The sequence below is a fragment of the Pelobates fuscus genome, chromosome 5 (assembly GCF_036172605.1).
Source record: "Pelobates fuscus isolate aPelFus1 chromosome 5, aPelFus1.pri, whole genome shotgun sequence".
In the NCBI taxonomy this organism is placed as follows: Eukaryota; Metazoa; Chordata; class Amphibia; order Anura; family Pelobatidae; genus Pelobates; species Pelobates fuscus.
The window spans coordinates 387,607,717-387,735,018 of NC_086321.1; the positions used below are offsets into that span (position 1 = coordinate 387,607,717).

General features: G+C 43.2%; 2 protein-coding genes across 2 annotated transcripts; both read left to right on the forward strand.

Moving 5' to 3' along the window:
* The first annotated feature begins 61,914 nt into the window (after positions 1–61,914).
* SSTR2 (somatostatin receptor 2) lies at positions 61,915–121,684 on the forward strand. Its single transcript, XM_063456364.1, has 3 exons — positions 61,915–62,377; positions 117,793–119,747; positions 119,801–121,684. The coding sequence occupies exon 2, from the start codon at positions 117,882–117,884 to the stop codon at positions 118,998–119,000; it is 1,119 nt and encodes a 372-aa protein (XP_063312434.1). The 5' UTR covers positions 61,915–62,377; positions 117,793–117,881; the 3' UTR covers positions 119,001–119,747; positions 119,801–121,684.
* Positions 68,119–70,855, forward strand: LOC134612334 (uncharacterized protein K02A2.6-like). The gene is given in 4 exon segments (XM_063456672.1): positions 68,119–68,225; positions 69,480–69,753; positions 70,110–70,440; positions 70,443–70,855. Coding segments are annotated over 4 exon segments (1,125 nt in total).
* Positions 121,685–127,302: the final 5,618 nt, after the last annotated feature.

Below are 127,302 nucleotides of genomic sequence, written 5' to 3' on the forward strand. Positions count from 1 at the left end.
TATCCTTCCTAAATAACGTGTACCCATTTAAGTTAACTGCCCAGTCATGTGTCTCACCCCACCATGTTTCTGTTATGCCTATTATATCATATTGTTTAGTGTATGCTAATGCCTCTAGTTCCCCCATTGTTATTTAGGCTCCTTGCATTAGTAAGTGTAATGGACCGTTTCACTTACAAGAGGATAAAAAACGTTTAGGCGATAATCCCCTTTTCCATAGACCAGCAGCTACTGCAAGCACCAATCTCCCGAACTGGAAACTGTACGAATTCACCAACTCCCGAACTGGAAACACACGAACCCTGGAATCAGCCGAACAGGAAAAGCATACAATCCGCTTACACTCCTGGCAGTCAGCATACAATCCAATTCCCCCAAAAACGAGACGACACATCGGTTTGAGGGTCAAGCAGAATCTGGTTTACAGAGGGCTACCTGCCCAGTATTTATGCAGGTCTCCCACCTGGTGGACACTCCCCTAAGGGACCAAATGGGAGACTGACACCTTCAGCTCCCTGGGGTACACACTGCCGCTGGGGAGGAAGGACTGCACCTTCGGCTCCCTGGGTTACACACTGCCGCAGCGCTACACCTCCAGCAGCCATGGAGGAGACCCTATACCAGAGGGAAATGAGGACCAGGCTGGAATTTTTACCCCAACCTGTACCACAGGACAGGCTATCCGTGGTGATGGCAGATGTGCAGGAGTACGTGATGGCACACAGTCCGCGGAATGCATCTTCCCGAGCAGAATCCATTTCGGAGTCACTCAGCAATCCAGTAAGACCCAAAATCCCATACCATGCCTTTAAAATGTTTTGTGAGGAGAAGGATGAGATCAATGGGTATTTGCAGGATTTTGAGAGGCTGTGTGAGTTGCACGATTTGGAACAGACGGTATGGGTGCCGGTACTAGCAGGCAAGCTAGCCGGTAGGGCAGCGGAAGCGTATCGGGCTGTACCCAGAGAGGACAGCAAGGATTACGCTAAAGTAAAGAGAGCGATATTGGAAAGATATGAAATTACCCCAGAGGCATACCGGCGCAAGTTTAGGGGCCTGCGCAAGCCAGAAAGAGATTCACATGCAGAGTGGGCCCACAAGCTGGATCAAGCATCTCAGGGGTGGATACAGGCCAGCCAAGCTACCACCATGGAAGAATTGCGACAACTGATGCCGTTGGAGCAATTCTTTAACGGTTTGTCCCCAGAAGCCCAAGAATGGGTGAGAGATCGGAATCCTCTCACCCTAACCGAAGCAGCCAGATTAGCAGATCAGCATTTTGATGCCAGGAGGCACCATGGACTACTGCATAAAACGTACACCCGACCCACGGGACAACCCAGTCAACTACAACCTACCAACCCCACAGCGACTCCTTTTCGCCCAGCACGAGGGAATCCACCACCCCCCTCATGATACAACGGACGGGCGAATATACAATGCCACACCTGCAAGCAGTGGGGACACATGGCACGTGAGTGCACCCAAAATCGGAGCAGACAAGCTTGGAACCAGGTCAGACAGAACCTGGCCCCAAGGGCGGCTGCTCACCATTACCAAATAGAGCCAGCCGCTCATGAGGTGTTGAGCACCCAAGCCGAGGAACCCCTGGGGATGCTACATGAGGTGATGTCGGTCCGAGCCACGGATAACCAGCAACATCACTGCCAGCTAGTGACCGTAGAGGGGAAGGAAGTCCAGGGACTTCGGGATTCGGGAGCTACCTTAACCCTGATCGTCCCCCATTTGGTTCCCGATACAGCACACACTGGCGGATCTGTGGCAGTACGAGTGGCAGGGGGAGCAGTATGCCCATTGCCCACTGCTAAGATTCATTTGGATTGGGGTGCGGGGGAGAGCATGGTAGAGGTAGGCTTGATGCAAAACCTACCAGCGGATGTGGTACTGGGAAATGACCTGGGTCAGATGACCTCTGCTTTTGTACCTCAGGCCCCACATCAGGAGGCCCACCCAGTAACCACCCGGCAGCAGGCACGCACCACGGCCCCACCAGCCCACACCGAGGCTCAGGTAAGAGACCATGACAACCCCTTGACTCGTATGACCTGGGACACCCCCACCCAATTTGAGGCAGAGGTAAAAGCTGACCCCACGCTGCAGGTGTACCGGGATAAAGTGAACACTGATCAGGCTGGGTTAGAGGGGGAGCGGTACATCTGGGAGAAAGGGTTATTGTACCGCATAGCAGAGTGGGGGGTAGGCGGAGCAGTCACTGTGACCACTAAGCAGCTAGTAGTACCCCAGATGTATAGGCAGGAGCTGCTTAGGATAGCTCATGACATTCCCCTGTCAGGTCACCTGGGAATGACACGCACCCGCTACCGATTGACCCACGCCTTTTTCTGGCCTGGGATCTCTAAGGATGTAAGGCAATATTGCACCTCCTGTGACGTGTGCCAACGAGTAGGCAAACGAGGTGACCGTCAAAAGGCTAAATTATGCCCATTACCCATTATTGAGGAACCCTTTAGCAGAGTAGCTGTAGATATCATAGGGCCTCTACCCAAGCCCAGTCCCTCCGGGAAGAGGTACATTTTAACCGTAGTGGACTACGCCACTCGGTACCCCGAGGCCATTGCTCTCTCCAACATCCATGCAGAGACGGTAGCTGAAGCATTAATAAAAATATTTTCCCGGGTAGGGTTTCCCCAAGAGATAATATCGGATAGGGGCACCCAGTTCACCGCCGAGGTTACCCAACAACTTTGGAGGGTATGTGGTATTAAACCCATAGTTAACTCAGCCTACCATCCCCAGTCCAATGGGTTATGTGAGAGATTTAATGGGACACTAAAACAGATGCTCCGTACATTTGGCGAGACTCATAAGGACTGGGAGCGCTACCTACCCCATCTACTTTTCGCATATAGGGAGGTACCCCAAGAGTTGACAGGCTTTTCCCCCTTCGAATTGCTATTTGGGAGAAGGGTGCGGGGGCCATTAAACCTCATTAGAGAGCATTGGGAGGGGGAGAGTAGCCCCGATGGTAACCCCATTGTATCTTACAAGCTGGAGTTCAGGGACCGACTGGAGGCATTGACCCAGGCTGTACGCACCAACCTCCAGGCGGCTCAACAACACGAGCGCCGCTGGTACGATAGGGGAGCCAGAGACCGTAGCTTTCAAGTGGGGCAGAAAGTTTTAATTTTAAAACCTGTCCACACGGACAAGCTGCAGGCCATCTGGCAAGGCCCATACCAGGTAGTAGAGCAGCGATGCGACACTACCTATGTGATTGGCCCCTGCTCAGGGGTAGGGAAGCGACGCATGCTTCATGTGAACATGCTCAAACCCTACCATGAGAGGATGGAGGACGTGGCGGCAATATGCGCCTCGGCCTCTGAGGATCAGGAGAATCTGCCTCTACCTGACCTATTAGAATCAGAGGACCAGATGGAGCCCTCCAAGAGTGTTCAACTGGGGGAGCGGCTAAGCCCTTCAGAGCATGCCCAGGTACAAGAGTTGATCATAGCTAAAGGGGCTATCTTCTCCAACTTACCTGGGTACACTCCGCTGGCCACTCACCGAGTGGAAACCCCAGGACAGCTACCTATGCGGCAGACCCCATATCGTGTCCCTGAAGCAGTTAAGGCACATATAAAGGCAGAAATTGACGAGATGTTGCAACTAGGGGTTATCGAACCGTCAGACAGCCCCTGGGCATCGCCGGTAGTTTTGGTGCCCAGGAAAGACGGCACCACACGCTTCTGCGTTGACTACCGGAGGCTAAATGACAAAACGGTGTCTGATGCCTATCCGATGCCCCGGATAGACGAGTTGCTAGATAAAATGGCTAGGGGGCAGTATCTTACGACCATAGACTTATGTAAGGGATACTGGCAAATTCCGCTAGCCGATGACGCCATCCCCAAGTCGGCGTTTGTCACCCTGTTTGGCCTGTACCAATTTCGGGTCATGCCTTTCGGGATGAAAAACGCTCCGGCGACCTTTAAAAGGATGGTAGATTGGCTACTGGACGGGTTCCAGGAGTATGCATGTGCATACCTGGACGACATTGCCATATATAGCCAGAGCTGGGCAGAGCACCTACGGCATGTAGGAGCAGTTATTGACCTATAGAGGAGGCAGGGCTGACCCTGAAACCTAGTAAGTGCCATATCGGGATGGCAGAGGTGCAGTATTTAGGTCACCGGGTGGGGAGCGGGCACCAGAAACCCGAACCGGCCAAAATTGAAGCTGTTGCCAAGTGGCCCACCCCTAGGTCCAAGACCCAAGTACTGGCATTTCTAGGTACAGCGGGGTACTACCGAAAGTTCGTGCCCAATTATAGTGCCCTAGCCAAACCCCTGACTGACTTGACACGTAAGAACCTTCCCCGACAGGTTACTTGGGCCCCAGAGTGTGATCAGGCATTCCAACAGCTAAAGACTGCTCTAACTAATGCTCCTGTACTCGCTGCACCCGATCCAACTAAAAGATTTCTTGTTCACACAGACGCTTCGATGTTTGGATTGGGGGCAGTGCTGAGCAAAGTTGGAGCAGATGGCGGAGAACACCCCGTAGCTTACTTGAGCCGAAAGTTGTAACCCCGTGAAGTAAGCTACGCCGCCATCGAAAAAGAATGCCTGGCCGTGGTGTGGGCCCTCAAAAAGTTGCAGCCGTATCTGTATGGACAACCTTTTTCATTACTCACAGATCACAACCCGTTGGTGTGGCTAAACCGTGTAGCTGGAGACAATGCCAGGCTGCTGCGCTGGAGCTTGGCGCTGCAGCCCTTTGACTTTACTATTCATTACCGCCCAGGGAAACAAAACGGTAACGCCGACGGCCTATCTAGACAAATTGAACTTGAGAAGTGATCTGTGAATACTTCCCCGGACATCCCCAAGCCGATCCGTTGGGATCAGACTGTGTATGCCGGCTTGGTTCTGGGGGAGCATTGTGGCAAACCTAGCCACTTCTGGACTATAATGTATGGAAGGTTGTCTATAGGCTGTATGGTATGCTATGTATATTTGTGCTGTGTATTACACTAAGGTAGTTTGCATGCTGGCAGCCCTAAGCTACCAGCCTGCAGGTACTTCGTTCGACGAACAGCGACTATCCGGGCTGTTCGTCAAACGAATAAGGGCCCCCCTGGTCGACCACACACTCAGAGTCGTGTGGCGCTTGTTAACCGATTGCAACATTGTTGCAATCGGTAATTAGAGGCTCTCCTAGGTGGCCGTCGTTCGACTACCGACCATGCGGCGGTCGGCCATCTTGGATCCTCTATTCTTCAGTGGTGTTTTGTCGTCGAGCGCCTGGAACCGAAATCGGCTACTCGACGACACGAACACCACTGGACTTCCAAACCGTTCGGGAGCCCGTTCGGTAAGATCGTTCACCTAAGTACGATCGACAGATTGAGAAGAACTTTAATGTCATACCTTATTTGTTGCGGCGTTTGGTCAGTTCAGCTGGGAGCTGAGCGGTATTCTCACAAAAGATGCGCTCAGACCCCAGCTATCTACCGAACGTTCGGTCACGTTAATCTACCGAATAAAACTCAGAAACTGTATTTTAATGTAAATTGTCAGTTCTGCTGCACGAGGGGATAATCCACTTAATCGTCCATTTTAGTGGGAGTATCCTTCTCGTGCAGCAAAGCCTGTTGGGAGAATTACACTGTATGATGGGAGAAATCCCCTGAAACATCTGTACGGAAACCCCTTGCATGGGGAACTGTATAAATATGCAAGCTTGTGAATAAAGCCAGTTAGTTGACTCCCAAACTGTGTTTCGTCCGGTTATTGGGAGGATTGGGATATTGCCTTACTTTTCAGCGCTGACTGTGGATTTACTTGTTATACCAGCGGAGATCGTGGATTCTAATATTGCACTCCGCTACAGACGCCCTAGGCAAAGATAAATTTTGCCGCCCCCTCATAAGATCATTCCATCGTGTCACAAGTTTATGCACTGAACTCCAAAAGGAAACATTCCACAGATTTCCTTGAACAATTTAGTAGATGTACCCCAAAAGAAAATATGCTTTTTTTTCTGCAAGTCCTCCAATTAGAGGCTTCTGATTGAGAAGCCTCTGTTCTAGGGCATGCAAATTCAATCACATATTTCCTATGTTTCACATTGAGCTCTAGTTCAGCTCATTGAGAAAGGGAGAAGTGTCCCATGCTCACTCTGCCCTTTGTAGGCTGCCGGGTATGGCGTCACATCGAGTCTCGGCAGCCATGAATCTAGAGCAGTGGTTCCCAACCACCCGCTAACAGTCCAGGATTTAGGGACTACACAGATGTGTTTAGGTGGTTTTTAGAAAAAAATAAATAAATAAACACTTTAGACACAACAGGGTAATCCCTAAATCCTGGACTGGTAGGGGGTACTTGTGGAATGGGTTGGGAACCACTGTGAGGAGCGGTTGGATGCTGCCGCTCTTCACACCTCCCTGTGAGCTGCAGCAAGACCCAGTTGCAGCATCCTGGTATGCCTGTCAGCGATACATCCCTGCTTGGAACCAGCTTCCCCGATTCAGCCCTAAAAGAAAAAAAAATCTTTCTATCCGACGCCTGGAACTGCATGTCCCAGAAGTTGGGCAATATAAATTCCACATCCCTGATACAAACTGCGTGCTTTATGCATAATTGCAATAGATGATTACATACATGTACTACATACATACACTGCTTAATACACACACACTGCCTATTACATACACACACACACACAGACACTGCCTGATATACACACACAGACACCGCCTATTACATACACACACACACTGCCTATTACATACACACACACTGCTTAATACACACACACACACTGCCTATTACATACACACACACACAGACACTGCCTGATATACACACACAGACACCGCCTATTACATACACACACACACACTGCCTATTACATACACACACTGCTTAATACACACACAGACACTGCCTATTACATACGCACACACATACTGCCTGATACGCACACACACACTTCCTATTAAACACACACACACTGTCTGATACATACACACACAGAGGCACTGCCTAATACACACAGACCCTGCATATTACACACACAGTCTGATACACACACACACAGAGACACTGCCTAATACACACAGACACTGCATATTACACACACACAGTCTGATACATACACACACAGAGACACTGCCTAATACACACAGACACTGCATATTACATACACTGCCTATTACACATACACACACACACATACCAGAGGGGGTTGGGGGTACTGTAAGCAGCCCAGTCAGGCACTGTGGTACCTCCTCTGTTGTCATTCTTCCAGTTTCTCCTCAGGCACAGGACAGGGGGAGCAGCACACTGCCCTCCTATTCTAACCTCCTGGTCTTGGGAGGAGGGAGAAGAGGCAGACTGGGGGCAGAGTTAGAATGTTTGGGGCGGGAAAGGCGGAGTTCGTTGTGGGATGGGCGGGGTTAAGTGAATGTGGGCGGGAAGAGGCGGAGTTACAATTGTAACTCCTATTATCAGCTGAAAGCATCTGAAATACAAGCAGGAGGGCTGATGCAGTGAGGGGAGGGCGCCAGCAGCTGTACCACAGGCGGAGGCGGATCTCTGTGCTCTCAGTGAGTGAACACGGCCAGCATATTCTGACAGGTGATTCAGACAGTATTACAGCCCCTGCGGGCGCCCCCTCTCACACAGCGCCCTAGGCCACCGCCTAGTCTGCCTATAGGGTAGCGCCGGCCCTGTACATACAGCCACAATACTTTCCCACAATGCATCCTGGCTTCCTCCTCTCTGTCCTGGAGATAATTAGAGAAGTAATTCAATTATCTCCCAGGACAAAGGCAAGACTCCATTACACACGTGGGGACACAAAGACAGACTATCACTTTAAAATACATAAAGACACATTTTATACATAAAACACAGACATGTAACATATCCCCAGATAGCTCAGGTCTGAGTGCACATTATTAGGTGAATGGCACTCAGACCACACGAATACAGTTTAATTGCCATGGAGCTAAAGTCTTTAATTATACAAACAGGCTCCATGGCATTGCTATCTGGGTTAAAACATTCCTCCAACACAAAATACCGAATTTCAAAGCATTCGCCCAATCCATACGAATAGAACCAGGAGTTGGAGGTTCAGCGGTGCCTGCACGTAAAAGTCTCCGGGTTTGGTGCATGGAAGCCGGGCAGACAAGCGCTGGCTGCCCGGGGAGCTCCGGAACACCACCATCGTGTGGCGGCTAAGTGTAACCGCGACCACCCAGTAACATTCAATTAAGCTGCGGTTAACTGCAGCTACTGGGTGGTCAATTGCCGGCACACGCTTGTTAAGCCGCGGTTAACCGCAGCTTCAGGGAGGTAAATGGAGGGCACACTCCAGCTTCTGGGTGGCCCATTAACAGCGCCGGCCAGCTTTCCACGGCTCTGGGGAAGCTGATAAACGGCTGTTTGTTTGGTAGACAGAATCTACCAAACGGCTGTGCAGAGAGGGAGAAATAAATCCTCCTGCACAGCAAAATTAACCCTTTAGCTGCCGGTCCATAATCTAAAGGCAGCAGGCGGGCAACCAGGCTCCTCCAGTTCACAGTGGCGAGGTTGGATTCGCCACAGTAAGCATACATTTAATATCATGAGTCACTTGTACTTTTTGTGAAATATCAACATTACATAGCTTCTCTGTTCTGAGCTTGCCCCTCCCCTCGTCTCCACCCCCCTTATACTGAGCTAAAGCCCATCTCCTTTCTGTCCTATCTCCATTTTGTAGATTGCTATGAACCTTCCACCTACTACTAGTTTAAAATCTACTCCAACCTTCTAGCCATCCTACTGGAAGCCCTGATGTTCTAGCCAGCCATTGTCTTATCACATGACCTTGTTCTGCACACCTCTCACCAGGTCATACAAGTTCTTAACACTCTTATTACACAGTACATGGCATGACAATGCAGGTCAGGCTATGAGGCTATTCTCACCTTTACCTCAGTCAAACCCTGAGATTAAGTATGCTCCCCCAGCCACAGGCTCTGCTTATTTTCTCTCTGTATGCTTACTGCCAACCCACCCCAATTTGACGAAGACCATGACTGTCTAGAAGCCATCTCCACAGATGGCAGGCCCTGCCGTTACTTACTAGACACTTGTGGATGGCTCTTGTTTCAGATCATCGGATGGAGTTTTTTTTAACTTCTTATGCAGTAGTCTAATAACCTGACATTACCCTTAAAGCACAAGCTGCTGAATTGATAGCCCTTACTGAGGCTTGCAAACTGGGGAATGCCCCTGGCATATGTCACGGTAAACCCCTTGCATGGGGACTTGCATATAAGGCCAGTTGTGGCTGCCATTAAAAGAATTCTACTTTACCCTCGACACAGAGCCTTGTCTCGTGCTTGTAGAGAACAGCTATACCAACTATATCACTAGCTCTTGTAAGAGCTATCCTGCTATACTCTCTGGAAGAGGAGTGGTCTACCCACTGGAAGCTGGATCCCTGACTTGGGTCCAGGGTGGTTGGAGGACAGCGAGACCCCAGCCAAGCTACGGCGGCTAAGGGTCTACAGTGCTGATGGTGTCTGGTGGAGTCCTTGGAAGTACTCGTGAGCATATAGGAGTCACTCCAGTTGGCCCTGTGGACCCATGCAACTAGGTACCAGCCACCATGTTTTGCGGCCCCAGCCCGCGCAGCAAACCGCCGGGGCAGCCATTCAAGGGGCCCATCGGGTGGCCCATGCTGTTAGGGCCACCCGATGGAAATTGACTTTTTAGGGGGCCTGGTCAGCGCTGGGCGCTTTAACATCACGATCACTGCTGGGAGGAAGTGACTGCCCCGGTCACTGCTCCCAGCAATCAGACAGAGCCCGCGTGGGAGGAAGGAGAGGGAGTCAGAGTACGAACTCTGATTCCCACCACTGGACCCCAGGAATGTCACCCTCCTGCACCTAAAAGGTAGGAAACAGGAGGGTAACTTAAACATTTTGTATATGTGTGTGTTTGTGTGTGTCTGTATGTGTGTGTCTCTATGTATGTGTGTGTCTGTCCAGGGGTGGGCCATGGATCAGTTTCGCACCGGGGTCCCATGGATTGTGTGTACGCCACTGCCTAGGAAGCATCGATTGGCAGAGGTACCCAGTTGGGGTGCCAGGCGATCCGTCACACCTAAATATTCTTACCTGTAACTCCGTTTATAGCTTCTACTTTCTCCATTTCTCTATAATTAATTTTCCATTCTCCCTCTTGCCTTTCTTGTCTTATTATTTCTTGTAAAACCATGTTTAATCATTCCAATAAAGTACCTGAAGTCAACCCCGGCATAAGTCTCTCTGACATGCTCAGAATTATGACACATACACTCCTGTAGGTCAAGAGCATTGATTTCCCTTTAGAGGTATTCCCTTAAATAGCGTAACTCTCCAAATGTTGAACTTTACCACCATAGACAAAACTAAGGAACCAGTGAAGGTACATCTATTACAGGACACCCCCAGCGCTTTAATTTTCCAAGATTACTGAGATGATACTGAAATCTCAGCCCCTGGCGATAGAATAATGCTTCAATACAATTACCCTCAGTGGAGGCAACTCAACATCACTGGTAGTGTAAAGGAAGTAAATTATGCTGCCTAATGTCCTTAATATTCCTGGATACAAACATATGGTTGACTATGCCTCAAATCCCGGAAATAGCAAAACACAAATAAGACTTTTCTTTTTACATGGTATCTGGCAGTGATAGACCAAATGAATAAGGCTCTAAAGCCTGACTCTCATTAGATGTACACATCACATCACTTCTGCACAGGGACACCCACAAGGAAGGAAACGCTTTGAAGGAACCCTTGTGACCCCTCCTCCCCAACTTCACCTTCCAGTAGGCTACTATTGGATATGTGGGAGATGGCCAATTAGGTCATCCCCTGCAAGTATATAAAACCATACTCCTTAGGGATTGTAGCCCCGGGTTCATATGCCACCCCAACATTTCCAGGAGGTAGACTTAGGCACTGCAGATACTTCGACAAAAACAAGAAAGTAAACATTAAATTAGGAGAAGGGCCAAGATTTAGGGCCACGAAGCTTCCTCAATATGGTGTTTCTACTCCTCTTGCAAGATTACATTTGTTGGTAGACGCCGGAGATGAAGCCTTTAAACACACCTCACAAGTCATCATAGCTCTATCAGCTGAACAGTAGCAGATATGATTATTAACCCTTCAGAATAGAATGACCTCTTAGCGGCACAAAGAGAGGTATGTCAAAGGATACATTACACACTAGTTAGATCAGTTAGTGGAAGTCCAACAGAGATTTAGGAAACAAGACAAGAACATCTTTAGTGGGTTTGATTTGACCTTTGGACTAGGCAATTGGTTAGGAGATAAAGGAAGAACAATAGTAATGGCCATTATTGTTATTTTGTTTTGCTTAATTACACTTTATGTTTTTGTTACAATGTGTAAGTGTATATGTTCAGCAATTACGAAAAAGGATACAGTAAAGCCATTAAGTCCTGATAGACAATACTTATCCCTCTAGATTTTATACTGACAGCTGCTCTGTGCAGAGGAGCAGGGCATTCATGGTTGTGGCTCCAATTCAGGTTTCCATATTGTTTGGTTATTCCTGATACTGGGTCTTTATCAAGCTTGATAGGGACCCGGTAGGGTTGAAACGTTGCTGCTTTTGCCCCAATATAGCTGGTATTTCTGCTATCCCGAAGTGCCTGAACCATTTTTTTATTCTGCATATCTTGGAAGGGAGGCCGGGCCAGCCTTGACTTCAGAGGACCTGGGTCATTTGGTGAGTGTGGTATCCAGTATTACTCTACAAAATACATTGAATGGCATCTGCTTTGTAATTTGATAAAATTTTCAAAAGCTTGTTTGCACCCTGAAACACATTCTAGTGACTATTCTGAAGCTGAAGAAAACACCAATTTAACTAACTGGCTCCTGAAAACCAAACCAGCAGCTTGAATAAGATGTCCAATTTATTCAATCCTTATAAAAGAGAAATCCAAACATCAGCATTGACAGTAACACTCTTCTTGGTACAAATACAGCCAGCATTAAGGAGTTCTACCGACATGCTCAGTATGTTTTATATACTACGATTTCTTACTCCAAGCAGGACTGACAATTCAGAAACTGGTCGGACGTTGTCCCGACATGTCCTTTCACAATTCCCAAACTCAGTATCATTAACGAAGTCAGACACATTCTGGTGTCAAACTGATGTTGATCTATCACGCCATCTTTCTTCATATAAACGCTATTCTTCTCCTGTCATCCTATGCTCTGTAGTGGTCTTCTGTACCAAAATGTGCATTCATTCTGTGTTCTGGTTATTCTGGTTTAGATTTGACTATTCCCTTACTAGGATTCACTCTGTAATCCCTTGACCTTTGGCTTTTTTCTCTTTTAGTCATCCCTCTGGTATCCCAGTAGTCTAATGGACAGGTAGACCTGAAGCACAGAGGTAGCACAAAATAATGAAAACATAAATAAACCAAAAATAAACCATGGACAGGAGCATTCGGCCGCCTTTGATTGCATTCATGTGGGGAATTACAGTGAGGCTGGCATTAGTGAGTGCTGAGTGCGAGTCCCATCCGTGACAGCTGCCGCTTGTGGTCAGGTCTCCAATGATGGTGCGGTTGCAAGAAGCTTGTCTGAGTTCAGCCTATGCCTGAAGTAGGAAATCGAAAGTCCTGCACTTCGGGGGCTAGGGAGGCTGCAGCATTCAGGCGGTTCCGTTGAGCATCCCTCCCGCCCCGGGCCGGTTGGTAGGCCAGCATCCTCTTGACGTGGGGGCTCCTAGGGTCCCAGTCCTCCCCTGCATGGGGTAGACGGGAGGTCGTGGTGGTATACCGCCGCCGGTTGCGGGCGATCCACCGTCTGCGTGGGTGATGCCATGGGGCTGTGCCCATTTCGGCCCTCGGCCTAGGTGATATCTGACTTCGGCCCTCGGCCTAGGTGATCTCTGACTAGGCTCGTGTAAATTTAATGTGTGGGGGATCAGAGGGGGCCCACTAACCGCCCTACCGTGAACCTCCCGGTCGTCCTCCCTGTGCTGAATTGCTGCTGCAGCTTGGCGAGCTTCCAGCTTAGCCCAGAAACGGTCGAAAATGTCATCCAGCTTCTTCTGGGTTATTTGCGCGGGAGTGAGCGGTGCTGTCTCAGACTGCGTGATGACTGGTTTCCGCTGGATGTTACAGGCCGCCATTTTGTGAGCTTTGCTAGGTTGTAGTTTAGTGGGGCTTTTTTGTGTTTGAGACTAGCCAGGTCGGACCGGAATGACCCCGGCCGGTCCAAAGGGGGGGGAGACAGGGCTGAGAGAAGAGTTTGGGGTTGTACAGCTTCATACCGAGCGGGGGATCGGCCGCTTCCCCCGTCCGACGGCCGTACTGGGCCTCACTCTTCCGACCTCCGTCGGCCGTGTAGTGTACCCACGGGCGACAGACCCGGGGTTCCTCTGCTGGCTCCAAAGGTAGGTAAGTCCCTTTTTGTGGCGTTATGGCTGGCTGGTTGGCTAGAATCAGGCTTAATTGGGAAATTGAGCTTGGAGCTCACACGAGGTGCGTCCAGCCGCCATGATGTCCAGGCCCCGCCCTCCAAAGATAAAATTTGTACTATATTGAGGGGGATGGGGAACGGGGGGCTAGAGGAGGTGGTTTTAACACTATTGAGTTTGGAACACATGTTTGTGTTCCTTTAAGCTCGGCCTGTTATGTTAAACTTGGCCACCACTAAGGATCAGTAATATACTGCTAACCTGTTTTATTTTTTTCCTATTAGAAATTCAACTGACCTGTAGCTCTGCATTGGGTGTCTTGCCTTGACAGGTAGAACCCCACTATCACTACCATATGGACTGAATTCGGCTTCCATTACTGCAGATACATTTAAACATGTCTGTATGGCATTGCAATCTGTAATGAGAAATAAACATATTGGCATGACTGACTTGTGTTGCATGATCTGATTGCAAGGTACGACACACTTGGCCATCTGCGACCACAAATTAACAAGGATAGCAGATCGAATTAAGCTAGCAGGCATTGCCAATATCCGTTCATGAAGGGCAATAAAAGAAACAGAAAACAATTCTGAAATCACTAACCCTACTCAGCCCCAGTGATGCCGTTTAAAACATGGCAACAAGGAGAATAAAGTACATTTTCACTTGGAACTTGAAGAAGCTGTGTTTCAGTAAAAATTTCAGGATAAAGGCTAGTGATGACTGCTATGCATTATGCATCAAGTTGCTTAGTAACAAGTAATGGGATACTTCTGCGCTGTTTTGTAAAAGGCAGAACACGGCACAGGCACGACAGGGGCAATATGAACTGAGGATTACTCAGATTTTTACTAATGAATTTTAGCTGGACAATAGATTTTCAATTGATTTCCCAACAAACGTTTAAGCTGTGGAGTCAGTGGTATTAGAATGGGTGGAAAATAATGATGATAAAATTATTTAATAAAACAAAAAATATTGAGTAACTAATAACCACATGTAAAATTATATACACATAATAAAATATTGAATATAACAATATAATGAAACCACATGATGCAAATATACATAAAAAATAATAAAAAATGAAAACGAATTGAAATGGGAAAGAAAGCAATGGCTGAAGACTAATACAACCCCCAGGTACCAATAAAGTCCTGGTGAATAGGCTATCCGTAATGTTGTGCTTTAGGGAAGTGAGTTGAAACCGTCACGGTAAGCAATGTAAACACAGTACTGGTTTGAGATAACAGTGGCTCTTCTTGTCACAAAAGAACTACCCACTGGTCAGCCTCGTTAATAAACTAGAATGGACTTATCTGCGTTATCTGTGTCAGTTCTGTTGACACCAATAACATTGACTGAGTGGGCCCCGCACCCTCGAGGAGACCTGTCCATAAGCCACTTGCAGTGTTTCAACTAAACATGTCCAATAGTTCAGATGCCATAGACCAGAGTGAGGGGCTTCTGATTGGCTAAGTTACTTCCTGTAGAGAGTAAAGCTCACGGCTAATGATGTATTGTATCAGGACTTTAAAAGGAACTCCTCAGATGGCTGCAAGAGGTGCTTCCTGGGGCAGTGCTGCACAGTGTGACGGATATTTAGTGTCTCCACCGTCTGCATGGAGACACTGAACTTTCCTCATAGAGATGCATTGATTTATGAGGAGATGCTGATTGGCCAGGGCTGTGTTTGACATGTGCTGGCTTTGTCCTGATCTGTCTCCTTGATCGTCTCAGCCAATCCTATGTGAAAACATTGTGATTGGCTAAGATCATGACTTCTGATGATGTCAGCCATGCAGGCAGATCATGGGCAGAGCCAGCAGCAGCAGACTGGAATAAAAGTAAGATTTTGCTATATTTAGGGGAGAAAGGGAGGCCGAGGGGGTTAGATGGTGGTTTTACCAATTATATAGCCTGGAATATATGTTTGTGTTCCTGACCCCATAGTGTTCCTTTAAAGTGAGTATATTTTTTAATCTTGTATTATCTTAAATAGGTTGCTTTGCATATCTCAATTAATTGTATGCACAATACATTACAAAGCATGGTAGTGCCCATTCATTTGTTATTTTTCAGAAAAACATGCTCAGAGAGATGGTTCCCCCAAGTTATTATGGTCTAGTAGTTCTTTACTTTACTGTTTAAAGGGATGCTATAAACTTTAGCTTGATGAAGCAGGTTTAATGTACAGAACATGTTCCTGCAGTCTCGCTACTCAATTCTCTGCTATTTAGGAGTTAAATCACTTTGTTTATGTAACCCTAGGCACACCACCCTGCATGTGACTTGCACAGCCTTCCTTAACAATTCCAAAAAAAGGAACCTAGATATTTTAGGTTTCTTTATTGTACAGTCTGTTTAATCTAGACGTTCTTATCTCCTGCTCTGTTAATAGCTTGCTAGACCCTGCAGGAGCGTCCTGTGTGTGATTACATTTACAGAGCAGGAGATAAAACCTTCTAAAGCAAGTTAACATGTTTGCACCCACAAAAAACCTTAATAAATTTGACACATATGTAGATTTGAACAAATTCAAACGTAATCTGTGCCTCAAAAAATTCTTCCAAGTAAATCCCATAACTAATAATACAGAGCACGATGGAAGAAACGAATATGTACACAAAATAAGTCAACTTTTCCCCCAAAAAAATCTGTTTTTCAGCAAGATGGCAACTTTTGAAAAAATGGTAATGGCAGACATTAGCAAAATAAAAAAAGCAAACCAGTACCAACAAAGTTTGAAAAAGGATGAATATAGAATTTTAAAAAACAATCCTAAAAGATCATGAGATTATAATCAAACCTGCTGATAAGGGAGGAGGAATAGTAATTCTAAATATTACAGATTATCATACAGAATCCCTTAGATTGTTAGCAGATGAAACTACCTACATAAAATTAAAATCGGACCCAACACGAGAGATACAAGCCAAATTCCATAATCTTCTGAAGAGAGGTTTGGAAAAAGGTATTCTAAACAAAAAATAATTTTAATATTTGAATATACAATTCCCAAAAGTTCCGGTCTTCTATAATCTCCCAAAAATTCATTAAAATCCCGAATATCCCTCAGGGAGACCTATAGTCCATGGGATAAATTCCATATTGTGTCGGTTATCGGAATACGTTGATAAATGCTAACAACCGATTGTACAAAAAGTCCCAAGTTATCTGAAAGACACGAGAAGCATTTTAAGACATATAAATAAATTAGATTTGAAGGAAGACTATTTCTTGGATACAGCCGATGTAAGTTCCCTTTATACAATCATTTCCCATCTAAAGGGATGTTCGGCAGTTAAATTTTTCTTGGAAGAATCTCATACTTTTAAGTCAGAAGAAATTGATTTATAATGGAGGCTATTGAATTAATTTTAACTAGTAATTATTTTTGATACGATGGCACTTTTTTTCTACATGCGTGTGGAACGACGATGGGCACCAGGTTCGCACCCAGCTATGCCAATCTGTTTATGGCAGATTGGGTATGTCAACACTTACATTCAGAACATGGCTGGGTGGAGGGCCTGGTGACCTATCGCCGTTACATAGATGATTTATTTTTTATTTGGAAAGGCACAGAAGACACTTTAAATGACTTTTTGAACAAACTTAATCACAATGAGTGGGGCATAAACTTAACCACCAATTTCAGCAGAACAACTGTAACATTTTTAGATTTAGACATTTTTATAGATAATACCCAATTGAAGACTAAAACACATTTTAAAGATGTTCATGTTAACAGTTTTATCCATACCTCAAGTTGCCATTTTTCACCTTGGCTCAATAGTATCCCCAAATCCCAATTTATCCGGATTTAAAGAAATTGCTCAGACAATGAGGTATTTAAGGAACAAGCTAATAAACTAAAAATGGATTTAGTAGAAAAAGGCTATAAGGAGGAAATACTTGAAAACCATCTTACTCGGGTCTCACAGTTACAAAGAGACACTTTACTTCAAGAAAACAATAAAGCTGAAAATCATGTACCAATTATATGTAATTATAGCCACAACAACATAGCACTGAAGAGAATTTAAATAAAACATTGGCCCATTTTAAAGCAAGACCCTTTATTATCCCAGTTTCTTCCTGACAAACCAAATGTTATTTTCAGAGGGGCTCCCAACCTAAAAAAAACTTTTAGTTAAAAACCACATTAAAAAAGAAGGAACCCCAAAATTTTTAGATATAGGTAGGGTTTTTATGGATGTGGCACATGTCTTGCATGCAGGAGTACGAATAATAAAAAGAGGAACATCATCAAATTTAACAATTTCAATAATGATGAATAATTCTGCATAAAAGATTTAATAACTTGCCATTCAGCACATGTAATATATCTATTGGAATGCCCCTGTGGCTTAAAATATGTGGGGCGCACTAAAAGTAACCTACGCATACGTGTGGTGGAACACGTCAGAAATATTAAAAAAGAATATGAGGGACACAGTGTTTCCCAACACTTTAAAATAAAACATAATAGTTGAGACGGACTGCCTGGCACCCCAACTGGGTACCTCTACCAATCGATGCTTCGTAGCTGATGCTGAGGACCGTAAGCACCACACCGGACACCATAAGCACCGTAGACCCCACAAACCGCTGCAGCTTGTTAGGGGTCTCGCCGTCCCTTCCCATCCTGGACAAAACTCCTGGATTCAGGGACTCAGTGGGAAGGCCTCTCCTCCAAAAGAGTATAGCTGTGAAGCTCTTACAAGGGCTATTGATATAGCTGTGAAGCAGGTTCCCTACAAGCACGAGACGAGGCTACGTGTTGAGGGTTAAGCAGGAACTCAATTTTAATGGTGCCACACTGGCCTTTTATGACAATCTCCAAGCAAGGTGTACGCCCACATGGACCTTGTTTACAATGTATGACACTCTCACATACAATACAATACAATAAGCCTTCCCCTTTTATTAGGAGATAATTGAGTCAAGCACTATACTAAACTCAATTATCTCCAAACACAAAAACCACACATTTCTAAAAAGTCCTAAAAGTACCCCAAAACACATAGTATTTTACATCCCCTGATAGCCCTGATCTGGGTGACCAACATATCCAAAAATCACCCAGATCAGTTCAGGGGTTCAGAAATTTTATGGAAGTCATATTTTTTACCGACTGAAGGCCATAGCCATAGCCGAAAATAGTTCCACAGAATCGCGGCTAAGTGCCCCTGGAGGACTGACCGGGAACCTTGAGGTTTTCATGCCGAAAATAGTTCCAGGGCATTCGCGGCTAAGTCCCCCTGAAGTCTATTCGCGGTTTTGGTCCATGCGAACAAGATGGCTGACACCTCGTAGTCAAATGGCACTTCAAATGGCTTCGGGAGTTCAAAATGCCACTTTAAAAAGTTCGCATTGTGGCCATACAAGTACAAAAAAGCACACACAGTGGTTTTAACCAGGATTTAACACAAGGGCCATAGTCACAGGGCAAGAGGCTGGAAAGTATGCCCCTCCAAGAGCCCGTGACGAGATCCAGTTCATCACAATAGTGAACTTAAATTTATGGGTATTCAGAAAATTAAGAGAAACTGGCGTGGAGGAGATTTTCATAAACTTTTAGGACAAAACGAGATGAAGTGGATATTCAACCTTGAGACTACAGCCCAGTTTTAATATCCCTGTTCCAAACTACTGCCTTTTGTAACTGGTTCTTTATGTGACAAATTGCCCATGTTCCCCGGGCTTATGGAGAAGCCTGATTGCCAGCCTCCTGCCTCATGACTATGGCCCCTGGGAAGTATTGCCATTTAAAAACACTATTTGGACTTATTGGAGTTTAAAAGACTGTTCTGGCCCTTTAAATGAAACTGGCTGCTTTGTCCCTCCTCAACCTCTCATCAGCCCGTGCTAAAATTGAACCCTGTGGCGATTTTATTCTGTTCGTGGGATCTGAGGGCTGTTCGGATATATTGAGCGCTCAGATCGAAGCTATCTGGGGATAGGTTAAATGTGGGGGTTTGTGTTCAGCGAAGTCTCCCGAGTACAACAGTACCCCTCATGTACAGGTTTTATGGTGTTTTCGAAAGTTACAGTGTCAAATATAAGGCTTGTGTTTCATTTTTTTCACATTAAAATTCACCAGATTGGTTACGTTGCCTTTGAGACCCTATGGTAGCCCAAGAATGAAAATTACCCCTATGATGGCATACCATTTGCAATAGTAGACAACCCAATGTATTGCAAATGGGGCAGTCTTTTTTAGTAGCCACTTAGTCACAAACACTGGCCAAAATTGGCGTTTTTTTGCATTTTTCACACACAAACAAATACTAACGCTAACTTTGGCCAGTGTTTCTGACCAAATGGCTACAAAAAAAGACTGGACATACCCCATTTGCAATCCCTTGGGTTGTCTACTATTGCAAATGGTATGCCATTATGAGTGTAAATGTAATTCCTGGGCTACTATACAGTCTCAAAGGCAACGTAACCAATCTGGCGAATTTCGATTTCAAATGTAACGTGCTATATTTGACCCTGTAACTTCCCAAAACACCATAAAACCTGTACATAGGGGGTACTATTTTACACGTGATATGTGTATTTTATTCCAGTAAAAGCAAACAGTATTATGACATTGACAGTTAAAATGTCATGTGGAACTAAAAAAATAGCAAAATGTCTTATTTTCTCCCATTTTTTCATATTAAATTATGTTTCATAGCTAAATATTTGATATTAAACAAAAGCCATGTTTCCCCTGAATAAAATGATATATAATAAGGGTGGGTGCATTTAATATGAAAGAGGTGAATTATGGTTGGACAGACATGTAGCGCAAATGCCAGGTTTTGTTTACGTTTTGTTTTGTTCACAACGTGTACATTTGGCTCAGTCCTTAAGGGGTTAAACAAGTAGATGCAAACAAAATCAGTAGAAAAACTGAAATATGTGGCATTCTTCACGATTGATAATGTCTGTGACTTTTTAGGGTACACATAGCCCATTATTCTTTAAGTGCTGTGAATTACTTTTCCTCTGATGCTCAGCCAGCTGGAAGACCACAAGTTGAGTGTAGCAGCCAAGAGTCACAGTTTAGCCATCCATGGGTTAAACCTCTGGCTTTGAAGACGGCCGGTTAGAATATTAAATGACAGCAGTGCCCGGCACACACGCTGCATTCCCCCATGAATTTAGAATATCATTGAGCAGGATTGCGAGCAGAGCTCCTGTTTATTCAGTACCCTAAAGGCCAGTAATCCTTGTTTTGAGGTTATCATACAGTTCCTTAATAAGGTGGAACCGACGTGCCATTAATATGCAGCATTCACATTATACTAGCATCTGATTATAACCGAGAACAAACCTCTGAGAAAGATAGCCTTTGGCAGAACAGCTTTAGTCAGGATGTGTGAGCTAACAGCACAGGGTAAATTTGGCAAATCATCCGGCTGAATGGGCAAGCACTCAGTGTGAACGGGCCAATTTTTGGTGTCTTTGTAAATACGTATATTTTTGGGCCAGACAGGCATTTTTGGGGTTAATGCGCAGATTGTACGAGTTACAGACTATCGTTGGGCCATTCATATTCCACATTGATCTGTCTGTACCTCAAAAAAAGGTGTTTTAGTTACTTGTTAACCGCACTGATAACTGCTTTAAATATATTTTTAAAATACACTAGGGTTGTGTCTTATGCAATTCTTTTGGGGATAGTAAAATCCTAAAGATTTTCTTAGAAATCTGGGTGTATTTCAGTAATTACTGGATGAGAGTGCCCTGATTTCACACTTTTTGTTATCATGATATTTTGTCATAATGTCTGCCAGTTTGCGTAATTCATATTACCAAGCAGTTTCCAAGGCCTTAAAAAAGCCTTTTAGTATTCACATGGCAGACAGAAGCAAAGCCTGATATAAATGAGTGAACCTGCAGACCACACTCCTGTAACGCACGCCAAATCTAGTTGTCTGGCCAGCTCCCACGTACTGTTTTAATATGGCTTTATGTACTAACAAAGATCAAATAAATCTTCATGTTCAGTTCTTAGTAAATTTCATAACATTCATTCTCAAAGTAGTAATATTTTAGCTCATTGCCTGACCACATATTAAAAGTACACAATATTTTACTACTCTACTGTGTGAAGTTCAAATTTAACATGCTCATTTACAAACAATATCTACCACCATAGCGTAATCATATTCAAATAAAGAAAATCATGTTTTCAGTTGTGGCTGGTTAGCAAATACTGTCCTTATCTGTAAATCATAGCACTATGTAGTACTATTACTGTCGAGACACAGTTTAGTGGACAGAGCCCAACATGCAGATGCTGAAGGCAATGAACCAAGTTTGCCGTACCAAAGGATCAGAGGAAGAGAATAGTTTGGAAAGCCATAGGTCAGGACAGGCGGCACAGGTTCAGAAGCGATGATACAGGCAAAGGTCAATATCAGGATCAGGATACAACAGGAGAGTCTCTGAAGGTCTTTACACAATCAGGGGCACAGTACAACTGAGCGAAGAGTGAAGGGTGTGTGCGACTTAAATAGGGAAAGTGGGTAGTCTTGTTAATTGAGTCTGGTCTCCACTTCCTGTACCTTTAAAAGTCTCTGTGTCAGCACGCGCGCCCTTTAATTCTTCTGAAGTTCTTCATTCTGTGTGGTCGAACGTGGAAGCAGCAGTGTTCTCACGAACAGACTTCTGTTCTTGCTGTTTCCGGGAGCCAGTGTCCAAACTAACAGAGTTCTGTCTGCAGTATAGGTGAGTAGTGTTCGCATGATGAACAGAGGTGGCGTTCATACGCATGGAGTATTTCTTCTGCAAGTGGCGTTTGTGCGAACGGAGGTGCTGTCCGCATGAACGTGAGCGGTCGACATGGGTGATTGAATCGACCGCTCTGCCTGGGGGTTGCGCTCCAACATGGGGTGGGAGCGCGAGGTAGGTGAGTGTGGGAGCGAGGTCCTGATAAATACTGACCTGTCCTATTTATGACCTGTCTTATTCCTGACTACACAGCCAGCCTGACCCCAGTCTCTTTAATAGTGATCTGTCCTATTTCTGACTACTCAGCCAGCCTGCTCCAAGTCTGTTTAATAGTGATCTGTCCTATACCTGACTACACAACCAGCCTGATCCCAGTCTGTCTAATAGTGATCTGTCCTATTCCTGACAACACAACCAGCCTGATCCAAGTCTGTCTAATAGTGATCTGTCCTATTCCTGACTACACAGCCAGCCTGATCCAAGTCTGTCTAATAGTGATTTTGTTAGTGACCTCTCTAATTCCTGACTACACAACCAGCCTGATCCCAGTCTGTCCTAAATGTGATCTTATTAGTGACCTGTTCTGTTCCTGACTTCATGACTAGCCCGATCCTAGTCTTTGTAATAGTGATCTTATTAGTGACCTATTCATGACTACACAACCATCCTGATCCCAGTCTGTCTAATAGTAATAATTTTACTGACCTGTCTGTGATGAAGTGCCCTTCGCCACTTGGTCCTGGAGAGGCCTGCTTGCCAGCCTCGTGCCCTGCGACTATGGTCCGGGGTGTGTGGCCCTTTAAGAACATTATTGGGGTTTATGGACTTTCATTGGACTGGTGCTGGTCCTTTAAGCACATTTTTGGGACATGGGGAAAATTGGGACAATGCCCCTTTAAGATTGTGTCCCCAGACTTGTTTGGGACACTGCCCCTTTAAGCCTGTGTCCCCAGTGTCCCCAGACTTGGTTAAAGTACATTATTCATGGCTTCTTTACACTTGGTTCAGTAAATGGGGCTTACTGAACCAAGTACCACACAGGCGGATCACCCAGAAGTGGAAGTGTTCAGGCAATTTACCTCCCAGGCTGGGAGCCTGCTGTAGGTAAATTGCCGAGCGCTGGGTGGACGCAGTTCGTGCAAACGAACATGTGGCGGCGGCCATCTTTGTTCGTTCGAAAGAGGTCAGCGGTATGTGTAGTCAAATCCATGGAACTGAAATCGGCTACACATTTAGACGAAAACCGCTGACCCGTACCTTCTTCTACACTTCGACACTGCGGCTGGAGACTAAGTCCCATTTGAAGATTTGAACGCTCGTTCATTTTTTCAGTGTAAAATAGACCGACCGCACATCCCAAATCCATCAAACTGTTTTGGGCATGAAAATGTGCTTGCGGTCAGTCACAATGGACTTCCGTCTAACTTTTTATCTACTGGACGGATTTTTATGATTTTTGAGTATGTTTATATATAAAGGATGCTGATTAATATTATGAATGTGTGGTTTTAAAGTTACAGTGTATGTGTAAAAACTGTATATTTTCTGCCTGTGATAGTTAAGTTAGTCTATTGTGTTGAGATAATTGTATCACAGGCAGAGGGGAGGATTTCTGCTGGGATGAATGGGGGTGGTTTACTTTATCGTATGTGTTGTAATGTTTCTATTGGTTGTTCTGAAAAACCCTGTGGGTGGTCCTATGTAGGGAAATCCTGCATAAAAGAAAGCCATTTGGTGCTAATTAAAACAGTTCTTCTTGACCCTCAATATGTAGTTTTATCTCGTGATTGGAGGGGACAGCTATACTCACACTAGGGATTGCTATGCTCTGCATACTCCCCTGAGCTTTAATCACTTAGCTCTTTTAAGAGATTGTTCCTGATACGCTCTCCTGGAGGAGAGGTCTTCCAAACACGGTCCTGGAGGTCCAGAAGAAGGCGAGACTCCAGTCGGAGTACGGGGAGTTCCGTTACACTGTCCTATTAGTGACTTGTCCTATTACTGACTACATGACCTGCCTGATCCCAGTCTGTCTAATAGTGACCCTATTACTGAACTGTCCTGTTCCTGATTACATGACCTGCCTGATCCCAGTCTGTCTAGTAGTGACTCTATTCCTGACTACATGACGTGCCTGATCCCAGTCTGTCTAATAGTGACCCTATTCCTGGTCTGTCATACTCTTAACTAGATAACCATCCTGATCCCAGTCTGTCTAAGTAATATCTATAAGTGACCTATTTCTGATTAAACAACCTGCCTGATCTCAGTCTGTCTAATAGTAATGGTCCCAAACTGAATGGAGCAAAGCTATTCACTTGGAATGCCATTCGCACTGAAAAAAATCCAGACTCTATCGATGGGATTCAACAATGTCAAGATTTTGTAAATCAGGGACTGAACAGGTCTAAATTTGGTCCAGATTTTAGTCGCACTCAACGGCGCCAGAAATCTGGACTGGGCATTAAATCTGGGAGTACTGTTAATAAACCCACTTCGGCACAAGGGTAAATTATGTGCAAGTGAATTGATAATTTGAAGTACTATATGCTCACTGGCAGTTAAAAACAACTTCTGCGTCATGAAGGTTAATTTGTGGCGGCTGGCCAGTGCTTGCTAGATAGTAAAATAAATCAATAGACCCCATATTACTATAATGCAGTGTTTGTACCTCCATATGCCCCATCTGCTGCCAACTTTCCACTGGCCATCGAGTGGGGGCTACTCTAATATTTATGGAGAAGGGCCTAGTGTCCCCTATCACCTCCACCCATTTGTAATGGGTTTGGGCCCTAATTTACTAAACACCAAATTGTAGCCAATTGAAAATGTTAATACAAGCATAAGCTAAAGTAGTCTAGTGGCTGTATACGAGTGGAAGAATTTCTCCAAATCAATTTTGGTTTTCAATTGTAGATTATGCTAGCTTTAGTGTACCTATAATCTTAATTTTATTAATGACAGGAGGCGAGTATTTGCTTAAGTCTCTCTTTACTAGAACTCCACAGCAGCACAGAAAACAACCAATCAGAAAAAAGTTAGGTACTATAAAACTCCCCTCCCCATGCATCATTTCCTCTTTCAAGCTGCGACAAAACAGAATAAAAGGCAGAGAACATCATGGGGAAGAAACGAAGTCCTAGGTACGATGAATATAACGATGTCCACCATCCAAGTGTAACCGTCAAACTAGATAATGTAGATGGACTGTAAACTGAAACGAGAGAAAAACAGAATCGAACAGGTTGATTATCCAATGAAATGTACTCTGAATAAACATGTAGGTACCCAATGTAGCAACCAAATTAACCTAATATGTAAATATCCCAACCCTACTTATGGAAAAAAACCAGACATAAGGAACAAGCGACAGGTAGCAGAGACAACAAACAGAGTTGCATACTTACCTGATAATCTAAACTATAACATTAAACAAGGGAGGGACAAGAATGGGTGGGAAATACTCGCCTCCTGTCATTAATAAAATTAAGATTATAGGTACACTAAAGCTAGCATAATCTACAATTTTATAACATGACAGGAGGCTTCGTATTTGCTGTTTCAACGCTCAGTTCACCAATCCAACGCTGTTTGTGTCGCTGGTAATTATTCCAGGAAATAGAGTAATCCTAATCGGACATTCCAAATACGATAAAAGACAGCCGACGGGTCAAAGAAGATGCCAACCGACGAAGTATCTCAAATACGGAAAAAAGCACCTTCCGCCGGTAAATCCATTGTACGTGGTGTAGCAACCTGTTTCCTAGGAGTCGGTCCATGAGCTGGTAAGCTGACCTATTAGCTACATTCCTGTAGTTGTATAACTTCGAAATCCGATCTAGGACTTAGGGTCGCGAGAAGAAAACTGACACCAAGTCACAACTCATGATCCGTAAGGCGGTTCCTCCGATCGTGCCAGGGCCATTCGGCGATGCGGCCTTGCAGGGAGATCTCCAATCTCAAGGAACGCACCGAAGACCACCACCAAAATCGCAATAGTAACCGAGGAGGATCTTTCGTACCTTCCTGTCCTACCCGGTGGGGTGTCTCATCCGAGCATAAATTCATAATGCAGGCGAGAGTGTGGCCAGACCAGCCGTATACCAAGTGATTCCAACATTCCAAACGGACTGTGTAAACTTCGGACGTCGTAGAGAAAAGGCTCCAAAGGACGTCCATTCAGGGTTCCGAACTGAACTTGAGTGGAGGAACGGTGGTCGACTATTCAGGGAGTAGGGAATCCCGGAAATCTTCAAAGGAATGGGAAGTGCAAACAGGAACGCAGATTCCCATCCAGAAATGCCCCCATCCAAGAGTGAAAGATGTCTGTGTAGGAGTCGGGGTATACCAGGTACCACCATAAGGTCTCGTAGGTCTCCTCGACGATAGTTGAAAAGTAGAGTAGCGCGAATCCAACAAAAACGGCTCCCATGAGGAATAACTAGAGTATAGGCGGAGGGACCTCCATCTCCAAACCCTGATCACCAGGTATGCTACTCGAGGAGACGGGGCAGTCCTGCCATCTTATCCCAAGATCTGATGACCGGGGAGGTCAAGACAACCGGGTTTCCGGTCTTACCATGTGAACATACGTATGATTTTTACCTTCAGAGCGGGTAATGGGCCCTCCTAATCCTGTTACCCGAGCAAGGCAGAGCCCGTTTGCTCCATGAAGGTCCCCGTATCTCCTGCCACTCAATTATGGGAGAAACTGTCTGAGCAGTTGTTCACAATGTTCTGGATATCCAAAAACAGAAAGCAATCCTCTGTTTTTTTTATGGTGCAGAATATTCCCAAAACCTGCACTCACATAATACCTGAGTTCCATCCGATAGCCGTACCATCTCCAGGAATGTGTATAAATAAGAGGGAGTCACCCCTCGTTATACCTCTGTGAGAATATCCCTGCATTACAGTAGATAGACTAGAGGGGTCCAGTCTAAATATGGATATCTCGCATGACCAGGCAGTCCTCTATATCGAAATCAGGAGCACGGACGTCAGATCTACTGGAATGCAGGAGGGACGCCCCTCCATGCAGTCATCGACGTCTTGCACAGGTACAAGTCTGTGTGTTGAACCAATAGATGGAACCGTAGAGCGTCGAGTGTATGAGAGAGCCGCGCTCTCCACTAATGTGATCAAATAACGGCCAACGTCCGGCTGATAGCCTGAGCGGGCCGCGCCCGTAAATAACCAAACAGTAGAGTCTGCATCCGTGACCGTTCCTCTCTATGAAAATGTTTCCTCCAAACATGACCCCTGTATCCAGCTCAGTCTCTGGCTGAGGTTGAGGGAGGGCTGCGCCCTCCAATAACAAATCAGTGTCCGGATCCGTATCTGAGAGGGTTCGCTCTCTGCTCCAGAAGATAAAATATTCTCGGATCGAAGAGATGGAGGGCCGCACCCTCCTGTGATCCAAGCTAGAGTCCCTAGAGACTCAGGGTGACCAACTAAAGGGTACACCAAATACGAGTATCAGCATAAGGCTGAGGGAAATCTACGGGAAAACGATGGAAAAACTATCAACTGACCGTCCAGATCCCGTGCGCGCGCGCGGGGTCCAGGCGGACCGTTGGTAGTCTGAGGAAAGCTGGAGACGTTCTCCGCAATCCACGAGTACCCAGGAGGTCGGAGGAGGTCAAGTCCGGCCTCTCGACGACCCGAGCGAAAGGAAAAGGAAGTCACGAAAACGAAAAAGACAACAATAACGTAGATACGAGAAAAAACGCGAATTCTATCTCAGCTAGAAGGCAAAAGGCAGGCCAGAAGGCAAGACAAGTAAGCCCCACTGAACAGGGCCAGGAGCTAACCTCACGCAGGGATAACTACCGATAGCTATCTGGATACCGGGAGGCAGATACGAGTTAGTTGATAAAGACAAGGAAAAACACCGCGTTCTCCTGTAGGTGTCTGAGTACCAGTCCTTGCCTGTGCAAAGTTCTCTTTGGAGGTGGGCCATCGCCGGATTGGCGCAAACCGCGGATGTGTGTCCGGGGTCTTCCTAGGATAAACTTGCCCTTCAGGTCTGAGGTTTAGGGCCTTCACCCTACCTGTCATATCCAGATGGCCGTATATTGGTGTCCTCTTGGATAGTATGGCAATGGTGCTTGTCCGGACACCTGCCTATTTCCATGTCACTGGTGGGCACTGGCTTCTCCTCAGTGGTATTCCCCCAGGCCTGCGGCCAAAAGGGATAGAGCAGGCCCAGCAGGCCAAACTAATGGACACAGAATAGTTGGCCAAGGAAATAGGCACCGACATAGTAGGCCATAGAAATAGGCACCGACATAGCAGGCCGTACTTATGGGCACAGAGGCCGTTCTTATGGGCACAGACACAGCAGGCCGTTCTTATGGGCACAGACACAGCAGGCCGTTCTTATGGGCACAGACACAGCAGGCCGTTCTTGTGGGCACAGACATAGCAGGCCGTTCTTGTGGGCACAGACATAGCAGGCCGTTCTTGTGGGCACAGACATAGCAGGCCGTTCTTGTGGGCACAGACATAGCAGGCCGATCTTATGGGCACAGACAATAGCAGGCCGTTCTTATGGGCACAGACAATAGCAGGCCGTTCTTATGGGCACAGACAATAGCAGGCCGTTCTTATGGGCACAGACAATAGCAGGCCGTTCTTATGGGCACAGACAATAGCAGGCCGTTCTTATGGGCACAGACAATAGCAGGCCGTTCTTATGGGCACAGACAATAGCAGGCCGTTCTTATGGGCACAGACAATAGCAGGCCGTTCTTATGGGCACAGACAATAGCAGGCCGTTCTTATGGGCACAGACAATAGCAGGCCGTTCTTATGGGCACAGACAATAGCAGGCCAATCGATGGGGCACAGGCATAGCAGGCCAATCCTGGGTTGCATATCAGTATTATATGAATATAGCTTTACCATGGGTCTTGAATGAGTAATGGGGACCTCTGAGCTTGGGCAGAGTTCCCCAAAAAATAGTAGATCCACAGAGCACCCTGTGACCTAGGGTCCCCAGACATCAACCCTTTTAGACAGCGTAATGTCGTGTGAATAACCTGCACCGGGACTGGCAGTCCCCAAATGCCCAGCAGGCAAATAGTGGTATTCCAGTTTATTGGACCTAAGCCGAAGTTGATCCAGTGGTAATAGTGTCCATAAAATCACGATATATTGACCGACATCCTCCTTAAACTGTGCAAGGGTATGCACATGTACATACAGATCTGTGAGAATTTTCCACATAATAAAGATCATCAGACCACCTGAGGGGTATTGTACCCATGGTCTATCTCTGGAGTAGGGCTAAACCATAGCCAATACAATGAGTCTCCCTACATAACCTGATAGAATATCAGTGTTGACTGGTCTCCCATACCAGTTGAACCAAGGCCAGGCATGTTGGCTTAAAATATCTGTCATGGACAGTAAAATCATGCCAGAGGAGACTCACTTGGGACTCCATAGCTGGCCGGCCAAAATCTATACTGTGAAACACACACACCTAGCGCCAACCAGCAGTCTGGCTCTGAACAGAGCCTGCGCACTGAGAGTCGTATATACAAGAAACACCCAGATTGAGATATATACTGCCAGTAAACTCCCAGGAATCCGTGATATATACTGCCATAAAGCACACAGAATCAGTGACACATAGTGCCATAAGGCACACAGAATCTTATATATAGTGCCATAAGCACACAGAATCAGTGACATACAGAGCCACAAAGCACACAGAATCTTATATATAGGGCCAAAAGCACACAGAATCAGTGACACATAGTGCCATAAAGCACACAGAAACTTATATATAGAGCCCTAAGCACACAGAATCAGTGACACATAGTGTCATAAAGCACACAGAATCATATGTATAGTGCCATAAGCACACAGAAACAGTGATACCCAGGGCAATAATGCACACAGAATCTTATATATAGTGCCATAAGCACACAGGACCAGTGATACATAGGGCAATAATGCACCCAGAATCTTATATATATTGCCATAAGCACACAGAACCAGCGATACAAAGGGCAATAATGCACACAGAATCTGTGAGATATATCCTGTCATTAAAAGATCTGCACTGTCCTACCAACTACAGAAAAACTGATATCTGTAGATAAAACTACAGGAACACATAGAGATCCACCGGGGGATCCCAGCCGGGCAACAAACACCGAGATCCGACCGTGGAAGGAGGAGGGACCGCAAGCAGGCGCCCTTTCTCCAGCCGGTCGGATCCACGTGGCTGAAAGAAACCCGGCCGCGGCGAGGCGGCCACGTGTGTGAGCAGGCCCGGTCGCGGGGTGCTCGCGTCAGACCGCGAGAAAACCCCGGGCGCCGGCAGGCTCACACTAGAGCTCGGTGAGTCAGAGGGGGCAGCCAGGTGGCTAGGCCCTTGACACCCCGAGCGGAGCGCCCGCAGCCCCACAGGGGGGGCTAATAGAACGGCGCCAGGGAGTGGGGTGGGAGGGAGGGGGGGGGACAAACCGATAGGCATCCCCAGGGACCCTCAAATAGCGCTAGCAGACGCAAACGTCCCCAAGAAACAGGGGAAGCAGGAGAGAAAAAACGGGTAGAATCCCGATATAAAAAACCCAAAATACAATACACAACTAATAAATAAACGATATGAAGGAAAATCTAATGGATGGACAAAAAATATAGAAGGGAATATAAAAATTATATCAAATAAAGTAAATACAAAAATACAACGTGTAATAATATAATAAGCAAGGAGTAAAATAAATAGTCTGAAGTAAACTATAATAGACAGAACTAAAAACCAGAAACATAAAATACAATAATAAAATAACACATAAACAAAAAATATAATTCTAAATAAGTCAAACTAAATCCCAAAGCCCCCAAATAATATTAGCAGGAGGCAGAGGTACTCTGACCTGTACTGATGCGGAGCAGCAAAGAAAGAGGAAATGATGCATGGGGAGGGGAGTTTTATAGTACCTAACTTTTTTCTGATTGGTTGTTTTCTGTGCTGCTGTGGAGTTCTAGTAAAGAGAGACTTAAGCAAATACGAAGCCTCCTGTCATGTTATAAAATTTGCTACAATCTGGCATTAAGTTAAAGTGGATCTTTCACTTTTTATGTACCTGAAGCTGTCCTTTACAGCCGCCGCCATCGTCTTCCTGGTGGTCTCCTTCAGCTCATGGTGTTTCGTTTGCAAGAGCCGTGTCAGTGCTATACTCGAGAGTACAATAATGGAGGAACTTGCGAGACCACAGGAACCTCCATAGATAAATGCTGCCACTTGTGACGGATGCTGGAGTTGGACAAATGTTGACTCTGGAACTCTTTTATTTATCAACTTTTGTCAACCTCACGCTTGTCCATAAGACATAATATGCAACTATGCAACAATGTGCAATGTCAATCAGCAGTGGCCAAGGCAAGTAAGGTATTGTCATGCATGAAAAAGGGCATTCATTCTCAGGGTGAGAATATCATTTTGCCTCTTTATAAATCACTGGTAAGACCACATATTGAATATGCTGTGCAATTTTGGGCACCTGTTCTATAGAAGGATATTATGGCACTAGAAAAAGTGCAGAGGCGGGCTACAAAATCAATAAAAGGAATGGAATATATCAGCTATGAAGAAAGGTTAACAAATTTAAACCTATTTAGTTTAGAAAAATGTTGCCTGAGAGGGGATATAATAACATTATACAAATATATTCGGGGCCAATACAAACCATTGTGTGGAAATCTATTCACAAACCGGACTTTACATAGGACATGAGGTCATGCGTTTAGACTGGAAGAAAGAAGATTTCGTCTAAGGCAAAGAAAAGTTTAGTTTTTTTACTGTAAGAACAATAAGAATGTGGAATTCTCTGCCTGAAGAAGTGTTTTTTTCAGAGTCCATACAGATGTTCAAACAGCTACTAGATGCATACTTGCAAAACCAGAATATTCAAGGATATAATCTTTCAACGTAGGGTAATAACTGCTTGATCCAAGGATAAATATGACTGCCATTCTGGGGTCAAGAAGGATTTTTTTCCCTAGTTTGTTGCAAAATTGGAAATGCTTCAAACTGTTTTTTTTTTTTTGCCTTCTTTTGGATCAACAGCAAAAAAAACAAATATGAGGAAGGCTGAACTTGATGGACGCAAGTCTCTTTTCAGCTATGTAACTATGTAATATAAGTTAGTCCCTACTTTTTCTTCTGGTATCTTTGGAATGTGTTGGAATTTCAATTAAATCACAACGCAGTGTGGATCAGTTTCGTAGAGAATATATCTTTGTGAAATACTGAAAAGTGACAATTCCACTTAATAAACCCCCAGGGAGTTTTTTTAAATGTATTTGGCAGATTCCTGGATCTTTGCTTGTTACACTGCTTGGCGACTGTGTGGAGAAGAGGATTCTGGGTACTGGCCTATTAACATCAAAATACACCATATTCTTCAGGCAGCAAGCACTCGGATTTAGGAAACTTTCTTACAGATTAAAGCATTATAGCTTCTGCATTTGATACACTGTGTTCAAGAGATTTCTGTTGCTTTGATAGTTCTCTGCAGAATTTGTTGTCTTGTATAATTTAAAGCAGGAATGCTTCTTTACGTCTAAATATAAAAGAGTTTAATAACCTATGATGGTGTCTGGGTACTTTTGTTCTTAAAACAAAACTGCATTGTAAAGTTCTCCTTCAGCAGTATAGGAGATTGTCTTCTAATTTGGTTTCATGTGTGGGATTGCCATATATAAGGATAATAAATTAGGGAGCACTCTACTAAATGCCTGAAAGATCAAAATGAAGAAATGCTATTTTCTTATCCCCATGTCCCTTTCTCTTCCCATCCATGTCATCTTTACCAATATCCCTTCTTACCTTTCGTCATGTTCCTTCCTATTCCCATCCATGTTATCTTTCCCCATGCACTTTTCTCTTCCCATTCATGTCACCTTTCCCAGGGCAGTCTTTAAGGAGGGGCAAACGGGCAGCTGCCCTGGGCCCAGTTACTCCTGGGGGGCCTAAGGAAGCTGCCCCATGGGCCCCCTGCAGCACCTGAGATAATCAGGGGCCCCGGCCCTTTAATACTGCTCCGGACTGGGGCCCTGTTACATGGGGGTGGCTGACTACATACTCACAGCTAGCCCCCGGACACACTGCCCTGTGAGTCTCTTCGTTCCCGGGCATGCTGGGAGGAAGAGAGGGCAGACCACTTCCTTCTCAGTGCCGCTGGGGAGGGGGCACACACCACACAGAGGAGAATGCAAGCATTGTGGGGGAGAGGGACTGGGGCAGCTGAATGCAGACTCCCATCAGCCAGGGCCAGCAAGCTCCCACTGGACCCCAGGGAAGCCACCCCACTATACCCAAAAGGTGAGGAGACAGGAGGGTGGCTAAATATTTTTTTTTCTGTTTGTAATTTCTGATTTCACTTTTATTTATCAGCCATTACAAACACCCATGTGTTGGTGTTTGTAACGAAACACACTGGGGATAACTACATGTTAAACATTTCTAGATGAACCTGACAGTGCCCTATTAACCCCTTAAGGACACATGACATGTGTGACATGTCATGATTCCCTTTTATTCCAGAAATTTGGTCCTTAAGGGGTTAAATATAAATAAATTAAACACTGACAAATATTTATTTTAACTATGTAAGAACAGAGTTGAGGCATTATATTGGCCAAGGTTGTTGGGAGTTGCTATCCAGAAGCTGCTAGAGGGCAGAGATTAAAATATGTAAATTTACACTTATATATGTGTGTGTGGCTGTGTTTATGTCAGTGTGTGTATCTGGCTGTGTTTATGTCAGTGTGTGTATCTGGCTGTGTGTGTGTGCGTATCTGGCTGTGTTTATGTCAGTGTGTGTATCTGGCTGTGTGTGTGTGTGTGCGTATCTGGCTGTGTTTATGTCAGTGTGTGTATCTGGCTGTGTTTATGTCAGTGAGTGTGTGTATCTGGCTGTGTTTATGTCAGTGTGTGTATCTGGCTGTGTGTGTGTGTGTGTGTGTGTGTGTGCGTATCTGGCTGTGTTTATGTCAGTGTGTGTATCTGGCTGTGTGTGTGTATCTGGCTGTGTTTATGTCAGTGTGTGTATCTGTCTGCATTTGTGTCAGTGTGTGTGAATCTGGCTGTGTGTATGTATACCTGTGTATGTGTACTTGTGGGTCAGTGTGTATGTTTACCTGTGTGTATGTATGTGTTGGTGTGTAAGTGTCCATCTGAGTGTGTGGTAATGCATACATCCCAGCATTTTAATGCCAACACTGCACACAAATACACTCCTACATTCCATCGCTAGCACTGCACACAAATACACTCCTACATTCCATCACTAGCACTGTACACAAATACACCCCTGCATGTGTACCTGTGTATGTGTGTATCTGAGTGTGTACATATCTGTGTCGATGTGTGTGTGTGTCTCTGTGTGGCTGTGCCGGTGTGTGTATCAAAGTGCATGTATCTGTGTGCCAAAGGGTGTGTATCTGTGTATGTGTGTATATGCCAGTATGTGTCAAGGTGTTTGTGTGTATCTGCGTGGTAATGTGTATGTTTATATGTGGTAATATGTATGTATATACATCCCAGAAATCAGAACATGGAAACACACCCATGCAAATACAAACATTACATATTCACAAACCCCTTTGCTGAAATACCAATACTACACACAGATGTACATATGCATTTAAAAGACAACACTACATCCAAACACACCCATGCATGCAAATGCAAACATTACATACAAACACACCCCTGTATTAAAACGCTAAAATTATATACAAACATCAACTCTACAGACAAAAGCACGCCTGCATTTAACCCCTTAACACCGCAGCCAAATGTACAAGTTGTGAACGAAACAAAACGTAAACAAAACCTGGCATTTGCGCTATATGTCTGTCCAACCGTAATTCACCTCTTTCATATTAAATGCACCCCCCCTTATTATATATCATTTTATTCAGGGGAAACAGGGCTTTCATTTAATATCAAATATTTAGCTATGAAACATAATTTAATATGAAAAAAATGGGACAAAATAAGAATTTTTTTGATTTTTTTCGTTCTACATGACATTTTAACTGTCAATGTCATAATACTGTTTGCTTTTACTGCAATAAAATACACATATTTGTATTCAGCAAAGTCTCACGTGTAAAACAGTACCCCCTATGTACAGGTTTTATGGTGTTTTGGGAAGTTACAGGGTCAAATATAGCGTGTTACATTTGAAATTGAAATTCGCCAGATTGGTTACGTTGCCTTTGAGACTGTATAGTAGCCCAGGAAATAAATTTACACCCATAATGGCATACCATTTGCAATAGTAGACGACCCAAGGTATTGCAAATAAGTGATGTCCAGTCTTTTTTAGTAGCCATTTGGTCACAAACACTGGCCAAAGTTAGCGTTCGTATTTGTTTGTGTGTGAAAAATGCAAAAAACGCCAATTTTGGCCAGTGTTTGTGACTAAGTGGCTACTAAAAAAGACTGGACATACCCCATTTGCAATACCTTTGGTTGTCTACTATTGCAAATGGTATGCCATCATAGGGGTAATTTTCATTCTTGGGCTACCATAGGGTCATAAAGGCAACGTAAGCAATCTGGCGAATTTTAATGTGAAAAAAATTAAACACAAGCCTTATATTTGACGCTGTAATTTTTGAAAACACCATAAAACCTGTACATGAGGGGTACTGTTGTACTCAGGAGACTTCGCTGAACACAAATATTTGTGTTTCAAAACAGTAAAAAGTATTGCAGCAATAATATCGTCCCTGTAAGTGCTGTTTGTGCGTGAAAAATGCAAAAAACTTCACTTTTACTGGCGATATCATGGTTGTAATACATTTTACTGTTTTGAAACACTAATATTTGTGTTCAGCGAAGTCTCCCGAGTAAAACAGTACCCCCCATGTACAGGTTTTATGGTGTCTTGGAAAGTTATAGGGTTAAATATAGTGCTAGCAAATTAAATTCCCTATACTTTCGGCATGGGTGGTCAGGCAGGTCCCGCTAATTGTAATTAATTAGGATACCTAATTATGTAAAATTATTACATAAATATATGTGTAGAATTAATATATGTATATATATACATATGTGTATATATACGTATATATATATATTTTTTTTTTATATTTTTATTTATATATAGGTATATATATAGTGATATATACGTATATATTTATGTATATAGATATATATATTATTTTGTTCTACGTGTATTTTTATATAAATATATATATATTAATATCACAATACAGTTAGAACGAAATAAAACACATCTATATATTTTTTAATATTTTATTTTTAATTATTTATTTTATTTTATTTTTTTACGTATTTACATATTTATTTTTTTTATATTATTTATAAATATATATATAACAATAATTATATATATATTTAATCAGTATCAGTCTACGTGTAATTTGATATTAATATATATATATAATTATATATATATTAATATTAAAATACACCTAGACGGTGTATGTGTGTGTATGTATATGTGTATATATATACTTAGATCATATATATATAATATATATATATATGATCTAAGTATTAATTTTTTTTTTTACACTTTTAACATTATTTTTATTTTATTTTCAGCCAGCAGGGGGACCAACTGTCATTACAGTTGGTCCCCCTGCTGGCAATGCCTGAGCCAGCTATACCGGCCATGTGATTGTGAGGTCCTCGCAAGGACCTCACTCTCACATGACCGGGAGGCACCGGAGGAGGAAGATGTGCCGCGGGGGGGCTCCCTGGGAGTCCCCCCAACCGCGATCGCCGGCGTGGGACCGCCGGCGACCGGGTAAGTTACTAAAAACCGGAGGGCGTACTATTACGTCCGGCGGCGTTTAGAGCCGCTTTTAAAAGGACGTAATAGTACGCCCTCCGGACTTAAGGGGTTAAAAGCCAACACTACAGACAAACACACACCCCTGCATTCAAACGTAAACACTACACACAAGTACACCACTGCATTCCAATGGTAACAGCACATACAAATACACCCCTTCATGCACACACATACTCTATACAAAAACATGCTTACCTTCAAATGCACAAACACTGCTCACAAATACAACCCTGCAAGGATAGTATATCCCCAGCTGTCATAGCATTTCATGACTTATATGATAGATGGGGATTTCTCTTTTCTTCCCTCTTGCGTTACATGGAAGGCCTGAAAAATATTCTTGCAACAGGGCATTCTATACATTAGTTCTGCCGCTTAGTGGGAGTTGAGGTTGTGATTGCATGCCCGGGAGGTGGGGGTCCAGGGTCCAGGGGGTCCAGGCAAATGTTTGCCCAGGGTCCAATCAATATTAAAAACAGCCCTGACCTTTCCCCATGTTCCTTCTTCTTCCCATCCATGTCACCTTTCCCCATGCACTTTTCTCTTCCCATCCATGTCACCTTTCCCCATGTCCCTACCTCTTCCCATCCATGACATCCATGTCATCTTTCCCCCATGCACTTTTCTCTTCCCATCCATGTCACCTTTCCCCATATTCCTTCCTCTTCCCATCCATGACATCCATGTCATCTTTCCCCATGCACTTTTCTCTTCTCATTCATGTCACCTTTCCTCATGTTCCTTCCTCTTCCCATCCATGATATCCATGTCATCTTTCCCCATGCACTTTTCTCTTCTCATCCATGTCATCTTTCCTCATGGTCCTTTCCTCTTCCCATCCATGTCACCTTTCTCCATGTCCTTTCCTCTTCCCATCCATGTCATCTTTCCCCATGCACTTTTCTCTTCCCATCCATGTCACCTTTCCCCATGTTCCTTCCTCCTCCCATCCATGACATTCATGTCATCTTTTCCCATGCACTTTTCTCTTCCCATTCATGTCACCTTTCCTCATGTTCCTTCCCTTTCCCATCCATGTCATCTTTCCTCATGGTCCTTTCCTCTTCCCATCCATGTCACCTTTCTCCATGTCATTTCCTCTTCCCATCCATGTCATCTTTCCCCATGCACTTTTCTCTTCCCATCCATGTCACCTTTCCCCATGTTCCTTCCTCTTCCCATCCATGACATCAATGTCATCTTTCCCCATGCACGTTTCTCTTCCAATTAATGTCACCTTTCCTCATGTTCCTTCCTCTTCCCATCCATGTCACCGTTCTCCATGTCCCATCCTCTTCCCAGCCATATCACCTTTCCCCTTGACAAGACATGAGGTGATGAACTGGTGTATTGCAGGGGTCAGGCCTAGTGCAGCTTGTGGGCCGTACGATGCTGAAACCTGCTCTACATCCAATTGCAAAGTCATCATTTTCTGTTCTGCCCACAAAATGTCCCCTTTGTTCCTTCATTTAGTTGATACGTTAAGTTTCCAAATTACAATATGGTTTTGCATTTTCACTATTGGTTTGTTTTTTGTAAGCACAAACTAATAAATAATAATTAGAAAAGGGGACAGATAAATGAGAATGTCAAAGTGCAAATTGTGCAGGCAAGCCACTGAATGTCTAGGTCTCAGATACTGCTCAGGAGCTCCTGAGAGAGTCTACAATTAGACAAAACACGTTGAGCATTACCCCAGAAGGGCTCTTGCCCAGCAGTATCGGAGACCTGGACTCTTTGTTTCCTGACTATTTGAGAAGGAAATTACAACAAAACCTTACTAGCTGACTGTTGATCCTGGGGATTAAGGCTATTTTGAGGCTACAAGCGCTTGTGCACATATTGATTCATTTCAATTGTGCCACTACACAATTTTGTACATTAAAGTTTTGCACTATGATCTTTTTGTTTATCTCTTATATGTGAGTTTGATCTCTAACTCAACATTGTTGGTAACTATAACCACTATATATATTGTGCTTGTGGCGCCCTACACTGTATTTTCACCTGTGAATTTGCACTTGTGTTGTTATACAATTTAACACTTGGCTTTTAATAAATAATAATTACCCTCAAGTCTATTTCAGTCCCCCAAATTGTATAACAATGTGAATATTTTCACGGGTTTTATACAAAAGCATCTGTGGTGAACACAACCTTGCCACGGGCTCCTGGAGAGGCCTGCTTGCCAGCCTCCTGCCCCAGGACTATGGGCCCTGCAATATACCTTGCACTTTAAAAGGCTCCATTCAGATGATTTATGTACTTTTGTACTCCAGAAAGAGAGACCGACCGCTGGCCCTGATTCCCTGGAACTGTTTTGGACATAGGACAATGTGCACGGTCGGTCAATATTATGACTTCCATGGAAATCCTGAACCCCTGAACCGATCTGGGTGATTTTTGGATATGTTGGTGCCCCAGATCGGGACTATCAGGGGATGTGTGGTTTCCATGTGTTTTGGGTGTACTTTTGGGAAGTTGTTAAAATGTGTGTTTTCTGTGCCTGGAGACAATTGGGTTTAGTACAGTTCTTGACTCAATTATCTCTCAGGCACAGCAGAGGGATTATCATGTTTTGTGTGGGAGTGTCCTGGACCTGAGAGCCAATGTAAGTAAAGTGTGTACTTTGTCATAGTCCCCTTTCAGGTCCAGTGGGGAATGTCCCTGGAATATGTGAGAGTAAACCCCTTGCATGGGGACCTGCATATAAGGCCAGTAATGGCTGCCATTAAACAGTTCCTCTTCACCCTCAACAGGGGGACAGTTATATTCACTCTGGGGATTGCTGTAATCATTATACTCCCTTGGATTACAACACTTGCTCTTGTAAAATCATTCGCTTTACTCTCTGGACTAGGAGAGGTCTACCCACTGGAAGCTGGATCCTGGACTTGGGTCCAGGGTGGGTGGAGGACAGTGAGACCCCAACCAAGCTGTAACACTGGCTGTGGTGTTTATGGTGGTTATGGTGCATGGTGGAGTGCTTAGAAGTACTCGGTCATGCTAGGAAGCAGCGATTGGCGGAGGCACCCAGTCGGAGTGCCAGGCGGTCCGCCACAGCATCTGATCTGCAGAATGCATGTACTAATCTGATCCAGGTTATGTGTCTCGCGAATGGAACATGGTGTGCCAAATATCCCAAACTGTGATTATGAACTCGCATGGGTAAGCAAAATGTACCTGCACAAAAAGAAATGGTGACTTCGAGAGACGTACATAACTCACATTTAAGGATGGTTTAGTGTGTCAACCAGCTTGGACGGTGTCTTACTAATAAGTACCCACTATACCGTACTTGTATTTGGGGTCATCTAATTGCATCATCGGAATACGTTCTAGGTTTATGTGAATGCGTGAGAATGTGTAAATGGGGTGATGTGAAAAAGACTTGCCGGAGCCTAGGGCTGCTAAAAGACTAAATACAGTATTGTCTTTAGACGATGAATCAACTATAATGGGAGACCTTCCAGGCAGGCAATCGGACTGGCAGATTAGGACAAAGCTTCCTACTGTTTCTTTTAAATCAAAGAAAATGTATGGTATAGCGCTGATTTTCTTTATCTGCATGAGTGTTTTAATAGAGTAACATAAATTAATTTAGTGGAATGATGCTAGTGTCTTCTAATGTCACTTTGTGTCTTCTTATCCGGAATTGCATTTTTATTATATCAAACTAACGGTCAACGGGCTGGATACACAATACTGGCAGAGTGAGTTCCATTCCACCACCACTACTTGCTCTTGTATTTATCCTGACAGTTGAAAAAGTAAAGGATACATAAAGGAAGATTTCTAGGGAAAAAATTGGGTGAATGAGGACCCAACTTCAAAAACTGAGAATCTATTTGCAACTCATAAACGGAGCAATATATCTTCTGCTTCAGATCTTGTATATATGAGGCCAGGCAGTCAGGTTAAGAAACCTTTACATGTAATTTATCACATAAGGAGAATCTTTATATATATATTTTAATTCTTGTGCATAATAATACAATTGAGCTTGCAGTGCCACAAAAGCAAGAGTATAGCACAGTATAGCACAAAGTATAACAAACGTGTGACAAATCAATTCTACCGCTTATTTATTGGGAATGTAAAGTCAGGCTAGTCTGGCATGTCAGAATATTGGATACAATTTACGAATATAGGCAGGTAGGTACATTCGGACATCACTTATTCTTATTGCTTTAGACACAAGCTAGTATATCATGATAAATATTGGTAGAACATGAAGTAATAATACGCTTATTGGAAATCAGAGATTAAAACTAGCATGGTATGCACACTTCATTAGGATAACAATTAGAAACACATGCAATAAGCTAGTGAAAGGTAAGAGTAAAATAGCACTGTGTGAAAATGATTGATTATAGTTAAAGAATGAAACATCAGTCACTGTAGTGTTAGTGAGTAGCTTCACTCGCAGATAAGCCGCTGCCTTGTTCAGTCAGCCAATACCACAGGTGGGCTTCTGGAAATGATGTATCTCAGTGCCTGGAACTGCTTCTTAACTTATCCTGACCAGACAATTGCAGGGAGCAGCACATGTATGGCGTAAGATCAGTGTGGTATACCGCACTTCCTCGCAATCTCTAGTCCAGGCCATAAGGCCTTTTGTTCCAGCATCCTCTTCCTTCATTCGGCAGGACCTTGGGTCTGCAGGGGCTTTAGAGCTCGAAGCATCCCTTGGGTGTATGGATGCTGGGTGGGTGTAGCTCCACTTGGGTTCCCAGCCCAGAGGAGGAATAGTGAGTTGGGGCGGCTGCTTCAGCCGGCAGTGAGACAATAAAGATATGAGAGGTGTTGCAGGATATTGAGGCCCAGAATTCTTGCGCAGAGCTGATCAAACTTGGCCTCAAAACTCTCTATCCAGTTCAGGTACTCTGGGCCTGCTCGATTTGGTGGGTGCAGAGGGGCGGCTGCCATCTTTGCCAGGCCACGTGGTTACAAAGAGGACAGTTATGATGTCTGCTACTGCAGCGGGGTTAGTTGTACCCTATGGAGGCCAGGATGTCCCGCCTGGTTCAGAGGGGGGATGACGGGGCTCAGGAGGTTTGCACCAGGCAAGAGATCAGTCGCTTCTCCCAGCCGGCAAGCCAACAGTCCTGACAAGCAGCATAACCGAACGTTAGAGGTGTTATCCAACATAATTTTTTGGGACCTTTAGTGTCCCTGTCGGCGGAGTAACAGGTTGAGTTTGATTAGGCATTGTTTTCAGGCACGTTCACGTCGTTTAAGCTAAGTTAAGGTTGAGATTGTCAGGATCTTCTAAGATGTGCATCCGGCAATTTGAGAGTCTAGTCCTGCCCCCTAATCTTCATATTTTTTTAATCAGATACAAAATGATTTATATTTATGCAGTTTTGTATATTTCTTCATGTCGAAAAGTGTTTTGTTAGTTGGAGAGTTGGAAACTTTGAATGTGAATATTTGAAACTGTCTGCGAAAGGAAATTATTACGGCACAAATGGAATGCTTTTAGAAAAGATTTTTGGCATCTTTCTCAGCCTTTTAAGTGAACATCCCGCAGTAGTGAGAATTTGTTTGAGTTATTTATCAATATCCTGGAGCAGAACAGGTGTTTGTTGTGGCCAATCCATACACTGGAGTGGTACGTAACAGTCAAGGTGAACTACTAATAGTTTTTGTTTTTTTCAATTCAAAGATGACTCAGAGGTGAAAATGAGAAGTAAAATTAGTGTGAAGGAGACGATTATGCAATCCCAACTTCACGCACATTAACACCAGTCCGAGACGAGATCCAGAAACTGCGTTTTGCTTATATGTATTCAGATCATGTTTCTGTAATCAGTCCCATACGGAGACTGAAACATTTATAAAGAAACGTTTTGGGTTGCACCTCAAATCCTCGTAGATTGTAAGCTCTTCACCTCTAAATATAATTGCAAAGCACTTCGGAATGTGTTGGTGCATTTAAACTAATAATACGTTTAACAATGACACTGTCTTATGTCTTTGTATTACATGGGGTATTTACGTATTCTAGCATGGGCAGTATGTGCATTAGATGGAGTGTCCAAATGTCTGTGCAGTTTAGGGGTGTATTACAAGGGCACTCAAAGCACTCTAACCACTGCAGCTCATATGAGGATCATGTAGCACAGGTTACTGCAAATAAATACATAAACAAATATGGATAAACTTTTTGTTGACAATTTTATTAACGATTAGCCAAAATAATTATATAACAATAAATATGTGCCATGAATAACCAGGTGATGGCACCTGCAGTCAGATAGTATTGTATCCATGACAACTGCATGTAGTGGTTATGGTGCCTTGACTGCTCCTTCTAATTTTAGTTCCCCCATTGCCTCCAGCTAAAGGGGAAGTTCATTTTGGCTTAGCCCCTACCTCTTGTTAAATAAACAGTAAGCTCTGATGAGAACCAGCCTACAAAATTCAGACCAAAGTAGCAGAAGGGGGATGAAATGTAGAACTAACCTACATTGGAGATTTTATCCATCCCATTTGTCATTCTGAAGCCATTACAACTTCCTGTTTATTATATTTCTATTGTATTATGTGCAAGGTTAGTTCTTAAAGTCATACTGTTTATATATCGCAGGAACCCCCAGGACAGCAGTTATTGGGGTCACCTATAAATCGATACACATCCTAAATTAATGAGGATGTTCCACGGTGTCCAGGAATAAATTCACATTCTGCCCCATAGTTAAAAATACTCCTGTAAGTAATAAACTAAAAAAAAACCTCCAGTTTGTTAAATGCATGAAGGGATTTGACATAGTGCGCAGGTAACTCCTTTTGTTTGTACTTTATTCTCTCTATTGGGGCTGATGTGTACTATAGTCATTGCCGCCGCCCAGGAGTAGTAGGAGTTTGAGCGCAGGACTTAATTTTGTATGTTTGTGCTGACGTATGTAATAATTCTTGTGTCTGGAAATTAGGAGAATTAACCCATTGTAGAATGGGATCTTTTATAGTTTGGTGCCGGGAATTGCTCCGAGCTGGTATTTTAGACACCAAAAAAGCCCATGTGAATTCCTCGTCCTTGTGTAATCCGCCAGCTCGGTGCAAAATGAAAACAGACTTAAATCCGGGGAGAGTAGCTTGCTTGCGACAAATCTGAAGTGCCAGATATGATTTAACATCTGCAATTCAGAGGATTATGTCTGCTAGCGGGGAAAGCTCAGCTTTATCTCATTCCCATTTCAAATAAAAACACAGGACTTTCTCCTGTTATCCACACTATCCCAAGCACTTTAACCATTGCTTTCTGAGGAGTAAATGCCAATTCCACACATTACCACATAGTTAGACTTACCTGTAGTTATTCACTAGAACACATGAAAACACAAAAATATAGTGTATACCCTAAAACAACACTTAGACCCTGGTTAACTCCAAAACCGTGATATACAGAAAACAACAAGCAAGAAGCACACCACACCAATCTTGATTGTTGTTTCACTAGAACACACAATTCCTGAGTCTCTCATTGTACTTCTAGTCTATGGCAAATTCTCCCCTTTAGACCATTTGTGACGGCTGGTAACCCTAGCGTTTGAGAACTACATTTCCCATGATGCTCAGCCAGTCACCGTGCTGGCCTCTAGGGGTGAAGGTGACACATTGATAAGCTCAACTGGTAGTACTTTGAACATGTCTTCTGCATCGGCTATGTGCCTCTCTCACTGCTACGTACAGGGCCGGCCTTAGGCATTTAGACGCCCTGTGCGAAAAATCTTCACAGCGCCCCCCCCCACCCCGTCATCCATGTATGCTGTAATGTTTGTGTTGTCTGTGTATGTGATAGTAGGTGTTATGACGGTGTGTGATATGTATGCTATGTGTGATATTTGTAATGGGTGTATTAACAGTGTGTGATATGCGTGTATTGGTTGTATGTGACACACACACACACACAAAGGCAGACAGTCTCACACACACACAGGCAGACAGTCAGTCATACACACAGACACAGACAGTAATACACACACACACACGCAGACAGTCATACACACAGACAAACACGCAGACAGTCATACACACAGACACACACAGGCAGACAGTCATACACACAGACACACACAGGCAGACAGCCATACACACAGAGGCAGACAGCCATACACACAGAGGCAGTCATACACACAGAGGCAGTCATACACACAGAAGCAGTCATACACAGAGGCAGACAGTAATACACACAGACACACACACAGAGGCAGACAGTAATACACACAGACACACAGTGGCAGTCAGTAATACACACAGACACACAGTGGCAGTCATACACACACACAGACACACACAGGCAGACAGTCAGTCATACACACAGACACAGACAGTAATACACACAGACACACACAGAGGCAGACAGTAATACACACAGACACACACAGTCATACACACAGACACACACAGAGGCAGACAGTCATACACACACACACAGACACACACAGGCAGACAGTCATACACACACACACAGGCAGACAGTCATACACACATACACAGACACACACACACAGGCAGACAGTCATAAACACACACACAGACACACACAGGCAGACAGTCATACACACACACACACACAGGCAGACAGTCATACACACAGACACACAGAGGCAGACAGTCATACACACACAGACAGTAATTAACACAGGCAGAGAGTCACACTCACTTGACAATCCCTGTGGAGTTCATTGTGGAGGCAGTGCAGCTCCTGGTGACTGTTTGGTGGGGAAGCAGGGACTCCTTCCTGCTTCCCCTGCAGCAGTTTTCCGGTGCTTTTAGCTCCGCCCCCGCCACACGGTAAGCTCCGCCACCGCCGCAAATTAGAAAGAAAAAAAAATATTATTTTTTTTTTTTTTTTTAAATCCCGGCCGGCTGTGCGGCCGCACGGCGCCCCCTGCAACATGGCGCCCTGTGCGGCCGCACAGCTCGCACACCCCTAAGGCCGGCCCTGGCTACGTATCCCTCTAACTGCTACATGTCCCTCTCACTACAATGTATCTCTCTCACTGCAATGTGTCCCTCTCACTGCTGCGTATCTCTCTCACTGTAACATTCTCTCACTGCAATGTGTCCCTCTCACTGCTATGTGTCCCTCTCACTGTTAAGTGTCCCTCTCACTCCATTGTATCTCTCTCACGGTAACATTGTCTCACTTCTACGTGTCCCTTTCACTCCAATGTATCTCTCTTTCTGTAACATCATCTCACTGCTACATGTCCCTCTCACTATAACATTGTCTCACTGCTACGTGTCCCTCTCACTCCAGTGTATCTCTCTTTCTGTAACAATCTCTCACTGCTATGTGTCCCTCTCACTGCTACGTCTCCCTCTCACTGCTAAGTCTCCCTCTCACTGCAACGTCTCCCTCTCACTGCAATGTGTCCCTCTCACTGCTACATGTCCATCTTACTGCAATGTGTCTCTCTCACTGTAAGCTGCTTCTCTCTCAGTAGTGTGTCCCACACACTGCAATATGTCTCTCATTGCATGCTGTCTCTTTCACCGTGATGTGTCTCTTGTGAAGGATTTTCCATGTACTTGACTGTGGGCCCTCAGTTAAACCCTCTCCCTGCTGTTTTAATACCTGTCTGTTCGGTTTAAAATGTATGAAAGAAATGTATTCGTTTACCGAACAGAGACCACACACCCTGGGTAGCAATCAACATTAGAACAGAGAAACCGCAACTTAACTGCTACTAGGTGGCCGCCATTCGGCATACGAACACGTGGCGAGAACAAAGGATGGCGGCCATCTTAGAACGCACGAACGCGGTCAGCGGGACTTATGCAGGGATTGCCTGGAACTAATTTCAGCACGGCAACCATGTGAACGCCCGGTCCCCACGGAAGTCCTGGATGAATACGTTCCCCTCCACGAATCAAACTGGCGTTCGGTAGATAGAATCTACCGAATGAGGGGAACATTCACATGTAACCAGCTACACCATACGAACGGTGGTTTTCGTGTTGTTAGATGCGAACGGAGACCGGCTCTTGCTACTGATTCTATGGAACTCTAGATCGGATACCTCCACATGGCAAGCCGGTCAAACTTCCACACGATGCGACACGGAAACTACCAAACGGAAATTCGTGAAATTTGGATATATGACTACCAGTATCCTCAGCTACCCAGTTGTATGTTGAAATTATGTTTGTATGTTGTATAAAAAGTACTTTTCTGAAATTGTTAAAAACTGTAAATGTTCTGGCCAGCAGATAATTGAGCTGTGTGTATTGTAAGAACTCAATTATCTAGCCTGGCCCAGAGGAGGAGTTTTATGTTGCATAAATTGTGAGTTCTTTGTGCCAGTAAATCAGTCTTGTTCCAGCATTAAGCTTTGGCTCATGTGTGGATTATTCGGCGATTCCAGGGATATTTCTACTCGTGGAATATTGGGTGATTTTCTTTTATGGGAAGAAGGGAATACTTGACGGAGGAACGGATTGTACCGTCACATCTCTTACTATAACATTTCTTTCACACCTAAGATTTAATTGTGTTTCTTTGAGTGTTAAATGTGTTCTTTCTTATACATGTGTCTGAAACCAACTATTTCTACAATTCAAAAGTGTCTGAAATTCTAAATAACGAAAAACTAAAATGACAATTTGTCCAATTGTCTAATCATTTGCTAGATTTTAAAGCAGACAGGTCACCGGTAAGATACACATAGCTGACATGAAGACCACAATACACAATATGAAAAAAGTGAGTACTTACCGTATATACTCGAGTATAAGCCGACCCGAATATAAGCCGAGGCCCCTAATTTTACCCCCAAAACTGGGAAAACGTATTAACTTGAGTATAAGACTAGGGTGGGAAATGCAGCAGCTACTGGTAAATTTCTAAATAAAATTAGATCCTAAAAAAATTATATTAATTGAATATTTATTTACAGTGCGTATATATAATGAATGCAGTGTGTGTGTATTTGAATGCAGTGTGTGTGTGTATATGAGTACGGTGTGTGTGTATGAGTGCAGTGTGTGTGTATGAATGCAGTGTGTGTGTATGAATGCAGTGTGTATGAGTGCAGTGTGTATGACTGCAGTGTGTGTGTGTATGAGTGCAGTGTGTATGTATGAGTGCAGTGTGTGTGTATGAATGCAGTGTGTGTTTGAATGCAGTGTGTATGAGTGCTGTGTGTGTGTATGCAGGGCCGACGCGTCCAGAAGGCGGCACAGGCGGCCGCCTTAGGGCGCACCGGCTCCGGAGGCGCAAGATTTCAGTGACCGGCAGGAGGGAAGCTCTCCCTCCTGCCGGCCACCATCTCCGCCCCCAGTGCGGCTGTGCTGCGATCAGGCGCTGCGAGGGAGCTCTAACCTCTCTGCTCTGCTCCCTCGCGCGCTGTCTAGTGATGCCGCGGGAGCCAGAATATGACGTCATATTCCGGCTCCCGCGGCATCAGCAGACAGCCCGCGAGGGAGCAGAGCAGAGAGGTTAGAGCTCCCTCGCAGCGCCTGATCGCAGCACTGCCGCACGCCGCCCAGCAGCCCCACTGGACCCCAGGGAATGATCCACACCAGCTCTCCAGGTAGGGAGGCTGGGTGGATATTATTTATTTATTAAAATAGTTTGTGAATGTATGTGATGTGTCTGTGTGTGTGAGTGTCTGTGAGTGTCTGTGTGTGTGAGTGTCTGTGTTAGAGTGTGTGTGTGTGCGAGTGTCTGTGAGTGAATGTGTGTGTGTCTGTGTGAGTGTCTGTGTGTGTCTGTGTGAGTGTGTGTGTGAGTGAGTGTCTGTGTGTGTGTCTGTGAGTGAGTATGTGTCTCTGTGTGAGAGTGTCTGTGTGTCTGTGAGTGTGTGTGAGTGTGTGTGAGTGAGTGAGTGTCTGTGTGTCTGTGAGTGTGTATGTGTCTCTGAGTGTGTGAGTGAGTGTCTGTGTGTCTGAGGGTGTATGTGTCTCTGTGTGAGTGAGTGTCTGTGAGTGTGTGTCTGTGTGTGAGTGTCTGTGTGTGAGTGTCTCTGTGTGTGTGCGTGAGTGAGTGTATGTGTTACTGTGAGTGTGTGCGTGAGTGAGTGTATGTGTGTGCGTGAGTGAGTGTATGTGTGTCTGTGAGTGACTGAGTGTGTGCGTGAGTGAGTGTATGTGTGTCTGTGAGTGTGTGCGTGAGTGAGTGTATGTGTGTCTGTGAGTGACTGTGAGTGTGTGCGTGAGTGAGTGAGTGTATGTGTGTCTGTGAGTGATTGTATGAGTGTTGCATGTGAGTGTGTCAGTGTATGTGTGTGTCTGTCAGTGTGTGTTTGTGAGTGTCTGTCAAATCAGTGAGAGTATCTTTGTCATTGAGTCTGTGTGTGACTATCAGTGTGTCTGTCAATGAGTGTCAATCAGTGTGTGTGTGTCAGATCAGTGAGTCAGTGAATCAGTGACCAATAAGGGACAGGGAAGGGAGGGGACCAATAATGGACGGAGAGAGGGGCTGGTTAAGAGGCACATAGGTGAAGATGTTATTTTTGAATGGGGGGGGGCGGAAAAATACATCTTCGCCTATGTACCCAAAAATCCTTGCACCGGCCCTGTGTGTATGAATGCAGTGTGTGTATGACTGCAGTGTGTGTGTATGACTGCAGTGTGTGTATGAGTGCAGTGTGTATGAGTGAAGTGTGTATGTATGAATGCAGTGTGTGTGTATGAGTGCAGTGTGTATGAGTGCAGTGTGTATGAGTGAGTGCAGTGTGTGTATGAGTGCAGTGTGTATGTATGAATGCAGTGTGTATGAGTGCAGTGTGTATGAGTGCAGTGAGTGTGTGAGTGCAGTGTGTGTATGAGTGCAGTGTGTATGTATGAATGCAGTGTGTGTATGAGTGCAGTGTGTGTATGAGTGCAGTGTGTATGTATGAATGCAGTGTGTATGAATGCAGTGTGTGTGTGTATGAGTGCAGTGTGTGTGTGTGAATGCAGTGTGTGTGTGTGTGTGTATGAGTGCAGTGTGTGTGTGTGTGATGCAGAGTGTGATGCAGAGCCTTGGTGGGGGGGTGGGCATTTTTAATATTTTTTTTGTTATTATTATTTTAATTTTTTTTATATTATTATTTATTTATTTTTATTATTATTATTATTATTATTAATTTTTTTTTCGTCCCCCCTCCCTGCTTGATACATGGCAGGGAGGGGGGCTCTCCTTCCCTGGTGGTCCAGTGGCATTGGCAGTTCAGTGGGGGGGGTGGGGGGGCTGGCAGAGAGCACTTACCTCTCCTGCAGCTCCTGTCAGCTCCCTTCTCCTCCGCGCCGGTCCGTGCAGCTCTTCTGTCAGCTCACATTGTAAGTCTCGCGAGAGTCGCACGATGACCCCGCGGCTCTCGCGAGACTTACACTGGGAGCTGACAGAGGTGCTGAAAGGACCGCCGCGGAGGAGGAGAGAGCTGACAGGAGCTGCAGGAGAGGTAAGTAACCGCACACAGCCCCCAGTCTGTATTATGGCAATGTAAATTGCCATAATACAGACATTGACTCGAGTATAAGCCGAGTTGGGGGTTTTCAGCACAAAAAATGTGCTGGAAAAACTCGGCTTATACTCGAGTATATACGGTATATTATATTTACACTGACATGTGGAGCCTCTCTACACAGCCCACATAATTCTTGGTAACCTTGCATCATTAGATTGTGGCTATAGTCCAAGTGGAATAATGGCTTGGAGTTGGGACAATGTCCAGACAAGGTTTTGTATACTGGTTAGATAAAAAGCCTTGGAATCATAATGTAGAAGAAACCAGGGACCCTGCTCCTCCAAACCAGACCGTGATAACGCGAAATTACAGAAACTGTCTAATATTATTATTATTGCTATTTATATAGCGCCGACATATTACAATATTATGAGAGGGGGGATTGAAAGGAGCACTATAGGGTCAGGAACACAAACATGTATTCCAGACCCTACAGAGTTAAAACCACCATTTATACCCCCCTGTCCCCTCATACCTCCCTAAATATAGTAAAATCTTACTTGTATTCAAGTCTGGAGCTGTTTACTTTGTCCCTGTTTCCTTTTGACCTGCCCACTGCCTGCTGACATTAGCAGAAGTGGTAGCCTGATCCATTCACAATGCTTCCCGATAGGATTGGCTGACACTGACAAAGAGGCAGATCGGGGTAGAGCCAGCACAATTCAAACACAGCCCTGGCCAATCAGCATCTCCTCGTAGAGTTGAATTAAATCAATGCATCTCTATGAGGAAAGTTCAGTGTCTGCATGCAGAGGGAGGAGACACTGAATGTTTGGATGCATTTTAGGCAGCCATGACCCAGGAAGGATCTCTAACAGCCATCTAAGGAGTGGCCAGTGAGTTATCACTAGGCTGTAATGTAAACACTAAATTTTCTGTAGTCATGGCAAAAAGCAAAAAGCCTGAAGGTAATGATTCACTAGAACAAATTCAATAAGCTGTAGTTGTTCTGGTGACTATAGTTGTCCCTTTAATTATAAATAGGACAATTACAAGAAAATTTACAGAAACGAAAGGTCGTAGAGGACCCTGCTCAAACGAGCTTACAATCTATAGGAGGTGGGGTATAAAAACACATTAGGACAGGAAATATCAATCAAATAAGGTGGGAGTGAAGCAGAGCTGGAGGAGAGAGTAGAGTGCTGAGTCAGGTATGTAAGGTAGAGGTTACTCTGGGAGGCCTAAATAAATGGGTGTAACGGATCGACAGGCACCTGGACTGGGTACCTCCATTAAAGGATGCTCCTAGTGCTTCCTGAGGACTCCAAGCACTGCAGCAGACACCACAACCACCGAACCGGAGAAGCATACGAATGCTCTGAAGCATATGAATGCTGTAAACAGCTAAACACTCCTGGCAATCAGCATACAATCCAATTCCCCCAATAACGAGACGACACTTCGTTTTGAGGTCAAGCAGAACTGACTGTACTGGCACATACAGCCTCTTTTATTCACAATCCCCAAACATAGTACTGCCCACAGGGTTTTGAAATACAACCAATGAATTCGTACAATACAAACACTCCCACACAAAATCCTCCCCTCTGCCTGTGATATGATTACTGAACACAATGGGTAATATAATTATCACAGGCAGAGAAATACAGTTTTATAAAACATATCACAGGGACCCCAAAACATGCAATAACCCCATAAAAATGGTATATCCTTGGAACCGGGAGATCTGGGTGAACCACATATCCAAAATTCACCCAGATCTGTTCACCCAGATGGGTTTTAAGGCACTTCTTAAACGATTGAAGACTAGGGAGAGTCTGATGGCGGTAGGCAAGCTATTCCATAGGAAGGGAGCCACCCGTGAGAAGTCCTGTATGCGTGATTTGGCCGTACAGGTGTGTGCAGTGGACAGGAGAAGGTCGGGCAGAGCGGAGAGACCGAGAAGGGGCATACCTATGGATCTGTGAAGAGATATGAGAGGGGCTAGAATTTTTCAGTGCTTTAAAGGTATGGGTTAGTACTTTCAATTGACTCCTATAGGATACAGGAAGCCAATGTAAGGACTGACAGAGGGGTGAGGTGTGAGAGGACCGACTAGAGAGGAAAATCAGTCTGGCGGCGGCATTCATTACCGATTGTAGCAGGGCAATACGACTTTTGGAAAGACAAATTAGGAGAGGGTTACAATAATCCATGCGGGAAATTACTAGAGTATGGACAAGCATCTTGGTAGCATCTTGCGTAAGCAAGGGGCGGATATGGGCTATGTTTTTAAGATGGAATCTACAGGATTTGGCAACATACTGGATGTGAGGCTCAAAGGTGAGGCCAGAATCAAGTATGACACCAAGACAGCGCGCTTGTAAGAATGGACTTTTGTGGATACCACAAATTTGATGGGAGAGAGAAAGAGGAGGATCAGTATTAGGAGGAAGAAAGACAAGGAGCTCAGTTTTAGAGAGATTGAGTTTCAGAAAGTGGGAGGACATCCAGTCAGAAATGGAAGAAAGGCAAGCAGTGACACGTTGCAGGACGGAAGGGGAGAGGTCTGGGGAGGAGAGATATATCTGGGTGTCATCAGCGTACAGGTGGTAGTGGAGTCCAAAAGAGGTAATAAGTTTACCAAGAGAGGCAGTATAAAGAGAAAATAGAAGGGGACCAAGTACACAGCCTTGGGGGAGTGTTGGGAGAGGTAAGAAGAAAACCACGAGAGAACAGAGTCACAGAGACTGAATAATTGAAGAGTTTGAAGAAGGAGAGCATGATCAACTGTGTCAAAGGCAGCAGAGGTAAAAAATAATTATTATGGAGTAGTGGCCTTTGGATTTAGTTGCGATTAGGTCATTAGTAACTTTGATAAGAGCAATCTCAGTAGAGTGGACAGGGCGGAAGTCAGATTGAAGAGGGTCAAGGAGAGAGTTGGAATTGAGGAAGTGAGACATACAGGTAAAGACAAGTCTTTCCAGAAGTTTTGAGGAGAAAGGGAGCAAGGATATGTGACGATAGTTAGAGGGGGAGGATGGGTTAAGAGATATTATTTTCAAGATAGGTACTACAGTGGCATGTTTAAAGTCAGCAGGGACAACGCCAGAAGAGAGAGAGCAGTTGAAGATGTGTGTTAATGAAGACACAAGACATGGGGAGAGAGATCTGATACGGTGAGATGAGATAGGATCGAGCAGGCTAGTGGGCCGGAGAGGGAGATTTCTGGTCTCCCCTCCGGTCCTGCAGAGCCAGCAGAAGAGAACGAGGCACGGTTCCCGGTCCTATGATCATAGCACTGGGGGAACATTTCGCAGCGACCCTGTGTGTGTACACAGTTTGGAACCTCTGCTTTAGAGTGTTACACCCCAAAGGTCCCCATCACTAATAAGTGACCTTCCAAGGCATAGTGTGGCATAAAATAATTAGCTATACCTAATATACAGTTGTGCTCAAAAGTTTGCATACCCTTGGAGAATTGGTAATATATGAGTGAAACGTGAGTGAGCAGGCAAAACACATTTCTTGCATTTCTTATGGGATTCATATTCAACTGTTGGTTATAACAGAATGGCACAATCATAAAACAAAAAATGTAAACAAAGAAAAAAAATGAAATGATGCCTGTTCAAAAGTCTGCATACCCATAGTTCTTAATACTGCGTATTGCCCCCTTTAGCATCAATGACAGAGTGCAGTCTTTTGTAATAGTTGTCTATGAGGCCCCTAATTCTTGCAGGTATAGGTGCCCATTCGTCTTGGCAAAATGCCTCCAGGTCATGAAAAGTCTTTAGTCATCTTGCATTAATCGCACATTTGAGATCTCCCCAGAGTGGCTAAATGATATTAAAGGGACAGTATAGTCACCTGAACAACTTTAGCTTAATGAAGCAGTTTTGGTGTATAGAACATGCCCCTGCAGCCTCACTGCTCAATCCTCTGCCATTTAGGAGTTAAATCCCTTTGTTTATGAACCCTAGTCACACCTCCCTGCATGTGACTTGCACAGCCTTCCATAAACACTTCCTGTAAAGAGAGCCCTATTTAGGCTTTCTTTATTGCAAGTTCTGTTTAATTAAGATTTTCTTATCCCCTGCTATGTTAATAGCTTGCTAGACCCTGCTAGACCCTCCTGTATGTGATTAAAGTTCAATTTAGAGATTGAGATACAATTATTTAAGGTAAATTACATCTGTTTGAAAGTGAAACCAGTTTTTTTTTTTCATGCAGGCTCTGTCAATCATAGCCAGGGGAGGTGTGGCTAGGGCTGCATAAACAGAAACAAAGTGATTTAACTCCTAAATGACAGTGAATTGAGCAGTGAAATTGCAGGGGAATGATCTATACACTAAAACTGCTTTAACGAAGAAAAGAGAGAAAAACTGTGGAGGAACACTCACCAAAATAGTGGGTGTAGTCCAGATTGTCTCTCTAGGAATACCTCTTAATGTAAATGTCACATATATAAACGGGGGAACAGGGGAATGGGGAAGAAGGGGAGGGTTTTAAACCTTTATTAAAGTTGCTAAATAAAATTGGTAGGTAGATTACCAAATAGGGTAAGAGCCCCTCCAAATAACGGGTAACACACTGTAAAGTTAAAAATGCTCAAAAATAGGAGGTATAGTCAGGTTACAAAATACCTGGCTGGCTTCCAAATATCTATATACACAGTACCTGGGTAGTTTTCAAATGTCTAAAGGTAGGCAAATGGGACAGTACTTACATGTAGAGATTATAGGCTGCACATGAGTTAAACCCAACATTTGGTAAGATAGCAGTGTAAATTGATAGGTAGGGATGAAGGGTATCTAGCAATGGTTATGGCGACATAAAGAAGCAGAAAGACCGTAGTCTCTGGTATGGGCTACTATGTTGAAAAGATTATACACAGAGAAAAATAGGTCTTAAAGTGGGGTAATGTTGAAAAATGTATAAACTGAACACCCTAAGCCCTAGAGGCCTCAATGAGGGGTTCTCCTTCTCCCCCTTCATATGATTAACCTTTCTAACCCCCCCCCCCCTTCCCGCCTGCTCTCACAGCATCCACTAGTTTTGAATGCTCTAACACGTACCTGTTTTTTCCGTCATCCTACTATATACATTTAGTGATTTTCTAATCTCCTCCTTGTTTCCATAAAGTTTGGATTCATTTAAAGATAACTGAGATACTGTGTGACCGTCCTGAATACATATATATTTGACATAGTATACGGCTCTGCAAAACACAGTATCAACAAGAATCTTTTTTCTTGTATTTCCTTTGGATATAGTAAAACCTGTCATACTAGTTCGTTTTTAAGTATTTAATTTTTTTTCTTTGTACACATTTATCTGGGGGATATTTTCCGTTTTCTTCTCACCTAGACTGTCCCTGGACGCTTCTATCTATTGTTTCAATACCTAGAACTGCTTTATTTAGCTAAAGTAATTTAGGTGACTATAGTGTTCCTTTAAAGGGACATCATAATAACTACAGCTTAAGGCATTTTCAGGCATTTTCATGTAAACACTGTCTTTTCATAGAAAAGGCAGTGTTTACATTGCCCCTAGGGACACCTCCAAGTTGCCACCCCTTAGAAGGTTCAGTGCTGCACAGTAAGCAGCCCTGACGTTCAGCATCCCCACGCTCTGCATGCAGACACCGAATTTTCCTCATAGAGATGCATTGATTCAATGCATCTTTATGAGGAGGTCTTGATTGGCCAAGCATTGGATTGGCTAAAATCTGCCATTTTAATGATGTCACAAAGGGGTGGAGCCAGCGACGGCTGGAAATAAGGTGAGTTTTAAACTTTTATAGGGGGGCTAAGGCGAGAGCAAGCCACCTAAATGGTGGGTTTAGCACTATAGGGTCAGGAATACATATTTGTGTTCCTGACCGTATAGTGATCCTTTAAGGTCAGGAGACAGTGATGGCCACACCAGAACCTTCACCTTTTTCTGCTGTAACCACTGGAGGGTTAACTTGGCCTTGAACTAAGGGTCATTGTAATGCTGGAAAGTCCAAGAGCATCCCATGCGCAGCCTTCGTGCAGAAGAATGCAAATTGTCTGCCAGTATTTCGGATAACATGCTGCATTCATTTTGCCATCAATTTTCCCTATGCCTTTAGAGCTCACACCCCCCCAAAACATCATTAAGCTACCACCATGCTTCACAGTGGCAATTGTATTCTTCCCACTACAGGCCTCGTTGACCTCTCTCCAAACATAACACTTATGGTTGTGACCAAAAAGCTCTATTTTGGTCTCGTTACTCCAAATTACAAGGTGTTGTCGAGCATATTGTAACCAGGCTTTTTGGGGCATTGGCGCAGTAAAGGCTTCTTTGTGGCAACTCGACCATGCAGCTCACTTTTGTTCAAGTATTGTCGTATTGTGCTCCTTGAAACAACTACACCGCCTTCCAGAGCAGCCTGTATTTCTCCTGAGGTTACCTATGGGTTTTTCTTTGTATCCTAAACAATTCTTCTGGCAGTTGTGGCTGAAATCTTTCTTGGTCTACTGGACCTTGCTTTGTATAAAGAGATCCCCAAATTTTCCACTTCTTAATAAGTGATTGAACAGTACTGACTAGTGAGAATGCCCACAAGAGGCACAGTCCCAGTCAGTTAGTGTCCGGTACAATCTCCAGCCAGTGGGTTCAGATTTGCAGTGCTACCTGCTGCAGATGTCCATGCTGTAAGAGGAAGCGGGCTCTCCACATTTGCAGGTGTAGCAGAGCTGCAATGCTGAGAATGAATATCTCCGCTGTAATCTTCTGGAGCTAGAAGGGAAGCTCATGTTAGTGAATGTAGCCCATTCCCCCAGTAACTGGATGACACACAGTTTTGGGAGTCAACTGATTTTTATCAGCCCACACACGGCTTTTATGCACAGCCCCATAGTATGGGGTCTCCAGAGCAAGTTTACAGGGAATTTTCCCAAGAGGCTGTGGGTCTGAGATAACTGAGCTGGGAATTTAGACTCAATTTAAACTCAATTATCTCTCAGTTACATGAAATGCATAAAATATTATGAAACATCCCAAAAACATAATAAACCCCACAATTCCTATATCCCCAGACAGCCTGTATCGAGCGCACAACATATCCGAAAACGCTCAGATTGATTCGGTAGAACAGGATCGCTATTTGGGAGAAGATTTCACCGACCGGCCATGAGGTGATGCTCCAAAAGAGTTCCAGAGAATCCAGAGCAGTGGCCGGTTTCAGTTCAGGAGTTTCTGCATGAACATCGACAAACCTCCCCCTGGCTCTTAGTTAGCGAATGCTCCCCCAAGTCGGCAGATCATATCTCCCCTGACTAGGGTTCGCGAGAACATGTAGCCGAAATTAGTTCCACGCACTTGATGACCAAGTGTTCAGGAGACAAAATGGCTGAACCACGTGCTCTTGGCTATACAAATGGCAGCCACCCAGGGAAAGCACTCAAGTTACTCCTTACTTGCGGTTAATAGCCAGGGATGGTCAGTGTTCTAAGTCAATAAAAGGGGGGACCACACATGTTCTGTTTGGTTCCCGAACAGGGCGTACAGATCTGTTTGCAGGTCTGCCACAGCAGGCTTGACAATAAGTTGTGTCTGACTCTGTCCCTGTCATTAGGTTACTTTGCTGCTTGATCGTGTCTGAGCGCTGTCCAGACCTTTTGCTTTTTGCCAGGTGCTATGTCCAGTAATGGCTGGGTAACAAAGGTAACAGATTTAATGAGCGTGTGGGCGGATAGTTTCTCCCAGAACAGGTCAAAGATCTTATTCAGCCTGTCCATCACATTCATCTCTGCACCACCGAGGTTGGAGTGTCCGCCATTTTGTGTGACACTCGGTATCAGCACTTCTGGGGCTCTAAATCGTGTAGGCCGAGATCATCCCCACCGGTGCAAAGGGGGGGGACAGGGCACTAACTAGTGCTTAGATCAGCGCTGATCACTCAGCCACCTTTCCTTAGCTCAGGGCGCACAAGGCCGCAGAGTATTCGGGCCTTCACTAAAGGTCTGTCCACTCAAGAGAGACAGTTTTCACTTGACGCAGGTTAGAGCAGCTTAAGAGTCGATGTAGGGTGCTAATGATTTTGAAAATTGACCCCAAAAATGTTGGTTTGTGAGAAATTGCCGGGGCACATGCAGGACACGTCCTGCAGGCATAGCAGTCAGGGCATGCTTTTCCAAATCACATTTTTTCTGCATAGTGTATTTGGGGGGAGGAGTGGGCCATCACATTTTTTTTATCCTTTATTTTTTTTGGGGGGGTGGAGGGGGGCAGGCTAGTCTTAGTCCTTTTCTTTTGTTTTGTTGTTCTTTTGTTGTTTACCATATAACTAATGCTATGTTTTTAGTTTGATCCTACCAATATACTTGCTCATGTATGTATATGTACCACATAATAGCACCTGTTGTCAGTATAGATAAAATGCAGTGGCAATGCCCAATTTCTACTATGCACAGTTAAAGGTGTATAAGAGCCAAAGTGTGTGTGTAAAACCTTTTTTTTATAGCAGTAGAAGTCTGACAGCAATGAATACAAAAACTCAGACCCTGCTCATCCAAACCAGACAAGATAACTCCAAATTGCAGAAAATGACCAATACTCTAATCCTGCTCCTCCACACTGGATTTAGATAACTCGAGATTATAGAAAATGTCCCATACTTCTACACTCCTTCTCCAAACAAGAGCCAGATAGCTTCAAATGACAGACACTGTCCTATACTCATACCCTGCTCTTCTAACTAGAGCCAGATAACTCCAAAGAACAGAAACTGTCCCATACTCCTACCCTGCTCCTCCAAACCAGAGTGAGATAACTTCAAATAACAGAAACTGTCCCATACTCCTACCCTGCTCTTCTAAACTAGAGGCAGATAACTCAAAAGAACAGAAACTGTCCCATACTCATACTCTGCTCCTCCAAACAAAGCTATATAACTTCAAACAACAGAAACTATCCCGTACTCCTACCCTGCTCCTCCAAACCACAGCGAGATATCTTCAAACAGAAACTGTCCCATACTAGTACCCTGCTCCTCAAAACCAGAGCGAGATAACTTCAAACAACAGGAACTATCCCATATTCCTACCCTGCTCCTCAAAACCAGAGCGAGATAACTTCAAACAACAGGAACTATCCCATACTCCTACCCTGCTCCTTCAAACCAGATCCAGATAACTCCAAATGAGGGAAGTTGTCTTATGCGCCTACCCTGCTTCTCAAATCCAGAATGAGATTTCAAATGACAGAAACAGTTGCATACTCCTACCGTTTTCATCCATACCAGTACGAGAAAATGCCAAAGAACAGAAACTGGTTTGTATTTCCTGAAACTAAAAAGGCAATGTGGGACACCACCTGTGTGAGGTCCACTGCAGGCTTTTTGTACCAATCTTTAATTATTGTAACAAAAAAAATGTCTAAAAGCCCTAATGTGTGCCATAAAGAATCAAACAGGAGAACTTGTCAGGCTTGTTTTAGAGACAGCTAATTTTGATGTAACTCCTAATGAGAAATTGAAATGCATTTCACTTTAGTACACAAATCCTTCATGAATAAATGTTATCAAAACACGGCTTAACATTAATTTCAGAAAAATAGAATGCAATTTGTTTTTTTTTTTTTAACTACCAATGAATCAGTCAAATATTGCCTAAAAATACCCAAATAAATCATGTTAACAATCAGCGATAGGTACCAAACAGAGTTTAAAATGTAAATGTACAAATTTGAAACTAAAAAGGCAATGTGGGACACCACCTGTGTGAGGTCCACTGCAGGCTTTTTGTACCAATCTTTAATTATTGTAACAAAAAAAATGTCTAAAAGCCCTAATGTGTGCCATAAAGAATCAAACAGGAGAACTTGTCAGGCTTGTTTTAGAGACAGCTAATTTTGATGTAACTCCTAATGAGAAATTGAAATGCATTTCACTTTAGTACACAAATCCTTCATGAATAAATGTTATCAAAACACGGCTTAACATTAATTTCAGAAAAATAGAATGCAATTTGTTTTTTTTTTTAACTACCAATGAATCAGTCAAATATTGCCTAAAAATACCCAAATAAATCATGTTAACAATCAGAGATAGGTACCAAACAGAGTTTAAAATGTAAATGTACACATTTCTCGTGCATAAGGAAGAGAAGTATTTAGAATATAGTGCAACTGTAGATGTTATGGGGAAAACCAAAAGGAATTCTAGAGCAGGAGGAAACAGCAATATCTTAGTACAAACAAATGATCTCCCACCAAATGCTGTACAAGCACAGGCATTCAGGAGAAGACTTTAATTAAACAGTGGAAACCACTGAAATGAAAACTAAAAATGAGAATTGGAATTCTCAAATTACTTCCTCAAATGTTGCCACGATTCAAGATCAGATTCCGTCCATCTTACTACAAGAAGAAGATGATTTTGCCTCCAATTAGGTTGATGGGCCAAGATTCACAAGGACCAATGTAATGGCTGCAAATGTGCCTCCTCCAAAAAGTAAAATTAAAGGCTAGCCTTCTGCTGAGAAGAGTCTTCCTCCAGCTGTCATGATGTGTAAAATGTGGGGCTTGCTGACCTTTACGATGAAATTAGACTATTGTTACAAAGTGGATCAGAAGGCTATTATATATAAAATATCGTGCAATCCAGGAACCCAAGAGAAGACTTCAGTTAAGCACAAATGAACAGATTGATGTGAAAGCTAATCAGACTGTTGAAATATTTTGAAACAATGGAAAACAGGGCTCCCTTAGAGTATGATTGACCCAACACTGATCTCATTGAGTACAGGCAAGAAGGCCAAGATAATGACTTGTAAGCAAGTACAGCTGTCATCAGCACATCGATCATTATGGTTGCTGACATTTGATGGCTGATGCTCTAGTGATCTTCGTGTGTGATGCAGGAAAGTGGCTTATCCACCTCTATGCACATGCATAGGAAAATGTATGGAAAATCTTTCCAATGTCAGCCATCTCAGGATCTTGTAAAGTACCTTCTAAAGTGATCTGTTTTGTATTCTTGTAGAATATGAGGTAACCCCTTACATGGCTGGATTATAGAGATATGAGAGCAGCTGCCGGGGGTATTGAACATGACAATAAATCCACTTTAAAAATAACACTTTAGGGGCCTCATCTCTACCACGAGCGATAGATTGGATTATACACAAATATATTCACATGCTTATTTTATTAAAAAAATCATTATAATAATGGGATTCTACCCATGTGACTACTAGCATATGTTTCTTTTTAAGTGCTAATTTAATAAAATCATCTAATTGGGTCCTAATTAGACAGATTGGTTCCTATATATATATATATATAAAAGCGGCCTTTAGACTTTATATAAATTACCCTCCATGGTTCGCAGGCAGGGACAGGGTTACACTTGTGATATGATAAATTCACACACAGACCCTATGTCGTGGCTCTATATACAAAATGAGGGGCTAATACCGTGATTGATTCCTGTCAGTCTAGTGCAGGAGGAGTTTGATATACTGGAGCTTCAGAGAGAGGTGCTTTACAATTTCTCTGGTGAAGATCTTTGTGATTTGAGCACCATCTGTGTGTGACTGGGAGCAATTCTCCAGTCCTCCTCTCTCTCCTACTGTAGGATAAAGGCTCAGATGCAGCAGGAGTCTCCAACTGCAAGCACAGTCAGCAGACAGCAGAGCCTGTACAAACACAAACACACATCACTATTAGCACAATCCCTGAGACAGACAGAAGCGCAGGGTGCACACAGGCACGAATTTACCCAGTTCTTCTCTTGGCTTTCACACAGGATTTGCTACAGGTGACAAACTTCTTCGTTCTTGCGTCTCGTGAGTTCCTGTGCAGGAGCCATTGGATTCTCACACAGCGTCCAAACAGTCATACAGAGGTTAGTGCATGCCTATTGATGCTCATTAACCCATCAAATGTCAGAGGGTTTACCAAATATTACATTAAAAAAGGGTTAACCATAACCCCTTCCAGCTGAAAATTTGTTTTTTTTTGTTTTGTTTTTATGTATGTATTTATTTATTTTTATTGTATAGTTAATTATATTTTTGATGTTAAAGTTTATCTAAATGCATTTTATTTCTAAACCATTGAATGCTAGAGGGGTCAAACACAAGTTGCTTACCCCTGGTACTTATTAGACTAAACCCCCCAAAATTATATTATTTTTAAAATGTATATGATAGGTGAACATTCTAAACCAGAGGGAGGCAATCATTGTTACTCCAGATGTTGTGGACTACATCTCCCATAATGCTTCTACAGTTTTAATGCTGGCAAAGCGTCAGGGGAGATACAGTCCACAACCTATGGGGAGCCGAAGGTTGCCTTCTTCTGCCCTAAACTGTCAGCTCTTGGGGCATGGACCAGATATCTTCTACACTGTCAGCTCTTGGGCAGGGATCAGAGATCTCCTAGATTAAAATATCTGAACATATATATAAACTAACTATACAACTCTTTATTTAACTGTCTGTAAAGCCTCTAATATCTGTGGGAATGAAGCCAGTTTAGCTCTGAAAACAGATGGCAGCAATTTTTCTCTAAACAAACATTAACAAATCTAGCAAACCATATTGTCTAGATCGCAAGCTCTCTGGGACAGAATGTCCAATACACTTATTATTTTTAATATCATTACATTTTCTCTCTTTTTTTTCTACTGTTTATAATATAACTATTGTATTTTCTACTGTAAAAAATCTTCAGTTTGTTGGTTTGTAGAATGCATAAAATCTTCCTTGCCCACTAATGGGTTAACTATATCAGCTCTGTGTGTTTTGTCTGTCTGATATTTAGATCACATGTATGCCCAAAAGGTAAATCCCCAGATGTTTTAAAACTACAGTTTACATGATGCTTTGCCATTGTAAAAGCATTCTAAAAGCATGCAAAGCGTCATGGGAGTTGTAGTTCTACACCATCTGGGGATCTATCTTTTGGGCACTCCTGTCCTAGATGGTCAGCTCTTGGGCAGGGTTTAGATATCTCCTAAACTGTCAGCTCTTAGGCAGGGAGCAGATATTTCACAGGGATCAAACATTTCCTGGACAGTCAGCTCTTGGGCAGGGTTCAGATATCTCCTAAACTGTCAGTTTTGGGGCAAGGATCAGATAACTATTAGACAGTCAGCTCTTGGGCAGGGTTCAGATATCTCCTAGAGACTGTCAGCTCTTGGTAGGGATCAGATATCTCCTAGACTGTCATCTTTTGGGCATTGATCAGATATCTCCTAAACTGTCATTTTTTGGAAAGGACCAGATAACTATTAGACAGTCAGCTCTTGGGCAGGAATTAGATATCTCACAGGGATCAGAAATTTCCTAGATTGTCAGCTCTTGGGCAGGGATCAGATATCTCCCAGACTGTCAGCTCTTGGGCATGGATCAGATATCTCCTAGACTGTCAGTTCTTGGGCAGGGATCCGATATCTACTAGACTGTCAGTTCTTGGGCAGGGATCAGATAGCGATTAGACTTTAAGCTCTTGGATTCGGAATGGGATATAATTTAGATATCAAGTCTCTGAGTTAAGGAACATACATCCTAAAATGTGAACTCTTGGTCAAGGAAGATGTGATTCTTAAAATCTTGGATTAGGATTCAGACATAATTTAAATGGTCAGCTCTTGGGCAGTAATACCACATTTCTTATATTCTAGTGCTTTGGCAGGAATCTATCCTCTTTTAAATGATCAGCTTCTGGGCAATAAATCAATTATATTTAAAATTGTCAGCTCTTTTCAAGGAATATACATCTTGTACTGTCAGTTCGGAATTTGACTTAATCTATATATATGGATGGCAGAGTAGTATGGCTGATAGTCTACAGAAAACTATTTTGTCCTTTTGTTATGATATTTTATATACACAATTTGTTTTTATTAATGAGTCCCTGAAGAAGTCTTCTGTTAGAAGAAACATGTTGGACCAAACTTATTTTTTTTATCTTTTATACTTATCAAATAAAGCAGATTATTTTTACCATTTTCTGAGTCTGGACTTCCATATTGTAGTGATACCACCAACCAGCTGAGAGGGAGTTCTGGATATACCCCCCATACACCTAAGGCAATCTAACTATCTACATCTTGTGAGTTCTACTTGTATTTATGCAGTTCTAACGTTCATTTACAGTATTATACTATTGTGTTGTATTTGTTTCTGTAGACTATCAGCCATACTCCTCTGCCATATATATATATATATATATATATTCCATTTTGTACGGGATAAAGTCTGGAATATCCCGAGAGGAACATAGGCGTGTGCACGGGGTGTGCCTGGGCTCACCCCAATCCCGCGGCCCGCGCATGGATCGAGGCTGGCAGGGGAGATCACAGGATCTCCCCTGTCAGTCCATGCAGAGCCAGCGCTATCCAAGCACCGGCCCTGCTGTGTGCCTCCATGGGCCGGTGGGCACAGAGGCAGGAGAGGATCCGGGGAGCTCTAGCCAGCAGCTCCGCCGGGTTCCTCTTGCGAGGTTGTAGCGTTGCCACAGCAATGCTCAAATCTCAGGAGAGTGAACTCTAGCCCTGCACTCTCACCACTAAGAACACCAGGGATGGCAGCAAGGATCCCCCCTCCCAGGCAAAAGGTAAGAAGGGAGGGGGTATCCTTCTTATCTTTCCTAATCTGTCCCCTCCACCCCCAAACACAATTACTCCAAACAAATTCACACACACAGGACCCTCACACACACAGCACGCTAACATCACTCTCACACACACAGCACCCTCAAACACACAGCACACCAACACCACCCTCACACACAGCACTCTAACAGCACCCTCACACACAGCACACTAACAGCACCCTCACACACAGCACACACAGCACACTAACACCACCCTCACACACACAGCACCCTCACGCACACTGCACACCAACAGCACCCCCCCACACACACACACACACAGCACACCAACAGCACCCACACACACACACGCAGCACACTAACACCACCCTCAAACACAGCACACTAACAGCACCCTCACACACACACACACACACACACACAATGTGATGCATGGGCAGTTAGGCTGTGTATGAGTGTATGAGTGTATGTATCGTGATGTATGGGCAGTTGGGCTGTGTATGAATGTGTGAGTGTATGAGTGTATGTATTGTGATGTATGGGCAGTTGGGCTGTGTATGAGTGTGTGAGTGTATGAGTGTATGTATTGTGATGTATGGGCAGTTGGGCTGTGTATGAGTGTGTGAGTGTATGAGTGTATGTATTGTGATGTATGGGCGGTTGGGCTGTGTATGAGTGTGTGAGTGTATGAGTGTATGTATTGTGATGTATGGGCGGTTGGGCTGTGCATGCGTGTATGTATTGTGATGTATGGGCGGTTGGGCTGTGTGTGAGTGTGTGAGTGTATGAGTGTATGAGTGTATGTATTGTGATGTATAGGCAGTTGGGCTGTGTATGAGTGTATGTATTGTGAAGTATGGGCGGTTGGGCTGTGTATGAGTGTGTGAGTGTATGAGTGTATGTATTGTGAAGTATGGGCGGTTGGGCTGTGTATGAGTGTGTGAGTGTATGAGTGTATGTATTGTGATGTATGGGCGGTTGGGCTGTGTATGAGTGTATGTATTGTGATGTATGGGCGGTTGGGCTGTGTGTGAGTGTGTGAGTGTATGAGTGTATGTATTGTGATGTATGGGCGGTTGGGCTGTGTATGAGTCTGTGAGTGTATGAGTGTATGTATTGTGATGTATGGGCGGTTGGGCTGTGCATGAGTCTATGTATTGTGATGTATGGGCGGTTGGGCTGTGTGTGAGTGTGTGAGTGTATGAGTGTATGTATTGTGATGTATGGGCGGTTGGGCTGTGTGTGAGTGTGTGAGTGTATGAGTGAATGAGTGTATGTATTGTGATGTATGGGCAGTTGGGCTGTGTATGAGTCTGTGAGTGTATGAGTGTATGTATTGTGATGTATGGGCGGTTGGGCTGTGCATGAGTGTATGTATTGTGATGTATGGGCGGTTGGGCTGTGTGTGAGTGTGTGAGTGTATGAGTGTATGAGTGTATGTATTGTGATGTATGGGCACTGGGCAGTTGGGCTGTTGTTGGCTGTGAATGATGAACTTCCTTTCTTTTGGTTCTTTACTTCCTGTTCCTGTTGGCAGTTGGTGGAATGTTCGAGGGATTTGAAACCCTGTGTAACAAGGCTGCAATATAAAGATCATGTTATATATGTATTAATAAAGTGAGTACTTCATTATACAGGAATTATTGACTGATTTGTACAAAACATCACAGTGGCGACAAGGCTGTAGAACCCTAACTGACATGACAACCATTGGCACTATACAGGACTTTGATCCTGACTTGGATTTATGGGCCTCTTGGGTTGAAAGACTTGAACAATATTTCACAGCTAATGATATTCCTGACAATAAACAGGTCGCTGTTTTCCTAACAGTTATAGGAGCCAGAACGTATGATACGCTAAGGAGCCTCTTACACCCAGAGAAACCGGCCAGCAAGCCATTGGCAATTGGCAAGCCTGATTACTCTGTTAACTAGCCATTTCCAACCAAAACCACTAGAGATAGCAGAGAGATGTAAATTCTATAAAAGAACACAAGAGTCTGGTGAATCAGTTTCAGCATATGCCATTGCATTATGGAAACTCGCCAGCACCTGCTGTTTTGGGGACTACCTGCCCAGTGCTCGGCTAGACCAGTTTGTAATGGGCATTGCAAGTGATACAGTGCTAAGGAGACTGCTTAGAGAAGAAGATTTAACATTTAAAAAAGCAATGAACATGGCAGGCATTATAGAACAAGCCTCTAAGGATGCTAATCTATTACACAGCAGACTGGACAACACACGGGAGGCAGAGCTAGAAGTTTTATAATTAGATGCTAGAGCACAGAGTGAAGCACAGGGAAAGAGACATTCAAAACAGGAACATTCACATTACAAATGTTATCGCTGCAGAGCTGCTACACATGTTGCAACTGCATGCAGATTCAAGGATGCCAAGTGTCATGCTTGTCGTAAAATGGGCCACCTACAAAGAGTGTGTAAATCCACAGCAGAGAGAGGCAGTAATCGCTTGAGAGACAGAGCAAAGAATGCCTATAGAGAACAAATGCAGGAGACTTCTGAGGATTCGGATGAACAATTTCCTGTACGAAATTTAAAAAAATATAAAATAGGTTCTAATCTGGCTGCATTCACAGTTCAGGTTGTTGCAAATGGAAAGGAACTGACTATGGACTTGGACACAGGTGCAGCTGTATCAGTGATTTCTTTGACAGACTGGAAACGCCTTAAAATACATAGGCCAATAATTCAGACAACACAGAGACTGCAGACATATTCTAAAGAGCTGTTAATACCAGTGGGTTGTGTGACAGTCACAGTTACATTCAACAAGTATAAGAAGAAACTACCTCTCTATATCTTAGAGAATGGAGGACCTCCACTTTTTGGTAGGGAGTGGATAAAGGCTCTCGGGATGCCTCAAGTGCATAGGTAACTATCCATGTCATACAGTTATCCAGATTCTCGACCACTACTTACGATTAATACCCATCGGGGGCTATTCAGGTATAACCGTATGGTTTTTGGCATTTCACCTGCACCAGCTGTCTGGCAGCGAACAATGGACAAGCTGTTAGCTGGAATTCCTGGGACACAGTGCCTGTTAGATGACATGCTGGTGATGGGTAAATCAGAAGAGGAACATAAACAGAATGTAGAGGCAGCTTTGTAAAGACTTATGGAATATGGATTGAAGGTGAGTTTGGATAAATGCCAATTCATGCAGGATTGTCTTGAATTGTGTGCTCATGTAATTGACAAACATGGGCTGCATACAACAGATGAGAAGGTCAAGGCATTACAGGATGCTCCAACTCCACAAAATGTGACACAAAACTTTGTAAAGTAATAAAATGTGAGCAGGATATTGCTTTGCTGCAGAGGGATTTGGATAGATTGGGGGATTGGGCACTAAAATGGCAGATTAAATTTAACGTAGAGAAATGCAAAGTTATGCACTTCGGGGGCAAGAATGCACAAGCAACTTACACCCTAAATGGTAGTAAATTAGGGGTAACCACACACGAGAAGGATTTGGGAATTGTTATAGACAACAAATTAGGCAGCAATATGCAATGTCAATCTGCAGTTGCTAAGGCCAGTAAAGTTTTGTCATGTATAAATACGGCATTAATTCTCGGCATGAAAATATAATTTTGCCTCTTTATGAATCGCTGGTAAGACCACACCTTGAATATGCTGTGCAATTTTGGGCACCTGTTCTAAAGAAGGATATCATGGCACTAGAAAAAGTGCAGAGACGAGCTCCGAAATTGATCAAAGGAATGGAGCATTTTAGTTACGAAGAAAGGTTAAAAAACTTAAATCTCTTTAGTTTAGAAAAACGGCGCTCAGAGAGGATATGATAACATTATACAAATATATTCGGGGCCAGTACAAACCATTATCTGGAAATCTATTCATAAACAGGGCTATACATAGGACATGAAGTCACACATTTAGCCTAGAAGAAAGGAGATTCCATCTAAGGCAAATAAAAGGTTTTTTTTACAGTAAGAGTAATAAGGATATGGAATTCTCTGCATGAAAAGGTGGTTTTATCAGAGTCTGTACAGATGTTTAAACTAAAATTGGATAAATACTTGCAAAAACATAACATACAGGGATATCATTTCTAATAAGTGCGGTAATAGCTGCTTGATCCAAGCAGACATCTGACTGCTATTTTGGGGTCAAGAAGGAATTTTTTCCTAGTTTGTTGCAAAATTGGAAGCGCTACAGACTAGGTTTTTTGCCTTCTTTTGGATCAACAGCAAAAACATATGTGAGGAAGGCTGAACTTGATGGACGCAAGTCTCTTTTCAGCTATGTAACTATGTAACTAAGGTCCTATCTTGGTCTGTTAAATTATTACAACCGTTTTTTGCCACATTTAGCTCATGTCCTGTACCCTTTACATAGTCTTCTAGAGAGTAAACAACAATGGCACTGGACAGTAGAATGTGCTTCAGCTTTCCATAAGTCAAAAGAACTAGTTCTTAGTTCACGTCTTTTAGTACACTACGACTTGGAAGCACCAGTTTCCATTGCTTGTGATGCATCACCTTACGGACTGGGAGCAGTCCTGTCTCATTCCATGGCTGATGGGACAGACAGGCCAGTGGCTTTTGCCTCCAGATCGCTCAAGCTGCAGAAAAAAAACTATTCTCAAATAGATAAAGAGGCTCTGGCAATAGTATGAGCAGTAAAGAAATTCCATCTTTATATATATGGTCGACCCTTCACACGGCTTACGGACCATAAACCTTTATTGACGATTTTTAACCCACAGAAAGGTATTTCAATCACGACAGCAGCAAGACTTCAGAGGTATGCCTTAACTCTGGGGGCCTATCAGTATCAGATACAATATCGTCCAAACGCTGTGCATTCTAATGCAGATGCATTCTCTAGACTTCCATTGAAAATGGATTCACAATTAACTACTACAGATCTACAATATATTTTAGTGAGGTGATAACAGCATGAGAAATTGCACAGGAGACAATCAAGGACTCTTTGCTGAGGGAAATACTTGTTTTTATATGCAAGGGTTGGCCACTAAAGACTCCAATACATCTCAAGTCATTCCAAACAAGGGCTCAGGAGTTATCAATTCGAGATGGCTGCTTAATCTGGGGAGAAAGGGTGGTTATTCCTTTTGTGTTACAACAACAGATTCTTGAAATTTTACATGCAGGTCATCCTGGCATAGTCTGCTTGAAGCACAAGGTAAGAGGTCATGTATGGTGGACAACCATTGATGAGGATATTGCCCGTTATGTTTCAAGTTGCACTGGTTGTGCACAAGCACAACATGACTTGCCACAAGGTGCCGTACAACCTTGGACCTGGCCTCTATAATCATGGCAGAGTATTCACATGGCTTTGCTGGACCAGTGGAAAATAAAATGTATCTGATTGTGGTAGATGCACATTCTAAATGGCCTGAAGTTCTATTCATGTCGCAGACCACGGCAGAAGCTACTGTTAAAGCATTACAGAAACTATTTGCAACATTTGGCTTGCCCAGAGTGCTTGTTTCAAATAATGGAACGCAGTTTGTTTCTGGACAACTTAAGGCTTTTCTCAAGGAAAACAGTATACTGCATCATCGTGCAGCACCGTATTATCCTGCTACTAATGGTCAAGCAGAACGTTTTGTTCAAGCACTAAAGGGTTTTCTGAGAAGTCTGAAAGCAGAAGGAAAGAGGCCTGAACATCATTTGTCTGAGTTCTTTCTACAGTATCGTAATACACCTCATCCAACCACGGGACAGCCTCAAGCATGCCTTTAGTTATGCTAAAACCAGAGATTCAACAAAGGGTCATCCAGCAACAATCGAAGATGCAAGTTGGAAAAGCAGGCCATTGTTACCAGACAGGGGATTCTGTTTGGATGCGTGTATATCATCAGGAAAATCGTTGGAAAGAAGCAGTAATAAAGGAAGTTCTGGGGCTGATGCACTATACAGTTTTAACCTCTGATGGATGTTACACATGGAGAAATACAAATCAACTTCGACCACGTATAATAGATGTAGCGGTTACCCTGAATAGCAGAGGGTATTCAACCGCTGGAGGGTGTCCTTTTCCCGATCAGTGAGGAGGATTCTCAGCATGCCGTCATGTTCCAAGTGAAAGAGCTCTTACCAGAGCTAGTGAAAATAGCTGTATAGCTGTTACCCCCAATAAGAGACAAGACTCTAGATTGAGGGTGAAGTAGAACTGAATGTGCTGGCACACCCAGCCTGGCTTTTATTACAATCCTGCACATAGAGAACACACCCACAGGGAGGTAGAAAGTAACCAATAACATAATAGTACAACCCACAATTTCCCTCCCCTCTGCTTGGGAGATAATTGAGTTTCTTACTGTATCTACTCAATTATCTCCCAGCTAAAACTTATACTTTTTATACATTTTCATAACTGTATGAATTTTTATCATACAGCAATAAAACTTACATTTTTATGAACCACACAACTTGGGGACAAACATATTAAAAATTCGTATGGATCGGTTTAGTAGTTCCAGAGATAGGGAAAAAGTATCTTTGGACCGACCACACGCCTGTTTGTATGCCCAAGACAGTTCCACAGATTCAGACTGTGTGGTCGGTCTATTTCTGCCTTGAAAAAACGGTAAAGTCCCATCCGAAGGCGGCGTTCGAATAGTCGAACGCACTTCGACTTCTGTCGAAGTGTCGAAGTGAAATGAGGTTGAACTTCCGCGGTGGTCCTTAGTCGAGTGGCAGTCTATTTCCCAGGAAAAGATGACAAAGTCCCATTCGAACGGGTGTTCGAATGTTCGAATGGGACTTAGTCTTCATCCGCGGTGTCGAAGGGTAGGGGAATGTACAGGTCACCGCTGACCGCGTTCGACTGCACTAAAATGGCCGCCGCCACGTGTTCGATCGTCTAATGGCGGCCACTTCGAATACTTCGACACTTCGGCGACTCCGGCACTTCGACGGCTTCGGCACTTCGACTGTATTCGAAGTGCCAGTATAAAAGTAAAACAAAAAGTAAAAGGCAGAGGTTCCCAGGCAACATGGTAGGTGGCTAACACAATATAAATTATAGATCCAATGGCAAACAGGGGGATCTGTTACAATAGACAACCTATCAAAGTGGGTAGGGCCACTCACGCAACCAGACACTGATATCTGGCATGGAGTTTGGCATGATGATATTTCTGAAGTCTGCAATACACCTGGTCCAGAGGCTCATGATATAATAGGGGATGATTTGGAGGAGATACCCCACGAAAATCAGGAACAAGAACTGCCAAGCCACAGTTCAAGTAACCATGAAGGCTGTGGTCACGAAAATAGTCGCCATTCAACAAGAGAGAGAAGGGCCACAAACCGCTGGCAACCAGAAGATCCATTAAGTGACTATAGTCGGGGAAACTCCACAGTGAGAAGGCGTAAATGGTATCCTAGTAGGAATAGAATAAGCTATCCTGAAACAAAGATTGTATATCTGGAAGATGATGGACAGAATGATGCAGATTAAGGAAACATTTTTAAATTGTTCATTTATTATTGTTGACCTTTTACTATTTTGTTTTGTTTTCTTTTGTTGAGAAATTAAAGAGATGTGATGTATGGACTGTTGAGCTGTGTATGAGTGTGTGAGTGTATGAGTGTATGTATTGTGATGTATGGGCAGCTGGGCTGTTGTTGGGTGTGGATGATGCACTTCCTTTCTTGTGGTTCTTTACTTCCTGTTCCTGTTGGCAGTTGGTGGAATTATAGACATAAAATACATAGACGCCGCACGTCTATGGCATTGACTGCTGAGCGGCGAGAAATGCGGGCGCCATCTTGGAACGGGCGCTGCTCTACTCAAGCTATTGAAGAACACTTGGAAAGTCACAAAAGGTAAGTGAAGGACTTGGGGCACTTATAGTCCTTAATACCCCTACCCCTGCATACACACTGTTAATACCCCTACTTCATTTTTCAGTATATATGTATTACTTAATCAAATATCTTTATTCCAAACCTATGGACACTCTGATAACTAACATCTGCCCCAAAAGCTGACAGATTCAGTCAAACAATATGTGACAGAAAAGCAACAGAGTGTGTTAAACCCCACAGCCTATCCCAGCACACATAGTGCTATTACCCCTACCCCAGCACATAGTGTTAATACCCCTATCCCAGCAAACATAGTGTTAATACCCCTATCCCAGCACACACAGTGTTAATACCCCTACCCCAGCACACACAGTGTTAATCCCCCTACCCCAGCACACACAGTGTTAATACCCCTACCCCAGCACACACAGTGTTAATACCCCTACCCCAGCACATAGTGTTAATGCCCCTATCCCAGCACATAGTGTTAATACCCCTATCCCAGCACACATAGTGTGCAGGGGTAGGGGTATTAACACTATGTGCTGGGGTAGGGGGATTAACACTGTGTGTGCTGGGGTAGGGGGATTAACACTGTTTGTGCTGGGGTAGGGGGATTAACACTGTGTGTGCTGGGGTAGGGGTATTAACACTGTGTGTGCTGGGATAGGGGTATTAACACTATGTTTGCTGGGATAGGGGTATTAACACTATGTGCTGGGGTAGGGGTAATAGCACTATGTGTGCTGGGACAGGCTGTGGGGTTTAACACACTCTGTTGCTTTTCTGTCACATATTGTATGACTGAATCTGTCAGCTTTTGGGGCAGATGTTAGTTATCAGTGTCCATAGGTTTGGAATAAAGATATTTGATTAAGTAATACATATATACTGAAAAATGAAGTTCAGAATATTATTGTTTAAGATTAGTCAATATCTGTCTCTCTGTGGCAAGGTATGAACTATTATATCATAAGAAATATCTCATGCTATGTGGATACTTATAGTTTGTGAAACGCATGGGCCACCTGGATTGCAAGTTGTTTTCAAGTGCTGATCTCTGCGTATTGTCTTAGAAGTAAATGGCATCTTGGTTCTAATCTTATCAGTGACTTTAATGACAACAAGGAAGGGAGCTGCTTTGCTTGCAAGTCATTCCTTTGGCATCGTTAAATGTGAATGATTTGTCAACAGACCTCAAATGCAGGGAGACAAGAGATTGGTGTTAGTAGCTGCGGGGCTTACGGAATAGGCAGGAGACATTTGATTATTGGCTTCTTGGGAAATAGATCTTAGATGCAGGGTGCAAAACGGAGCAATATGTCAGCAAGATACATTATTTACTAGGAAAACTGCTCAGCCAGAGACACAGAGAATCAAAGGTGGAAGGGAGGGGGGGCTAAAAATATATAGGTCCTGCTTGCTCTTAATATGACCTTAAAGGTAGATGACTGAAAAGAGATAATGCACTAATTAACAGTTAAAATGCACACTGGCATACATGTGATTTAAAAATCACAGAGACAAAACACACAGAGCTGATATGGTTAACCCATTTGATTTAACCCATTAGTGGGCAAGGAAGATTTTATACATTATACAAACCAACAAACTGAATATTTTTTTACAGTAGAAAATACAATGGTTATATTATAAACAGTAGAAAAAAAAAGAAAGAAAATGTAATCATATTAAAAATAATAATACGTTTATTGGACATTCTGTCCCAGAGAGCTTGCAATCTAGGCACTACGGTTTGCTAGATGTGTTAATTTTTGTTTAGAGATAATTGCTGCCATCTCTTTTCAGAGCTAAACTGGCTTAATTCCCACAGATATTACAGGCTTTACCGAGGGTTAAATAAAGAGTTGTATAGTTAGTGTATATATATGTTCAGACATTTTAATCTGCCTCCAAGGGAAAACGAGAATTACCCTTCAGGATCCACAAAATTATAACCATTTTTTCTGGCAAGCTGCTAACTGATTTAATACTATCAGACTTTTATTGAATAATTACTCTTAATTAATATGTCTTATCAAACATTGCCCCCCACCAAAAGTACCCTGCTCCGAGCAAAATTAGATCCACCACGGTTTTCTGGACTCATATTAGTTATATGTAACAAGAGGCACAACAGGAAAAGTTCTGCCCTGCACTATGAAGGACTTCTGTGCTGTCAGTAGGGAACTCTGTTAATAATGCAGTGTGTGAATGCTACATACCACAGCAGCCTACTCAGGGATGTTTCATTGATATGTGTCAAGAAAACTCATCTGGAATCTGCATTTAATATCTCTATGTGTTCCTCATACCACATAAACAAATCACGGAAGAACCATGAAAACAGCATTCACTAGGGGTTATGTATAAGGAGCAACTTTGGGGCAGTTTTTTTTAAAGAGAAGCAGTTTCCATGGAAACCAGAGGAAGGCTCCTATTGATTAATTAATCGATACAACTTTGAGTTTCTCACTATCACTCGGGAAAAAAAGTGATATGTTCACTTCTAGGCACACCAGTTATACATACTGATGGTAAGACATGAAACGTGCTACCCTTCTGTATATAGAAAGCAGGGAATCCAAAAATAACACCCATGATTACCTAACTGACATACTACAAGCCAGCACTTTTCATGTGCTGTTCATCAGTAGGAAGAAGTGACACGTGTCCAGAAAAGCATGGTAGATCTGCATTATAATGACAGAGCCCTGTACAGGGGGCATAATTGCATAGACGAAAGTACTAGTCTAGGATTGGTGGTAGATGGGTATGGTAGGTTGGGTTTAGTAAAGTGAAGTTGTGTAGATAAGGTAAAGTAGGGCAGGTAACAGAGGCGTAACTAGAAACCACTGGGCCCTGCCCCCCCCCCCCCCCCTTCCATCCTCCCACCATACGTCTACCGAGGGCTTAGTGTGATGGCCAATGGAGATTTGTCATTGCGAAGTGCATCCAGACAATCTGATCTGTCTATAGGGAGCCATAGATTATAATCTCTCTGATTGTGATGGGAATTGTTTTGAGCTATGCCCTGCTTGATGCCACTTCAGAGATGTTGACGTTTTAGTTGGAATATTCTGAAAGGTTTAAAAAATTACCCAATTAAGCTAGACAGCAACACAAAATCAATATTCCTTTACGAAAGCTGGAAAATAAGTGATTGCATGTTCCCAAGTCTGGTGAAGGGCTCGGAATATAAAGCGAGAAATCAGAATTCTGCAATTTAATGGGTACAGGATCATTTGCAATATACTAATGTTTGCATAAAAGTGAAAGATCAGAGGGCATGGCCAATATTTCAATAAATGTACTTCTCTTCCTCTTATGTGGAGCAAATTGCTGAATTATTAGCAAGAAAATACAAAACAGTCCAGTGGAATAAACACTCTTTCCAGAATTAATAATTACAACGACCATGACAGTAACATAAAGAATAGGGACATAGAGGACATTAAAGGGAGAAGGTAACTATCTAGGGCTATATATAAAGTAAAGAGCATAGGACTAGTTTAGATACAGGGTACATCAGACAATATAAAGAATAAAGGGATATAGGATATGATAGCCACAGTGTATATAGGGTATGTGACGGACCGCCTGGAACCCTGACCGGGTGCCTCCGCCAACCGTTGCTCCTAGTGCTCACCGAGGACTCCAAGCCCTCCACCTGACACCATCAGCACTGTAGTCCCCACGTCCAGCTTTACAGCTTGGCTGGGAACTCGCCATCCTCCACCCAACCTGGACCCAAAACCACGATCCAGCTTCCAGTGGGGGAACCTCTCCTACTCCAGAGAACGTAGCATGAACAGCTCTTAAAAGAGCTAGTGATTATAATCCCAGGGGAGTATAGATATAGCAATTCCCAGGGTAGATACAGCCGTTTCCCCCACACATGAGATGAGACTCTATGTTGAGGGTAAGCAGGAACTCCATTAGAATGGTGCCACACTGGCCTTTTATGAAAGTCCCCATGCAAGGGGTTCACCCACTTGGACCTTGTTGGGGACAGAGACACAAACTTACTGTAGCGGGACCTGGGTAACCTGGCTGGTTATCCCATTTGATAGTGATAGGTCAGACCCATTTCCCCAGTAACTGGATGGGACACAGTTCCAAGATACAATGTTTGACAATGTTTATTCGGGCACACAGCTTTTTACGCACAACACAAACACATACAGAGGGAGCTGGGGAACAGATAACCATCTCCTTCTCTGGGAGATACTAACAAGACACAGGGACACGCATGAGTACTCATTACATTCAGGAGGGTTACACTTTGGGGCTCGGCACCCGGGACAGATAAGGGTTACAGAGTTAAAACTAGATAGACCCGGGTCCCATATGGGATCCCTGCAAAAAGCAGGGCTATCGGATGTACAGAGCCAGAGATATCAGCATTGAAAGTCTGTGGCTCAAGGCTCTGTACATCCCCGAAATTAGTTCCATGGTGTTGCTTGGTTTAGTCCGACAAATTCAAACTTCACGCCTAAACCAAGCAACAACCAATCAGCTGAAAGGGCACGAACTGAATTAGGTTCAGCATTCAGGGGAGGAAGGAGTTTCACCACCCAATCCAAAGAAAGGGTGCGAAACTCGGCTGCACCAGTCCGTGCTTGGGAGGAAAGTGGTTTCACGGGCCAATCAGAAGATAGAGCGCGAAACCCGATATCACCAATCCGCTGAAAGGCGCAAAACCTATTTGCACCAATCAGTGCCTGTCACGATTCCGGGAACCAAACAAGCTAACACACACACAGAAAAGGTGCAGTACCGGACCTTAGAGTGGCCGGGCTAAGCACACACAGAATATACAGGAGACAAGCCGAGTAAGGGGAACCAGAAGACAGAATAATGAGAGACAAGCCAAGGTCAAAGGGTAGTAGAAAGTCACAAAGTCAGATAAACAAGCCAGAGTAAGTAACCAGAGAGTAACACAAATGAAGTAGCAATACTAGCAAGCAAAGACCACAACAGGGCAGAGAGGAACAGGAAAGGTAAGTATTTAAATCCATAGGTTAATTCTGATTGGATAATTTCCAATCATAATTAACAATCACACGTGGGAGATATCTAGACCTCCCACTGTGATTGAGGCACTGTGCCTTTAACGCTGGGTCAGGTGGCTGACCCCGGCATTTATTAAAATGGGCGGTCTCCCAGCGTGCAGCGTCATGCATGCTGCCACTGGGGGACGTAGAGGAAGACGCGGGTGGCATCCGTGGCTGGGAGGATGCCGCCCGCCGAGTGCACGCCAGGAAGGGGACCGCGGACGGCTGGAGGGTGAGTGCCGCGAGCAAACTGCAGCCTCCCCTCGCAGCGCCCGCGGGATCCTGACAGTGCCCAGGGTCGAGAGGGGTTTCGACCTCCAATCAGACGGAAGGGCGCAAAATCCTATTTGAACTTCCTTCTCGGATTGGCTGTCAGCTCCTTGCCAATCAGCGCTTTACTCTCGCCGACCAATCAGGAGAATGGTGCAAACCCAGTTTGAATGGACGCTCCCTCTCCCATTGGTCGGCATGGTCTTCCATGCAGCCAGTGGGAACCCTGTGGCCATGAGACCGACTCACAGCCCCAAGGACTCCCTGCTGGCATGCATCCCCCTCTCCGGTGGGCACCCACACTCAGGTACCCGCCGGAGAGAGCTTTTGCCTGGGTAGCCACGAGCCTAGCCTCGTAGCTACCAGGCTTGAGAGTGGCAAGTGATTAAAGCTCCGTTAGGAGCAGGTAGGATGATCCCTGACACAGAGATCGAAGACAGCGTGCGCAGGATGGTTCGGGAGTCGAATGATCCCCCTGGTAATTGAGTCAAGCACTATACCAAACTCAATTATCTCTGTGATGGACCGCCTGGCACTCCGACCGAGTGCTTCCGCCAATCGATGCTCCTAGTGCTCACCAAGGAATTCCAGCACTCCTCCTGACACCATAAGCACTACAGACCCCATAACCGCCACAGCTTGGTTGAGGTCTCGCCGTCTCCTACCCACACTGGACCTATGACAAGGCTCCAGGTTTCAGTGGGTGAACCTCTCTTCCACCAGAGAGTCAAGCAGGAATAGCTCTTAAAAGCGCTCAGAGAATCCCAGGGAGTATAATGATTATAGCAATCCCTTGTAGTGATAGAGCAGTTCCCCCAATAAGAGACAAGACTCTAGATTGAAGGTGAAGTAAGTCTGTTTAATGGAAGCCACAGCTGGCATTTTATGCAGGTTTCCTAATAAGGGTGACGACCAGGTGGACCTTGTTGGGCACAGGGACACAAAGTGTACAAGCCAATAAAAACAATGTGACAATGACTGACACTCCCACATACAGTACACAATACCTCCCCTCTGCCTGTGATATAATTAAGGCAGATAATGCATTAACTTAATTATTATTCCCAGGCAGAAAAAACCCACACATTTTTACAAAGTCCAAAAAGTACCCCAAAACACATAAGACACACTCACGCTATAGTGATAAGCCCGTGTCTTGTCCGGGACCAGTCAGTGCGATCATAGAAAGACCGCACTATAGTTACCTTATTCGTGCCTATCACGAATTCCACCAATGACTTATGGACATACGCAAACCCTTAAAGGGCGGGATAGCTGGGGCGGACAGACCCATGAAAGGCCTTATAATCACTGGCAACACACACAGGTCCATATTTGTATGTAGTGAACAGCCTTAGTAGCCACATGGAGCTCCTTGAAAGTCAAATACACCCGGTCTGGTTGAGACCCCACCGTAGCGTTGCACCTCTTTAGACACTTAGCACGGAGTGCCATGGGTTGCAGGGGACACACAAAAAGCATGACGCTCCAAGGAATGGCCTACAGCTACACACATTGGCGCCAGGTGGAGAAGGGAAGTACTGTACCATACCATATGCTGATTGTTGTTGTGCACTTGCTTAACCCCTTAAGGACACATGACATGTATGACATGTCATGATTCGCTTTTATTCCAGAAGTTTGGTCCTTAAGGGGTTATGGGCCTGGTATAGCCCTACATGATGAACACTTTATCTACTATATCCCCATAAACATCATAGCCCTGATCTGGGTGAACAACATATCCAAAAATCACCCAGATCACTTCAGTGGTTCAGGAATTTTATGGAAATCATAGTTTTTAGCGACTGCAGGCACGGTCCCATAGCCGAAATTAGTTCCATAGAATCATGGCTAAGTGCCGCTGGGGAACCGACCGGGAACCGCATGCCGAAAATAGTTCCAGGGCATTCACGGCTAAGTCCCCCTGATGTCTATTCGCGGTTTTGGTCCATGCAAACAAGATGCCGCCGCCACGTGTTCGAATGTCATTTCGAATGGCTTTGGGAGTTCGGAGTGCTGCCTGGAAAGTTCTAATTGTTCCTGTTACAAGTCCCAACAGGCACAAATATTGTTTTCAAATAGGGTTTAATACAGGGGCCATAATCACAGGGTAAGAGGCTGGCAAGTATGCCCCTCCAAGGACCCGTGATGAGGTCCAATTCATCACAGGGTGTAGGATATATAGCACTAAATATCAAATAAAGAGGGCGTTATAGATACAGTGTATGTAGGGCATAGGGTTTATAGGACTTTATATAAAATAAAGAGGACATTATAGATTCAGTGTATGTAGAGTATAGGATTTATAGGTCTATATAGAATATAGAGATATAGGGGCGTTATAGATAAGTGAAATATAGCGCTGCATATTAAATAAAGAGACATAATGCGTTATAAGGCTATATAGGACTATATTAAAAATAAAAAGATATAGGGGTCATTATAATTACTGGGTGTGTAGGGCTATATATAGAATATAGAGATATAGGGGCATTATAGATAAGTGAAATATAGTGCTGTATATGAAATTAAGAGACATAATGCATTATAAGGCTATATAGGACTATATTAAAAATAAAAAGATATAGGGGGTCATTATAATTACTGGGTGTGTAGGGCTATATATAGAATAAATAGATATAGGGGAATTACAGATAGATAGTACATAGGGCTATATATACAATACAGAGATATAGGGGAATTATAGATAGATAGTATATAGGGCTATATATAGAATGAAGTGATATAGGGGAATTATAAATAGATAGTATATAGGGTTATATATAGAATGAAGTGATATAGAGGAATTATAGATAGATAGTATATAGGGCTATATATAGAATGAAGTGATATAGGGGAATTATAGATATATAGTATATAGGGCTATATATAGAATGAAGTGATAAAGGGGAATTATAGATAGATAGTATATAGGGCTATATATAGAATGAAGTGATATAGGGGAATTATAGATAGTATATAGGGCTATATATAGAATGAAGTGATATAGGGGAATTATAGATAGATAGTACATAGGGCTATATATAGAATGAAGTGATATAGAGGAATTATAGATAGATAGTATATAGGGCTATATATAGAATGAAGTGATATAGGGGATTATAGATAGATAGTATATAGGGCTATACATAGTGTGAAGAGATATAGAGGAATTATAGATAAATAGTATATAGGGCTATACATAGAATGAAGTGATATAGGGGAATTATAGATAGATAGTATATAGGGCTATATATAGAATGAAGTGATATAGAGGAATTATAGATAGATAGTATATAGGGCTATATATAGAATGAAGTGATATAGAGGAATTATAGATAGATAGTATATAGGGCTATATATAGAATGAAGTGATATAGGGGAATTATAGATAGATAGTATATAGGGCTATACATAGTATGAAGAGATATAGAGGAATTATAGATAAATAGTATATAGGGCTATACATAGAATGAAGTGATATAGGGGAATTATAGATAGATAGTATATAGGGCTATATATAGAATGAAGTGATATAGAGGAATTACAGATAGATAGTACATAGGGCTATATATACAATACAGAGATATAGGGGAATTATAGATAAATAGTATATAGGGCTATACATAGTATGAAGAGATATAGAGGAATTATAGATAGATAGTATATAGGGCTATATATAGAATGAAGAGATATAGAGGAATTATAGATAGATAGTATATAGGGCTATATATAGAATGAAGAGATATAGAGGAATTATAGATAGATAGTATATAGGGCTATACATAGAATGAAGAGATATAGGGGAATTATAGATAGATAGTATATAGGGCTATATATAGAATGAAGTGATATAGGGGAATTATAGATAGATAGTATATAGGGCTATATATAGAATGAAGTGATATAGGGGAATTATAGATAGATAGTATATAGGGCTATATATAGAATGAAGTGATATAGGGGAATTATAGATAGATAGTACATAGGGCTATATATAGAATGAAGTGATATAGAGGAATTATAGATAGATAGTATATAGGGCTATATATAGAATGAAGTGATATAGGGGATTATAGATAGATAGTATATAGGGCTATACATAGTATGAAGAGATATAGAGGAATTATAGATAAATAGTATATAGGGCTATACATAGAATGAAGTGATATAGGGGAATTATAGATAGATAGTATATAGGGCTATATATAGAATGAAGTGATATAGAGGAATTATAGATAGATAGTATATAGGGCTATATATAGAATGAAGTGATATAGAGGAATTATAGATAGATAGTATATAGGGCTATATATAGAATGAAGTGATATAGGGGAATTATAGATAGATAGTATATAGGGCTATACATAGTATGAAGAGATATAGAGGAATTATAGATAAATAGTATATAGGGCTATACATAGAATGAAGTGATATAGGGGAATTATAGATAGATCGTATATAGGGCTATATATAGAATGAAGTGATATAGAGGAATTACAGATAGATAGTACATAGGGCTATATATACAATACAGAGATATAGGGGAATTATAGATAAATAGTATATAGGGCTATACATAGTATGAAGAGATATAGAGGAATTATAGATAGATAGTATATAGGGCTATATATAGAATGAAGAGATATAGAAGAATTATAGATAGATAGTATATAGGGCTATATATAGAATGAAGAGATATAGAGGAATTATAGATAGATAGTATATAGGGCTATACATAGAATGAAGAGATATAGGGGAATTATAGATAGATAGTATATAGGGCTATATATAGAATAAAGAGATATGGAGGAATTATAGATAGATAGTATATAGGGTTATATATAGAATGAAGTGATATAGAGGAATTATAGATAGATAGTATATAGGGCTATATATAGAATGAAGAGATATAGGGGAATTACAGATAGATAGTACATAGGGCTATATATACAATACAGAGATATAGGGGAATTATAGATAAATAGTATATAGGGCTATACATAGTATGAAGAGATATAGAGGAATTATAGATAGATAGTATATAGGGCTATATATAGAATGAAGAGATATAGAGGAATTATAGATAGATAGTATATAGGGCTATATATAGAATAAAGAGATATGGAGGAATTATAGATAGATAGTATATAGGCTTATATATAGAATGAAGTGATATAGAGGAATTATAGATAGATAGTATATAGGGCTATATATAGTATGAAGAGATATAGAGGAATTATAGATAGATAGTATATAGGGCTAAACATAGTATGAAGAGATATAGAGGAATTATAGATAGATAGTATATAGGGCTATATATAGAATGAAAGATATATATATATATATATATATATATATATATATATATATATATATATATATATATATATTGATTCCCTTAGTCCCTGATCAGCAACTGTTGAGTCAGAGACTATGTAAAGGAGGTCAGGATGGTGGTACCAGTTCCACCTGAATATGGGCTTGAACCCAAATGTTTAAGTTAAAGATACAAAAGTATAATAATTGGAGCTCCCAATAAATCTGTTAATGATAGTAGACAAAACGTCAACTGATATCACAGTTATATGCCAAATGACTGTCAAAAGTTATAAAAAGGTACTTCCTACAGGGAAAGCATATAATGATATTATAGGCACTGTGTAACCATGTATCCAAGCATAAACAGTGATACACTGCAACTGTATTAACTGAACTGTAGAGAGGATACAATGTTACAGTGTCACTAAAATGCTTATTACCCTGAAATCCTATGTGGATCTGTCTTAGTGTCCAGATCTCTATTGAGGTATACTGGAGGCTACTACAGTGAGGTATATCACATAAAAATGATCCACAGAGGAGACAAAAAAGAATATAGTACCTTAGTATCTTATTATGGATAGATAGGTAGGGCAATAGAGGAGACAGTATAGCATAGTTGTAAAACAAAATAGCTGTTATTGAATAGCTTTTATATAGCTTGCTAGTATATTCAGAGCAGTAGGTGTAATAGAATATACACGGTGGTTAGAGTAATACATAGGGAAAAACCCCTGAAAATCCCCACTATTCTAATCTCCTATGATCTCCTCTTAACACCTTCGTGGGTGTTCTATGGTAGATAAGCTAACTAGCCACTGTTCCCTTAAAATACTGCCACTACCCTAGTATTGCTCCATAGAAGATAAACATTTAAGCTAATGAAAAAAGCAAAAGTGAAGGTGTCAGGAGCATTCCCTCGTGCATAGTGAAGTGCTCGAGTGAATGGAGGGAATCCCAGAAGAAAACCCGACGCGCGTTTCGGAGTACGAGACTCCTTCGTCAGGGGCTGAAAATTGCTGCCCAAACCCCCCGGTATTTAAATGTGAATTGGCCAATCCAGGATGTTGAAGTAATTTTCGTCATTGATGACGTATCGCTATGCGACCACGTGGGATTGCAGTGGGCGGGATATGAAACCCATATCGTCAGAATGATTGACAGTGGGTACACTCCCTCTTTGCCCGGACTGCAGAGGCGCCGAAGTGAATTGAATATGTTAGAAACCAACTATAAAGTTGTCACAAGTTACTGATTGGCCACATTGACTCATATTCGCCCCATTAGTATATGCAAACATTGTTACATGCCTGCAAATGATTAGTGTATATCAGTCACTGTAATATACAAGGGGATCTCTCCAAGTTATTTAAAAGTATATTTGATCCAATCATTGTATGCCCTATATCTCTTGATAAGATTATCCTCCAATAAAAACAATGGAGATATAGATAAGGTAATACTTAAAGGACCACTCTAGTGCCAGGAAAGCATACTCGTTTTCCTGGCACTAGAGTGCCCTGAGGGTGCCCCCACCCTCAGGGACCCCCTCCCGCCCGGATCTGGAAAGGGGAAAGGGGTTAAATCTTACCTTTTTCCAGCGCTGGGCGGAGACCTCACCTCCTGCTCTCCTCCTCCGATCCGCCTCTTCTCCTCCCAGTCGGCTGAATGCGCACGCGCGGCAAGAGCTGCGCGCGCATTCAGCCAGTCACATAGGAAAGCATTCATAATGCTTTCCTATGGACGCTTGCGTGCTCTCACTGTGATTTTCACAGCGAGAATCACGCAAGCGCCTCTGGTGGCTGTCAGTGAGACAGCCACTAGAGGAAAAAGGGGAAGGCTTAACTAATTGATAAACATAGCAGTTTCTCTGAAACTGCTATGTTTATAAAACAATTAGTTAACCCTAGCTGGACCTGGCACCCAGACCACTTCATTAAGCTGAAGTGGTCTGGGTGCCTAGAGTGGTCCTTTAACCTATCTTTAATATCCAAATAAAGGGACAAGAGAAGGGAGAGAGGGGCAGAGACAAAAAGAAGGGGGGGGGGGGGAGAAATTATAAGAAGTTTAAATAAAGCATCACCAAGTGTAGTGCTGCCAATAATGCACTGTTATTGGACTATACGTTAAGAAAAAAAGTGAACTAATAACTAGTCTGACTAAAGTGTAGCAATATAATATTTATATGCGTTCTAAAGATTATAGAGACTTTCTAAATAAATGGGGAATATGAAAAACCCTCGTTAAGTCCCCTGGGGGAGAGTGTTTTTAGATGGTAAATCCAACAGCATTCACGTCTTCTTAGGCGTTGATCCCAATTGCCCTTCCTTTGATTTGGTTTGATCAGTTCAATGCCCAGAAATTTGAGGACACTAGGGTCCCCATTGTGGGCTGTCTTGACGTGTCTAGAGACAGGAGTTTCAATGTTCCTGGCTGTTTTAACTGAGTTTATATGTTCGAGAATTCTTTTCTTAAAAGGTCTGAAGGCTTTACCTACATACATGAGATGGCACTGACAGGTGATTAAATAAATCACCCCTTTGGAATTACAGTTAAAAAACGATAATGATTTGAAATTTTCTGTATGGGTACTGTCGCTGAAATTTTTTTGAACTTGTGCTTATATAGCTGCAAGCTTTGCACCTTCCACATCTGTATGTGCCTTTGATTTTATTTGACAACCAGTGTGTAGGTGGTTTGTTGGTCTGGAAGTGACTATGCACTAGCATGTCTCTGAGGTTACTGCCTCTTCTAGCTGTTAAAGATGCATATGACAGGAGTACATCTTTCAGCTGTGCATCTTGTTTTCGAAGGGGCCAGAAACGATTCATAATTGTCTTGACCTGGTCCCAACCTGCATCGTAAGTGGCGATGCATCTAAGTTTTTCTCTGAGAAGGCTTTCCTGTTTAGTTAGGAGATCCCTGTGGTATGCCCTCTTTAGACACTTATTGGGGTACCCTTTGGACCTAAACATTAGGCGTAATTCTTTAGCTTTTATCTTAAAATCTTCTGTATCCGAACAATTACGTCTTAAACGTAAATATTGGCTGATAGGGATCCCCTTTTTCTGTTGGATCAGATGATGGCTTTTCCAATTCAACAAGCTATTTGTGGCTGTGCTTTTTCTAAATAGGTTGGTCTTAATCATACCTTGTTGATCCGAGGATACGGTAAGGTCAAGAAAACTTAGTGAGGGAGTAGCAATTTCAGCGGTGAACCTGAGGTTAAGATCATTAACATTCAGACATTGCACAAATTGGAGGAACTGATCCCCTGACCCAGTCCAGATGATTATGATATCATCAATGTACCTTTTCCAAAGGTGAATGTACTGGGTCAGGGGATTTTTTGGGGTATATGTAAACACAACTTGTTCCTCCCACCACCCCAGGTGCAGGTTCGCGTATGAGGGTGCACACGATGTCCCCATAGCGGTCCCCTGCACCTGGTGGTAGTACACTCCATCAAATAGAAAAAAATTGTGTGTTAACACAAACCTTAGGAGGTTCAATACTAAGTCTGTGTGCTTGTCTAAGTGTGTCCCTCTCTTCCTCAGGAAATGCTCTGTGTGTTGAATACCTAGGCGGTGTGGAATAGAGCTATACAAGGATTCTACGTCCAAACTACAAATTATGGAGTTTTCCGGTAGTTGGATCTTGGTCAGAACTGATAGCGTCTGCTTGGTATCTCTCAAATATGATGGGAGTTTGGTCACCAAAGGTTTCAAAATATAATCCAAGTAAACACTAACATTTTGGGTCATGTTGTCATTTCCCGAAACAATCGGTCTACCTGTTAAAACACTGTACAGTTTATGGATTTTAGGTAGACTATAAAAAGTGGAAATACGGGGACTACCAATGACCATGAAATTAAATTCATCCTTTGAGATTATTTTGTCATCTAGACCTTGTAATAGAATGTTTTTTTAATTTTTCAGCAAATATTTTAGTAGGATCTTGTTTTAAAGTTTAGTCTATATATAGAATGAAGTGATATAGAGGAATTATAGATAGATAGTATATAGGGCTATATATAGAATGAAGTGATATATGGGAATTTTAGATAGTATATAGGGCTATATATAGAATGACATGATATAGAGGAATTATAGATAGATAGTATATAGCGATATACATAGTATGAAGAGATATAGGGGAATTATAGATAGATAGTATATAGGGCTATATATAGAATGAAGTGATATAGAGGAATTATAGATAGATAGTATATAGGGCTATACATAGTATGAAGTTATATAGAGGAATTATAGATAGACAGTATATAGGGGTAAACACAAAAAAGAAAAATATACTAATTCGCCGTCATCCGTGCCCAAATGGGTATAGTGCCAGGAAAAAGCAGTACAACCCTTGAAGATAAGCTAAGAAATAAAAATCAATACTTGATTAATGACAAAAAGCTTAAAAAACCTTGGACTCCAATCAATTAAATACCAGAGTAGGTAGGTATAACTACCAAGGGTAGAGTAACAGGTAAATACACAGGCACCCAAAACGGAGAGTAACAGAGTCAGGATAGACCTGGTGCATGTATCTAGCGAGCTAAAAACTCCAACTATATCCACTGCCCAGTCTTAGATGATCTAGTAGTCACTCCATCTAAAGCACCATGTTAGTAGCCAAATGCTGCAAAAATAGGGGGGGGAAATCCCTGTTGCCTGCACAGTCTTCATAGGTAGCCCAAAGTGGGAACCAAGGGAGTGAATATTAGCCTAGTATAATTAGTACAAGCAGTGTACTCCATCCATATACAGAACACTGTCTCAAACAGTCTGGATATCACTCTTGTTCAAAGCTCCATGCTGGCAATTAGATGTTGACCAGATTAATGCTATTACCTCGGCAATAGCCTTATGCTAATGCCTACCATATACAAAGCACTGACTCAAACGGTCTGGATATCTCTCTTAACAAAGCTCCATGCTAACAATTAGATGTTGACCAGATTAATGCTATTACCTCGGCAATAGCCTTATGCTAATGCCTACCATATACAAAGCACTGTGTCAAACGGTCTGGATATCACTCTAAACAAAGCTCCATGCTGACAACTAAATATTGCCCAGACTAAATCCTATTACCTCGGCAATAGCCTCGTGCTAATGCCTACCAGTACTCCTAGACAGATAAAAAATCGAAATCACGTTTAACCACCCATACCCCCAGTGCATAGTGAAAGAAATCAAATTAAATAAAGCAGGTAGCCCGACGCGCGTTTCAGCGTCTCTAGACGCCGTCGTCAGGGGCAGATAATAACCGCTATCGCAACTTCCACCCCTTAAATAGCCGGTATGTAATTGTACATACCGAACAGCTGATTCCCATGTAGAGTTCTCGCCTATCGGTGATCCGGATGAAGAGGCCCGCCCACTCCATTCACAGATGTCCCACGTGATAGCTACGTCATTGCCAGATCACGTGGACGGAGGGGGAAGGGAAGGGGGCGGCAACCTTCGATTAAAACTCCTACTTACACACCGATAGTAAAGGGAATCAATACAGGGTAACCGAATATGAGAATCACTCTCCTGCAACACTGATAATAACTAGTGAATCACTAGGATATCGCTAGATATAAACCATAATCTTACTGTGACAGGGGGATTCGATAAGTAAGTGCACTGTTAATAGATCAAGTAAGGAAATGGTTCATATCTGGCAAGGAGAGGGACTTGATCACATATGTACAAAGTGTAAATGTGTGTAAACACACTTAACCATTTGGTATCCATGATACTCAAAGGGGGCATCCACTCAATTCCACACCCCCATAATATAATGGGGAGGAATATAGAAGCCAGTAAATAAACCCATATGTTGTCCAATATATAACAGTGACTCATACAGCATAAGGGGGATGAGCAATGGAGATGTGCATATAGCTTAATGATCCCTAAATAATAAACACTAACAAAAGACGAGTGATAAATTAAAGCTTCAAAAAGTGATTAAAAATAATTGATCACACAATAGCAATAAAAAACCATAACGTTACTATATACAGATCATAATTAGATGAAAGGGGTATATGAAAACCCCTCATTAAGACCGTTTGGTGATAATGTTTGAAGTTTAAAGATCCAATACGCCTCCCTCTGACGAAGTTTGATGTCCCAACCACCTTTCCGTGGGGGCTGAGGGATATGTTCAATCCCTGTGAAGCGTATTCCCTCTGAGGAATGGTGATGAAAAAGACGTAAATGTCTTGATATGGGAGTTTCTAAACGTCTCCTCACCGAGTTTACATGTTCTCTAATCCTGAATTTAAAGGGTCGAAAGGTCTTTCCTATGTACATAAGGCCACATGAACAGGTAAGTAGATAAACAACCCCAGTGGTACGACAGTTAATAAAAGAGCGTAGATTAAATGTCTCTGAGTTGGTAGAGTTGGCACAAACTTTAGAGTTCTTGTTGATGTAGGGACAGGCACTACAATGGCCACATTGGTATGTGCCAGCAGGTAAGTAGTTCTTAAAGGGTCCTGGTATGGACGGCGAGGAGAAGTGGCTAGGGACAAGTAAATCCCTTAAATTTCGCCCTCTACGTGCAGTTATGGAGGGATATGTAGTCACTACCTCTTTAAGATGTTTGTCCGAGGATATGATGGGCCAGTATTTTTTAAAAATGCCCATCACCCTTTCCCAACCTGCATCAAATGTTCCAATACATCTTATCATATGCGTCTCCTGTTTGGCCACATTGTCATCAATGAGGACTTGGCGTTCAGTTGAGAGGGCCCTAGCATAAGCCCTCTTCAACACCCTATTGGGGTACCCTTTTTCCCTAAATGACAGTCTCAATGTACTTGCTTTGGATTTAAAGTCATCTAAGGACGAACAGTTACGCCGTAGCCTAAGGTACTGGCCAATAGCGATTCCTGCTTTTAATGGGGTGGGATGATGACTAGACCAGTCCAAAAGGCTGTTTGTAGCCGTCTTCTTCCTGTAGAGAGTAGTGTGTACTTTATTTGTTGCCCCTATTGCCAGAGACACATCCAGGAAGCATAACTTCGAGCCACCCATCTCGCTTGTAAAGCGCAAGTTGTAGGTGTTGTTATTAAGGGATACAACAAAGTCACCAAAGTGTTCAGTGGTGCCTAGCCAGACGACAAAAATGTCGTCAATGTACCTCTTCCAGTATAGGACATGGTCCATATACTGTTTGAGATTGGGCTCCTCCCTGATTACTCTCTCCCACCAGCCCAGGTGCAAGTTGGCATATGATGGTGCACACGGTGAACCCATGGCAGTTCCTCTAATCTGCTGGTATAGTTTCCCATTAAAGAGAAATATATTGTGAGTCAGTACAAATTTTAGTAGGTCCGATATAAATCCAATATATGTCTCGGGTAACTTGGGATCAAGCGAGAGGAACCGTCTGCAGTGTTCAATTCCCAAATCATGAGGAATTGAACTGTACAATGCCTCCACGTCTAAGCTACACAGTTTAGCATAATTAGGAATCTCAGTCTGGGTCAAGAACCCAAGTAACTGTTTGGTATCCCTAAGGTGTGAGGGTAGTTCATGTACCATTGGGGATAAAACCCACATTCTGGGTGAGATTGCCACACCCAGATACAATTGGTCTACCTGTTAGATCCGACATAGACTTATGAATCTTGGGTAAGCAATAAAAGGTAGACAGAATAGGTTCTTTAGGGATCATAAACTCAAATTCATCTTTAGAGATGAATTGCATATCAATGGCACTCGTCAACAGAGTACGTAATTCGACTAGAAAGAGTGGGGTTGGATCTTTCTTGATCACTCGGTATGTGTTGTCATCTAATAGAAGGCGTTCTGCCATCCTAACATAACTGTCCCTGTCCATAACAACCACATTCCTTCCCTTATCGGATGGCTTAATAACCAGGTCCCTCTTGGCTTGGAGCTGACTAATAGCCAGCCTCTCTTGTTTAGAGAGGTTGCCCCCAGGACGTGCTTGAAAGTCATCACTCGGTAGGGAGGAAATTTCCCTGCAGACCATATCTAAGAAAACCTCCAAGTTTCTGTAGTCCTTAAATGGTGGGGTGAATCTGCTTTTGGATCTTAAATTAGTGTGAGGAACTTTGTTCCTAATGGAACCATCATTAGATTCCAACAGTTCAACAAGCATTTGGAGGCAATCTAAGTCTTTAGGAGCTAATCCAAAATTCTGAGCTTTAGCTTCTTTGCGTAGCTCATGGTATTTATATAGGGCTAGCTTCCGAACAAATAAATGGACATCCTTCGTCCATATAAATTTATTGAAAGTTGGTGTGGGGACATAAGATAGCCCTTTGGATAGTATGCTCATTTGGGCGTTAGAGAGGGAGGATTTGGACAAGTTAATAATTTGCAGGGATGGTTTAGGCACTACTTCCGGCGTCTCTGGCCTCTGCCTCTGTTCCTTGTCCGAGGGCCCTGAGACAACTCTGCCTGACGTAGGCCTAAAAAATCAACCCCTTTCTTTAGGATGCTTTTCGGTGGGTTAGATGATACGGGTGTATGGGAGGTGGATGGTCTATCAGATTCTGTATCAGTGGATTCATATTCTGATGTACTTACATAGTCAGAATCCACTCTATTCCTCCTTTTAAAGGGGTGATAGACTCTTCCACTCTCAAAATCTGATACGTCCCGAAGATATTTTTGATGCTTTCTGACCTTAACCTGATGTGAAAATTTATCCAAATTTAATTTTAGCTTCACTTCCAAAGGTTCAAATTGGGGGTCAGTTTTTACTTGTTGGACCTCCTCTATTTGTTTATCAAGCTCTTGTTGTACGGTCTCTAATCTCATAGATTCGTACTTACAGATTATATTCATAAATGTGTTTGAACAGGTGGTAGCTGCTTCTTCCCACTCCTTATTAAACTCTTCCAAAACCATCTGTCTCGCAGGGGGTACCTGTACCCGTAACCCCCTAGGTATGATGTTTTTAGAGAGATATTTTTGGAGTGTGGATATCTCCCAACTCATCCTAATTTGTTGTCTGAACAATTTGTTCAGTTTATTGAAATAAGAATGGATATTAGGAGGGGATGAGTTTTGTATAGTAAGGTCATTGCTGAAAACTGACTCTACATCGACACACCAACTGTTAGCATCAGGTCTATTAGCAAGAAACCCAGCCATGATGAGGATGGCAATGAAAAAACGCCAAATTTTTGATCAAAGTAACAAAAAAATATATGGTAATGGTGACTTATGGTGATAGACACCTGAGAAATTGATAGTTTTTAAATAGACTCCGGTTCTAGTTGGTAACCTGAAGTCTATCGAGTGAAAAGTCACCGGGTTGTACTAATATACAGGGGGTAACCCTAATGGATATCGTAAACACAAAAAAGAAAAATATACTAATTCGCCGGCATCCGTGCCCAAATGGGTATAGTGCCAGGAAAAAGCAGTACAACCCTTGAAGATAAGCTAAGAAATAAAAATCAATACTTTATTAATGACAAAAAGCTTAAAAAACCTTGGACTCCAATCAATTAAATACCAGAGTAGGTAGGTATAACTACCAAGGGTAGAGTAACAGGTAAATACACAGGCACCCAAAACAGTGAGTAACAGAGTCAGGATAGACCTGGTGCATGTATCTAGCGAGCTAAAAACTCCAACTATATCCACTGCCCAGTCTTAGATGATCTAGTAGTCACTCCATCTAAAGCACCATGTTAGTAGCCAAATGCTGCAAAAATAGGGGGGGGAAATCCCTGTTGCCTGCACAGTCTTCATAGGTAGCCCAAAGTGGGAACCAAGGGAGTGAATATTAGCCTAGTATAATTAGTACAAGCAGTGTACATCCATATACAGAACACTGTCTCAAACAGTCTGGATATCACTCTTGTTCAAAGCTCCATGCTGGCAATTAGATGTTGACCAGATTAATGCTATTACCTCGGCAATAGCCTTATGCTAATGCCTACCATATACAAAGCACTGACTCAAACGGTCTGGATATCTCTCTTAACAAAGCTCCATGCTAACAATTAGATGTTGTCCAGATTAATGCTATTACCTCGGCAATAGCCTTATGCTAATGCCTACCATATACAAAGCACTGTGTCAAACGGTCTGGATATCACTCTAAACAAAGCTCCATGCTGACAACTAAATATTGCCCAGACTAAATCCTATTACCTCGGCAATAGCCTCGTGCTAATGCCTACCAGTACTCCTAGACAGATAAAAAATCGAAATCACGTTTAACCACCCATACCCCCAGTGCATAGTGAAAGAAATCAAATTAAATAAAGCAGGTAGCCCGACGCGCGTTTCAGCGTCTCTAGACGCCATCGTCAGGGGCAGATAATAACCGCTATCGCAACTTCCACCCCTTAAATAGCCGGTATGTAATTGTACATACCGAACAGCTGATTCCCATGTAGAGTTCTCGCCTATCGGTGATCCGGATGAAGAGGCCCGCCCACTCCATTCACAGATGTCCCACGTGATAGCTACGTCATTGCCAGATCACGTGGACGGAGGGGGAAAGGAAGGGGGCGGCAACCTTCGATTAAAACTCCTACTTACACACCGATAGTAAAGGGAATCAATACAGGGTAACCGAATATGAGAATCACTCTCCTGCAACACTGATAATAACTAGTGAATCACTAGGATATCGCTAGATATAAACCATAATCTTACTGTGACAGGGGGATTCGATAAGTAAGTGCACTGTTAATATATCAAGTAAGGAAACGGTTCATATCTGGCAAGGAGAGGGACTTGATCACATATGTACAAAGTGTAAATGTGTGTAAATACACTTAACCATTTGGTATCCATGATACTCAAAGGGGGGATCCACTCAATTCCACACCCCCATAATATAATGGGGAGGAATATAGAAGCCAGTAAATAAACCCATATGTTGTCCAATATATAACAGTGACTCATACAGCATAAGGGGGATGAGCAATGGAGATGTGCATATAGCTTAATGATCCCTAAATAATAAACACTAACAAAAGACGAGTGATAAATTAAAGCTTCAAAAAGTGATTAAAAATAATTGATCACACAATAGCAATAAAAAAACATAACGTTACTATATACAGATCATAATTAGATGAAAGGGGTATATGAAAACCCCTCATTAAGACCGTTTGGTGATAATGTTTGAAGTTTAAAGATCCAATACGCCTCCCTCTGACGAAGTTTGATTTCCCAACCACCAAAAGCAGGAATCCCTATTGGCCAGTACCTTAGGCTACGGCGTAACTGTTCGTCCTTAGATGACTTTAAATCCAAAGCAAGTACATTGAGACTGTCATTTAGGGAAAAAGGGGGTGTGGAATTGAGTGGATCCCCCTTTGAGTATCATGGATACCAAATGGTTAAGTGTGTTTACACACATTTACACTTTGTACATATGTGATCAAGTCCCTCTCCTTGCCAGATATGAACCGTTTCCTTACTTGATCTATTAACAGTGCACTTACTTATCGAATCCCCCTGTCACAGTAAGATTATGGTTTATATCTAGCGATATCCTCGTGATTCACTAGTTATTATCAGTGTTGCAGGAGAGTGATTCTCATATTCGGTTACCCTGTATTGATTCCCTTTACTATCGGTGTGTAAGTAGGAGTTTTAATCGAAGGTTGCCGCCCCCTTCCTTTCCCCCTCCGTCCACGTGATCTGGCAATGACGTAGCTATCACGTGGGACATCTGTGAATGGAGTGGGCGGGCCTCTTCATCCGGATCACCGATAGGCGAGAACTCTACATGGGAATCAGCTGTTCGGTATGTACAATTACATACCGGCTATTTAAGGGGTGGAAGTTGCGATAGCGGTTATTATCTGCCCCTGACGACGGCGTCTAGAGACGCTGAAATGCGCGTCGGGCTACCTGCTTTATTTAATTTGATTTCTTTCACTATGCACTGGGGGTATGAGTGGTTAAACATGATTTTGATTTTTTTTTCTGTCTAGGAGTACTGGTAGGCATTAGCGCGAGGCTATTGCCTACTCAAAGGGGGATCCACTCAATTCCACACCCCCTTTTTCCCTAAATGACAATTATACTAGGCTAATATTCACTCCCTTGGTTCCCACTTTGGGCTACCTATGAAGACTGTGCAGGCAACAGGGATTTCCCCCCCCTATTTTTGCAGCATTTGGCTACTAACATGGTGCTTTAGACGGAGTGACTACTAGATCATCTAAGACTGGGCAGTGGATATAGTTGGAGTTTTTAGCTCGCTAGATACATGCACCAGGTCTATCCTGACTCTGTTACTCTCCGTTTTGGGTGCCTGTGTATTTACCTGTTACTCTACCCTTGGTAGTTATACCTACCTACTCTGGTATTTAATTGATTGGAGTCCAAGGTTTTTTAAGCTTTTTGTCATTAATAAAGTATTGATTTTTATTTCTTAGCTTATCTTCAAGGGTTGTACTGCTTTTTCCTGGCACTATACCCATTTGGGCACGGATGCCGGCGAATTAGTATATTTTTCTTTTTTGTGTTTACGATATCCATTAGGGTTACCCCCTGTATATTAGTACAACCCGGTGACTTTTCACTCGATAGACTTCAGGTTACCAACTGGAACCGGAGTCTATTTAAAAACTATATAGGGCTATACATAGTATGAAGTTATATAGGGGAATTATAGATAGCTAGTATATAGGGCTGTATATAGAATTAAGTGATATAGGGGAATTATAGATAGATAGTATATAGGGCTATATATAGAATGAAGTGATATAGAGGAATTATAGATAGATAGATAGTATATAGGGCTATACATAGTATGAAGAGATATAGGGGAATTATAGATAGCTAGTATATAGGGCTATATATAGAATGACGTGATATAGAGGAATTATAGATAGATAGTATATAGGGCTATATATAGTATGAAGAGATATAGAGGAATTATAGATAGATAGTATATAGGGCTATATATAGTATGCAGTGCTCCCCTGCAAGGGAGACGCCCACAGGCAATTAGGCCTTAACCAATCAGATATCGGTTACATCACACAGATTCCCTCCCCTCTGCTTGGGAGATAATTGAGTTTCTTACTGTATCTACTCAATTATCTCCAAGCTAAAAACGTATACTTCTTATATATTTTTGTAACTTTTACATCGTACATGAATAAAACTTACATTTTTATGAACAACACAACTTGTAGAACAACATATTAAAAATTCGTGAAAATTCGTTCAGTGGTTCCAGAAATATTAAAAACTCTCTTTGGACCGACCGCACGCCTGTTTGCATGCCCAAAACAGTTCCACAGATTCAGGCTGTGCGGTCGGTCTATTTCTGCCCTGAAAATAACAAAGTCCCATCCGAAGGCGGCGTTCGAATCGTTGAACTCACTTCGACTTCTGTCGAAGTGTCGAAGTGGAACCGGGGTCGCGTTTCCATGGGGTTCAATAGTCTACTGGAGGTTTATTTTACACCCAAAATGACAAAGTCCCGTTCGAACATGTGTTCGAATATTCGAACGGGACTTAGTCTCCAGCCACAGTGTCGAATGGCAGGGGAAGGTACAGGTCAGCGGTGTTCGTTCAAATCTGTGGCCGATTTCCGTTCCAGGCATTTGATGGCCCACACCGCTGCCCGCGTTCGACTGGATTAAAATGGCCGCCACCACGTGTTTGACTGTCTAATGGCGGCCACTTCGACTGCTTCGGCACTTCGACGACTTCGGCACTTCGACTGCATCCGTAGTGCCAGTTTAAAAGTACAAACCCTTTCTTTGTACCACACAGTTAAAGGGCCAGAAACAGTATACAAAAATCCATTATGCCCAAATGCAGTTCTTAAAGGGCAATACATCCCAGGGCCATAGTCGCAGGGCAGGAGGCTAGAGATCAGTCCTCTCCAATGCCCAGTGGCAAATGGCAGTTTGTCACACATGCCATAGTTGTTGCGTTAGTTCCGCCGTGAACTGGGTGCCTCTGTTGGATAGGATCTCCCGCCGAAATCCTTCCTGAGAGAAGACCTGTACCAAGGCATTGGCTACGGTGTCTGCCTGGATATTAGATAAGGCCACGGCTTCTGGATAGCGGGTAGCGTAGTCCACCATGGTAAGAATATATCTCTTTCTGGATGGACTAGGGGTGGCAAGGGACCCTACGAGGTCGATGGCTACCCGGCTAAAAGGTTCCTCTATAATTGGCATGTTCACGAGATGTGCCTTAGGGTGGTCTCCTCTTTTGCCTACCCGTTGGCAGACCTCACAGGTGTTGCAGTATGTGCGTACATCTGCATGTACTCCTGGCCAAAAGAGAGTATGGGTAATACGTTCGAGGGTACAGGTTATGGCTAAATGTCCGGCTAAAGGGATATCGTGACCCATATGTCACGTCTATACTTATGGGGAATGACCGGCTGTCTCCTATAGTTCCCTTTCTTTTTGGTATGTCTGTACAGTCGACCCTGCTCCCATGCGAATGTCTCTTGGTCTGATCCCCCAGTCCCTGTGTCGGCTCTCTCCCTATATTTACGAAGGGTCGGGTAGGTTTTAGTTTCAGCCTCAAAGGCTTCAGGGGTATCCCAGGGTAATGGGGACGGGGAATTAGTCACAGTCGGGTTTGGTCTTACCTGAGTCTCCCGCACTGGTGAAGGGTCTCAAGTCCTTCCTGCTTGCGACCGGGTCGTGACAGGATGCGCCTCCGAGTTGTAGGAAGGAGCATAAGCAGAAGTCATGGGTCTGAGATCGTTGCCCAGTAAAACCTCAGCTGGCAAATTATCCATGATTCCCACCCTCACAATTCCTTTCCCCGCACCCCAATCCAAATGTAATTGAGCCATGGGTAGTTTGTAAAAATCCCCTCCGGCCACTCAGACAGCAACAGTGTCCGTGGAGCGCTTATGTGCTGGGACCAGTCAACCTTGTACTAGGGTGATAGTGGCCCTAGTCTCTCAACCCCTGTGTAGGGCAGCCCTCCAGTAAGACGTCCTGTCTGTGGTGTTGCCGGTTGTCGTTCGCGACATATACGGGGTTAGCTTCGTGCAAGGGTCCCAGATGTTCTTCCAAGTGGCTTTCTTGTTCAACACAAAAAGCGCGTGCGGGGCGGTTATTCCCCGAGGGAGCTGTATTGTAATTCCTCGGGGGGGGTTTTGATGTTGAGGGGGCAGTTAGCAATGAGATGCCCCGGCTGCTTGCACTTGTAGCATGTAGGGCGGGAGCGCTCCTGGGTGTAGGAGCTGGGTGGTCCTGCGTATCAGGTAGGTCCCACCGGTTCAGGTATACGGAACTCCATTCGTGGACTTGGTCGGTACGTGTCCCTGGTTTTGGTGCGGGTTGCTGTTCGGGAGTTGTTAAATTCATGTACCCGAGCGTCCCGGTGTTCATCAGCCAGTCTCGCTGCCTCATTGAGATCACCCGGTCGTCGGTCTTTTAACCACTCTCGGTCTTTTTGCTCAAGTCCCTCATAAAAATGTTCTAATAAAAATAATTCCAAAACTTCGGCCGCTGTGACTTCTCAACACCCATTCATCCAATGGGTCGCTGCTCTCCGCATTCGGTGTGCCCATTCGGCATGGGTATCATTCGTTTTCTTTTTAGTGTCGCGGAATTGCCGGCGGTACATGTCAGGAGTTACCGCGTACCGTTTCAGTCTTTGAAAAGCGGGTATTGGGCTACTTCCTCGGTGCTAAGAGTCCTGAAAGCCTTCATTGCTCGACCGGCTAATTTCCCTGCCAGTATCCGCGGCCAATCTGTGGTGGGGATTTGATGCAAGGCATATTGCCGCTCAAAGTCGGTTAAAAACTTGTCGATCCCCATCTCGTTCTCCACGAAGATTTTAAATGCAGCGAACGGATCTTCGGTTGCCCCGTCCCTTCCGTGGGGTTGCTGTTCGCGTTGACGGTGTTCCCAGGTTGTGCGGTTCTCATGCTGAGCTCATGGGCTCGAGCTCTTTCGATATCGCCTCTGCCTCCGCCATCAACTGCCTTTCGATGACAATTCTTGTCTTTTCATCGTTGGGTAGTGCCGTGGGTTCTGCCATGGGGAAACTCTGGTCCATCTCGGTTAGGTCCGCGATTAATTCTCCTTGGACGTTTGCTCGCATTCCCACCTCGGCTCTCAAGTAAATTTTTCAATGTGGTGAGTTTCAACTTATCGTAATTGCTCTCCATCCATTCCGAACCTCTCTTAGGGATTCCAGGATGATCCCGCTGCTGCCACCAATTGTTACGATTGCCTCCGGTCTAGCAGGAGGTTGGATCGCTTGGAGGTCCTGGTTCCCGAAGTCAGAGAGTCGAACGATGCTCCAGTCGGTAGAAAACTGTAAATGTAGAATCTCCCACTAGCTATAGTAAAGCTAGGATTCCCGGATCCCTACAACACGAGTCGAGGCTGCGAGTTGAGGGTAAAACAAACTAACTTTACTGGCACATAAGCATGGCAATTTATGGTGGGATACAGGTACAATGCAATGAGTCAACCAATCACAAGACATTAGTACCCGCTCAGCTTGGAGATAATGAGGCCAACGGTTATACAATCTAACTAGAAAAGCTACAATTTCTGTGGAAATTGTGTGAAGTGTTCTTGCCTCCACCAGTAGTCTACAACTGGAGTGGGCGGAGTAACTGTTATTATTTATTTATATAGCACATTTAATTGCAACGTTGTTGCCCAAAGTGCTTCACAGTTACATTAAAACATACAGTTATAAAAACATTAGCAGGTGCAAAAGGCCCTGTCTATGACATCACTTGCTGCTGCAGCCTGGCACAGGTCAGAGTATTTTTGCTGTTGCCATCTTCAAATGGTCGTATTTTAAAAACTATAAATCCTACAGTAAAGAGCTTTATATTGTGAGAATCACAAGACCAAGACCTACATTTTGATGCATAGTATGTCTCTGACAATATTAACAATGAAGGCACAGTCGCAGTTTAGAAATTGCCCTTCAAATGTGAGCTTTGCAGAGTGGAGTTTCAATGAATGTCAATGGACTGCGTGAGTTGCAAACAAATGGTCATATTGTGAAAACTATAAGGACTGTGGCTTAGCTGTGGACATTTTTAGTGGCAGCAGGGATAGCTGAACGTTTTGATATAAGATTTGTGTAGGTGGGCCTGAAAATGAGGGAGTGGTGGCAGTTTAGAAATCATGTCCTGATTTTTCAGCTTTTGCCAGCTCCCACTCTAGCTTTGCCATTCATTCCTATGGGACAAATTTCGCCACAAGAACGACGATATTCCGAGAACCATTCGCCGAAACGTTCCACAAAGTAATAGCAATCCGATCGGGAACAATCTGCACGTTTTGGTATATTTTTGTCTATGTAGTGTAAAAACTGTGGGAGGAGTTAGGGTGGCAAATTTGGCTATAATAATATATATGTGAGATAACATTAAGTGGTCTTGCTATGCAAGAACACTTAATTATCTCCAAGCTCCCAAGAGACCATGCTTTATTCCATTCCAGCAAACAGCATAAAAATATATAACTTGGGCATTATTAACAACATATAGTCCATTCCACGAATTGTTCGGTAGCTCAGATCTGGGTGCATCAATTGTACGAATTGCGCCCAGATCCCACGAACAGAACGGGAGATTTCTGCCATATTAAGTCCTGTTCGGTAGTTTGATGCTAAGACCTCGATGGCGGCCATGTTTTTAGGTCCGTCAATGGACAGCGGGGCCTCGACTCTGTACTTATGAAGCGGAGGTCGGGTAGATAGTCATACGAACCCCCGCTACCAGTCTGGTTGTCCCTGCCAATCGATACACGGACGGAGACCGCCTGGAAGGGGTACTTAACCTGTGGTTAACCGCAACATGAACGTTCTAATTGATGCCACACGCCAGAACGTAGGTGGTCCCCCATTCGTGAGTCTTTCGGTAGTTTCCCTTCGGGGAATTGGGCACGAATGGAGGGTCCCCTGGGAGCGACGATTAGCTTGTGGTTAACCGCAGACCGCAACGCCTTGTGCGGTTAATGAGCGGCACACTCCGCTTGCCTGGTGGTCGTCCATTCGGTACTTCGAGGGGTGACGAGGTTAAGTGGCGGCACACGCCAAAGGCCGGGTGGTCTATCGTTCGTACCGACGAATGAGGCTTTATAGCAGTTCGTATAATCCGTTCGTATGAACTGAATGCCAGAAGAATAGGCTTTACATGAGAAGAGGTGAAATATAACAATACAATGGGTCTTTGCAACAGTGTTGTTCCTTTATCTTACCTGTAGTCTGTTATGTCTTTGTTTTCGTGTCTTCCCCTTTTTTCCTATGGCTCGGGTCATCGAGAGGCCTGACTTGACCTCCTCCGACTTCCCAGGCTCTCGTGGATCGCGGAGAACGTTTCCAGCGTTTCCCCTGACTACCGGCGGCCATCCTGGATTCTGCGCACTTGCGCGGGATCCAGGCGGCGGTCTGTAGATTCCATCATTTTTTCTAACTATTGCAGTTTTCTCGGCCTGTCCCCATTATTAGACTCCGGGACATGGCCCCAGGCTGGAGTATACTCCAACTATTATCATGATTTTGTATCTCCAGTTGTGTACACCTCTCAGGCGCCTGAGGCAGAGAGTGATTTCTGGATCAGAGGAGAATGCTTCTCAGGACACTGGCTCGACTCTAGTTTTAGAGGGTGAGCTTCCCGCTTACTATCAGTCTGGAACTGAGAGGGACTCTGGTTTGCATGATAAGAGGGTGCGGCCCGTTCATGACCTCAGCCCAGATCGAAAGCTTATGTGCAGGAATAGAGAGGACCATTTCTGTTTTACAGAACCCGTCACTATATTGCTGTTGGAGGGCGCGACCCCCCCTAACCTCGGCCCGAGGCTTATATGGAGACAATTGCAGGTGGGTTGTGTGTCCCACACTCATATTCGGAGCCAGGCACTGCCATAGTCCCTGAGCCTATTACTATTAGAGGAGACAACCCTCTCACTATTACAGGGATACAGTTTACTGTATTTGAGAGTGCGGCTCTCTCATGCACTCTACCCGCTACTGAGCTCCCCTCATGACACAGACCAGGATAACCACTTATAGTGTTTCCTCTATTACCGCTGGCATGACAGTTTCTAGGGTACTGGATTCTGCTGCCCCTCCTTGAGAATGAACACGGCACTTGACACTACCCTACAGGGTATTTAGCCTACTGTCGACCCTTTTTCACCCTCTGGACGTATACCAGTACAAGACCCAGTGTCTTCATAAAAGGACGTCCCGCCTATAGTCAGCGCAGTCTGTGTTACTTAACGTGATACTATAGCTCTTGCGTTACAGACTATGACTACCTTATCGAAATAACGAGGAGACGCTGCTTAGTAGTGACTGGGTGAGAGGATAGTATCCCTCTATTAAATCTTACGACTATGCTACTATTTTGTTATGGAGGTGCTACCTGGTCGGGCAGGGTAGTCCATGTTTACCCTAGCTTTTATTGTTACATCCACTAGGATTGGTTCGCGGGACCCATGCCTCTACATCACCACCCGGGATGTACTCACTATGGTATTCCGGAGGGATATTCCTTACCTCATTTACACGCTCCTCTGACAGGGTAGAGACTGTTTGGAACTGGCGGCCTTGATACAGCCCTTAGGATTGCCACACTTTATGGGTACCCTATACACCCCTGTTGGATTTACTCCGGGAGATTGTACGTCTGATGGGTGAACCCCAACTATTACAAGTGTGTAGGTTTTGGCATAACTGGTGTTGGCCGAACAAGCAAGCACACCCTGGTTAGGCTTTTACACGCCGTTTTGGACACACTGTCCAGACAAATTTTTATTTAATTTTTTCCTATCAAGGGTAGCATGTGATTTGAGGCCTTCATGGAACGTACAGGCACTGCCTTTACTCGGACCACGGAAATAGGGAAGCCCCGCACCAAAGTCTACAGACACGGCGTACTCACTGGTCAAGACCGGTGTCCCGGTCGTTTTTTGGGCTCCCTGATGGTTGGCGGTCCTGGGATTGGTGACAGGACTGCCCCTACTCCTCTGAGAATGTATCTGCAGAATTCGGATATAGAGAACCCTCCTTCTATACACTAATTCCCTCACGGGAACCGTCTTGAGTTTTGAGTTTTCGCTCATCCGGCCACTGAGGTACTGTCAAGGAGGACTGTTCGGACTCTGGGGGAACCCTGTTTAACGTTGAATCGCACACGGACGTCACAAAGTCGGGACGCACCCTCCCACTGGAGTACTACACAGGAACGGTGTCGGGTTTGAGTCTGTCTACCCGACCTTCTTAACCAGGACAGCCTCTACTTTGGACGGGGAAAGCTATGCACCTGGTCTTGCTATGTCTATTATCTGGAGTCAGCTGTCCTTGGTGAAGGGATTTCCTGTTTTATCTATGTAGTAGAGAACGCCATGAGATCACGGTTCGCTAAGCAAAGATGAAGATATTCCTTTACCGGGATGCCTAGACTGCAGACCGCAGACGCATAAGCCTGAGACCCTCATCCGGCGATCCACTATTGGAGATAGCAGGTCCTGACAGTTAAGGATACAGAGTCTTAGATGCCTCTCCCTATTATACCCTGTCTTGGGTGTGACGTACATACCATAAGTCCTTCCACAGGCTTTGGGCAGGGCAGAGCTGGTATGGGTTTGTACTAGCAGTTATTCAGATTATTCCTCTCTCTCCCGTGTCAGTCGACAGTCTCGAAGACGGAGGTCCTGATCCAGACCCTTGTTCACCAGGACCGATTTGTTTTTTCCTTCAACTTGCCTACTCTTCGAACCGCTTTCAACTCCTTGGTGGTCCATACGACTACAGCTGGTGACGACTCCTATTCATCTAGGCTGGTCCCAGCTACCTCTTGGCTTCGGATGCCTTTTCACTCCTCGACAAGGATACTTTTGGATGGAATCTCTCAAGTACTGGTTACGTTTACCTCATTTTGGTAATTCTAGGGTCGAACACCGTTTACTACACAGATTCAGTTTGAACAATGATAGGACGTCCCTTGGGGGTACTTGGCCTACCACAGTCGCAAGTTCCACAGTCCATATGGAGTACTGGATTCACTTGGTAAGTGACTAATTTGGCCCACATCAAAGGTCGAGACTAGTGATGTCCCGAACTGTTCGCCGAACTGTTCGCGAACTGTCCGCCGGCGAACAATAGCGTGTTCGCGTTGGGCGAACATATGCGATTTCCGGTCCGCCCCCTATTCGTCATCATTGAGTAAACTTTGACCCGGAACCTCACAGTCAGCAGACACATTCTTGGAGGGAGGGTCTGCTGCTGATTGGCTGGAATGTGTCTGCTGACTGTGAGGTTCCGGGCCAAAGTTTACTCAATGATGACGAATAGGGGGCGGACCGGAAATCGCATATGTTCGCCAAACGCGAACACGCTATTGTTTGCCGGCGGACAGTTCGCGAACAGTTCGGCGAACAGTTCGGGACATCACTAGTCGAGACCTGGTGGCAGTTTTTCTCGCGATCCTACATCCACGGATGACCTTCGGTATTTTACACCTACGGGGAAATGGCTAATAGGTCAGCTTTGCAGTTCATGGATGTCTGCTAGGAAACAGGTCACATCCCCACTACTGTAGATCTAACAGCGGATGGAGGTTTTTCCCATATTTTGGGGTACATCGACGGCTGGCATCTTCATCGATCCGTCTACTGTCACTTTGGGATTGATCTAGTTATCTCCCGGAATAGGTACCAGCGAAACAAACAGCGTTGGATTTGTTGGCTGAGCGTTAAAACAGCAAATACAAAGCCTCCTGTCATGTTATAAAATTGTAGATTATGCTAGCTTTAGTATACCTATAATCTTAATTTTATTAATGACAGGAGGCGAGTATTTCCATTTTTGTTACAGGGTATATAGGGTTATATATAGAATAAAGAGATACAGGGGTCATTATATATATATATATATAGTTACAGGGTTATATATAGAATAAAGAGATACAGGGGTCATTTTTTTATATATATATATATATTTATATATATATATATATATATATATATATATATATATATATATATAGTTAAAGGGTTATATATAGAATAAAGAGATACAGGGGTCATTTTTTTTTTATATATATATATATATAAATATATATAGTTAAAGGGTTATATATAGAATAAAGAGATACAGGGGTCATTTTTATATATATATATATATATTTATATATATATATATATATATATATATATATATATATATATATATATATATATATATATATATATATAGTTAAAGGGTTATATATAGAAAAAAAGATATATAGGGGCCATTATTGTTACAGGGTATATAGGGTTATAGATATAATAAAGAGATATATTGTTACAGGTTATATAGTAACGGCCACCCTGAGTACGCCGTTAGGGACGTCCTTTTCCCTTGGAAGGAGCAATGCTGCAGTGTTCTCCAGATATCATCTCACCCAACCAAGTATCTGAATAGATAGTAGAGCTCTTACAAGAGCTATTGATTAGTTGTAAAGCAGGTTCCCTACAAGCACGAGACAAGGCTACGTGTTGAGGGTTAAGCAGAACTGAATTTTAATGGCAGCCACACTGGCCTTTTATGCAAGTCCCCAAGCAAGGGTGACACCCATGTGGACCTTGTTGGGGACAGGGACACAAATGTATACACCAATCACAATAGTATTGTAATATGAAACACTCCCATAGATGGCATACAATCCCTCCCCTCTGCTTGGGAGATAATTGAGATAATTACTGTATCAACTCAATTATCTCCAAACGAAAAAAGGAAAATTTTGAACAATATCTTTAATAATCATTCGTGCGTAAGGTATTCGTGTGCCTCTTTGTTCGTGCGTTGGTTTTACCGAATGCTGCCTCCTTCCGATGAATTAGGACGAATCTAAGTGGTCCTGGAAGTCTCAGCGGTGTTCGGACCTGAAAATAGTTCCAGACACTCGACCACCAAACCCCGCTGGATGCGTTCGACAAAACAAGATGGCCGCCGCCACGTGTTCGTGCATACGAATCGACGACCACCTAGTGAACCACTTAGAATTTTCAGAGTTGTGGTTTGGAATAGTGTCAAATAGGTCAATTGATGGCACACAATTTGGGTGTCGAAACGTTCGGTAAAACAAAGTCTGTTTTAGGCGAATGGCATTACAAATCAAGTTCAGACTGGCAACAAAATATAAGTCCAGTTAACAGGGCACCTGTTACAAGGGTTATATATAGAATAAGGAGATATAGGGGTCACTATATTTATAAATACAGTGTATATAGTGTTATAAATAGAATAAAGAGATATAGGGGTCACTATATATAGTTAAAGGGTATATAGGGTTATATATAGAATAAAGAGATACAGGGGTCACTATATATATATATATATATATATATATATATATATATATATATATATATAAAATTACAGGGTATATAGGTTTATATATATAGAATAAAGAGATATAGGGGTCACTATACAGGGAGTGCAGAATTATTAGACAAATGAGTATTTTGACCACATCATCCTCTTTATGCATGTTGTCTTACTCCAAGCTGTATAGGCTCGGAAGCCTACTACCAATTAAGCATATTAGGTGATGTGCATCTCTGTAATGAGAAGGGGTGTGGTCTAATGACATCAACACCCTATATCAGGTGTGCATAATTATAAGGCAACTTCCTTTCCTTTGGCAAAATGGGTCAAAAGAAGGACTTGACAGGCTCAGAAAAGTCAAAAATAGTGAGATATCTTGCAGAGGGATGCAGCACTCTTAAAATTGCAAAGCTTCTGAAGCGTGATCATCGAACAATCAAGCGTTTCATTCAAAATAGTCAATAGTCAACAGGGTCGCAAGAAGCGTGTGGAGAAACCAAGGCGCAAAATCAGGGCCGGATTAAGAGCCCAGTGGGCCTGGTGCTGATAATTATGATGGGCCTAATTACAAAATCTTATTGACCAAAAACACTAAAACAGTCCTACCTCCTAAGCGTCATGTATCTGATGGAGATGATGCTGTAGGGAAACTCATAGGATGCAACTATGAGAAAACACATACCCTTTGCTAATCTCATGCTTTCATCTTTCAAGTAAACCCATACCCCCTAACAGCAGTGTCCAGTAAAGCAGGAAGTCTATGGATGCGGTAAAAGGGTGGGCTACTGACACAAATCACATAACCAGAACGTCCGAAAGGGCGAACATACACAAAAAGGGGGGATGTCTGTGTCCCTATGTCTCCCAGTCCCTTAGTGTTTGTGTCCTCATGTCTCCCAGTGTCCCCATGTCACTAGGGGACATTGAGAGACATTGGGACACTGGGAGACATGGGGACACAGATACTAGGGAACACTGGGAGACCTTGGAAATCTGAGACTCTTGGGGACACTGGGTGACAGACACGAGGGGACACAGGGAGACATGGGGCACTGAAATACTGTGATATAAAGGGGACACTGGAGACTTGATAAAAACCTGGGTACAGGTCAAAATGTTGTGGTGTCCAATAAACCTGCTTAAAGCTATCACAGTGAGTGCCTGAGATTTTTTTCTTTTATACTAGGGGACACTGAGACACTACGGGCACAGAGACACTACGGGCACAGAGACACTATGGGCACTGAGAGACATGGGGCACTGAGAGACATGGGGCACTGAGACACTGATACATAGGGGACACTGATACATAGGGGACATTGGAGACTTGATAAAGACCTGGGTACAGGTCGAAACGTTGCGGTGTCCAATAAACCTGCCTAAATCTATCACATTGAGTGCCTGAGATTTTTTCTTTTATACTAGGGGACACTGAGACACTAGGAGACATGGGGACACAGAGACATTGGGAGACTAGGGGACTTTGGGAGTCTAGGGAACACTGAGACACTAGGGACACTGGCACACTACAGACACTGAGAGACACCAGGGACACATGGCGATACTGAGATACTAGGGACACTGGCTGGGAGACATGGGAACACTGCCATGTCTCCTATGTCTCAGTCGCCCAGTGTCCCCATGTCTCCCTGTGTCTCCATGCCTCTCAGTGTCCCCATGTCGCCCAGTGTCCCCTAGTGTTTGTATCCCCGTGTCTCCCAGTGTCCCTTTGAGTCTGTGTCCTCATGTCTCCATGTGTCCTGATGTCACTAGGACACTAGGGGACACTTAGAGACATGGGGACACTGGGAGACATGGGGACACTGAGACACTAGGGACAGTGGCTGGGAGACATGGGGACACAGACTAGGGGCCACTGGGAGACATGGGGCCACTGTGTCCCTAGTGTCTCAGGGTCATGGGCATCCGAATGGGGGGGTAAAGGGGGTACTTGGCCCCCCCGGATTTTTCAGCTTGTGCTGCTATTTTTCGTTTTAGTGTGAGAATACAGTGCAATACCAGCGCTGGCCAGTAGGTATTGGAGAAAGGCAGGAAGCTACAGCTTATCCCTGCCTCTCTCTCATGACTGAAACCGCAGGGGAGCAGCACAGAGGCAGCCTACAGAGCAGGTAAGTGAGGGATGGGGGGTGGGGGAGACCGCATAGAGGAAGGTAAAGTAGAAGGAGCAGAAAGGTTCTGCAAGGGGCAGGAGGGGCCAGCAAGGAATAGAAAGGGGCAGCAAGAAGCAGGAAGGGGTCGAAAGGTTTTCAAGGAACAGGAGGGTAAAGTAGAAGGAGCAGCAAGGAGCAGGAGGGGTCAGCAAGGAGCAGAAAGGGTCTGCAAGAGGCAGGAGGGGTCAGCAAGGAATAGGAAGGGGCAGCAGGAAGGGGTAGGGACGGTCTGCAAGGAGTAGGAAGGGTCTGCAAGGAGCAAGAGGGGTCAGCAAGGAGTAGGAAGAGGCAGCAAGGAGTAGGAAGAGGCAGCAAGGAGTAGGAAGAGGCAGCAAGGAGCAGGAAGGGGCAGCAAGGAGCAGGAAGGGGCAGCAAGGAGCAGGAAGGGACAGCAAGGAGCAGGAAGGGGCAGCAAGGAGCAGGAAGGGGCAGCAAGGAGCAGGAAGGGGCAGCAAGGAGTAGGAAGGGGCAGCAAGGAGTAGGAAGAGGCAGCAAGGAGTAGGAAGAGGGAGCAGGGAGGGTCTGCAAGGAGCAGGAAGGGGCAGCAAGGAGCAGGAAGGGGCAGGAAGAATCAGAAGGAACAGAAAGGATCAGCAAGGGGCTGCAAGAAGCTGGAAGGGGCAGAAAGAAGCAGGAAGGGCAGTAAGAAGCAGGAAGGGTATGCAAGAAGCAGGAAGGGCCATCAAGAAGCAGGAAGGGCCATCAAGGAGCAGAAAGGGATCAGAAAGAGAGCAGAAGGGCGCAAAATAAGCAGAAAGTAGCAGAAAGGTAAAGGAGCAGAAGGAGCCTCAGAAGGCAAAGAAGACTGTGTCAAATGAAGGAGAAGAAAATGAGATTGGAGCACTTCATTCTGGACACCACATCATTAGGCGTTGGTACCTGGGCCTGGCAGGGAAACTTTGGACCTTCTCATCTCCCCAGGTAAAAACAAACAATATCAGTGTTAATGTGTTCACTTTTATTTACTGAGTGTCAGGAAACACAGAGGGCCGCTGGGTAGGGGTGCCGCTGATTGGCTTAGAGTGCTAGCTGACCCATCTAGCCAATCAGTAGCTCCCCATTCATAAAAACGTAAAACATTTTTATGAATCGGGAACTAGCGATTGGCTTAGAGGGTCAGCTGACCACTCTAGCCAATCTGCAGCACCCATGCCTGACGTCAATCTGCACTTCCTGACACTCTGTTTCAGAAGTTGAATACCACTGAGCGACCTGGAGATCTGGAGCTGAAGGAAGCCTTTGGGGGTAAACCATTTGAGAGCGGTTTAACCCCTTCAAAGAAAGAGCACCCAGGGGCCTCCTTGCATCACATCATTTTCATTTAGATAAAGTTGTTATGGTGACCAGAATGTTCCTGTAATTTGATGAAAGGAACACTATAGTGTAAGGAATACAAACATATATTCCTGACACCATAGTTGTGAAAACGCTATTCACCCTGGCTTTATGTGAAAATGACTATGCTCCTTCCCTTTCGTGACACTGTCAAAAAGGGGCCAAGCATGGATGTCATTACAATTATGTCCCCCCTCCCCCCGGAAAAATTCCTGCGGACGTCCATGCTCAGGGTCCCCATGTTACCCAGTGTCCCAATGTCTCAGCGTCCCCATGTCTCGGAGCTGCTGTCTGGACTCTCTGTGCAGAACTGGTCCCCGCGGATCAGTGAGTAGAGAGATGCAGGGAGGGAGATGCCGTAACTTCTTATCACTGCCTCTCTCCACACAAACAGCGACCCCTACTGGCCGGCGCTGGTATTGCAGAATAAACTATGTTTATACTGAGACAGACATTTGTATTGCCGGTATTACTGCAATACCGGCACCGGCTAGGCAGCCTCAAATACCTGATAAATACTTCTGAGAAATACCTGGCAACCCTAAGAAATACATGAGAAATACCTGGCAACCCTAAGAGTAGTGTGTAAAAAAAAAAAAAAAAAATATGTAAAAAAAAAAATTTTTTTTTTTTTTTTTTTTTTAAAACCAATGGGCCTATTCCATGGGCCTGGGCCTGGAGCTGCAGCTCCATCAGCCCCTATGTTAATCCGGCCCTGCGCAAAATAACTGCCCATGAACTGAGAAAAGTCAAGCGTGCAGCTGCCAAGATGCCACTTGCCACCAGTTTGGCCATATTTCAGAGCTGCAACATCACTGGAGTGCCCAAAAGCACAAGGTGTGCAATACTCAGAGACATGGCCAAGGTAAGAAAGGCTGAACCACCACTGAACCACCACTGAACCACCACTGAACAAGACACACAAGCTGAAACGTCAAGACTGGGCCAAGAAATATCTCAAGACTGATTTTTCTAAGGTTTTATGGACTGATGAAATGAGAGTGAGTCTTGATGGGCCAGATGGATGGGCCCGTGGCTGGATTGGTAAAGGGCAGAGAGCTCCAGTCCGACTCAGACGCCAGCAAGGTGGAGGTGGAGTACTGGTTTGGGCTGGTATCATCAAAGATGAGCTTGTGGGGCCTTTTCGGATTGAGGATGGAGTCAAGCTCAACTCCCAGTCCTACTGCCAGTTTCTGGAAGACACCTTCTTCAAGCAGTGGTACAGGAAGAAGTCTGCATCCTTCAAGAAAAACATGATTTTCATGCAGGACAATGCTCCATCACACGCGTCCAAGTACTCCACAGCGTGGCTGGCAAGAAAGGGTATAAAAGAAGAAAATCTAATGACATGGCCTCCTTGTTCACCTGATCTGAACCCCATTGAGAACCTGTGGTCCATCATCAAATGTGAGATTTACAAGGAGGGAAAACAGTGTCTGGCAGGCTGTGGTTGCTGCTGCACGCAATGTTGATGGTGAACAGATCAAAACACTGACAGAATCCATGGATGGCAGGCTTTTGAGTGTCCTTGCAAAGAAAGGTGGCTATATTGGTCACTGATTTGTTTTTGTTATGTTTTTGAATGTCAGAAATGTATATTTGTGAATGTTGAGATGTTATATTGGTTTCACTGGTAAAAATAAATAATTGAAATGGGTATATATTTTTTTTTTTGTTAAGTTGCCTAATAATTATGCACAGTAATAGTCACCTGCACACACAGATATCCCCCTAAAATAGCTATAACTAAAAACTACTTCCAAAAATATTCAGCTTTGATATTAATGAGTTTTTTGGGTTCATTGAGAACATGGTTGTTGTTCAATAATAAAATTAATCCTCAAAAATACAACTTGCCTAATAATTCTGCACTCCCTGTATATAGTAACAGGTTATACGGGATTATATATAGAATAAAGAGATATAGGGGCTATTATTGTTACAGGGTTTACTAAAGATTTCCATGGAGAGAAACAACCACGAGTTTCACCAAATATTTTCAGGTCCAGTTTACACTGGCTGTGAATTTTTTTTCTTTCACAGTAAAGGAGGAGACCATATTTAAAATAAGAAAAACTACCACAACAAGAGGACATAGTCTTAAATTAGAGGGGCAAAAGTTTAAAAATAATATCAGGAAGTATTACTTTACTGAGAGGGTAGTGGATACATGGAATAGCCTTCCAGCTGAAGTGGTAGAGGTTAACACAGTAACACAGACTTTTTGTCTAAATTTAGCAATTTGATTTTTAATTCAATATCGCTAATAATCTCAGATTTGTATTGTGGTGTTCTGAGTATTAAATTGTAAAATACAAGTCAAAATAGCCCAAGTTCAAAAATACTGGAACTGGTAGAATATTTAAAAAAAAAACTTAAAAAAAGAAAAAAAAGGATTAAAAAAAAGAAAAACGTTTAAAAAAAAGTTTGTTAAAGTTACACCTTCATAATGTCTAGAAGGTACACTGCTGAGGAGGCTTATGATATACTAGCAGCCGAGTCTGACGCCACAGACACTGCCTCTGAGACTGGTGATGAGACTGTGCCAGATACTGCAGGGCCCTCTGTTTTAAGCGCCGAGTCCCCTGACCTGGCTCATGACGCTGGTGACTGGGAACCCATAAATGATTTCACGCTTGACGTCCCAGAGTTTACTGGCAGTCCTGGAATTCAGTTGGACGTCACTAACTACAGTGCACTGGATTTCATGCAGCTATTCTTGGGGGATGATATTTTAGGGGATATAGTCACCCAGACCAACCTTTATGCTGTGCAGTACCTCACACTTAATGATCAGAGTCTCATCACCAGGCAATGGAGTTGGTACCCCACCAGTGTACCAGAATTAAAAAAAAATTGGGCACTAACAATGCTAATGGGCATTATTAAAAAACCCAGCATCAGGATGTACTGGTCCAAAAATCCTGTATGCAGCACCCCTATTTACTCCCAGACCATGAACAGGTCAAGATATGAAGCAATGCTTCGCTTTTTACACTTCAGCGACAATTCGAAGTGCCCCCCAAAAGATAATCCTCAATACGATAATCTCTATAAGATTTGCCCCCTTATTTCCCACTTCAACAGACAGTTTGGCTCAATGTACACCCCACAAAAAAATATTTGTGTAGATGAGTCTTTAATGAAATACAAGGGCAGATTGGGGTTTAAACAATATATCCCGGCCAAAAGATCCCGGTATCGGATAAAGTTGTATAAGCTTTGTGAAAGTTGTTATGTTTACACCTTCCGTGTTTACGAAGGCAAAGACAGCCACTTGGATACCCCAGGCTGCCCGGATATCATTGGGACGAGTGGAAAAATCGTATGGGATCTAATTAACCCATTGCTAAATAAGGGGTATCATTTATTTATAGACAATTACTATAATAGCATCCCTCTTCTTAGGATGCTTTATTGCTTCGAAACTGTGGCCTGCGGCAATATCCGAAAGACACGTGTCGCTTTCCCAAAAGCCCTGGCACAAAAAAAGCTCAAGAGGGGGGATACGGCTGCTCTCTGCCAGGACGAACTGCTGGCTCTCAAATTCAAAGATAAGAAGGAGGTGTTCATGCTAACATCTATGCATACTGAGCACACTCGAAGAGTCGCAGTTCGTGGCAGACAAGACGGGCAGACTAGACGGTGCCAGTCTGCATTAGGCAGTATAACAAGCACATGGGGGAGTTGACCTGTCCGACCAACTGATGCGGCCATATTTAATACTGAGGAAGACCAGGGCATGGTACAAAAAGCTTAGCATTTACCTTATGCAAATGGCGACACACAATGCCTTTATTCTGTACAAAAAGGCAAATGCTGACCTTAAATCCACATTTCTGGATTTCCAGTTTCAGCTTATTTCTGGGCTGCTCACTGAGTGCCACAGTGGCGAACCATCAGCTGGGCCTAGCAGCAAAAGGGTTGAGACAGGTCACTTCTGTTTCCACATACCATCAACCCCCAAAAAGACGACACCCCAGGAAAGGTGCAGGTTGTGCTACCAGAGGGGGCATAAGAACGGAAACCAGCTTTTATTGCCCTGATTGCCCCTCTCAGACCGGCCTTTGTATGGGCAACTGTTTTAAAGTTTTTCACACCCAGGGAGAATAAGTTGCACATTGTTTATATATATATATGTATACACACACACATATATATGCACATTTTTGTTTTGTTATTATTTAGTTCTTCCATTTTAAAGTTGCTGACGACGTTTAGGGCCAAGGAGACTGCTGCAATTCTTACCTCTGACTCTGATTATTTCATCATTTTTATTTTTCTAATTTTAGTTAGTTTATTAGGGTGCGTGGTAATTCATGGGAAATTGGGGAGTTTAGTGTTACGCTAGGGATGAAAAGATTTTTTAAAAATAGAAAAAAAAATATTTTATAACATTATTTAGTTAAAGTTCTTGTGTAAAAAGTAAAAAATGCTTAGGAAGTTATGAATTCTATCATCAGACAGAGTTGACAGGCAGTGCCCCAGAGTTTGATGCAGGTTAATACATTCTTTAAAAAATGGTAGGCCTTTGTGGGGTAGTTTGAATTATCAGTCTGCTAAGATGCTCTAAAATTGCACATGTACCTAGCGTCAAAATTCAAAGTTTGAAATAAACTGATATGGCTTAGACTCCAATGTGCCCCTTCAACATCCACATATCCCTGAAAAAGGTACACATGGGGGTATTGTTGTACTAAGACGACATAGCTGAGTAACATAATAGGTGTTATACTGCCGTAGCACACATAAGGATTGCAAAATATACAGTAACATCTCCAAGTGTGTGTCAAAAAGGCAGAAAAAATACTAATTGCTACTAGACTTGGTACAAACTAGTAAAAAAAAATGATCCTACGCTAGGGTTTAAAATATGCCATTTGAAATACCCTGGAGTGTCTACTTTTACAAATGGTAGGCCTTTGTGGGTTTTTTTCCAACAGTCAAACTGCTATAATGGCCCAAATTGAAACATAGGCCCATCAAATCCGTCTCTTAAAATTCTACTGTAAATACCGAAATGGACAGGTCTCCTATATGGCGCTATAGCTTCACGAAATAGTGCCAAAGACATACAATAGGGGTATCGTTGTACTCAGCAGATGTAGCTGAACACAAAATTAGGTTTTGTACAGCAATAGCACACACAAACTTTACGAAATACACATGAGAAGTTCTTTGTTATAATTTTGTGTGTCAAAAAACAAAATTTTTGTCCAAAATTTAGCAGGGATTGGCGGTGAAATGGCTACATAAAAATTGTCAAAATAATGTTAGTTGAATAGCCTGTGATGTCTACCTTATATAAATATATACTTTTGTGTGGCAATTTTGTTTTCTTTTATAGCTATTAAGCTTACAAGACAAACATACCAAATTCTAAAATTGCTCCACATTAAAAGTTTATTTTACTCCTTGTGCTTTGTGACCTGTAACTACAAAAAAAAACTTAAAATCCCAGACACATTATATATTCTGTAAATCAGAACAACTAAATTCATTTATTTTTAATTACTTTCCTTAACCTGCACAAATTATGCACACATTATTATTGCAAAAACTGAAGAAAAAAAAACAATATTTTTACATTTTTGGGCATTTTTTTTATTTTTTTATAATAAATAAGCATTTATATATGTATATGTTACATCAATTTAAAGCCCTTTTTGTCCTTTAAAAAAAACAGTATATAATATGCGTCGGTGCAATAAAATAGTAAAATGCAAATTGCAGTATAACGCTAACAGCGTAAAATGTGAAAATTTCTTGTGTCCTTAAGTGCAAGACAAGCTTTTGAAGCTGTGTCCTTAAGGGGTTAAGGAGTCTCGGCACTGGAGTAAAGGAAAATAATAACTTCTAAAATTATTTTTATGGCAAACAGTGGTGGAGAAGAAAAGCATTGAATAAACCAGCAAACAGTGCACAACATAGGCGTGCGCACGGGGTGTGCCGGGTGTGCCTGGGCACACCCTAATCCCCGCGGCACACCTATGGATTGAGTCCTGCAGGAACGGAGTTCCTGCACTTTTTTTGCAGCATGAAGGGAGGCAGGAGAGGACCCGGGGAGCTCTAGACAGCAGCCCAGCCAGGTTCCTCTGGTGAGATCTGAGTGTTGCCGCGGCAACGCTCAGATCTCACGAGAGTTAACTCTAGCCCCGCAGGCTAGAGTTCACTCTCCACTGGACCACCAGGGATGGCACATGGCAGCAAGGATCCCCCCTCCCTACATAAGGTAAGAAGGGAGGGGGGATATTTACTAATCTGCCCTCACCTCCACAATCTGTCCAAACATACAGCACACACATACAGCACCCACACACAAAAAGCACCTACAGACATACAGCACTCTCACACAAACAGCACACACACAGCACCCTCACACACACAGCACCCAAACAGCACCCACACACATACAGTACACATACAGTACCCTCACACACACAGTACACTAACCGCACCCTCACAAACACACACAGCACCTTTACAAACACACAACACCCTCACACACAGCACACTAACAACACCCTCGCAAACACACACACACAAACAGCACCCTCAGAAATACATGACACCCACACACATCACACAAACAGCACCCTCACACACACACAGCACCATCACACACACATCACACAAACAGCACCCTCACACACACAGCACCCTCACACAGCACACTAACAGGACCCTAACACACACACACAAACACCCTCACACACAAACAGCACCCTCACACACACACACACAAACACCCTCACCCACATAGCACACTACCAGCACCCTCACACATACACACACACAGCAGCACCCTTACACACACCACCCTCACACAGCACACTAACAGCACACACACACACACACACACACACACACAGCAGTGTATGTATATATGTGTGTGTGTATATATATATATATCTATATATATATATATATATATATATATATATATACATATACATATACATGCGGCGTGTGTTTGTGCTTTAGGGTGCACACCCTAATGCAATAGGCTGCGCACGCCTATGGTGCACAATAGCATTACGAATGCAGGTTATAGTGTTCCTATAGTGTCCTTTTCCAATATTAGGAAGATAATGAGAACCCTGTGGTAACTAGCGGATTCGAATATATACTTCTATTTTAGGGGGCTCATGAAATTATATAGTTTGTTGATCTTAAAACCAAGTTGCAAATGTTTGATAAAAATGGTATAGAGCGAAAATTCTCCAACTCCATATTTTTTAAGCTTGTTTTATAAGTTAGTCTGAATATAAAATGAGAAGAGAGTATGAAGGAACGTAGGATCATTCCCTTCAGGTAGAAATAGTGCTGCTAAACAGTTTTAATCTACTAAAGTCCTTCCAGGAAACTAATTCAGTTTTTTTGTTTCCATATCTTCCCTCAAGGTCCTGCAATCTCTTCATATGATCTTCTGAACGTCAACCATGAACACTATATAGACAGGATCACTCTGTTGGCGAGAATATATGCAAAAATGGAGCAAGATTGCTCCGAGCTCCCCAATATTACAGAGTATTGGTCAGCTTCAATATCTCCGTTTGACAATTTGTCCATGTTGGTACCCACCAACATGTCCAGCAACGTCACCATGCCATTTTATGACATGACAAGCAATGCCGTCCTAACCTTTATTTACTTTGTTGTGTGTATTGTTGGACTGTGTGGCAACACTTTGGTCATCTACGTAATTCTCCGTTACGCCAAGATGAAGACAATCACCAATATATACATCCTTAATCTGGCAATTGCAGATGAGCTCTTTATGCTCGGCTTGCCTTTTCTGGCGATGCAGGTTGCCTTGGTCCACTGGCCATTTGGCAAAGTTATTTGCAGAATTGTCATGACTGTAGATGGACTAAACCAGTTTACAAGCATTTTCTGCCTGACAGTAATGAGCATAGATAGGTATCTTGCAGTGGTTCATCCCATCAGGTCAGCCAAATGGAGGAGACCTCGGACAGCTAAAATAGTCAATGCTGCTGTGTGGACCATCTCTCTTTTGGTAATAATGCCTATTATGAGTTATGCTGGAGTGCAAAGTTACCACGGAATAAGCAGTTGCACTATAATCTGGCCTGGAAAGTCTAACATCTGGTATACTGGCTTCATAATCTATGCGTTTATTCTGGGATTTCTGGTTCCACTTAGCATAATTTGCCTTTGCTATCTCTTCATCATCATTAAAGTGAAGTCCTCTGGGATCAGAGTAAGTTCTTCTAAGCGTAAAAGGTCAGAGAAGAAAGTCACCAGAATGGTGTCTATAGTGGTGGCAGTTTTCATCTTCTGTTGGTTGCCCTTCTACATTTTTAATGTTTCATCTGTCTCTCTATTGATTGTGCCAAATCCAGGCATTAAGGCTATTTGGGACTTTGTGGTGGTTCTGAGCTATGCCAATAGCTGTGCCAATCCTATACTGTATGCCTTCCTCTCCGATAACTTTAAAAAGAGTTTTCAGAATGTCTTGTGTTTATCTAAAGTGAGTGGCGTGGATGAAGGAGACAGAAGTGACAGCAAGCAAGATAAATCCCGACTAAATGAAACCACAGAAACTCAACGCACTCTACTTAATGGAGACCTCCAGACCAGCATCTGAGTATGGGTCACTAGCAAGCAACACTAATGTGAGGCCAGAGACTACCAACTGAGCTACTCTGAGGGGAAACATCTGAACAAAATATCTAAAAAAGAGCAGGTCAAATTTGTATGTTGAGAATTGTTCAACAATCACTATACTATACAGTTATATTATCTACATGTGTCAAAATGGAAGTGTGTATTAATATTTATGTGATGTACATAGCCTTCTTATGAGGCCTTCACTGCCAGAACTGTATGATGTCTACCAAGTTTTAGAGCACAGCGGCCTCTCTTTCTTGCCTGCTCATTGAATCTTTGCCTGTAAAAATGAAAGACACCTATGCCAGCTTTATGGTGGATCTAAAGAGCTCAACATGTCAAAATTGGGAAATAATGAAGGTCCCAGAAAACAGAAGGCAATAATACTCCATCAAGAGCATGTCTTCTTTGATTTTACAGTAAAGTTTGGTACACCAAAATAACGAATAACCCAAACTATATATCTATTGATTTTATCCAGTGCAGTATCCTAAATGCTTTCCAACAACGGAGGAGACCAAATTCAGTGGGACATCTTCTACCTTTTAATGTGTCCTAAAATAGACCAAGTGCACCTGTTTCTACAAATCTACAAATCAGTGCCGATACAAAAAATAAAATATATCTAAATTCTTCACCTGGACCTAATATTGTCTTTGGCACAACATGGCCTTATTACTAATCATATTACTTTTTGAACAGATACAAGAGCTCCTTCATTTTGGTCATGGTAGTAGAGGGTTTTGTTAAACAGGGACCCGTGATTATTTGTTGAAGACTTTTTTTTTTTTTTTTTTTTGAGGAAAATGTTGGATGCCGATTGATTGTTGGTTTTCTACTTTCTAAATGTTATTGCAATTGCCTACTGTAAGGTGGGGTAACTGGCATACCTGCAGCTGTAACTGATTGAAAAGATGAATTGACTGACTGATGGTGTTGGGAGTTGTCACACTTTAACAGCACTTGGGGACCTGGTTAACTTACCCAAGTTATGGTTAACTTTTAGCACCCCAGCATGTGCTAGTACTCCAGTTTACCAATAATCATAAAAGGAATGATGTAATACACCTATGCGGTGCTCTATTCACCACTAACATATCCTATACCTCTGTTACATTTAGATGGGCATGTCCAACTTTTCGCCATTAGGAAAATATGAGCTTACACGTGGAAGAGTAGCAATCTTTGTTCGTCTGTCGTTGTTCTGAATTAAAATCCTGTTCAGACAATGGCAGAGGTAAAATTTAGAGACCTGATCTCCAAATTTTGTGCTGATTTAGACCTCGAGAACAGTCTCTCTAAAATCTCCAAATTTTGTGCTGATCTAGACCATGAGCACAGTCTTCAAACATTCTCATTTCTGCATCTTCTACAAACAGCCTTCATGTACACAATAAGTGGCCAACAGACAAACCCGCGACATTAACCTCTATTGCATGTTTATAGTTACACCATTTTGTAGGATATATACTATTTTACTAATATCATATATCATATATATACACGTATATAGTTAGCAATAACTAGAATTAAAGTGGACATCAGAAATAAAGCAAAACAAAAAATGTTTTAGAATGTATTAAATTGTGTTAATACACTTATATATGCAGGGGTATCACGAATTGCACTTTAATTGTCTAGAAATAAGCCTTGCATCTTGCATTAATAAATGAGAAGACAATCCAAGACAGTTCATCCCATGAAAGCAGCTTCTAGAAGCTGTTCCGGTGAGAGGACAAACATTTTTTTAAATGATTCTAGCCTGGGACTGTATTTTTAGAATTTAAACCATGTATTGAAATGTGTATCCCCACTAGAAAGTTCTAGACATATTAAACAAAAACAAAACTTTGACAGCAGTCTGTTCCACTGAATAAATTTAAAGATTGATTTTTCAGCGCCAGCTGTATGGCTGGATCAGACAGGGCAGACAGACATGTCGATGTAACAGACAAGGCTGTTCTTGGATCATGGTACTTGATGTGGTGCACACAAAGTACCATCAAATCAAGTCAAACATCTTTGGAGATGGAGATGGAGATGGTTTTATATAAAGATTTATTCCAGAGGCCAAGTAACACACTTGGAGTAATCAGCAGAAATCTTCATTTTGCTTTCATGGTGATAGCTATAATTTTATAAAGTTGCCCCAGAAAGGCTCTTTATACAAAACTTTATAGTCAGCAGCAATTGGAAGACCAAAGGCAAGATGTGGCATTGACACTAACCAACTGCTCTCCCGTGTCTGCAGTGTAGAACTTCCTATGGTGGACATCACAGACAGTACCAGTTTTGATTGCTGCTGATATTGGAATATTACGATTATGGAGTTACGATTCTGGATGCCAACGCCTTTCTGATAGAGGATTGGTTGAGAACTGGGGACAGCCAATTCATGATCAATAACTTTGGAGAAAAGTTATCTTTCAGCTAAAGTGCAATTTTTCCAGATTTTACATAAGCTGAACTTCGCACTCATTGCACTGCACCAACTAATTTTTTTCACATTGTTGACCTCATCAAAATTAAATGTGTGGCTAATAAACATGCACCCAGTGACATGCTTGCATAGCTAATGTGTGGACATGATTTAGCCATCACCATCATAAGATTATGTTGGAACAATTTGCACTTCATTTTATTTTCCCTGAAACATTTCGCTGACACATTTTGGAAGATATAATTAGTCTTTATTTCCAACTCTCTTAAAAGAGTCACATTCTGTTTCATAAGATAAATGAACCACAGACCAATTTATCTCACCTGTTTTATTGATGTCAATCAGGGTTTGATTTCTATGTTGGGTATAACCAGGTGTAAAGTTCACCGACATTCACAATAATTTATGTTTACAAATTGGACAAATATATTCATATTTCTCATTTCTCTACAATTAGAAGATTAATTGAAGAATATAATATTTAAATGCACACATATATATATAATTATTATTATTTTAATACATGTAAATTTAAGCCTACTATGGGTGAGGGATGGGCAAGACAAAGCCAAATCAGACATGACTTTTCTGTCATGTCTGCAAGTCACTGATCTATCTGGTGCAGGCTTCCCAACAGTCCCGCTTTTGTCCCTGGGCAGCACAGTGGGAGCACATCATTAGACGTGCTTGTGCTGTGCATCGGGTACAAAGACTATGCAAAAAGCACTTTAGCCAAACTCCCTGTATGGACCACAACGTAGGGGTTGTCTGTGATCCTGGCGTGCTTGATGCCAGGCTCACTCACCCCTTCATTGGGTGGACGCACCTATTTTCCGGCTGTGCCATCCATTTAGGGGGCTCTCTAGTGACATGATTTGTGCCACTAGCGATGCCCCCTTGGTAGACCTGACCTCCAGCCTCATTAAAGCTGGGGAAAAGTTGGGAGGTATACTTGTGTACCTATCATGAAATCCGGCCCTGAATATATCTTCTAATTCACCTTTTCTGATTCCTGTGTTATGAATTCTCACTGTTTGTAAGGTTTATTGCACATTTTGTTTTTATGTAGAAAATTAGCTGTTTATCTTACTTAAGGGATGGTCAAACAGAAGATCCTCAGTTTTTCTTGCAAAGCATCATGGAAGGTGTAGTTCTGCACCAGCTGTGGATCTGACTTTTGGTCACCCCGTCTTACACACTTCTGACGCCTTTCACTTACTGAACACATGCTGTGTGATTTTACAATGCGTTTCCTTAGATATGAAATAGACCATTTTTATTTTATTTATGTATTTTCAGTCAGTGCTTAAATTATAACAATATTTGTGGTTACAGTAAACTGACAGATCAATCCTTATCTCTCTTATTACTGGGAAAATGATTCTGAAAACAAGCATTTAGATAACAAAAAGTCTGCAAAGCAGGAGTGGACTGTCCATCATGGTAAAAGGTATTTCCTCCCATAAGGGGGCACTCAAGAAGCAAAGTGCACAGAACAGATCACATGCCCTGATTGTCCAATAGTCCAAGATCTGGCTGGGCCACAGGGTTGGCCAGATGAGTTATACTTTGGTCATATTGGTGTCTATAAATACCTGATCAACCAGGATACTTCGCCCATCTCTGGCCCAACTTTTCTCATTTAACAATATGCCACTATTTCCAGCCATGTACTTCTTATTAATTTAAATTTCATGATTTCCTTTCCTCTTCTTGCTACACACGAAATAGCTTTACATTTGATGTGCTCATAGAGAAAATATTCTTCAATCGGCAGCGTGCCCTAGAAGTCTGGCTCACTGTGCTAGTGGCTAATATATTGCTTGGCATACAGAGAGCAGGGGACTGGCATACTTACTGTCAGTAAACCAGCAACAGGCTTGTTATTCTTAATACGTGAAGTCCTGGCCTCCTTTCGCCAGCTGACACTTGTTTCACAACCCACCTGTCTGCTCCTATTCTCAGCCACTGACTGCAAATATTGACACAGGACTTACCATTGACTGAATCAAGCTATAAAATCAAATAAGGACAGGTGCAGGAGAAGATAACAGAGGTGTGGGCACCAGAGCTGGAGTGTGATTATTTTAACCTTTTGTGTGCCAGAAGGATTTCTAGATTGCTCCTTTTGTCATTTAGATGGCTAAACAAATCACATGTACCTTGGTAGATGAGAGCCATAACCTTCATCAATGTTCCTGTCTGAACACACAGTCCCTGTACTTTTGTGTTTTGGTGCTGTTCTTCACTCTTTTTTGTATTTAATACTGCTTTAAAGGGACACTCTAATCACCAAAACAACTTTATCTTAATGAAGCAGTATTGCTGTGTAGAACATGCTCCTATAGTCTCACTGCTCAATTATCTGCCATTAAGGAGTTAACGTAAATCACTTTGAAATACAGTCTTAACCACGTCTCTCTGAATATGACTTGCACAGCCTTCCCAAACACTTCCTGTTAAAAGAGATCTAACATTTAAACTCCCTTTATTGCATAGTTTGTTTAATTTAGAATTTCTTGTCTAATGCTTTGCTAATAGACTTCTAGATCCCCAGCAGACTCCAGTGTATGATTAGAGGTCAGTTCACCGAGGAGGAGATAAAAAATGTCCAAGGTAAGTAAGATATGAAACCATTTATGCACGTAGTCTGTGTGGCTAGGTCAGCAACAAAAGTGACAACTCCTAAATGGCAGAGAATTGAGCAGTGAGAATACCGTGGCATAATCTATTCACCAAAACGGCATTATTAATTTAAAGTTGTTTTGGTGACTATATTGTCCCTTTAGGTGGGTATGCTTTGAAATGTGCTGCCATGTGTTTTTCTTTTACATTTTTCTAGATTCATTAAGAGAGTGTTATTAGAAGGAACCCCTAATGCCACATCCATGTTAATAGTTCCATTGTAGATTTGTGCACAGTAACCTTTGAGGTGAAAAGAGATCCAAAGATCATTGTGCCCAATTTCCTGGAAATCATGAGCTCTGTACCCAGTAGGACTATTTAGAATTTTAGACTTCTGTCCCGAGCTGTGTTCCCTGATGTCTCACATTTAGGAATACCATGAAAACGCTACCAATCCGCATCTGACAGTGTGCCAGCCTGGCAAGCATTCATACCATGGTCCTTGCAATGGGTGACAATCCATTAGAAGAAAAGTTGTGTACAGTCACTGGGTAGTGAGACAATCCTTAAATTATATTGCCAGATACAATAAAAATCCTCTTTCTCTTCATGATGACAGATAATCGGACGCAAATGTGACTTAAAACTCATTCAGCTCAAAGTATTTACTTTATTTTACACGCTCAGCTGGGAGATGAAGTGGAGGACAGGAGCCCGGCTAATGATTAATCACAGGGCTGCCCTACCATGTTTATTGTTAAAGCATATGACAAATGACATACAATGCAGTTTAATTAGAACTATTTTTAAATGTAACCCCTGCATAACCAGCAGAGTACTTCGTACATGGTGTGTAGGGTCAAGTGGGCCAGAGATCTGATTATCCAAAGTTAAGTACTTGACGTTAGTGAACCCTAACACAAAAAGACAATTTAACGTTAATAACTTGGTTATTTTGCAATATAACTCCTGCTCACACAATGACTGGATAACTGCTGTGTTTTCTGGCATGCAAAGGGTTAGTTATTTGTATTGATGATTTAAACCCTGTTGCTGCAGCTCGTCACGCTAATATCTGTTCTCCCTCGAGGCGGTTGTACTATCCTTAAATTCCTCATTTCAATATAACAAAGGATGCAGGCGAAGCAGTATCCATGGAAACGTGTGCTGCTGTTAGGTAGACTGTCTGAGGCGTGGAGCACAAAGCTTTGAATGTCTGTGTTACGAAGGTTGTGACAATCAGGGATTCCTCTAAGTGACAGAAAGCAGGGACGTGGCCCAGAGGGTATGATGTGTCTTGAGTTGTGCCCCTTTGGTCATTAATGTCATTACCAGACATCACTAAGGTCTAAGTACAGAATGATAAACCAAAAGATCAAAGAAAACTAAAATAACACGTTATCTTCCTATTATACCCTGATCAGCCACAACATTAAAACCACTGACAGGTGAAATGAATAACACTGATTAAATCGTTACAGTGGATCCTGTCAAGGGATGGGATATATGGGGCAGCAAGTGAACAGTCAGTTCCTGAATTTCATGTGTTGGAAGCAGGACAAGGGCCATACAGTGGCGGATCCAGAGCCTGATCTCGGGAGGGGCACTTGTAGATTATTTAAATAAATAATCCAGACACAATAACCACTACAGCTCAGTGTAGTGGTTATAGTGCCAATAATGCCAAGACCCCCTCCCAGAGTAAGTAGTCAAACTGTTTAAGAACTGTTTGACAACTTACCTGAGGTCCTCTGGGAAATGGGGCTGTAGTAGGGCAGAGGAGCAGTGGTATGTGTGAGTGGTGCAATGTGTGAGGGGTGCAGTGTGTGTGTGTGTGTGAGGGGGACAGTGTATTAGCAGTGTGTGTGTGAAGGTGTGTGGATCAGTATGTGTGTGTGTGTGTATTGCAGTGTATGTGTGGGGCAATGTATGTGTGTGGGGGCAGTGTGTGTATGTAGGGGCAATGTGTGTGTATGGGGGCAGTGTATGTGTATATGGGGGCAATGTGTGTGTGTATATGGGGGGCAGGGGCAATGTGTGTGTGTGTGTGTGTGTATATGGGGGGCAGGGGCAATGTGTGTGTGTGTGTGTGTGTGTATGGGGGGCAGGGGCAATGTGTGTGTGTATGGGGGGGCAGGGGCAATGTGTGTGTGTATGGGGGGCAGGGGCAATGTGTGTGTATGGGTGGCAGGGGCAATGTGTGTGTGTATAGGGGGCAGGGGCAATGTGGGTGTGTAGGGGGGGCAGGGGCAGTGTGTGTGTATGGGGGGCAGGGGCAATGTGTGTGTATGGGGGGCAGGGGCAATGTGTGTGTATGGGGGGCAGGGGCAATGTGTGTGTGTATGGGGGGCAGGGGCAATGTGTGTGTGTATGGGGGGCAGGGGCAATGTGTGTGTGTATGGGGGGCAGGGGCAATGTGTGTGTATATGGGGGCAGGGGCAATGTGTGTGTGTATGGGGGGGCAGGGGCAATGTGTGTGTATATGGGGGCAGGGGCAATGTGTGTGTGTATGGGGGGCAGGGGCAATGTGTGTGTATGGGGGGCAGGGGCAATGTGTGTGTGTGTGATAAGAAGGATTTTTCTTTTAATGTGTGTGTGTATTTTTTTTTTTTTTTTTTATTAAATAAATGTTATGTCCCCCCTCCCTTCTTACCTTTACTGGGAGGAGGGGGGACATCTTTCGTTCCCTGGTGGTCCCAGTGGGGTTCATTGGTGGTCCCAGTGGTAGGACTGAACTCTAGCCCGCGCTCCAGGGCTAGAGCTCACTCTCGCGAGATTTGGAGCGTTGCCGTGGTAACCGCGGCAACGCTCCAAATCTCGCGAGAGGAGGACCCGGAGGAGCTGCTGGTAACAGCTCCCGGGTCCTCTCTCCCTCCCCTGCCGGTCGGCTGTCAGCAATGTGCCTGCGGACCGGGGAGGGAGATCACTGATCTCCCTCCCCGGTCTGCAGGCACAATGCAGGGCTGGCACTTGGGCAATGTCAGCCCTGCATTAGCCGGCAGGGGAGAATCTCGGGGGGGGCAATTGCCCCGTTGCCCCCCCCCTGGATCCGCCACTGGGGCCATATAGTGATGGCTAGACGACTGGTCAGAACATCTCAAAAACAGCAAGTCTTGTTCTCGGTATGCAGTGGTTAGTACCTACCAAAATCGCTGCGAGGTAGGAGAGACAGTGAACTGGCATCAGGATCATTGATGCAAGTGGGTAGCGAAGG

Coding starts and splice junctions, on each gene's coding strand:
- SSTR2 (XM_063456364.1), top strand. CDS start 117,882: ATGGAGCAAGATTGCTCCGAGCTCCCCAATATTACAGAGTATTGGTCA.